General features: G+C 30.7%; 7 protein-coding genes, 1 long non-coding RNA gene and 4 pseudogenes across 14 annotated transcripts; 3 read left to right on the top strand and 9 right to left on the bottom strand.

The window, feature by feature from the left end:
- Window positions 1-730: 730 nt before the first annotated feature.
- LOC148193705 (transcription factor bHLH162 pseudogene) lies at window positions 731-1788 on the bottom strand (annotated as a pseudogene).
- Window positions 1789-13187: 11399 nt separating this feature from the next.
- On the bottom strand, window positions 13188-14280 carry LOC124848945 (transcription factor bHLH162-like). The gene is made up of 3 exons (XM_047326773.2): window positions 14140-14280; window positions 13702-14043; window positions 13188-13614 (listed from the first exon to the last, which is right to left on the bottom strand). Exons 1-3 carry the CDS (start codon window positions 14269-14271, stop codon window positions 13429-13431), a joined length of 660 nt encoding a protein of 219 aa, XP_047182729.1. The 5' UTR covers window positions 14272-14280; the 3' UTR covers window positions 13188-13428.
- A 16903-nt stretch (window positions 14281-31183) lies between these two features.
- On the bottom strand, window positions 31184-33064 carry LOC124820097 (uncharacterized). 5 transcript variants are annotated; one of them, XR_007027322.2, is made up of 6 exons: window positions 32699-33064; window positions 32285-32374; window positions 32098-32199; window positions 31851-31953; window positions 31554-31749; window positions 31184-31458 (listed from the first exon to the last, which is right to left on the bottom strand). It is a non-coding gene; the product is annotated as an uncharacterized LOC124820097 (long non-coding RNA). The 5 variants fall into 5 exon arrangements; XR_015781960.1 differs by having other exon boundaries at window positions 31846-31953; window positions 32680-33064; XR_015781961.1 differs by having other exon boundaries at window positions 31846-31953; window positions 32098-32191; window positions 32699-33063.
- A 7849-nt stretch (window positions 33065-40913) lies between these two features.
- On the bottom strand, window positions 40914-41761 carry LOC124820098 (transcription factor bHLH162-like). The gene is made up of 3 exons (XM_088099491.1): window positions 41621-41761; window positions 41088-41417; window positions 40914-40988 (listed from the first exon to the last, which is right to left on the bottom strand). The coding sequence occupies exons 1-3, from the start codon at window positions 41759-41761 to the stop codon at window positions 40914-40916; spliced, it is 546 nt and encodes a 181-aa protein (XP_087955617.1).
- An 8095-nt stretch (window positions 41762-49856) lies between these two features.
- On the top strand, window positions 49857-51198 carry LOC148193706 (uncharacterized). The gene is made up of 3 exons (XM_088098506.1): window positions 49857-49936; window positions 50620-50939; window positions 51151-51198. Exons 2-3 carry the CDS (start codon window positions 50622-50624, stop codon window positions 51196-51198), a joined length of 366 nt encoding a protein of 121 aa, XP_087954632.1. The 5' UTR covers window positions 49857-49936; window positions 50620-50621.
- Window positions 51199-52937: 1739 nt separating this feature from the next.
- On the bottom strand, window positions 52938-55453 carry LOC148193707 (uncharacterized). Its single transcript, XM_088098424.1, has 4 exons — window positions 54512-55453; window positions 53492-53827; window positions 53214-53405; window positions 52938-53138 (listed from the first exon to the last, which is right to left on the bottom strand). Exons 1-4 carry the CDS (start codon window positions 55451-55453, stop codon window positions 52974-52976), a joined length of 1635 nt encoding a protein of 544 aa, XP_087954550.1. The 3' UTR covers window positions 52938-52973.
- Window positions 55454-57823: 2370 nt separating this feature from the next.
- LOC124820096 (uncharacterized) lies at window positions 57824-60503 on the bottom strand. Its single transcript, XM_047291727.2, has 3 exons — window positions 60214-60503; window positions 59295-59526; window positions 57824-58514 (listed from the first exon to the last, which is right to left on the bottom strand). The coding sequence occupies exons 1-3, from the start codon at window positions 60406-60408 to the stop codon at window positions 58108-58110; spliced, it is 834 nt and encodes a 277-aa protein (XP_047147683.2). The 5' UTR covers window positions 60409-60503; the 3' UTR covers window positions 57824-58107.
- A 9205-nt stretch (window positions 60504-69708) lies between these two features.
- Window positions 69709-72063, bottom strand: LOC148193708 (receptor-like serine/threonine-protein kinase At2g45590; annotated as a pseudogene).
- A 15056-nt stretch (window positions 72064-87119) lies between these two features.
- LOC124844866 (putative L-type lectin-domain containing receptor kinase VII.2 pseudogene) lies at window positions 87120-89927 on the top strand (annotated as a pseudogene). 2 transcript variants are annotated; one of them, XR_015781867.1, is made up of 2 exons: window positions 87122-87423; window positions 87634-89927. The product of XR_015781867.1 is annotated as a putative L-type lectin-domain containing receptor kinase VII.2 pseudogene, transcript variant X2 (transcript). The 2 variants fall into 2 exon arrangements; XR_015781866.1 differs by having other exon boundaries at window positions 87120-89927.
- Window positions 89928-90804: 877 nt separating this feature from the next.
- On the top strand, window positions 90805-93105 carry LOC124844863 (putative L-type lectin-domain containing receptor kinase VII.2 pseudogene; annotated as a pseudogene).
- Window positions 93106-99624: 6519 nt separating this feature from the next.
- Window positions 99625-105241, bottom strand: LOC124844864 (putative serine/threonine-protein kinase At1g54610). Its single transcript, XM_088098795.1, has 8 exons — window positions 104180-105241; window positions 103266-103550; window positions 102528-102845; window positions 102132-102359; window positions 101763-101857; window positions 101307-101424; window positions 100392-100859; window positions 99625-99991 (listed from the first exon to the last, which is right to left on the bottom strand). Exons 1-8 carry the CDS (start codon window positions 104597-104599, stop codon window positions 99824-99826), a joined length of 2100 nt encoding a protein of 699 aa, XP_087954921.1. The 5' UTR covers window positions 104600-105241; the 3' UTR covers window positions 99625-99823.
- Window positions 105242-107026: 1785 nt separating this feature from the next.
- LOC124844874 (pectinesterase-like) lies at window positions 107027-109519 on the bottom strand. Its single transcript, XM_047321890.2, has 3 exons — window positions 109462-109519; window positions 108015-109050; window positions 107027-107899 (listed from the first exon to the last, which is right to left on the bottom strand). The coding sequence occupies exons 2-3, from the start codon at window positions 109030-109032 to the stop codon at window positions 107163-107165; spliced, it is 1755 nt and encodes a 584-aa protein (XP_047177846.1). The 5' UTR covers window positions 109033-109050; window positions 109462-109519; the 3' UTR covers window positions 107027-107162.
- Between the last annotated feature and the right edge of the window lie 7763 nt (window positions 109520-117282).

Here is a 117282-nt window from a genome sequence, read left to right on the forward strand (position 1 = left end):
TGCTTTTCTTTTATAATCAATGAAGATAACTTATCAAAAACATAACAACATTACACGTTTATAATATAAACGCTAGACGCCAAATACCTGACTTTCACATATTGAGCACCTTATACTATTTCAATAAATAGACTTGTTGACTTGATCCAAGTCCTATAACTTGACACATCACTTTCTACGAGTGAATGTTATATATATTACTTATAGCTTATTAAATGATAGTAATCAACTCATAATTTATGTGATTTTTCTCATAAATTTAAATAAATAAATAATAAAGAAGATACTAGAATGAGTGAGGCAAAGAATTTCTTGGAAATGCTCCTCCTCCTCCTCCTTCCTGGAACACATAATTTGATGCTCAAGGTTCCAGAATATTCAGTTATGAATTATAGAGATAAGACATTGATGACTTTATATAGGTCACAGCCATTGAAGTTAAAATGCCAAAGCAAAATCAAGAGAACTGAATAATCATAGTTGATGATAAGGTGCTTGCATTATAGGAAATAATGATGTTCATAATCATACTTAATCTTGTTGGTAACCAGTGTTATGCAGGCGCTTATTGTTACACATATAGGTTTATCTTATCACTTTATAATATATATATATATATATATTATATATATATATATATATATATATATATATATATATATATATATAAATAGATTTGAGGCACATAGCATTAGCCTTGTTACAGATATTATAAATCTGCTGCATAACTTTAACAGGGATATGGTGGTAAACCAATATCTAGGGTTGGATCAAGAAGCACCCATGTGTTATCAGCGGTGCCAATTCCATAATCCGACAATTCAGGATCTATTTTCTCATCATCACCGAAGGATACATTCACAATCCATTTCAGCATTTCACTCACTTTGCCAGCACCAAATTGAAATTGCCCAACCTGCATAAAGCATACTGTAACAACAGGGAGCAAAAAACCCTATAAAATTAGGGCTAATTGAGTTTCTTTTATTGATTAATACATGTATACTAACCTCACAGTGCACAGCATGCATCACTGAATCTCCCACCATTGTAGAATTGATATTGACAACTTCCACGTTTAGTTCGCACAGTATCCGAAGAATTTCACAGAAAATGAAATTTTTATCGACCCCACATGTCAGAATGACTTGAATCGCAGAACCAGTTTCATGAACCTCGATTTTTGGTGGGTTTTGGCTTCCTTTTGCTTCAGAAGCATTGGAGCTGCAGCCACTGAGAGTTCTCTTCTTTTCCAATAACCTTTCCTTCTTCTCCTGCGCCATCTTCACTTTTGTCTCTAGGCTTTTAATGTACTTTATTGCTTCACCTATTTGAGCACGCACTGGTATGCTTTCCTGAAACAAAGAAACAAACAAATTACGTCAAACAATATACATATAGCCACAATTGCAACAGAATATAAACATTCTTAGGGCTTCATATTACACTGACGCAACACAACGCGTTGATTTGGTCAGCAATTTGCGGCACTGTGTGGAAACTGTCTCCAGGATCATACCTTAATTTTGGAAAAAAGGAATAACATAAATTATATACGTGATTTCCGTCCATGCATGCGATTAACGTACATGAACAGAAAGGTAGAGAAAAGACCTTGGGACTATGAGATGGGAGAAGAGAGTTGAGTTGGGAATAGAGGTTCTTCATCTTGTTTCTCCTGTTTCTCTCTACGATCTTTCTTTCTACTTTTTCTGAAGAAGGTTGGTTTCTCGATGGCTGTTGTTGATCATTTGCTCTTGAATTTCGTAGATTGCTTACCATCAACATTGTGAGCTTTTGGGGGGTTTGGGAAGATGTTTCTCACTTCCTTTTTATAGAAAAACATTGGAATACTATGGTTTCACTATATTTTTGTAAGAAAATGCAGATTAAGCAGTAATTTGAAATACATAATTTATAGGCAACTATTACAATTAAATTTATTTTATTATTATCTATAACATTAATGTAAATATATATATCTTAAAACCTTGTTTATATATATATATATATATATATATATATATATATAATATTTTTCATAATTAATATATTTATAATTTTAACTTTTATTCACAGCTCCCTCAATGTGAATATAAAAATAGTTTTTCAAACTTTTCTACTTGATTGGCAGGTTTTCAAACTATAAGATAAAGTTATGCTCAAACAGACTCTAATACAAGTTGTCTTTAATTTTATTTTATTTTTTTGTAACTTTTAAGATTCTAATTAAAAATGTTTATTATTTTTATACTAGATTCCGTTTCGTAATTATTTTTTCATATTACAATATTTTTAATTAACAATTAACAAAAAGTTAAACAATATCAATGATAAAGATAATTTGAAAAATATACAATTTAATTGTTATAAAGTGGACTATCGTCTCAATTTTCACGAATTTTATAAATAATTTATAAAATTCATTCTTTTCACGTTGCCATTTCAGTAATCGCAACAATACACCCTTTTGATAAGTAGTTGACAGCCATTTATCCGTTTATGTTAATTTTTTAACCAATTTTATGAGATACAGTTAAACATAAAAGGTTTAATTGCTTGCATTGTCCACAGTTTGGCTGCAACGTGTCAAGTTAGTCCATCTTTTTAAAAAAGTTTCAATTACGTCCAAACTTGGTTTAAAAGTGTCAATTTTGTCCAAACGTATGTAAAATTTGCTTCAATCAAGTCCCTTCCGTTAAATCCCATAAACGGACGTTAATTTTTTTTTCTCTCTCCTCTGCTTCTCTGCTCTACTGCTCTGCTGCTATGCTCTGCTGCTATGCTCTGCTGCTCCTTTTAGTAAAATGTTTTTCACTTATATTTAATATTTACATAAATTAAATCATGATCATGATGTAACTAAATGATTTTATCTAAATTATTATTCCACTTTTTTTTTACCAATATGCTACATATGATTTATTAATAGAGAATTGTGCCTGTTAATTGAAAGAAAAAATTAAAGTTATACAGTATCTATTAATTAAAATATGTGTGTATTTTAAAGTAAAATAATTTTATTAATCTCAAATATAAATATCTATCTTATATTTTATTATCTTAAAACTATTTTAGTAAATAAATTAATTAATAAATTATTTTAAATATATATGATTTATCCTATTATCTTATATATATTTTTAATATACTTTTAATGACGATAAATTATATATATATAATTAACACAAAACGTATAATTCTTTTTTAAAGAAAATGAAAATATGTAGAAACAGTTCAACCAATATTATACCAAAATAAATAATTTTGTAAATACCTTTTTAGTTAAAGAACAGAAAAATGAATTATTTGATTTTTAGATAATATTTTACTACGAATTATAATATTTTAATTATATTTATTGTTATTATTTTAATATAATATTTTACTACGAAAAGCAATTATCGAATGAAGCAGAAAATGGGTGTGAAAAGAATACTTTTTGTTTAGATTTAGTTTTCATGTTTTTGTAAGATAAACTAAAACCAAGTATAAATATATGAGAAATGAGAGTTTCATCCACAATCATTACTCTGTGCAGAAGTTCTGTATAACTTAGTCCACGTATACTGTTTTTTTCATTTAATATATATGCATAATATTTTCAAATTTTCTAATAATTGCTTAATGTATTATTTTATATTTTATATTATCATTATATTATTTTATAATGTCCAGAGGAGCAGAGCAGAGAAGCAGAGGAGCAGAGGAGAGAGAACTAAAAAATTAACGTCCATTTTGGTGAATTTAACGGAAGAGACTTGATTGAAACAAATTTTACATACGTTTGGACGAAATTGACACTTTTAAACCAAGTTTGTACGTAATTGAAATTTTTTTAAAAAGATGGACTACTTTGACACGTTGCAGCCAAACTAGGGACAATGCAAGCAATTAAACCAACATAAAATTTACTTTTATAATATGATATGAGAAGTGACTTTTTCGCTTTCATTCCATTTTTTTTCTTTTTTTTTAATATCTTAAATTTATAGTTTTAACACTATCATAGAATTATTATATATAATAAGTTAATTTAAAAAGAAACACATAAAATATGATTAGAGTTATATAACTATAATTCGAACTATATATACAAAAAAAAACTATTCCTAATATTATTAAAACATAGAGTGAAGGTTTATAAAAAAAAGTAGGAAATTTAAAACTAATACTATTTTAATCCGCATCCCCATCTCTTAAAACACTTGTTCAACAATGATAATATCTTTATCTGCTTACACCAATAAAGTGATTATTGCAAAACAAAAAGAATCAACAAACAAACACAATAAAAGGATAAAATAATTTATAGAAGAGACAAACATTCAATTCACTCAAAACAATAATCTAACACTTTCATTCTCAAAACCATCAAATATCTAAATACATCATTAGACTCTATACAGACCATCCAAATATATGTATTGGTGTTGAACTATTGAGGGAACCTGCACATATGTGGTTAAACAACACATAACATCCAAACTACCATACACGGTTAATCGTTCAGATACCTATGGTCAAATTGACCCTAGGCTAAGGATCTCCTGCTACTCTACATGACATAATCACATCTCTCTACTTGAGGTTGGATGAATATTGGAGTGTCAAAAACATTCCATAATTTCAAAGCTCCTACGGAAATACATTACACACAAGAACCATAAGGATCTTCCCCTTGGAATTCCTTTCACCACATTCTTAACCAAATACACATTCATCATCACCATTCATAAGCATTTATACACCTTAAAAGATACACCCAGTATAATAATAACAAAATCAAAATACTAAGAAAAGAAAGCAAGCAAGAACAACATTAATGACCAAAATCAAGGCGCCCAACGAAGATACAGAGCGAGCAACAAGCCACTCAGCTTGCCTAGTGAGAGGACCTCTTGCCTAGCGAATTAAGGGAAAAATAGGACCAGACCTTTAGGGTAAAAGTGGCACTCAACACCCAATTCCATCACTTAATGACCACAAGTCAGAGAACTCTCAAATTTTGGTACGCTCAATGTCCAAAAAGAGCGCTCAACGCTATACCAGATGACAACAACTTATATTTTTGATCTTGTGCACTTCGGACCTATCCAAAAGACCAAATTAGTATCTTTGACACTATAATTAAAGTAAAAACATGTTTATGACTGAAATTGAGTACTTATGTATTCATTTGGTCAGAAACAAGATGCATTAGATCAATCCAACCACTCAAAAACTCATATATTCAATTCTACATGTCATAAACAAGAAATAAGGAAACTTGGTGTCTAAACAAGTCAAAATTGACTCAAAAGTAGCCCATAAACCTTTAGTTTCCTCATAGAATAACTCATTTAGATTTTCATTTGTCAAAGCCCCCAAAATGGACAAAAAAATTTCCTGAAACTCAATCTATTGACTACCTCAAGATACAATAGCAGATTACACTAATTATAACCTTCACACATAATCTCAATTAATCAAAACAAGCAAAATTAACCAATATTTTCAGCAAGACTATACCAATCACAAATAACACTGAATTTTACCAATTTTAAGCAATTATCATGAAACACATTAAAACAAATTTAGAACTCAACATATAGCTTCCCTTACCTGATAGGAAACTTCAACAACTCTAAGATACAGACAACCATCACTTTAGCTTAGAGAACTATATCTACACCTACAAATCACGAACTTATGATCAGGGTACGCAGTTAGACCACTAATCAACAAAAAACCAACAAGAAAACTAAGACGACGCATGGAACAGGTTAATCCATACATGCATGAAAGAAACGCAGCTCAAGAAAATACTGAATTTGAGTAAAATTCGAATTCCTAGCTCTGGTGCCAATTGTATAAAAAGTTAGGACAATAATCTCAACCAAGAGGGGGTGAATTGATTTTCCTCTTTAAAAGATTGTTCTTTCAAAAGCTTTTTCAAATCTTTGAAGTTTTTTTAGAATGCAATCAAACAAGAATATGAACAATATCAAAAGAGAAGGGATAAAAAGATTAACACAAATGTTTATGCTGGTTCGGCCAATGCCTACATCCAGTCTTTCTTCAATCAACCTTAGATGAAGGGATTCACTATATTGATAGAGTTTTACAAGCAACACATACAGAGAACAACCCTCTCAAATGTACTCTCCTTTCCCAACTCAATACGAACTATAGTACAAACCTAGAAAGATCACACACTTTTTGTCACCCTTAGAGCAATCCTAACTCTTAAGTACTAGAACTTCACAAAGTCCTCTTCATGGCTCTTAGCAACAGGGAAACACAATCAACGTGATTGTAGATTAACAATGATCATAATAGAATACACCAAGAGTGCAGATTTGATCAACAATGTGTAAGCACTTCAGTCTTGCAAGAATCACTATGGATTTCTTTCCAATGTACCAATATTTGATTCTTCAAGAAATTAGGACGCTCCTGCAATTAAAACTCAACAATCAAGTTAGTTATGAAAGATTAGAATCATAAAATTATTGAGAGCAAAGAGCAACAGGTTTATTTATAGATTTTTTAACTTTGACGCAATTTAATTGATTAAGCATCTAATGTAATCCATTAAGTTTTTCAATCTGCTTTAACAATTTTATATTTGCATAAGATTTAACAGATTAAAAACGCATGCAATCAATTAAACAAAACATACAAGCCACAATATTCAAAATATGAATGTTATTGACAGTTATGGTTTTTCAAGAAAAAGGTTTTAACTTAAAACGTATTTTAACCGATCATGAAAATAATGTAATCGGTTAAGTTCCATACTTAAGCAATTTTGAAAACTTGTTCCATACAAAACACTTCAATGCACTCAGTAATCATGTACTGCCCCTGTTAAGCATAATTTTAATCTATTATACACTTAATGTAATCGGTTAAAACATAATTGTTTTGCCCCTGTTAAGCATAAACACAAATCTGAAGAAATTTAACAGATTATAAAACATTGTAATCGATTATTTCTATCAGATATGCAATGTGCAAAGTGTTTCAACCAATGATTCATTTTCAATCAATGAATACATGTACTAAACAATTCAAGCACAATCACAGATATTATCAAGCAATTGTTTTGCCATTTTGTTGTGCAAGAAACTATAAAACATTTCTTTTGTCATCATCAAAAACTCATATGTGAGATATGAGTTTAGCTGTACATAGCTCCCCCTATCAACATGTTTTACTAAAAATCTCATTGTAGATTATTTTAACACTTTTACCCCTATGACTAGGATTTTCTATATTCGAGTGTTGTTAGTCTTAGCAGTTATCCGTAAGCTAGTGATACACCAAATGGATGTTAAAAATACCTTTTTGAATGATGATTTAGAGGAGGAAATTTATACGACTCAACTGGAAGTGTGTTGTACCTAGTCAAGAGAATAAAGTATGTAAACTTTCAAAATCTTAGTATGAGTTGAAACAAGCTCCAAAATAATGAGATGAAAAACTTGATAATGTATTGTTGTGTGATGATTTTTTACCTAATGATGCTGATAAAACATACACTTGATGAAATCAGTGGTATGAGTGTCAAGTGGGGCTGCTTGCATGAGATCTTAGTATGATCTCTAGAGCACTCATAAATATCGGGCACGCGCATGACCTAGTAAGTGTAATACAATGATAACAAGGATTGTGGGGGTGTTTTATGATTGATAAACATCTAACACACTCAAGTGTCCTTGTTCATATAGCTTGTTATACCAATTACACGTGTGTTAAGTTTCTCGACCTATGACTGGTTCATATAACTTGTTATACCAACTTTGATGCATTACATCTTATGAAAGTTTGTCTTTTCTTTCTTTCTCGTCTTTTGCAATATGTGGGAGATTGTTATACACGTTGGATAAAGTATTGCAAAATACTGTTCCTTGTTTGTGGATGAACATTACTTTTTGTTTTCTTCACCGCAAACCTAAAGAAGTTTGACTTTGAATAGTTTTTGTCAAACCATGATGCAAAGTGTAGCTCTCAAGTCATGCCATTGGGTCGTTACCTTATGATTTTAGCTCTATAAATAGAGCACCTCATTCACTCCAAAACACACATAAAAAATAACTCTCTCATCTCTCATTCTCTCATTAGAGTTCCTTGCTAGTTCTGAGATCCTCAAAAATTTCTGGAAAGTTCTTGTAGTATCTTAAGAGACTTACACAACACACCACAAATAAGTCCTTAAGAATAATGATCTACATGCATCGGAAAATTTTAATTTGTGATTTTTATTATTTTTTGTCAGGTTTTTAAAAACACTACATTGTTATAAAGAACACAAAAATGAAAAACACAAAAAGAAAAAAATAAACAATAAAGGGGGAGAGCTAAGAAGGATAATAGTGTTGAAAGTGCCACATCGACTAGAGATAAGAGCAATTCATAGTTTATAAGTGAGTGTAAACCTCATCCTACAAACCGACTTTGTGGAATTGAGTTAGGCTTAAAGGTCACTTCTAACAAATAGAGATCTTTAAGAATGTCCTAATAATCTAAACTCTCCCTTTCACATCGCGACTGAAACCAAAGGAAGAATGTCCAATCCCCTCAAAGAGAGGAGGGAAAATAAGCTAAAAGTGTGTTCATTAGCAAAATAGTTACCAAATGCATGCTACTCTACGTTCAGTGCACAAATAGATGTTTATGTCTTTATCAAGTGGTCCTAAGAGTTAAGTTGTGCCTAACATAGACCACAACTTGGAAGTGTAGCCCACTGATACAAGTAGCATTAACAACATAATTTTTCACATATAATAAGAACTGTTTATTTTTCTATTATTATTTAGTAAGACATAAACCTAGGTAATATGACCAAGTGTGAAAGATTAATTAGAATTTGCATCGGCCTTTCAAGTCACGAATAAACAATATTATATATATTTTATAATGTTAATTTAAAATATTCTCTCATTATCCACACAAATTCTTCTATTTCCTCACACAAAAGTCTTTGATTATCTTTTTCGACAACACAAATTTTTTCAAGTTAACTAATAAAAATTCTCTTCACTCTCGAGACAATCCGTGAAAATTTATTTTGTGTCTCAACAACTTAGACTTTGGAATTGTAAAGAAGGATAAGAAACATAATAATGAAGTCAACATTAAATAAATATGAAAAAAGTCTAACCTTATAAGAGATTGACACCACTCTTTACCCAAAACCTTAAAATAATGGGTTAATAGGTCTTCCCACTTATAAATTACTCTACTTTCTCATTTTTATCCAATGTGAGACTTACACTCAGACTTGGATTCCCTTCACATGACAAATTTTATACCTACTTTTGTATGATTAGTAGCCAAATTCTCCCCCTTGTTAATGAATGAAGGGAGAGATACGATCGAACAGTTTGATAAATTATTGAAGAGAGAGTAACGTCGGTAATGTTCTATATTCAAATATCTATTTTTGTTGGACCGTACGCCCCCACGTGTCATGTTTGTTTCCATTTCTATATGTTTCATCCTTACCGTTTTTGCTACGTTCAATCTTCCTCCTTCCATGTTCCTTCTCTGCACTTACATAATATTTGTCTCTTTCCACTATTTTCAAGAACATATAACTCATCTTTGAAGAATTGCACCTATTGATCAAGTTTTCTCGTGGATTCAGTCACAGGAACTTTCAACAAAATATACATTAATGAAAAACTAAAATTGTTCATCTAATGAAAGGAATCAAAATCATAAACTTTATACTATAATAGCAGAAAATGTTTAACTTTAACATAGTTATATATTGCTTGTTACGTCATTCATTTATTTCATATTTCGTCATAATTAATCGACCTTGATTTGGGAAAATATGTAACAATTATATTAAAATAATAAATTTTATAACATTAAAAGAGTAATATCTCATAAATAAAATTCAGAATAATAGTATTATGAATTTTAAAATACTAAAATTATATTTTAAACTATTTAATTTAATTAGAATATTAAAAAGTCAAACTAAACGGCTGAAATCAAACTCTGAAATTGAAAGTGGTTTCTTCTAATTGGACTTGAATGTTCTTTTGCGCGTTTAGCTAATTTGTTCTTTTATTGGTTACTGACATGGAAAATTAATGCTCTGTCGTAGAAACGGGGAAACAAATGTGATAAATTTACAGGACAATTATGTTTTAGAAAAAAAAAATGGTTTTTTGAAAAGTCAAATGTTTTTCGGAAAATAATCTATGTTTTAAATAAAATTAATAATTTTCAGTGAAAATCAATATTTTTTTTACGAAAATCCGGTTTTCTTTGTTGCTGTTGTTACTGAAAATACATGTACTCTTGGTATATTTGCTTGTTTATTGCATTAAAATAATATAAATTAAAAAACGTAAAAACTAAATAGTTTTGCATGGATAAGTTGGAGGAGTTATCCCATTATTTTTTATTTCAGAGGATACTCAGAATAAAAATTCACCATATATTATATACAAGTAAATTATCAGAAATTAGTATCAAATCCAATTAATCATTATAAAAAAGTTACATATTTGTGATGAAATAATTTCTAATTAATTTTTTTTAATTCCTTGCAAAATTATTCTGTAAAGAATTAATAAAAAAACATCAAAGAAAATTTTCATAACTAAATATAAGTAATTAATAAGGGATGAATTATTCTCTAACGGTTTCCCCGTAATCTTTAATTATTCTTTAAGAGATTCATAGCTATTTGTCTCTAGATATTTGTAAGTAAATTTGTAGTACCAAGTTACTAACTAACATATTTGTAGTAAATATTTCCTATTTATCCCTAATTAATTCGTAGTAAACTGTAATAATTTATCATTAACGAATCCTTAACAAAATCATAGTAATATGTGTAAGCTAAATCTATCAAAAAGTTAAATATTCTTATTTGTGTCTTATAAAATGCATAGCAAACATATTCAATAAATATAACTAAATAAAAAAAAGTGTAATAAATATTGTCAAATAATTTGTAAAAAGTATGTCAAATTTTACCATATCCAAAATACTGAAAGTCAAGAATATAATAAAAAAGTAAACTTTTAGCATCATAGTTGTCAACATACAGGATTAAAATAGAAAAAGAAAACATCATCATTTTTATTTTTTTTATTTCCCCGTATTTTTTAATTGATGGTGATGTTATGTTTAATGTAAAAAATATTTTTGTCTTAAAATATTTATTTTTGTTTACATATTTTGTATGTATATGCTATTGCAAAAGTATTTTCATTTTTACTTATTCTTATATTTGTGCCTACATTTTTTCTGGCATTTGTGCTTGGAATTGTGATGGTATATATTTGCTTGTACCTTCAATTAAACTTGCATCTATTGTGACTGTGCCTCTATTTGTGATTGTTTTTCTACTGCTTTTGAGATTCTGTTTATATATTTTGTACAAAATCTTAATATTTGTAATATGTTGTATATTTGATCTCCATTGTCAATGATATGTATTTTGATCTTAGATTATTTAAGATTTCTTACACTGACAACAATTTTAGTACTGATAAACATTATTCTGATTTTCGAGATACAAATACATTGTTTTATTTCTAACAATTTTTGAATCATAGGTTTTGGTTATGATTAACAAATCATTAGTTCTAATTAAAAAAATTATTTTGTGTCTGTATTTTGTTATGGGTGAATTTTGTCAAACAAATATTTGAAGAAGAGGATAAATATTTTCGTTTGAGATATTGCATTCCCTTGTAAATCCTTGACCATCGTTCTATGGTTAATTTTTTTATAAGATGAATGTTTACAAATATTTTTAGAAATAAAAATATTTTTCAAAATATAATTTGTATTCAAGATTTTGCAAAAGGAAAGTGAAACAAATTAGTAAAAGAAAAGAAAAAAAATGTGAAAATAAATCTTTAAAAATGAATGGATCGAAGCAAATAAATTATATAAAAGTAAAAATAAGCCCTAAAATAAAGAGTGTATGATTGAAACAAAGAAAATTACAAGAAAAAGTACACAAGTAAAGAATGAAATAGTCAAATAAAAATGATTAAAATTAAATAATCGAAAACAATATAGTATATACATGAATGCATATTCAAGTGAAGTGACTTTAAGATTTAAATAAGCCTTTACATGTTCATATTTTACAAAAATAAAAATTTAATATTTATATAAATTCTAATCATCCATATATAACTTCCTAATATATTCAACAACTTTCACTTAACAGTTTTAATATTCTCATACTAGTTTTTTAAAACATGAATTTAGATCACAAATAAGTATAAAAAGAAAAAAAAAAAACTTATATCCCGGTTGATGCTTATGTCCAACTACTGTCTAAAATCAATGTAACTATAAATTTAACATTTGAAATTCTTTTTTTCATTTAAGACGTTAGAAAAACGTAATCGATGAATTTAACCAATACGTGTTTTTTGTGTTGTTTTGTATGCTTTTGTGTTTTTTTTTCTGGGATCTTAGGTTATTGGTTATGTTTTTTCATCGATATAGTTATTTTTTGGAAGCTTAAAAAGTTCAGAAAATTTAAGATTGAAAAGAATAGGAACTATGCTTTATTGAAATATACGTATGTAGGGTTGATTTTCTGAATATATATACTATTGTGATTGTATAGAATATAAATTGTAATTCTTTAGTTTTGAACGAGATTGATGCTAGAAACTTTTTTCGCAGCTTTATATAGAAAAAAAAATGTATTACGGTCTTTTATTTTCCTTTTTTATATATTGTGTATGAGTTAAAACAATTGAATTATTTTTATTTAATATATTTGTTTTTGTTGATGAAAAAGTGTTAGGTTTTTTAAATTTTACTTAACTAATGATCTCAACTCTTGTTATTATCAAAACACCTTATTTTTGTTTTGGATAAAATCAGTTATCACTTATATTAGTAGTGTTTTTATTTCATTAATAGAGATTAAAGAGTTTGATCTAATAAAACACTTTAAATCTCTTTATTATTTCTTATAAAGTAATCCAATCTCATAAGTCATGTATATTATAATTAAATTTTAATAGTTTAATAAGATATTTTTTCATCTGTCTTTTATTTTTTTTCCTTTTATATATAATGTACGAGTTAGAACAATCTAATTATTCTTATTTAAAATATTTGTTTTAGTTGATGAAAAAATATTAATTTTTTAAAATTTTACTAACCTAATGATCTCGACACTTATGATCAAGACAGTAAGACCTTATTTCTTATTTTTGGATAAAATCAAGTAACACTTATTACAATCATAATCAGTGGGTATTAACATTTGTATAAATAAAGAAGTACTCATTGTAATGGAAATAATGCGACTGGTAACAACATAACACCATTTTCCTTTTTTGGAAATCATGTCTTTTTTTCTTACACCAGAGGCTAAAGGCATTACCCTTAATTTCAGCTCACATAATTTATGTTTTGTTTTCAATGTTTTTAATTTCACTAAGGATTTGGTTGTAAGGCATTGTGTGGGGTAGGATCTAGAAGAACCCATGGAAGAGTAGCTCCAATTTCAGAACCCCATAAGGTTCCAGGCTCCATTTCTACATTAGAGATGGATCCGTTTAGGAACCATTTCAGCTTCTCACTCACTTTGCTAGCTCCAGAATGGATCATAGATTGCCCAACCTAAGTATTGAAATAGAGAAAAATGGTTATAGATTTCTTCATGGTTTTATTTTAAAGATGAATTAAGACATAGATATATATACTAACCTCCCCGTGCACGACATGAATCACTGAATCTCCAACAATTGTATAACTGGTAGTGATTACCTCAACATTCTCTTCACGCAATATTCTGATAATTTCACAGAAAACAAAGTGGTTATCGACCCCACATGTTAGAATGACTTGAAGCACAGAACCCTTTACATGAATCTCCATTTTTGGCGGCTTTTCGCTTCCTCTTGTTTCAAAACCACTCGATAAACCACTTCCACTTCTCTTACTTTCCATTAGCCTTTCTTTCTTCTCCTTCGCCGTCTTCACTTTTTCCTCCAGCCTTTTGATGTACTCCGTCGCCTCATCTATTTGATCAGGCACTGCCACCACTTGCTGAGTTAATTCATCAAAAAACTACATCATATCAGTATTCATCACATAATATAAAAAGTTTTCAGGTTTTATGGATAAACAAAACAAAAAACAGACGTTGGGGTTATAACTAGGGAGAAGAGAGTTGAGTTCAGAATAAAGATTCTTCATTTGGCTTCGCCTGTTTTTCTCTACAATCTTTCTGTCGACTTTGGTTGAAGAAGGTTGACTTTCGTGTTGCTCATCCATGATCTTGAGTTTTTATATTTAGAAATTAGGGTTGTGAGAAGATGCTTCCTTAGGTTTGTATTTATAGTAAAAGGTATTATGTTTATGATAGGATTTAGCGACAGTCAGTCTAATGATGATAGAGGTATATATGAGACCGAAATAGAAAGCTGTCGTCACTTGAGAAACATCATTATTTTTCGTAGGCGTGATGCAGGGCTTGTTTTTCGGCTGTGTTTAAATCTTCAAATTCACACCTAAAGTCAGTGTTGTGCATCTCATTTTACCAAACTATGACTGCTGTAGGTCCTCGATACTGTGAACTTCGACCGCAATCATCCATGTGAAACTTTTTTATACGAATTATCTTTTCTGGTTTCTAAATATATTTTAAAAATTGGTTAAAATATTATTTTTCTCTTTTAATTCTTATGAAAATGTAATTAAATTCTTAATTTTTGTTTCATTCAATTTAACTTTTTTTAATTTTTATAAATATTCACGGTCATTTTTGTTATATTAGAATTTTTATATTAAATCACCTTATCTAAAAGATTTAAATATTTAAATTAATTTTATTTTTTAGTAAAGTGATTTGATATATAAACTTTAACAGAAATGTAATGTTAATATAGCGAAAATTACTTAATAGGAGCATCTTTAAAATATTTAAGAATAAATTGAACCAAAAAATTAAAAGTCTAATAGAACTTTTTATAAAAATTAGAGGATCAAAATAGGATTTTAGCCTTTGAAAATTATCTATATTTTAAGTTTAAATTTTGATACATTTTTTTTAACTGACGACATTATTTTTTTAAAACTTATTAAATTAGAGTTTCATATTAACAATTAAGTTGTAAGGTGTTAAAAGGTTACACGATTTAAATATCAAAGGAAATATATTTGACAAGTACAAAATAAAAAAATTTAAGATAATTAGATTGAAAGAATTATATACATTTATTTTTAAGTTTAAAAAACAAAATATAACAAGTTTAAAACATACAAATTTGAATTTGGATATAAGTTTAGAAATTAAAATTATATATTAAACCTATTTTGTAATTTCATTTTCATATTGGATCATGTGTACTAATTTTTTTAGCTGAATTTTGTGACTAATGTGGAAACATACAAGACATAAACGAAGTTACTTTTACCTTGTGGAGGGGTTTTGCTAGAAGGGTGTAGAGTTGTCTCTTTAATTTGGGAATTTAATTCTTACATTATTATTTTGTATAGTAAGGGGTTTATATATAAGTAGAAGCATGTTGTGAAAACAGGATTATTAAAAAACTGGTTTTTGTCCTCCTTTTCGGCGTGTTCCTTCTTTACCGGAGCAGAAAAAATCCGTCCACCATGCACCTGAGAAGTTTCTCAGAAAAAATCAATCCTTCTTATAAATTTGATTTTTAGTTTTGAATTTCTTAATTAGAAACATTTAAAAAAATCTTATTGTATCTTGAAATAAGTTCTTAAAAACATTAATCATTTACATCTTAAGAAACGGATACTTTTTAAGTATGTAAGTTATTAAAGGTTGACGTTACTTCTATCTATGCATAAAAATATGAGTTGGGAGGTGATGTGAGTTTGCCAAAAAGACCAGATCCTTAATCATGGCTATATAACCTGAATTCAGTGATATGATTTTTGAGTTCACGAAAACCCACTTAAATAAAAAAGGAGTTGATTAAAAAGAAATTATCTTCTAATTTTTATTGTTATTTTAATTATATTATATTTTATCATTTATTTATTCATTTATTATAATTAATGTATTTACTTTTTTTTATTGATAACAAAAACACTCTTTTAGGGTTTGGGATACTTTTTATTATGAAGAATTTCATGTCTAGTTTATGCCTTGTTGAACGAGCTAGTCCTTTTCTAGGTTAGGATCAAAATTATGAAGAAATGTTTGCTTGTTGGTTGAACCAACCTTTCACTAGGGTTGGATTCTAAGTAATCTTGGAAAAATTGGGATACTCATTTCATTAACAATTAGATTAAACTGAAATGTTGAACACTGTCCTAGATATATGAATCTTCACTTTGAACATTAGAATATTTGATTAGAGATATGTATTTAAAGAAATGTTTTTCATCATTATTAAAAAAATATAGTAATTATTGTATTTGAATATTTTTCTAAAGTAATTGAAAATAAATAATGAGTTATTAACATTTCAATTGAAATAAATAATTAGTTATTAAAAAATACTTATGATAGGACATAACTTTTTATTTAATACACAAAATTCTTCCCAGCTAATTATTATAGTTTACTTATATAATGTATTAAATGAAGTTAGTGTTTGTGAATGATTGTTTATTTTAATCATTTTGATTATTTATAAGTTTTTCTTCTTTTAAATATGATAGCTAGAGTGTGTGTGTATATATATATTGGATATTTTCTTATTGAAAAATTTTATATATTATGAAAAATATATTATTGAGATTCATAAAAAAAAACTTTAAATACATATTATAAGCATATATGATGATCAATACTTAACACATAATTTATAATAGTTCAAGTTAGCAGTTGAATCTATTAAACTGAGATATATTACATAAATAATTACTTATTAAAATGTAAAATTGAAAAATAAAAATATAAATTAAAATCTATTTATATAATAGTATAAATAAATAAAAATACAAATATTAATAGAAAATTTAAAAATATTATGTATAATCAATTATTTGAAACTCTATAATAGATTATGATTTACTTTTAGAATTTTGTTCCTAATTTATCGCAAAAAGTTTAAAATTGTTTTTAATTTGGCGATTTGTTTGTTTATTTTTCTGGTAGTCGTGAATCTTCACCTGCTTATTGCCGTCATCATTCGAAACAAACAAACGTGGCATAGAAGGAACTTTCACAGAAGATACCCACTTTTGACACTTGTTTCAACGTTCAAATAACTGATTCAGATATTCAAACTCTCAAACTAAATAATCGTGGCCAAATTCTCTGTACCTAATTCATATAGACTCACATTTGGATATGAAAAACGGATTGACTGCATTTTAAATCTAAATGTTTGAAATTTTGTAAATTTTAATCTAAAAATCTATATTTTCTAATTTTTTTTACAAATCTATATTCGAATCCATTATTTTTTTAAAATTAATTAATTTCTTTCTAAATTATTTATATAATTTTATGATTTTACGAGGAATTAATAAATCCTTCAAACTTATTTGTGTGAGATATGATTGTTAAGTTTTTCTATGTTTTTATTCTTTGCCAAATTGATTGTTATGCGTGTTTCTTGTCTTGTTTTTACACAATAATTCATTGATGAAGGGTTAGTATTTTCTATATATTAGGGTATAAGACAAAGGTTGAATTCCATGGGTCTATTATTGTTTCGTTGAGTCTTTGTCTAAAATGTTTGGAAAAAGGAAGAAAGTAATCTCACTTTCAAGTTTGTTGTAAAATTTTTGGACCACAAGATCTCTCAAGTTTTAGTGTTTCTTCGTTTATTTATCCAACTGACAGCTCAATCAGGGAAAGTCGGTTCTACTCAATTTCTGCATTTTGAACGCTAATTCAACGGGTATTCAATTTCTAGAACCGAAATTTTCAAAAGTTTTAACTCATAAATTTAAATTATTAGAAAATGATTTTAAGATGATATTTACATTTTATTTATATATTATAATTTGACTTTATCTCTAGTTCATAAATACTTTTAATAAATATAATAAATAATAGATATTACATATTTAATTACGTAACCCTTCTTACAAAAGATACGTGTATTTCTTTCTATGTACCTAATTTTCTTATCTATTCTTATCATCACTTGTTTTATTTTATGATTTCTCCTTACAGTACTCCTAAATAGGAAAACAGTATGATGATATTATTACAGTTTAAAATAAGTGAGAATCGTTCTATGAATGCACTCTTATACTTCCTATTATATCTTTCTAATAGTTGACTGTTGACTAAAATGATTATTCGTAACATCTTAAAATGCTTTTTAGGACCAAAACGTTTTGTGCCATTGGTTTACACATCTAAATTCATTGTATCCTTCATTCATTTATCACATATAGCAGATAAAGTGAATATTAACTTACCCAAGCCATGGAGATGAAGTCATTAGTAGGGCCACATATATATAAATTATAAAAAAAATAAACTAAAGTTTATTACATTTATTATTTTTCTCTAATCTCGTGTATATAAATAATGTGTACTCAATTTTAACAAATATAATAATTTTAAGTTTTTGTTATGATTTAGTAAAATATCTACTAGTTGATAGTAAAAATAACAAATTCAATCTTGATATTTTCATAAATAAAATTACAATCAATCTTGATGTGTTTATTTTAATGAAAAATGTGATAGCAACTCTGTAAGATTCCCTCCAGCATTCATATTTTTCATCACGAATCTGAAAATTTCGAGAACGCAGAAACTCTTAATCAATTACGAGCCTTCGTTGTGCGAGCGTCTTCTCATCCATGTCGCGCTTCCACGACCACCACCACAGGAATCCTCCACTATCATCAACAGAGAGCTCGCAAACTCGCAATCTCCTTGCGTGAGTTTCTTCTTCAGCCTATAGAAAACCATAATCAGAAATCAACCCCCAAAGTCGCGATGAACCCTAATTGCGTGAAGCTATTTGAAACCTCCATGGCCAAATCGCAAGTTTTCCTCCACACACCACTAGCAACCATCTTTCTTCGTCATAGCGTAGGGAGCAATCACAACGCAATAGCTTCCTTTTTTCCAATCTGAAACCCTAATTTTGGGTGGGAAAGGTTCTGACACTTGACATTGTCTCATTGGCCTCGTTCATCTAAGTCAAAGTTGATCTAAGACGCCAGCACGCACACAAGTAAATTATGACATGTAACCACTAATTGCTGCCAGATTATCACCCCATTAACTCCGTTTGGTTATATTTAACGGAAGGGACTAATTTGACTCAAAATTTTAAATGTGAGGATCCATTTCAAACACTTTTAAAAAGAGGGACTGAATTGACATTATCCAACGAAACTGGGGAGAAAAGAGGCTATTAAGCCTAAAATATATGAAGAACTATTATTGTTGTGTTATGGAAAAATCGACTTGAGAGCTATGATTGGTAGGAACAACTAAAGGCTCACAATGATTGGCCAGTTTTGAAACGAACCCATTGCAAAGCAAAGCGTATTGTCGACTCCATACTTCGTAGTCAAGTCTTGGCGGGATCACTTTGAGGTCCGCCACTGCAAGATAGATACACCACCCACATACACGATACATACGCAACGCATTACAAGCACAATAATCCTTAAACAGGAATTCCCAAACTCTAACCCTCAATTTTTATTTCGATTCCAATGAGATCTGAGGGACATTGCAGAGCCCTAAAATTAAAATTCCCTTTCGGAGAGATCCAAATCTCTTCATGGCGCATCGAAGAGTCAATCTCTTGTTCTTTCTTTGCGCTCTCTGTTATTCTCTTAGTGCCATTGCTAGGTACCTCTCTTTCTCTCCTTTAAACTCTAATGTACACTTAATTTGTTCTGCATTACACTTTGCTTATATATGTGTATTTTCGTTTCAACCCGTTGCAGGAAGAGCTATTACTATATACTTCAGTGTCGAAGGGTGCATCGGACGATTAGATAAAGAGCCTTATCGGAAGCTCGCCTTGAAATATCATCCTAATAAGAACTCGGGCAATGAAGAAGCGAATAGGAAATTTGCTGAGATTAGCAATGGTATATTGATTTGGTTTACATGATCTGGTGTGTTGTTGCTGTCTGTGTTGATTTTTTAATGGTTTCTGCTGTTGCTTTTGTGTTATTAATGGCAACGAATGAAGTATATGGACTAATAGCCTTTAATCAAAATATAAATTATTAATTAATTAAAATAAATATATGTATCAAACAATAAAATTTATTAAAATAAAAAAAAATTATAATGACAAAATTTAGAAAGCAAACCTGGATGTGGATAACTGGATATTTAGAGAAATCAAAGAAAACAAAGAAAAGAAAAATTGAGATTCAAATAGAAATAATAGCTTTTGAAGAAAAGAGAAAGTTGAAAGGTGAAAGTTGTTAAAAGAATATGGTCAAACATTTTTTTCCTTCTATTAAAAATTAACAACATTTTAATTGCTTTTAATTAGGGGTAGAATTGTGTTTTTGAAATATTTGGAGTTGCAGGATAAATTGTTTGGAGGTGTAGGATGAAACACCCTAGGATGAGTAACTAGGCCATGAAACTTTTCTAATTTAAGTGCTAACCAAACTTCCTAATTTTACTTATACACACCCCTTTCACTTATATTTTTTTTGACAGAATATAATATGATTTTTCAACACTTAATTTTCAAATTATATTTTTCTGTCTAAATAAACATTTGTATTGTTAGTTTACCAAAACTAGCATATATTTCATAGCATTGAATGTAGAAAATAACACTACAAAACCACATCTGTGCATTGTTTATCATGCATGTCTCTAGTAATTGCATAACTTTCTTCTCATATTCTTCTCGTAAAGCTTTACTAGTGTTCCATTCCAACCTAACACATAAAAGAAACCATGAAAAATAAACCCTATGTACACCAAAACAAAATAACAAGCATAATACAAATGTTTAATATATGATAATAAATTTATAAATAAATAATAATAATAATTAATAATGCAGTTACTATGATAATATTCACCAAACTTTATTAATTAAAAGAGAAATCTAAAATTTAGAGGTGTAATCATAGGAGGTGTAGGGCGAAACACCAGCTGAACTTGAGGAAGTGGAAGGCTTCCTTTGTGACTCGGGGTTTTGAAATTGAAGAAAAAAATTGGTTCTGGACAAGTGTTTTACTTCGTGCAACCCCACCATTTCTCTCTGCACAAACTTTTACTCCATGCACCCTATTTTTAATATTCTACACTCTCACTGCACCCCACGTTTTACTAAGTTGCACTCCCACACTTTTGGCATTCATTTACTGTTTCCATTCCCACATCTCATTACTTACATTTTATAACTTTTTGGGTTAAGTTTCTATTTCATCTTTTACAACACTTATTTTACTATTAATACCTTAATTTGGTTATTTTTATTTTAAAATTTTACTATTAATACTTTAATTTGGTTATTTTTATTTTAATATTTTAAAATGCACTTTTAATTTGGTTATTTTAAAAATACAATGAGTATAAAAATATACACATTAAACGAGTTTGTATATACATTAATTAGATGAGTATAACAAAAATCATGAGTCTAAAAATACATAATAAAAGAGTATGTTTATATATTAATTAGATAAGTATAATAAGAAAACATTATATGGAGTATTCCATAAATTGATTACATGACTTTAAGCATACATTTACTAGAGAAGTATAAAAAAATATTAAACAAGTTTGTCAATACATTGATTAGATAAGTTTAACAATATATATTAGTTGAATTTGTCCATACAAATATTAAACAAGTATAGAAAAAAATATTTGATTAATTATTCCACACATTGATTAGACGAATCTAGGAATACCTATTAGACGAGTCTTTCCATACGCTAATTAAACAAGTCTAGCAACAAAGAGCTGTCAAAATGGGTCATAACCCGCGAGCCAACCCGGCCCACCACGTGTTTGAGCCGGGTTGGGTTAGAAAAAATTGTATTTTTTTTATGCAAGTCAGATTTCAACTCGGCTCGTTTAAACCCAGCTCATGCGGGTTGAACCCGTGGTGGGCCGGGTTGGCCCACTAACCTACTTACTTTATTTTATTTTATTAAAATTTAATTTTAATTTTATAAAAAAATATTTATTATTTTGTTTTTGCTTGAAAAAATTATTTAAGTTCCTTATTTTCAAAATTAATTAAACACCCATGTCGAGAGTCAAATTTGGGAGTGAAATTTGTTTAGATTTGTATTATAGAAAATTTGTAATTTCTTTTTATTTAAAAAAATTGTAATTAAGTGAATCAGTCAGCCAACCTGTTTACCCACCAACCCGTGGTGGGTCGAGCCGAGCTCGAATTTTTCTGGCTTGCTAATAAATGAGTAGGATTGTGTTGACTCACTAAGTGACCAACCCGTGGTGGGCTGGGTCAGGTTGGGCCGGGTGGCCCGTTTTGACAGCTCTACATTAAACGAGTTTGTCCATACACTATAAAGACAAGTTTTTAGTATATATTGAAAATGTATGTTTATCCATACATAAATTATATGATTCTATTAATACACATTAGATGAGTTTGTCTATTAACTAGTTAACAAGTTTTGCAATAAAATTAAATGAATATACATTGATTGAATGACTATGTTCATACATTAATTAAACAATTCTAGCAGCAACACACTAAATAAGTTTTTCAATACACATTACACGAGTTTGAATATAGACTTATTAGATAACTCTAACAATACACATTATACGAATGTGTCCATATATTAAGTAAACAAGTATATACCAATACATATTAGATTAGTTATCGATGTATTGACTAGACAAGTCTAATAATACACTTCAAATGAATCTTTCCATACACTTATTATAAGAATATGAAAAAGATTTACATGAGATTATCCATACAATAATTAGATGACTATAAAAAAAAATTAGACAAGTCATTTCATATGTTGATTAGACGAATATAACAAAAAATATTAAACAAGTCTAGGAATACATTGATTAGATGATAAAAGTAAAAGACATTGGACGAGATTGTATATGTATTGATTATATGAGTCTAATAATACATATTAGAGGGGTCATTCATATATTTATTAGATTACTCTAGTAATATACATTAGATAAGTCTTTTAACACATACATTAGAGGAGTTTATTAATAAACATTAGACAAGTATGATCATTTATTTCTTAGATGAATCTTACAATTAATATTAGACGAGTTTGTTTATATATGATTAGATGAGTATAACAAAAAACATTACACAGGGTCTAACAATACATATTAGACGAGTTTGTCTATGTTAAGATATGTCAAATATTCTATTAATGAATACTAGGCAATCAAATATTGTGTTAGTTATAATTTAGATATTATTATAATTTATGCATATGCACTTGTCATTTCTTTAATAGATGAAGAATTATAGGATCCTTGTATCTATATATATGGTGCTCTATTATTTGAAATAATACATCAAAATTATTCTTTAAACCTTTTAATAGTCTATATACTGATTAAATGAGTCATTTTATACATTGATTAGACGAGTCTAGGAATACACATTAGATGAGTATGTTCATATACTGATTAGATGAGTCGTGTAAAACATATTAGTCGTGTTTATCTATACACTAATTATATCAGTCTAACATTATACGTTAGACAAGTCAGTTCATACACATATTAGATTAATATATTAATACACATTAAACGATTTTATCCATTCTATGATTAGACGAGCTTTGCAATATACATTAGACAAGTTTGTTCATATACTAATTAGACAAGTCTAACCATATAAATTATATAGATGTATCCATATACTTATTAGATGAGTCTAATAAAACATATTGAATGAATTTGTCAATACATTGATTAAATGAATATAATAATTCACATTACATCTGTTTGTTAAGACACTAATTTATATTTTTAGTGAATCAATTCTACATATTTATATATATCTTTTATATTTTCAGAAAGTCTACTCTATTTTTGCACATATTTTATGTTTTGTATTTTTTTTTTAAAAGTCAATTATTTATATTTTTATAGACATATTTACTTTCTAAACCTATACATTATTTTTAAAATTTATTTTATTAAAAACTTAATAATAAACTTGATATTTTTTTTCTCGATCTCTAATTTTATTTTAATAAACACATAAACAAACATCAATTACATACACACATATTTAAAACTAGTTTTTATCAAATTAAGCTATATTTTAATATGGTACGAAATTTTATGGATTAACTTAAGCAAAACCCAATCAAATAAGATTTGGAAAAATTGGAAATAAGTCCTAGCAATCCTGATATTACATATTTTAAATTTATAAAATTAATAAAAATATATATTTAATAGTTATTACTGCTATTTGTTTGATTTTTATTGTCATTAAATGTTGATGTTCATAAATTATTGAAAATAGATTTGGAGGTTGATGAATTATTATAAGTAGATTTTAATGTTGATGAAGATTTTTTTTGTTTATATTCAACACAAAAACATTTCATACAACGTACGATCTAAACTCTAAATTGATATAATAACAATACATTTTTATATCAATTATGCTATATAAGTAATGTAAAAATGCACATATAACATTAGTCATTAAAATAATTGATGTAATATATGTCTAATATCAATATAAGTAAGTCGAAATAAGGTAAACATAGGAAAAGAAAGAAAATGATAAAAAAAATGATATTCCATATATGTTAAAAAGTGTTTTTGCTAGATTTAAGAATATTATTTTTCTTTCATTTAAAATATATTACATTGGTTCTTGTTTTAACCAATATCTATTTTCTACATGATAATGTCTAGCTTCTACGTGAATTGATAAACTTGAAGTTGATAACACCTACACAGATTTGGGAAGCGATATAAAATGTAAATATAATCAATATAAAAGGTTTTCTTTTTTAAGTAATATTTCTTTTTTTTTCATCTACCTTTCCTTATTCTCTTATGTTTTGCTTTTGTTTATAGGCTTTTGAGTTCATTACTTCATGATATATATTATGGTTTAAAATTCCAATCCTACCCTGTAATTACAACACATATCAAGGTTTTTGAAAATTATATGCAAAAGGTTTTAAATTGAAGCTGTGATTGTGATTTCGTTCTAAACTTTAATATTGTCCAAATTTATAGACAAATATAATCAGTTTAGCAAAATTACTCCATGTCTACAAAAACCTTGAGCTATAAAATTTTGATACATTTATTATTTTATATACCTATTATATATAACTAAATTATTTGATTTAAAGACCTATATTAATGGTAAAATATTGTAATTAGGAATAATAATGGATCACAATAAAAAAAATAATGTGTTACCTATTTCATTACTTATTTAATATTTATTAAAAATATTTGCAGATAATTTAAAATTGACATGTAAATATTTAAAAAATATATTTTATAAATTTTTAAAATAAAATTAAAAATATAAAATTTAATTTTAATTTTGATTAAATTTAATTTAATAAAATATAAATTAGTTAAATTTTATTTTTTAATAAATAATAAATATTTACAAATATAAATAATTTAATATCACACCTAATCTATTTATAAACAAATATTAAAATATTCATTATTTACTATAAAAAAAATATAGACGGATAGTAAGTACCCCTCATCCATAAATACTACAGAGCTTAATTTCATCATCCTACATTATATCTTTTGAATAAAAATCATTATTCTCAATTTAAATTTTGCATTTCCTTTTCATTGTATATCACTTTCCGAGGAAAAATAAGAAGAAAAGAGAATTTCTTTGTTAATTTTCTTTTTATAAAATAATTTGGTCTACAAACGAAGCACTCGTGGCAGAGTAGGTGAAAAAGTCTTGTGATGTTGAAAGTGATTAAGAAAGTGAGAAGAAAACCTAACGTCACTTAGCATACATCATAATTTTGCAAATCGATCACTGGTCAAGTTTCCGTACCACTTAGTGTCTATAAATGGAAAACTAATGATATATTTATTCTTCCACTACCATTATTATTCAATTTCATAAACCATTCACCCCTTTCCTCAAATAGATTCAAGAGTGAAAACGGGAAAGTATAGATATCTAAATGAAAAAAATGTAAAAAATATTAAAATAGTAATTTAATTAATATAAAAATTTAAAAACTGTAAAATGATGTATTTTTGTAAATTCTTTTCAATTAAATATTAAATTATAGCATATAATGTTATATTTTTATTCTTACTATTATTATTATTATTATTATTATTATTATTATTATTATTGGTGCTGTCAAAATGGGTTATAACTTGTGAGTCAATCCGGTCCACACGAGTTTGAGCCGGTTAGGTTTGAAAAAAGTGTAATTTGTTTATACGGGTTAGTTTTTAACTTGGCTCACTTAGAACTCAGCTCATCCAGGTTGAACCCACCTAATTTAATTTAATTATATTATTATTTTGTGTTTTAATATTATTAGTTAACATTTTTTTATTATATTGTAGATGAGATAAAAAAATGTTTCAAGAGAGAAAAATATTATAGATTTATCTATCCAAAACTCTAATATTATAAATGGACAAGTGATACAAAAAATATCAATATTAAAAATTTATTTCTTTACATTTTATGCTTGTTTTTGGATTACGCTTGGATTGTATGATATATATATATATATATATATATATATATATATATATATATATATATATTATTTTGAATTGTCTTTGGAGTTTACCATCATCTTAGAATGAAATTTACTATAATTTTTTTTATTTAAAAAAAACTTATAATTAAGTGAGTCAGTAAGTCAACCTGTTTAACCCCCTAACCCGTGGTGAGTCGGGTCATTTAAATTTTTTCAGTTCGCTAATAAGTGAGTTAGGTTGAGTCGGGTTACCCATTTTGAGAACTCTAATTTCTAGTGAGCTTAAAAGGTATGGGCATTAGATGTGAGCTAGATGTCATTAAGGTGCACTTGGGCCGCTGGGTGCAAGTTTTGTGATGATCGGATGAACTGCAACTTAAATTCCAAAGAGCTCTCAACTTTATTTTTGTTGAATAAAAAAACTTGCATTAGACAAAATATTGAGAATTATCATTCTAGTAATTGTTAGTTGAGCAACACAAAGTCTTGATGAGAAAGTTAGGTCATTTTAAGCTTTACTTTTGCTACTCCTTAGGTGAATGTAGGCTTTCGTTGGGCAAAAGTTTGAGAAAAATATTATATTTTAAATTGTTTTGTAACGAGTTATGAGTTTTTGTGCTTGTGGTTGTTGTAAATATAATGATTCTTATCAAATTGAGATGATGTTAGATGGTGTTGTAAAATAATAATAATTGCAAAATAAACGTTAGTTTATTTGATCAACAATTTTTATTTTCTCATTAAGGTTTATAAGTGTACATTTTTTTTCTCTCATTAAAGTTCATAAGTGCTGACGATTGATTTTTATTATTCATTATTGTGACAACAATTTTTGACCAAGTTTATGCTCTATAAATAGAGCATTTCCTACATTCCAAAAAACACACCATATCAAGCTTTTTATTCTCTTTTTAAAAGGAAATTTTTTTCCTCAAGTTATCTTCTTAGTTTTTCTTCCTTTCTTTTCTTATCCTCTTTATTCTTTAGAGTTCCTTACTAGTTCTGAGATTCTCATAAATTTCTTATCATCTTTATCTTCTTAGTTGTATCATGGGGGACATGCGTAATACAGCGCGAATAAGTCCTTAAGGGATATTGTAATTAAGGACTCTTCATACTGAATGTTTATGACATTATTAATGAATCAAGTTCTTCTGCTTATATTGTTAACTCGTATTATATATGACATACTACATTATGACATGTGAATTCCTTATATGTTTTGAAATTACAACGACTATCACTAGTACAAAAACCGCTTATAACGTCATGCGTTCAACATCCAACCATTGAATAACCAATGTTAAAAATGACCGGTGACATTTTTTGTAAATAAATGCAATTATTAGACGTCATTTAGAACTGTAATTCGACGTCAATTTGTTATAAGAAGTCGAATATTTAGAAGTTCGACGTCCTATTGGATAAATTTTTCAAAAATGTTTGCTCGAAGGTGAAAATATACTTATGTATGACGTCGAATGCCCTGGAATCAGAGGTCAAAATGTTATAAAACGTCGAATGCTCTAGCGTTAGATGTCGAAAGGTTAGTGAATTCAATAAAAATTTGAGCGGGAGATTGAAAATTCATTCAATTTATCTTAGCGCGCAAGATCATTTTCTCTACTTAAACTTTTCTAGAACGAAGTTAGACGGCCATCACATGTAATCTTTTTTTCATTTGATACAAATGCATGTTAATTAACTACTTTAGGTATTATTTTCGTTTGTTTTGACGGATTATTTTCGTGTTCTTGTCCTTCATAGGTGCATTCTGTTTCTCTCTCATGGGTGTCAACACTTTATTCTGATGAACCCACCTTTTGAAGGTTAGTTTTCATTTTCATTTTGAAGAACTTGTTTGTTAAACTTGTTTGTTGTTGTTGTTTGATTGAACTTGTTTATTGTTTTTGTTTGGTTGAACTTGTTTGTTGTTGTTTGGTTGAACTTGTTTGTTGTTGTTGTTTGGTTGAGCTTGTTTTTTGTTGTTGTCTGTTGTTGATACTATATTGCACATTCATAGTTCATACTTTATAAAATACCAAAAACTAAAATTTGTTATTTTTCTGTTTTTCAAGTCTTTATAGAGTTGTAAAAAAGGATCACAATTGATTAAAAAAAAAAAGTTGATTAATGTCTTATATTAACAAAATTCAACGTTAATTAATGTAACGTCGATTTTTTAAATTCGACGTCAATTTAACGTCTCTTAATATGACGTCAGCCTTGAATTCGACGTAAAAGGCCAAAAAACATCGACGTTATACGATATTTTTGTACTAGTGTATGATTAATTAATATGCATGATAAATAGAGCAATAAGTAGACTAAGAAGATATTATTAATATTCTAATTAGGAATATTGATATGTAAGTGCAAAAGATACTAAGAGGTTCAACAGCTTATGCTAATGAATATTGTGGATTTTTCGTTGTACTAGAAAGGTACAGTAATGCTAACTTGATATCTAATTTAGATGAGACAAAATTCACTAGTGGTTATGTATTAACACTTGGGGGTGGTGCAATTACATGGAGAGCAGCCAAACAAAAAATTATTACATTATATGAAGTCAGAATGAAATCTATCATATCCTCTAACAAAACCCTAGAAAGACAAATGATATTAGAAACATCAAGGGAAATGAGACTTAAGTCACTTGGAAACAAAAAAGTGACGAACCTTTATGATTTGAGATTCCATGATAAGGTTCATATGGGTAAAAACATGTCACTCGTTAGTTCTGATAGCACTGAATTGATTTTAATCAATTATGTCCATTCCTATGGTATGTGTGAAAGTACTAGAAACTGTATTATGAGAGGTTAAATTTGATATGAACATATTTTAAATAAAGGCTTAACGTCTATTTCACTTTCTATTTTTGTCATTTTTATTCAAAGTGGACCTCGATTTTTTTCGGTGTTCAAAGTAGTAATTTTTTTTTGTAAATTTTATTCAATTTGGTTCTTTTCTCTGACAGCTTCTAAATCATTAAGGGCATAGTGTCTACGTAAGAAAAAACTAAATGAGTTGTCACATAGTAGAGCTCGCGGTGGTTGACTTGCGATTCAGTGCAATGGAAGCTGCATTGTTGATTTTAATTCTGGTTGCACGATTTGGGTTTTCTGAGGTAGGATTCTGGTTTTGGTTTTCTTTGTAGGTTTAGGCGAAGATGATGGTGCAAAGAAGGAGAAGGCAAAGGAGATGTGAACTTGATTGCACAGACATTGCTTGATGATTCACGAGTGACTGTCTGATTTGGGTCGTTATTTGTGTTTTGGGTTTGCAGGTTCGTGAAGATAAAGGCATGATGGAGAAGGCGAACTAGGGTTCACGTGGGTGCTTCCGTGACTGCATTTATGATTCTTTGATGTTACAGGTTGGGTACAAAGATGAAGGAGATTTCGCGGTGGTGTGGTTCGCATGGAGGAAACTCGTGAATCTAGATGATGGTTTAAGGTTTTTGCGTTTTCTGGTCTCTGTTTACAGGTTGATGCACGAGGAGATGACGATGGAGAAGATGCGTGATGGAGGGGGGTTTCGTTATTGCGGTGGAGAAAGCGAGCTAGGATTTCATATGGGTGCTTCCATGATTGCGTTTCTGATTCTTTGATGTTGTAGGTTAGATGCAAAGATGAAGGAGATTTAGGATGTTGTGGTTAGCATGGAGGAGACTCGAAGGTCTGGATGATGATTTGGGATTTTTACGTTTTCTGATGCAAAGGATAAGGTAGAGTTATATGAAATTCCTCACCTTGAATTCTAGAATCTTAGAAATGGAAAACATAATTACTTTAATTCTAGAATCTTAGAAAGGGAATACATAATTACTTAAAAAAATAAAATATGATAATTAAATCAATATTAAAATCTGGTTATAAACAAACAAATATAACAATTAACTTTTTTTTATATTTCTAAAATATAATTACTATACTTAAGGCTTATGAAATAAAAAATAATAATATTATATTATAAAACTAATATTTCATCTCAAGTCACTACAAAAATTTGAAATGGGTAAACTACTTTCTCTGTAATTATGTCGTATGAATGGAGATATCTGCCAACAAGATATTGGGTCTAGCTCACATGAAAATAAGAAAACAATAATTAATTAAAAAGGACTAGACATATATATATATATATATATATATATATATATATATATATATATTGTCGAAAAGATTGGAAAAGGAAAAATGAGCTAAAGAACTTGAGATTCTAAAATAAGTTTTGTTACAGGAAGGAAAAATGACATTTTGTGATCTCCATATGAAATTATAGTGTACGGTCGTAACTTTAGTATATAATTTGCTTAAATATAAAGATTATAATTCTAATCATTTAAAACTTTAGCTAAATCAATAATGAAATAAAATAATAGCTTGAAACATTTGAACTTTAAAAGTAACAGTAGTATTTTACTTTCTAAATATTTCCAGTACTAGTTCTTTTATGTTTAGGCCTCGTGACAACTGTACTGTTATAATCTGTTAGTCTGTTATAGCTTATTAAACTCCTATAGAGTTAGACAAATATATACAACTTGTCTCTCACCTATTGTAAGTTGGCTAATTCATTGTACCTGAGAATACAAAAACTCTTCTCTTATTTCTCTCCGAACATAACAAAATAAATGCCCAAAAAACCAATGCTATTTTGTTTAACTAATATATTCAGAAAGATTTTCTACTTTGAAATCTCAAATATGTTTGCAAAGGCATTAGATAACATAGATAATAAAAAAAGAAGAAAAGTATTATAGGAGAGGCAAGATAAAATGGGAAACATTTATTTTCTCGTACCCAATCTGTAGCCGCTTGTAATGTGACATGATCACCCCATTCACCACTCCTGGTACATTCACACATAAAGCTATCAGTAAACACATAATCTAATGACGCCACATCAACAAAAATAACACAGCAAGATGAGAAATAAGAACATACTTTCTCATCTTCTTCAAATAATCACTATAACCCATGGGAAAAAGCTGAGCAAATCTGTCTTCCCAAGAACAACTGCTTTGTAAACTGGGATTTCTCTCAAATTGTTACTCATCTCTATCAATTACAGATACTGCTCCAACACAACTGAATGTTTTTCCTTCACCTTGCATCAGAGGAAATGGCTCTGTGTTATCTGCTGTTAATAAATTAAACATTAACATCACAAACAGATAACGAAGGCGCATCATATCAATACAAAAACCTAAAAAATTAATTAAAAAATGACACATACTATACGTTTTTATCTTATAAGGCCTTTTAGCAGTTGTAGTTCCAGTTCCAATGGAATTTGAATCCCCATCAGTAAGCTCTGCTTCATAATTATCATCAAAGCTAACATCTTCCAATATTAATGCTTAGTTATTAATATCAATAATAAATCACAATATATCAATAGTAAATATTAATGCTTAGTTAGAAAATAGAATAAAAGAAACAAAAATAAATTAAAGAAAACAATGGCATAAATAATAGGATTAGATACCAGCTTCCGGTTACGCTTCCCTTTCCCATGGCATTAAACTCCTCAACTTTATGCTCTTATACTTGTCTCTTAACAACTCCTTCCAACAATGTTTCTGCCATACTTCCATCAATTACAATGAAGTTTTTAGATCCATATTAGTTTTAACCCCTGTCACCCAGTTAACTAATGAAATCAATAGTATTACCTTTAGTCCCACAGAGAAATCTGATTGATCTTTGCCATCATTATTCATAGATATCACAGGTAGAAGTGTTGATAAAACAATAGTCAAATCCTGCAACCAACGGTTCAGAGAGAAATGAGATAGTGTTGCACTTGCATACATACATCATTGAAATGGTGATTCGTAAAGCATCAAGAAGATAAAATAAGAAATATGTCCGATGTTTTACGTTAAATGTATAACTAGAGCAATTTTACAAACACCTTACGGCTTAAAATATCATTTCAATTTCACCAAAATACCCCAAAATGTCAAAATCCATTTGGGTCTCACAATGCACCCAACTCAACACCTAACAAAATCACGTTTATGAATCTAAAAAATGGATCAGACATTGCAAGAACAAAAAAAAGCACCTGAGAAGGGATGGCATACCAGAGAACGACGAAAGAAGTGTCCAAGGCAACCACTTTTTCCTCACTTCTGCAACAAGATTTCTGGATGGAAAAGAGAAGTGGGAAAAACTAATATTAGGATCTAAATGATGTTTTTTCACCCTCTCTGCGTTTTCAAAAGAAGCAAAATGTCAAATGAACCAGCGGTGAAGACGAAACTAGGGTTGGGTGCGTTTTCAAAAGATGCAAAAAGCAAAATGAACTAGTGTGGAAGGCGAAATTAGGGTTGGGAACCGAGAGTTATAGTGGAGAAGATGCAAAGGCGCGGCTAAGGAGAAAATGTTGTTGGGAAACGACAGCCATAATGGAGAAGATGAGAAAATAGGGTTTCGAAAAGACAGGCAGAGTGAAAATGATGGCACAAATTAAAAATGAATAAAAAATTATTTACAAAATAAAAAAATAACTTCACTACAACTATTCATAATAACAGCTGAAATTTTTTAAATAAAAAAAGTTAAAACATAGTTGAAGTCTATTATTGAAACCGTCAGAATTTTTTCAGAGGATTTTTCAGCTGTCTAAAAAAAAACCTCTTCTATAATATATAATTTTTGTAGTGAGTTGAACCAGAAATATACCTTTACCTATTCAAAACTAGAAAAAAATGAAAAAGAAAATAAAAATAACGATTTTGAGCTTATTATTTTGTTTCAGTTTGATAATAAGAAATAAGTTGACTAAACTCAAGAGATAAAGAAAAAAAACAACTTAATAAATTTTTTATTCTTTATTATATTTAATTTTATGTTTTACTTAAAAACACACCTAATTTAATTTTACTTAAAAATACATACACAAAATTTTAAGAATTTGGAGGTCATTGCACCCGTCAACTCCGATGATATGCACCTGGTGAAAAGAATAGTAGTTATATATATTTAAAAAAAAACTAACAAATTACACTTAAGTATATACAAATAAAAATACATACACTTTAACTTATATTTCATCGACTTTCACTCTAATATTAAATTAGAAATATTAATTTTCAGTTGTAATTTTAAACAACAACAAAAATCAGTCATCTTTTAACCACTACTAAAAATAGAAAATAAATAAATAATATTTTCTTATTTAAGAAATAATCACACCTGAACTGTTTATTATATTTTTCTATATGGTAGTAATTTACTTTAATTAAAAGTAGATATTTTAGTTATAATAACATCGTAAATCCTTAACCCTTATAAAAGAGATGAAGGCACATGTTTAATAATGAACATGTATAGAAGAGAGGTTTACTCATCTTCTTTCTCTTATTAGGTTTAGTTTTTCTATTTTAGAATAAATATTTTCTTGTTTTAGAATTGTTTTTAAACAAAGTTTGATAATAGATACAATTGTTTTGAAGGAATGGAGCTTAAAATCAAGACCTAATACCTTGAAGTTGACTACAAGTTAAGAGAACCCATATTTAACCTTCTAAAAACGGAAAAAATGTGTTCTTTGCTCTCAAAGATAAGGGAGCTACCCATAAATTGTCCTAGTTTCTAAAAATATGTTCATTATTTTTCTTAGAAGTCTTTACCCATGCCTAAACTCAATTATTTAAATATTATATTACCAATTATTTTTGCAAGAACCCAGAAAATAGACTGTTAAGAGTAGATGGATGTATTAAAATAATGAGACTGAGCACTTAGTGTTAAAATAATCTAACAGTATAAATAGAAGTTTTAAAACACTCAGCTCATTATATCAGTACGTTCTATCTCTAAAAATATTATCTTCTACCTTTTCTCCTCCTTTTCTCTAAAATTACTCACTATTGGTTCATCTGATCGGTGATCAAAACTCCCTAGGCGATCCTGAGATCAAGGCTTCCTTTTCCACCGATCAATTTCGTGTTTAGAGCCGGTAAGTTTGTCTCTCTATGATTATTGACATTTCTGCAAATTTCTAGTACATGCAAGCAGTGTTCGGTTTTGCATGTGTTATAATCGGTTCTTCATCTGGGTTTTGTTTCTGTTTTTGGTTTGGTGGTTGGTTTTCTTTCACCAATCCAAAGTCTGTAGGTTGTCCTAGGATCACTTACGGTTTAGCAAAACTGTGGAGAGGTTTAAATTTGTCAAGTTGCTTTGAGGTAAGGGAAGCTAGTTAATTTAATTGTGATTTTCTATATATGAAATTATTGTTTGGATGGTTGCATGTGTGTAACTTGAATGTTTGATTGAATTGTGTTGAATCTGTGAATGCTGGAACCTGTGAACTAGTTGGAGTTTCTCTGCATAAGGGTTCAGTCTGTTCTAATCTTAAGAAAGTGGGTATGCGAATATGATAGTTTGGGGTTGGGAGTGAAATATGGTATGAGACTCTTTGGGATGATGTTAGAACGATTTTAGGTACCTTTGGATAGGCTTAAAATGGTATATGAATCATGTTTGGAGGATTAGAAGTTGGGAAGTGGTAGGAATTGGTGAATATAGTGGTTGATTATAATTCTGCAGTTATTCTACAGAATTATGCAGATCGCCGAGTGTCATTCATTGACCGTTCAACTTTCTTCTTGTGTTCGGTCTTCACTGAGTTCTACTTCTGTAGAGCTTTTCAGTTAATGACCGATCAGACTTATACCAGTATTCTGTTTTAAGTCATAGTGATCGTTCTTAGTGAGGTGTGTGGTGTCTTAGTATCGATCGATCTTAGTGGGTTGTGGTCTCTTAGTAGCGATCATTCTTAGTTGGTTGTGTGATCTCTTAGTATCGATCGGTCTTAGTGGGTTGTGGTCTCTTAGTAGCGATCGTTCTTAGTGAGTTGTGTGGTTTCTTAGTAGCGATCGTTCTTAGTGGGTTGTGTGGTCTTTTAGTAGCGATCGGTCTTAGTGGATTGTGTGGTCTCTTAGTAATGCTTGTTCTTGTACTAGTGCTCGACCTCATACTTGTATTCGGTCTTAAATGCATTCGGCCTAAGTTATAGGTGTTCAGCCTAAGCCATAAGTGTTCGGTCTAAACTTAGTATTTGGACTAGTGGTAGTATTCGGTCATGATGTGGTACTCGGAATCCTCTAGTTGTCGGTCATTAATAACATTCAGTTTTCTCTTCAGTTGTATCTATTATTGACCGTTCGGTCTCCAACATTCACAGGGTGTTCGATCTTGTTCTTCTATGTTGGTGATTTCTGTTTGGCCTATATTCATAGTTATTCTAGTATGTTGTTTTAATTAATTGATCCAATAGTTTTGATGGCTTATGTATGCATTATCATAATGGTGTCAAAGGAAAAGTATGGTATGATAATTGTAATATGGATGTGAAAGAGAATACTAAGGAGGAATGTCTTAGTGATCTGGTAGCAAGGTGGTGGTAAAGTATGAATATGGACAGCGAAATCCACGACGTTCATCCTGACATTCTAATGATTACCAAGTCTCAAGTAGAGATGGGTAAGTCATGTCGTTAGAATAGCAGGAGGTCCTAGCCTATAGGGTCTTAGGTGAGTTATAACAGATTAACCCCAGGTGGCAGCTGATGGTTTTCCAGTTACTACACCCCCGGGTGCACGAACGACCCAAGCTACATATTCATACAATCCTGTTGGTCAAGTCAAGTAGTCGGTCCTTGCATGAATTAATGTGTTCGGTTTTGGCCTGTTTGAGTGACTGGTCATTGCATGATTTTAAGGGTTTGGATGTTACATAATTATGTATTTGTTGAACTTGCATGATAACTTAATCAATTAAATTACTCTAGCTTACCCTTCTTTTCTATCTTGTTCATGTTTTCGTTCGGTACTCTTTAATTGCAATGATTACCTTGTGGGTGTGAGCAGAGGGAGGCGAGTGTTCGTTGGAGGAAACACTGGACGACGAAGACCTAGTGGTGTGGTCTATGACCGTTCGGTCATATAAATATAGTATGTATAAACCGTTCTGTCATGTATATAGTTTTGTAGTTAGGGTAGATTTGTGTAAAGTTTAAATTTATAGTTATTTGTGGATAGCTGTAAGTTAACCTTATTTCTAGAAACTGATCTACAATATTATAATGTAATAAATTCTTAAACATATAGTTTGGACTATATTTTTGAGATGTTACAATTTTAATCATATAATAAATATGCATTGAAAATAAAATTATTTATTAGTATATTATATTAGTTCATAATGTAAAAAAGATAACATCAAATATATAAACTAAAACAAATTATATAATAAAACTGATTTAAATAAAATAGTATTTTTTTCCTTGTTTAAACTAAACCAAATCGTATTAAATATAATTTTTATATTTAGCTCATATACATTTTACGGCGAACATGCTTAATGTTAGGTTTAATGTGATAAAATTGAGATGACGTTTTGAAGATAATATTAATGTTGAATTAGATATTTTCCTATAGTTCCTTAATCAACAAGTATTACGGAGAAATCATAAATCATATTCTCCTTCAACACTATTACAGAAACATGATTATATAGAAAAGAAAAGCGGCTTACGTACTTGCATTGGATTTTTGCGTGAAACTTTGACTTGATTCTTGTTGAAAAAGGAACACAGAACTGTAATTTGTGAAACACGTTGAGTTCATTGTCACATTTTCTGCGTAGTGTCATACATATGTCAAGATGTCCAAAGCATGCATTATCATGAAAAGTTCAAGGTAACTTTCCACGACAAGTCGGACATCCAAGTTATATTATCATACATGAACATAAGACTCTATTTGCTGAGTCTAGGATATATTTGATTTTTTTTTTTAAATAAACAATTTAATAATCTGTATTTAACCCTCTTATGTTTGTAAAAGAAGTCAATGTCCTCTGTCAAGAGAAAGTCATGTTGGAAGTCTCACACATCGACAAGAGATAAGACCAAAATATAATATATAAGTGAGGTGCAAACCTCACCTTACAAGCCAGTTTTGTGGGATTGAGTTAGACTTAAAATCCACCTTCTAATAAGCCAACTGCGATTTCTTTTCCAGCTATTATTTTCTTTATATAATATATATATATATATATATATATATTATTTTTGATATTTTTAAAATTTTTTATTGTAATTTTATACCACTCATAATATGATTTTGTACTAATATAATGTTTTCACATCATTTTTTAAATATGAATATTTATATATATAATATTAGTGTGTGTATATATATATATATATATATGTTAGAAATATTATATATTTTATCTTTATCTTTTATCTTTCAGTTAGTTTGTTATTATTTCTTATTTGTATTTTGGGCTTAGCCCATATTTCATCTATTATAAATAGAGAACCCTATGTGTGTTTAACACAAGGGAGATTAATCCATAAATAATTTTCACTATATTTAACAATATATATATATATATATATATATATATATATATATATATATATATAATGTTTATACTGTTCTTTTGAAATTTTTTGAAATATTTCTTATAGTAAATATATTGTACATATGTATATATAATAATGTTAGTTAATGTTATTAATCATGAACAGTAATACGATATCTATTAATTTGGATCGCTATATAAAATATGATAAAAAATAAATATTTTTTTTATATTAAAGTATTAGTAAAATAATTTGTGAAATTGTTTTCTTATAAAAATTATGTAATTTATAATATATATATATATATATATATATATATTATTTACATTCTTAATTCTAATAATTGTTATAAGAAAATAGAGAATGAAACAAGGATTTTTAATTTCCAATTATTTTTCGAATGTTCTCATACTCAAATCAGCACTCGAGAGAAGATTTGTTTTATCCAGAAGTTTTCCACGTGCTAGGTATACTTTTCTAAAACGACGCGGTGAAAGAATAAACGTTTATATGTTTTATTCAGTTTCACACTGCTCTGCGTAATAAATAAAGTTGTAGGAAAAAGTTAGTTTGACACGTATTCAGAAACAAACATTAATCTGACCCTACTTCTCATAATATAATAATATATATTATGATTTTAAATGAAAAAATAATATAATTATAATGAAAATATAATAATTTGAGCGTGTCAAATGTACGTAACTTTTTTTCCTTCACGTAATTCCCTAAACGATATAAACGCCAAGGAAGAAAAGAAAAAATATTTGAACTAGGTTTTAAGAAACTTTTCACACTTTGGAAAGAAGAAAGAGCACATACTAATTGTCCACAAAAGAAGGAAGCTGTTTATAGTAAAGAATAAGTACTCTTACAGTTACGCGACAAATTTGGAAGATGTACATTATTAATTATATGCCATCTTGCAAGAACAAGGGAGCATACTTGTCCTTTTCAAGAAAATTTTGCCTAATAGTTTTCTTTTACACTAAGACAAGTCACGGTCAATTAATGTTTTTTTGTGTATTTAATTTCTGTAGTCATTGTTTTGGAGTTTTCTTATTTTGTTAACAAATTTAACGATGCGAATATACTAGGTGTCTCCATGGGCTATAGTTTTACTTTTGTGCAACTCGTTCTTTGTATATATATGCTATAATGTTGTATATTGCTTAGAAGACCTCCCTTATTTATTTATTCTTATATTAGAAGACTTCACTTTCAAAACAATATATACATGGCCACCGATTTCTGTTGTGCTTGAATTGTTACTTTTAATTAAGTCTCATTTGGGAAATAAATTTTGTGTGGGAATGCAAGAAAGAGGCTGAGACAACAGAAAGAAATAAAAAATGAAGTGAGATATAGAATATCATGAATCTCATACTTTTTAAAATTCTATTTCTTTGCTCTTACACTAAGAAACCAACATTAACTTCATCAGTTTCTTTTTCTTTTCTTAATGCATGATTTAAAGGTGTGAACAATGGTGAATCTTCAAAATATATTTTGAGACATTATATTTTCTTATTTTATAGATTTATACAAAATTGAAGAGGCCAAATGTATAAAATTTATTGAAATTTAAAAAAGAAATACTTTATTTATATATGTTAATTTTTGTTTGTGTGAAAAACATTTTAAGCTCCTCCAATGGACAAAGAAGCTCTGTTGTCACTGGTTATAGGGTTAGGAATTATTTGAGAAATTTAAAAACATAGGAACATATAATATTCTACTTTTACTATATTCTTTTTTGTTGATAAAAGGAATTTGCATGATTTTACTTTCTATTTTAATTTTTTGATAACAAATAAAAAATGTGAAATGAAAATGCCACTACTAAATAAATAAGTATAGGAGTATTATTTTTTTTCTTTTCCGAAAAAGAAACAAAGAGAATTCTAAATTATCATTTAGCACAAAATCAATACCGTTGATAAAAATGAATGAATTGATCTCCATTATTGAAGTTGATTCTTAAAAAAATAAAATAAAAATATTTCAATAAAATTTTATTTAACATTAAACAAGTTCCAACATATTCTTGTGTATACATTTCAAAGGCAAAAACATATCATGAACAAAACAATTAATTTTTATAGAGTTCTTCAAGGTTTTAAAGAAGTTGTACCATGGAACTGAACGGCCTAAGGAAATGTGAGGTATATCATTCAAGACGAACAACCTGGAACAACCAGAACAACAACACATTACCTTTAACGTTGGACAGCTAGATTCGACAAAAAGTTTTATTTATAAGGATTAAGGTAACTGGTAATTAGAGATATTGGACTGAGATTAGGTTGAGATTAAGATTTTACTAATCTCAAACCAATGACAAAAACTATAAATATAGGTTAAAAGTAAAAGATAGGTGATCGCATTTACGGTGCATTAATATTTTTACTCTAAACTTTCATATAGACCATTTGTTAACTTAAACATCGAAGAATCTTTGGAAGTACCTCTTCGAACGATGGAGTGAAGATGAAGACTAAAAGTAGTTACCAAACGACATCAAAAGAAAAATTGTGTTGGTAGTTGAAGTCACTCTAACACCCAAAACATAAGTCTTTATAGATAAAAAGTATAGGTGTAAAGCATTGGTTCTTATGAACCAAATTTGTATATTTGATGGTATACTATTCATGAGGAAGTGAATGTGAAAAAGTCAAGAGACAAGATGCATAAACAAGCCTCATAATTATTATAACCTTATGATTAATTCTGGAAAAAGCTAGGGCATTCATATTTCAAAGCAACAAGCACAAATCAAAGTTCTTTGGCTTGGTTATACATGTTACACGAAATGGGTTCATGATTCGATGTATAAACCCCAAAAAGATATAAACTGCCAACATTTCAACAGTGTTACAAGTGACCTTCTTGTAAATGGGAAAATCTGTGTTTTCAGTCTACCCATGTCCGTTGACAAATATTTTCAGTCTCTCAATCAAAACGGCTGTTCCTAAGTTATAGGATTGCTGAATCTGCATAAAAGGAGAAACAACAATTGATTTTGTAAACTAATGTAAGGAAAAAGAAAAAAACAAAGGGAAATTAAATATCCGAGGTAACACCGTCCATACCTCAGCGTTGAGAACATGTAGCGATGAGGTCGCAGACGAGAGCGAGGAATGAACTGTCTTGACTTCTATGTTGTCTTCATGAAGCATTCGAATAATTTCCCTTAAAATGAACTGATCCTCGAAGCCACACACCAGAGTGATTCGTAGCAAGGAACCCATTTCATGAACCTCAACTTTCGTTGCTTCAGAAGAACTAGAACATCCACTACGAGATCTCTTCCTTTCCCTTAAACTTTCTCTGTGCTTCTCCGCCATCTTCACCTTTGTCTCCAGGTTCTTGATGTGGTTGATAGCCTCGTCTATTTGATCAACACGTGATAATGCTTCACCCTGCGTTCAATGTTGTGTTAGTTACCCTCAAACCATTGCACTCACAACTTCATCAATACTGATGAAGTTCATATTTTAGATCTATATATGCAATAAATGAAACTACTATAAATCAATACACATAATGTTTTACAAAAACACTACTTTTTCATTTTCTCCAACAAATCCAAGCATTATGATTGAAGGAGAGAGAGAGAACAAACCCTGGGATTATTGTTGTTAGGGAGAAGAGAGCTAAGCTGGGAACAGAGATTCTTCATATGGATTCTCCTGGTTTTTTCTATAGTTTTTCTTTCCATCGCTTTCGATGAAGAAGGTTGATCTCCCTGCTGAAGATCAGCCATTGATGGTGTTGATATTCTATGATTTATTAGAATCTAGGGTTCTATGAAAATGATCCGGGGAACCTGCCTGTAATTATATAGTTAGATAATAACATTTCAGTGTTTGGATTCTTTTTTGCTTCTAGCTAATTAATATTTACTTCAGCTATTTTCTTTATAAGTTAAGTTCAAAGAGTTATATTTTATCTTTACATTTATAAGGAGTAAAATAAAGATATAAGGATAAAATTGTTCAAATATAGGTTCTGAATAATAGTCCGGCATTTGATTAAGTTGGATTACTATTTTAGCTAACACTATACATTCTTTTATACATACATACATACATACATATATATATATATATATATATATATATATATATATATATATATATATTATATTTTTTTCTTGTTATGTATTTGTATGTATTTATCTCCTTTTTTGTTACCTCTTTTATTTGTTATTTTTCTCTTGCCCAAGATTCTTTTTTAATACGAATTGTTACTATTTTATTTTTTAAATTAAAATAATTATCATAAAGTAACTATTTTTTAAAACTAAAATAATAACTTATAATAAAAAAATGTCTATAAAATAAATAAAAAATTATAATTTATTTATATTTAACTTTATAGTTTTGTTTATTTTTAAAATTTTAATAATTATTTTTTATTTGTTGTTATTATAAAAAATATAAAAATATATGTATTTCTGCTAGTAATAGTAATAGAAATTAATAAGAGTTATACTAATTTTTGAATTAATAATCATTTTTATTACTAATAATACATGTATATTAGACTTAATTTTTTAATTGAAATTAATATCGTATTTCACTAAATTGAATAAAGGTAGTAATAAAATAAAATGTTAATAAAAAAGAAACCATAATAGGTTTTAGAATATATAATGTTTCAAAAGTCATAACGTATCACCTGGGTTGACATAACTTATTTTCGAAGATACCACTTTGCTTTTCATACTTACTGTTTTTAAGATTAATAATAATTAGGGAATCCAAAGTAGAATGATATCTAATGACTTCAGTGGTCACTTTATCTTTGTTTTTTCTCATTAGTAATTTTTTTATTTTTGTTTTTCCTAACTTTTAGGCTCTCTTATCTTCATTATTTTTCAACGTTCTATTTAATTTTACCATTCATTTTCAATATCTATTTTTTATTATTTAACTTCATCTCCACGATAACACTTAATAAATGCTTAAACAAAATTCATGTACTTTTGTTTTTCTTTTCAAAAACTTCGGATGTATAATCTTTGTTAATTCATGTGAATTGTCATAATGTTGGTTATTTTCTTGATTTCTATTTCAAAACGGTTTAGAGTATATTTCGTATTTTGTTCTAGTTTATTCCTTAAGAGTTTAATCACTGTCATTGAATTTTAAAAGATTTCTTATTTATTTTTAAAGGAACTGATTATAATTCCCATCAAATTTTTGCTTCTTTTTATTCTTTAGTAGACTAGTTGCTTTCATCAAAATTTAGGAAGTTTTTATTATTATTTAAGAGACTGGCTACTTCTATCGAACTTTTGCTTCTTTTTATTTCGTTGATTAATTTCATTAAATATTAAAAGGTCCTTAAGAGATTGGTTGTTGTCATCAAACTTTTGTTTCATTTTTTTTCTTAAGGTAAAGGTTGTTCTCATAGGATTTGTAGTCAGTGTAGTTTTTGTAACATAGGTCATAACCTGCTAAATGTAATTTTTGTAAAGTAGGATAGAATTAATGTAATTTTTGTAATGCAGGATACAACCTACCTTATGTAGTTTTTGTAACCTAGGATACAATTAGCTCAATGTAGTTTTTGCATAGGACCTAGTTGACTGCATTGTTTGTTCAAGATCGATGGTTGGGTTAGTTCCTCCTTGATATTGGATTTTACAATGTCTGGGCATTGTATTATGTTTTACTCCTCAACCATCATCAAGAAAACATTATTCCTCAATGAGATAAATGATGAAACATACTTCAAACACAACTTGAAAGAAATAAAAATTGAGTGATCATTTGTGGTAAGCAAATCCTGAAAAATTAAATAGAAGAAAAAAAAGGAGAAATCGAGAAAAAAAAGAAGAAATCAGGTTATCCTGAATCGTTGTCAATTAAAATGAGATTTTTATTATTAACCCGATCATAACGTCTCAATACAATGTAAGACGATCCACAACTAATTTAATCACCATACTAATTCTAAAGATCTTCACTCCAACAAAAATGCATTCATAATTTATTTTCAACACAACGAGAAAGATCAAGTCATCAATCACGTAAAATATATAGTACAAAAGGTTAAAAGACCAATGTACATATAACTTTAAGATAAATAAACAAATTTAGGAATTAAAAAACCAATGCGGAGACTTCCATTCCATAACAGGTTGGATGATCATCATATTCTGCCGGAAGGCAACCAAACTTTAAACTCTGAGTACTAAAAATGCTGTTTTCAAGATTTTAGAAAATTGTACTTCTCCTATTGAAAATCTTGCGTGCTCTCAAATAAGGTTGGTTTATGGAAACACATGATTGCATAAGGCATCAAGGTGATATGGTTTGAGGATGATGAGTTAGAGAATATGGATTAATGGCACATGGCAACAAAGGACATAAATAGGGATGGCAACGAGTCAGGTCGGACACGGATAGTGCCTACTCGCAATCTGACCCAACAAAAAAAATTACCCACTATTCGACCCGCTATCCGCACGGATATCTGTTTAAAAAATACCTGCGGATATTTTAAAACCCGCGAATATTCGTGGATACCTGCAAATATTTAAAAAATATATTTTTATAAAATATTATAATAAAACTTAAATAAAATTACAAAAAATATATAATATATTTTAAATTAAATATAAATTAAAATTTAATTTTAATTATATTTAACCTTATAAAATATAAACTAATGTTAATTTTAATTAAATTTAACTTAATAAAATATAAATTAAATTTTTATTTTTAGTTTTTACACGCGAATATTCGCAGGTACAGATAGTATAATACCCACACCCGACTCATTTATAAGCGAGTATTAAAAAATCCGCAATCCGCAATCCACAAATAATAAATATCCGCGGATACTAACTATCCGTAACATATTTTATCTGCGATATTTGTGTGCGAGGATTTTTTTGTCATCTACATGAAGGTTTCACACTTATGTGATAATATGTATTGGAAGAATAAACATTTGGGCATCGAGAAGTTTTTAATGGCGCCTACGATTAGTGACAAAATGTTCTAGCTAACAGGTAAAATCCAATCAACCAAAAATCCTAACAGTGATATGCCTTTTCCCTAGCATCAATAATCCTTTTATCCTTATTCTTTCTAACCTCAGAACTTCTCCCTTGCCTTTATTATTTCCCAGCCTCCTATTTAATTTCATCACTTGCCTTTAAAGTCTATTCTTTATTATTCAACCCCTCATCTCTCCATGATAACACCTCATAAATGTCAAATGGTATTTTACCAATTTAAGCTCCAATGGAAATGGGCTTAACACCACAATACTTAAGAGTAGAAACCATTTTTTTATAAAAGATATTTTGTTATTTTATTATTAAAAACCTTGAGTTATAAATGGAAATTTCTTAATTAACTTTTATTTTAAAAACATTACAATATATAAAGCAATTCATTTTTATTGTGGTACTCTCCTTAAGTTTTTTACTATTCTACATGCCTCTTTGAATGTTGTAGTTTCTTGTGAAGAATGTTACATTTCTATTTGATTAAAATCTTAAACAAAAATACATTCATTCTTTTTCTTTCTTTTTTTTGAGTCTCTTTGTAAATTGTCTGCACATAGCATGTATTTTTGTTGCATGGGTTATCTAAGAAATTAAAATGAATTTATATTTGGTTAAAATTGTTAGGATGTGCTTACATAATTGATTTTATGTTTATGTGGTTAAAAGTTACTATCATATCTTTTAAAACACTTTTTTTTTTAACTATACCTTTATATTAATAATTGTACCGTACGGTATCCAGGGTACGGTCTCCTTCCGGGCCGACCAGTAGGCCAACCTCCCATACTGAGCGACCGTCTTGTATGGACCGAACGGTTTTTTCAAGACCGTCCATCCAGATCAACCACCAGGGCGACCTCCCATACTGACCAGCCGTCCTTTATAGACCGAACGGTCTTCCCAAGACCGCCCATCCAGGTCAACCACCATGTTGGCCACATGGTTAGATTATAAACCGTAATCGCTCATTAAAGCCCCTGATGAAGATTAAGGTATGATTGGACCATCACCAGACCCACAAAAGGTAAAAGTCCATTACAACTGCTATAAATAAAGGTCTCATGTATGATTTCTGGGAAATTGCATAATACATGTTCTACTTGCTATAGTAACCACTCGGTCACTTTACTAACTTGAACGCCGGAGTGCCTTTGACAGGTGTCCGCGCATCCTGCTTGGAGGAGGATGAGGAGGATGAGGAGGAGGAGGACCACCTGGAGTGCATGGAGTAGCGTCCGTCCGCACCAAGCCCCGTCTGGTCCGTAGCGTCTATAGCGTTCGTCCGCCCAGTCTTTAGCATCTGCTAATCTTCGATACTATTAGGAGTGTTTTAATAGGGTCACACCAAACCCGACCGAAACAATAATATTATTATAAAAGTTATTGCGTGAAGGTTTCTAATCTTTTTTTAAATATTTGTTCACAATCCACTTTTTTTAACTAGTAGACATCTCTGTTATTTTTATATTTAGTGTGGCAGTTAAATTTTTGTTTTATTTTTATTTTCGTTGGGAAAATGAGATATCAATACTTTAAAGAATACTTTATTATTTTAAATATTAATTAAATGTAATAAAAAGTATGATATTATTAATAATTTAATGTGAAAATAAATAAATTAATAAATGAAGATATTAAAAGTATAAATAATTAAATGTATGTCTAAAATTTATTTTCAATTTGATATTTTTTAAATTTATTCTTTAATTCAAAAAATTTTAATTACAAAACTATTTAAAAAATAAATAACAACTATTTACAGTAAAATTATAGAAATTATTTATATTTAATTTGATATTAATAATAGTAATAATTTTATTATTTTTAATTATCATAAAAAAATTTAACAGTAATAAATGTGTTTTCACAGATAAATAAATAAATAATAATAGAGATTAAAATTTAAAATGTCTCTATGTTATATTATTTTAATTACATATATACTTATAAATCTATACTTATATATATATATAAAGTGAATTTTTTTTATTGTCATTAATTTTTTACTTTAAACATATAAATTTTTAAATTACAATAGTTATTATATGAGTTTGATGGTTTTAAATTTAATTTAACTTGATTCAATAAATCTTTCTAATCTGTTTAATTTTTTATTTATTGAATTATTAAATAGATTAAATTCAACAATTTTTATTTTTTATTTATTTTCTTCAAAATTTTGAAAAAAAATCACGTAAAAATTTGATTGAGTTAAAAAATATATTAAATCAATTATTGTAATCGAAAAGAAAATTTCATAAAATAATTAAATAACAAAATAGTAATTAAGCCATGATTTAAAATTGATAGATTTATGAAAAGTACACAAGAATAGGGGAAATATCTATTACTTTTAAGCGCATTGCAAAAGGAGCAGATAAGAAAGAGAAAAAAGTGACAGTTTTTTTGCATGTCAATTAAGAGAGTATACTTGATTCATGTAAGTTATATTAGGTCAGGTCCACGAAATTGAAATTTTTTTTAAGAGAAAAGATCAAGTTAACACACTATAACGAAACTAGAAACAAAATAAACAATTAAACATATGTAATATTATATTTTTATTGATTTAAAATATGAGTATTAAGAAAAATTCTTAGAGATATAACTCAAACAATTATTAAATTTGAAAACATGAGAAAAGATGACAATACATGACTTTTTTACTTACTTGCTCACTTTCTATTATTTAACAATTTTGTTACCAAGTTACCAATATTATATTCAAGAGAAAACTTTTTTAAAATTTCAACTTCACTATTTTATTTCGGATGCTCTCATTCATTTACATATTTAAAGAATTTATCAAATATATTTAAATTATATCAGTTTTTGATAAGAATATGAAGTACATTTTATTTTAACTAAAATATTTTTTTAATGTATTATCAAAACAAGATTTCAAAATGAAACGGGAGATAAATTTCATGAAGACAATATGATAATTAACATAAAAAAATAGCTGGAAATTTTAGTTTTGATTTAATTATTGATGGACTCAATAATTTGAAAGAACAAAAAATAATTTATTAAATATGTATTTTTTATAGTTAAAATTATATTAAAATACATATTTGCTTTGTTTATATAGTGACAATGATAAAATACAAATAATAATCTCAATCAATGTAATTAAAAAACATTACTAATTGATGTTTTTAAATTGTTAAATGTTATTTAATAAAAAAATTTAAAGAATTTAAATTATTTTATCTAAATAAAACATTTAAAATTTAAAACAAATACAATTTGAATTTAACGTATTTTAATTTTCTAAAATTATAGAAATTCTTATTCAAACATTTTTAAAGTTTAGAAAGATAATTTCTGAACTGAACTTTTAAAAACAAATAACAAGTTTTATTAATTAAGTGGACATGTTTTGTTCCAATATTAAAAAAAATGGTTAAATATGTTTTTAGTCCCTAAACTATCAAACAAATTTGTTTTTAGTTTCCTTTTCAAATTAAGCTACATTTTGGTCTTTCTCCTTAAAAAAACCTTAATTTTTCGTCCTCCAAAATTAACGGTGTTAAAAATTAGCTGAGGTGGCTAAAGGTGATTGTCATGTCATTTTTTTTTATTCACACAGTCGGTCAATCTCCCTCCCTCTTTCTCGCTTTGCTGAGTCTTCTCCTTACTCGAAACAATTTGGCGTCGCAAGCCTTCAAGAGAGAAACCGACCACTCTCAGTGGCACCACGACGCCTTCCACGACGTTCGCGAAGATCACGAAGCGACAATTACGGTGACAGAAACAACGACACACCCAGCGATGGCGTTGCAAAACATATGGATTCGAGAATGGCACCTGCGAAAGTCACGCTAGATGTCACCCTTCAAGTGGGAGAAGTTTTCGCGAAGCTGGTGGATGTGGGAGAGCACGAAGGGGTTCTCCTGGCAGTCGAATTGGAGCAAGAGGTAGTAGGTGTGGTCGCACTGGGCTTGGGAAAGCGGCGACCCATCGGCGGGGAGGACAGAAAGGACGTAGCGGTGGTGTGAGTCTTCCACTACTGTCATCTCACGTTATTTCTCTGCTAAATATAAGAGTACAATGATTAATTACACATGATAAAACTAATTGAATTTTAAAACTATCTTATACATTTAAAAAAATCTTACATCTCCATTTCTTTTCTTTAACGAATTTTGAAATATGTTAAGAAAAAATTTCAACAGATTTCGAAATTCGTTGAAAGATTTTCTAAGCCTTCAACGAATTTCAAAATTCATTAGAGTTTTCGAAAAATTCTTCAATGGATTTCGAAATTTATTGAAAAAAATTTTCTTAACAGATTTTGATATTTTTTAAAATGATTTCAAAAAGATTTCGAAACCAATTTAAAAAAATTTCAAAAATTTGAAATTTGAAATCCGTTAAAGAATGGCATTTTTGAAATGTGGAGATATAGGAAAAAAAAAGGCGAAGAGGTAACCCTCTTTTTTTGTTTATCTTGGTTGCACTTTCATGTTATTGGGTTATTGTACAATAATCCAACCCAATCGAATGAAGGGCGTTGCTCCCTCCACCCCCACATGCTTCTCCCTCCACCTCCCCAATTTTATATAATTCCAATTATGTCCTAACCCAATTTTATATAATTCCAATTATGTCCTAAAGTTAAATTTTTTTACTTTTTTCATTTTAATATTTTAATTAATTTAAATTTACTTTTTCCTAAACCTACCAACCTTTCATTTTCATCTCTCACTTCTCACTTCCCACTTCCGTAACTCTCCCTCACTTCCGTAAGCTCTCTCTGACTTCTCACTTCCGTCTCCAACTTCTCCATTTTTTTCCATTTCTTTCTCCATTTGTTTCTCCATTTCTTCTTTGTTTTTCGTTTTTGTAGAAGATCGTTTGGTGTGGAGCAACACTGGTGCGGAGGAAACGAGCAGATCTGCGTCCCAGGTTGGTCTTTCACCCCGTGCTTTGTCGACGATGTTACTGTGCAGGAAAGGCTGAAACGGATGTGGGACATCCGTTTGCCTTCGACGGATGTCCGACTTCCGTTGACGGATGTGGGATATCCGTTGAAGGCCAATCGGATATCCCACATCCGTTTCGGCTCTGCTGAACTTTTTTTTACTTTTTTAATTGTTTTTAAATTATTATAACTGAAATATATATTTATATATTTGATATATTTATTGTTAAATGTTTTTAAATTTTCTTTTGACTTAGATTATTATTTGAATATTTTATAAATTTTTTTATTTGTAGTTTGTAAATAAATTGATTAAGAATTAGATACGAAAATTTTTATATATTTAAATTATTTTTATTTCTTAAAATAAATATTATCAATTTAATTTATTTAATATTAGTAAATTTGTATTTGTATTTATTTTATTTATAGTAAATTTGTATTTGTAATAATAATTAATTTAATAATAATTAAATGGAAATGTATTTAAATATATTATTTTAATTAATTAGCTAATTGTTTCTTTTATTTAATTTTTGTTGTAAGTTAATAAATTAATTATTATTAGTTTAATTTATTTTGAATTGCATTTTTTATAGTTTATTAATGATATTTGAAACAATAATTTATTTTAATTTTTGAAATTAAATAAACAAATTATTGTTAGAAATGGCAAGAACACGTGGTGCATCTTTTAATTCTCGAGGTGAGAGTTCTCGAGGAGAGAGTTCGTCGCAGGGCGAAGCTCGGAGAAGACCTACCGTTTCTGCTCGTAGAAGTCGGGCATCTCCTATCCAGCATGACCCCATAGCTGAGGAGCGAGCCGTTGAGGAACAAACATATGAGGCGTATGAGACTCATGGAGAGGAGCATGCAGATGTTCATGACATACAAGAGGATGTCGCTGGATTTCCTGGAGGTCCACACGATCATTCATTGCTGACGCACTATGTTCAGCATGTAGCTTATGTTATTTCCCAAGGCCGGGTGAGTGCAAAAATAAAATTTATTTTATTATTTTTTTAATAGAAAATTTATTTTATTATTTTTTTAATAGAAAATTTATTAAATATTGATGTGTAGGATCGAGGGGACACACTGAAGTTGATCTCCCACGGAAAAAAAGTAAATAAGTTAGGACCATGCCACAAGGGAATTCAAGACATTGTGTTGAATTCCAGTTTGATGCCTCTTACAGGGATTTGTTATGATTACGTTGATAAGGGGTTACTCCTCGGATTCATAGAGAGGTGACATTTTGAGACCAGTAGTTTCCATCTCCCTATAGGGGAGATGTCGATTACTCTTGATGACGTCTCGACATTACTTCACCTGCCCGTGATGGGACAAATGTGTGATTTGGAGGAGTTGGAGTTTGAGGAGGCTCGTACAGCCCTTGTGCAACTGCTCGGCGTTGATGGTGGCACAGCAGGTGCTGAGATGGAGGACGCACGTGGTCCGAAAGTCAGACTTAGCTGGCTTAGAGAGATATATGTTCAGAGGTGTGAGTCGCAGCATTGGGACTATGCTGCTAGAGCATATTTGTTGCATCTAGTAGGATGTACGATTTTTGCAAATAAGAGTGCCAGTTCTATACGCGTGTCTTACTTATTGTTATTTAGAGACGTACACGCGTGTGGCAGATATGCCTGGGGTGTTGCTGCACTCGCCTATTTGTACGAGCAGCTCGGGGATGCAAGTCTCGCGTCCACGAAGCAGATGGCTGGATATTTGACTCTATTTCAGGTACAGTTATAACTTTGACATTTATTTCATGTATTTATTTCCATGTTCGAACATGGATGTAATTTAATTGAATGATTATTTTTTTAGAGTTGGATATACGAACATTTCCCTGGCTTGGGGAGGAGGCGGTTGGTGACTTCTTACGATGATACCACACCACGTGCCATGAGGTGGCAGAGCCCTAGACAGAGTTCCACTCTCGCAGAGATTCGGTCACAGTTGGATGCGCTGACATACAGTGGAGTTGTATGGCATCCGTATGAGGGGCATCGAGGCATTCGGCCATTCTTCGGCATCTGTATGTATTCTGGATGGATTCGGATTGGTGACACCCTTTGGCGTCATTTGCCTGAGCGTGTGCTGAGGCAATTTGGGTTTCAGCAAGACATTCCACGATCACCGACTACGGTTCCAGATGCAGATGTAGTGGCCATTGATCATATGTGGTTGCACTTCAGAGCTCACGTTGTGAGTAATGTCAGACATGCAGCATCCCCTTCTGACTGTGTTGATGGGTACATTCAGTGGTTCAGAAGGGTTTCGCATCCTTATATTATTGTTGCTGCAGATGACGCGCGACCGGCTCTTGCACCTAGACAACGCCCCGATGTTCCACGGGAGACACGACCCCATCGTAGATCGTCTCCACCTTCACCATCTGGCGCCCTGGTATATTATTTTTCATTGCTTATATTATTAAATTTTGATCACCTTGTTTATTTAATTGTTTGATATAATTATAATGCAGGCTAGATTTAGGCGAATGGCGAGAATGTTACAGTCCTTGATATCGTGTCGTCATGTCACCGAGGGTACTGTTGCACATCAGGTGTCAGTGGACCTGCTTCAGATTGCTAATGAAGGCATCGACGAATATTCCACGCCTAGGAGAGAGCAGAGGCATGTGCGTGGTAGACGGTCGACGTCTAATTGATAGGACTTTATATTTCCTTTATCTGATTATGTATTACAGAACTTTATATTATCTTTGTATTTGTAATAGACATTTATAATTTCTTATAATTTCAATGTTTTCATTTTGGGTTACATGTTCTTTTATATTGGTTATATAGATGATCAAATATTTATATGTTTAAGTGGAAAAAAAAAAGAACTTAATTAACAACGAGTAATATAAATATGATCATATATAAATAAATACTACATAAATATCACGAATAATAAAAATATAATTATCATGAATACTGACAATAAGTACTTAAATAACAAAATATAATAGTGTATTTCTACATATCTTCATACATAATATAAATATCATGAATCACCTAAGTCAACATAAGATGTTGTTATGTCCATCAACTGTTCAAATGCGTGCATCCTACTAGTATAAATAGATGACCACGCTCGTGCCTCAGGATAACAGTGGGTTGAGGACATGATATTCACCGTGGGCAACGGACAACCTTCTTGTAGCTTAACCTACATTATACAAATAACAAAATATAATTGAGTGATAAGTAATTTTAAAATAAATTCATAGCAAAATGCACTTACCTGCACAAAATGACATCCATGAACATGTCCTATACAAATTAAGCGATGTTGAGTGATATCAGAAGGTGGTGTGGAACGTAGTGGAAAGATAGTATAATTTTGAGAGTATGACAAACACACTAAGATAACGTTATATCGGTTAGCAATTGCATAACCAATGTCTGGTAATGTCATCCACTTGCTCGTGTTAGCCTGTTACGAATAAAAGTTGTTAGAAAAAACCCTTTGTGCAATAAAGAAACTACATAAAACGGGAAACACTTACCGCAGACAGTGACTGCACCAACCCTTTGTGCAAAGGACCTCAGTTCTTCTAGTCTATCATAGCCTCCTACTAGGCTTGCATATTCATCACGCCATGCACTCAGTTCTTTGTACAACTCATTCCTCACAACGGGCCATGAATCTTCTCCGAGTCCCAACAACGCAGCAATGCATCTATACCCACAGTGACCATCAGCCACAACATCAACAACGTCCATAATGAAGGGGTGAGTAGTAGAATGAAACTGGTCTATCATTGGAACTCTCCTTTTCTTCATTGGTTTTGGCTTTGATTGTAATTTACTTCTCACAGATGAAGATTCTATGGTTGAATGAAAGGCGTCCACATACTCAAAATATGATGGATCCCGCGTAGTAGACCTTTCACTTCGTTTAACTTTACTTTTTTGTGCACCCTTTGTCTTGACTTTATGTAATGGAGGGACCATTGATGTCAATGTAGGACAAACAATTTCAAGTAACTTCTGCTTGATGGTGACTTTACCGCCAATGTCAACCTCATTGAATCGTTCTTCTACTTGTTTCAACTCATCTTTAATGGATAACTGAGGCTTAGTTTCATTTAATTCAACATTTGAGAAATGCAATCTTCGCCACATGATATGAAATTCACCTATAGGGATCATCCTAGGATCATATCGTGCTAATTCACATGCACATGGGACACCAAATGTACGTCTCAATACGCATCCACACTTTGAGGAGCCCAATCCTATCTGCTGCACTATTTTCAATTCCTTAGCAATGAGATCCAATGCATATCGAGACACACGCCCAATAAGTTCTCTATATATGTAGCCTTTAAAATAGTCACTCCTGAGCAACAAACTACTTTCAAATGACGCCTTAATCTTGTTGTGTTGTAAGATAATGACGTTATGAATACTATCCCAACAAGAACACAAATCACCCATACTATTGCCCAGAACTTTCTTCAGGCTCCAATGAGCAGATTCAGCCCTGAAACAAAAAAAAAACTTCAACAAGTACAAATAAATATTTATCTACAAAACAAATAAATAAAATAACATTACAACATACCTATTTGTGGTTGTGTTCCCTAAATGCATTACTTTGTTCGTCCAGAACTTTACAAAGTATGTGCTGTACGGAATAATCCAATTCTGATTAACATATTCAAAGAACAAAGGCCATGATCTGCTTGCGTATTCAAAACCATTCACATACTCAGCAAACAAGCTTTCATCAGCACAATCCATCACATTTTCCCATGCATCCATCAACACTTCCCAAACCTCAGTAGAATGAACTAACATTTTGCATTTAGCTTTAACATTTTTAAGGATGTGGAACCGACATAACATCTGATATGACTCAGGGAATACACTTGATATGGCATTCATCAAAGCCAAGTCTCGGTCAGTCACAATAACTTTAGGACCACCCTCAGATGTTAAAAATAAACCTTTCAGCTTTTCCAAAGCCCATGTGAAATTACTCTGCCTTTCAGTAGACAAGAAAGCAAATGCTGCTGAGAAGGTTAACCCTGTAGACGTCATACCCACAATCTCAAGCAACGGAAGTCTATATCTATTTGTTTTATATGTGGAATCCATCATAAATACAACATTAAATGAGTTTAACAATTTCACCGCATCAGGATGTGTCCAAAACAAGTCAGTAACAACCTTTGAATCATCAACACACCTACTCCAGTGAATGTACTTATCCCGATCCAACAACATCATAAGTTGTTGTAGTTCAGTTCTGGACCCTCTTAATGATCGTTTATACGCATGCCTTGCGTTGTAGATTTGTTTAATCGTTGTCACATTTCGATCATTATTTTGTTTGAGTGTTAATAAAATATTTGCAGGTGTAACTTTACTCTTTGTCATATCAACCAGTAATGACTTCTCACTCGTATTTAACCTGCCAGCATAAGGGTGACCCACTAAAGTTTCAGCCAACTCATGGTTGTGATGTCCACACATCACCTTCAACACCCATCCGGCCCCATCTGAACATGGTTTACCCTTTAATCTAAACGGACATTCACATTTACGAGTGCCGTATACACTAGCCACTGCATCAGCTTTGTATTTCCTATATTTTCCCCCTCTTTCACATCCAAGCTTGACATACGTTTTTCTTCCCCGTACACCAGTAGCTATGTCAGATCTTACTATTACCACAACAAATCCTAAATCAAAAGCCATCCCTCTTACCCATTGAATTAAGTGCTCCCGTGAATGAAATATTTCATTTGTTGTAAATCTATTTGTTAAATCTCTCTCTACAACTTTGCTAATTGATGAAGACAAATCAGATTTCAAACTACAACCAATCTGAGAATCCATATGAAGATATTCATTCATTTTTAATAATAATCACCTACAAAATTATAATGACCCTTATTAACATAATTAATAATTAATCAAACAAATATAAAAATATTAATATAATTAAATTATATATTTGATATAAATAGAGTAATAAATAATTTTTTTATATAATTATCAAATTATTAAAGAATTAAAGATACAAAAATCATCTATAACAAATTCATATTTTAACAAAATTATTACGTTTAAAAACTAACCATATATAACATTTAAAATTATAAATTTAAATATAAGTTACTGTAAATAAAATAAACAAATAAAATAAAAACGAAACGTAAAAGGAAACTGTTTCTGGACGGATGACATCCTTCAACGGATGTCAACATCCGTTGAAGGCAAAACGGATGTCGACATCCGTTTCGCCTTCAACGGATGTTGACGTCCGTTGAAGGATGTCATCCGTCCAGATGTTCCTTTTACGTTTCGATTTTATTTTACTCCTCATGCAAAGATTACAGGCTTGGATATTAAAAAGATTATTGGAAGTATGGGAAAGGTTTAGGGTTTGGGATTATAGGAAGGATTATGACTACGTACCTGGAGAGGAATCACAATAAGAACACTACACCATAAACGCACTGCACCACGTACTGCACCGAGAACAAGAGGAAGATTGCTTGATAATTCTTTTCACGATCACCAAGCTTTGCAGAAAAATATTTTACTCATACAAGGAACTACGTAGGTTATCACTGAAATATGTTATAAATGAATAAAATTAAAAACAATAATTTTTAAAATAAAATGTTACTGAGGGGCAAAATAGTAAAGGAAAAGTAGAGGAAGGAGCAAAAAAGTAAAGGGGAGGTGGAGGAAGAGATGCGTGGGGGTGGAGGGAGCAACTCCCTCGAATGAAATCTCTCTGTCTATTCATGGCCCACATATTCAATCTTAATCATAATAAAGACTTACTTTATTAGTTACATTCTATAAAGTGAATTCCTGAATTATTTAATTGTGTAATTTAAAATATAAAGTGACGTTTTATTAAATTTAACTTATTTAAAACTTAGAATCAAAAAATTTCATAACCAAAATCTGTCAGTTAGCAAGTTAATTCACAAAAATTTTAATGTCATCTAATCCAATTATCGAGATCCAAATTGAATCAATTTTTCAAAAGAAAAGTCTAACTAAAATCAATTAAAATATAAAAATCTATTTGAGACTCGTACGGAACGTCCGAAATTATTAAACCATTAAATAATTAGTGAAAAGTTGATCCAATTAATCTTTAAAATCTAATTTATTGAGAAATTAAGATAAAAAAAGTTCGTCAAATAGTAATATATTTAAAATTTAATTAATTGAGCATCTTGATTGATTAAGAATAATTAGTGGATTTCAAATTCATTTGTTTGTTTTAAAAGTATTGTTCATACAGTTGGTTTGATTACAAGAAAACAGCCAATTATTTTTCTATTTAAATTATTGTGGGAAAGATATTTATTTGAATAATGATTGATTATTAGGTATTATACTTAATTATTTGATGAGTGAATTACCTCTCTTTTAGAACCATGCAGTCTTAATTATAATTTATATAATAATAATAATAATAACAATAATAGTAGTAGTTTCTATTAACCTATATTCAGATACAGAAACATGTTAATAGATTATAAATTCAAATTATCAATTAGGTTTCTTAAATATGTCAAACCTAATTCCTGGGAAGAACACATCGAATTTTAGGATAACCTATTAGAATTATTCAAAACTAAAAAATAATAAAATGAACCTCGTACCTCTTATCCTCACACATATATCATATCATTCTTGAAGAGAAATTAGACAAAAATGAAGATTAAATTCAACAAAAATGGGTAAAATAAAAATTGAACTTCAATACTTAGAAGGAATTGAACCATAATTTCTCTCGTTATTCTTTTCAAACTCATGAAATTAACCATATATCTTTTCAAAGTAAATGAAGAAAATTAAATTTCCAACCTTTTCCATTTTTTTTTTCTAACTTCATCGCCAAATCAACCTTATATCTTCACTTGATAACATTGATGATTATGATTAAAACTTCAGGATTAATCAGGAAGTTTTCAATATCAATGATTTGACAGGAAAACTTATTCTTTAGCTTCCATTATATACTTCCAAATGCAAATTCACCGTCCTCAGATTAAACCTGTTTGTTTTCACAACAAACGCGGCCACAACCATAGATCCTATGCTACGAAAATTGTTCAAGTGGGGTGAAATTGTTCAGCATCTCCAATCACACAACCTCAGCAAAGTACAACACGGTGAAGCCTATTTTCTACTAAATCGCAAGTGAGCATGGAAGCCTTATATTTTCGTGGTCTTGAACTGTAAACAGTGGGAAGTGGCACTGTTTTGTTTCTATCTGTCATGCCACGCCACTTTGCTTGCATGTACCTTAGTTTTCTCCAAGGTCCTAAGTGCATTTTCTTTTCCTTCATGCATTTTTTTGCAGCTGAGCACATAATATTAATTATGACTTGTAACCTCTCCGCTTTTCCCACAAATACCTCAGGTAACCTGTTCATTAATTTGTTGTATTCTTCACTAGCACGTGCCATCTCAAATTCTGCTCGAAAATTCAATTCAATTACCACTTTTACTTCTCTTTTAGTGTTTGAGTTATCCTTTACTTCCAGATAAGTATGCTCCCCTGAAAAGATTATCAATAATATTAAAAACCAACTTGATTACTTTTAAGTTCAGTTAATATGTAATACAAACTTATGGCTGCCCTTCAGACCTGTCCCACCTATCACCATGTTTCTACCTTTGTAATTTAAATAATACAAGTTACATTAGACATATGTAATGAACATATATGGTTGTCCTTAAGTCCTGCCCCACATATACGTCACACTAGAAATTACTCACAGGTTCACTTTCTCTGAAATGAAATTACTAAATTATTTATCAAGCAGGTTTTCATACATAGGGGCTGTAAAAAGGTTGAAATATTAATGATTCAATACATGTTCATGGAGTGATGTTTTTTTTGGTAAAATACAACTTGCTTTGATTTGGTTTTTTAAAAAATTTAAATCTCCTCCCTAATCTCTTTGGTTTGTTTCAGTAGTAAAAAATGAGGCCCACTTGAAAATTTTACACTTTCATAATTGATGATGCAGGTGTCAGTAAAAACATTTTCTAAAATTATTCATATGTAAGAACATAAAATATGCAGATTAGTTTAGCCACAGTTCTCAGAAATAAGTTTGTTTCAAACATTACAAATTATTTCTGGACACAACTCATATATTTCTAAAAGTATTATTTCTGAAAACAAATTCCATTTTTATAACCACATTTGCTTGGTTCATTAATTAACACTTGGCACCTTCTAAGAGAGCCTTTTTCAGTGTTAAAGACAAAAGTGGAGAAAAAGTTAAGAAGATAAGTGTATTTTAACCAAATATTTTTCATGATAGTATACCTGATATTTGGATTTCCGAGGAAGTTCTCCATTTAGATGTGCAAAGAGCAGAGTTGTAACCAAGGTTCAACAAACGATCACATATTTCCCTCCTCAAGCAATTCCTACAGCTCTTAACATTCACTTCTCTCCGGCAAAGGCACTGCATATCCCACATATTTAACTCTGTTAGAACTTCCTTCGTAGCTTGCCGAACTCTTGTCTCAATCGAGCTACTCCCGCATAAGGTTGCCTATAAAAATGGAAAAACAGAATGTCACAAACTTCAACTGCTTTACCTGTGTACCAGTCTTTTTCTTATACATATCATTTCAGAAAATCAGTATGCATATTTAAGAAAATTATATTTCTACTCAAACCAGTAGAATTAAGTTAGATCATTACGAAGGATAAAGTTTATTCTACTTCAACCAATTCAACATAAACTAATAAGAAAATTGCCTCTCCATTTATATATATATTCATACATATATACATACACACATACATATATACATACACACATACATATATATACATACATACATACATATATATATATATATATATATATATATACATACATATATATATATATATATATATATATATATATATATATACACACACACACACTATTTTGAGTGATACCAGCATACATCTATCACATTTTGAGTTTTTAAATTCATAAAACTGGACACAAACATGGGTGATCCAATATAATAATCGCTAAATGCTCTCATACTATTTTGGAATTGTTAGCTTGAATCTAGCAAACAAGGTACAGCATTAGTAAGTAAGATGAAAAATTTTCTTCACATATGCAAACTATTCTGACACAATCGGAATTCAGACTTCATAATTAATTTTGGTGGATCAAAATGGGAAAATAAAAGTAGAATCCATTGAGTAATTGGCGTTGTTGTGAATGAAATTATACCTGGAGAAGGAGGTATTGTTTTTCCCAGAAAGCTTTGTAATCGTTTTCCACAGAACAAAGTTTTTCATCGTCGTCACCAAGAAGTTTGCCGGAGTTGGTTGAATTTTCCGGCGGCTCCTGGAGATCCTCCCAAAAGCCAAAAACGGTGTCGGAAAAACTCACGAATACTTCATCAGAGTCCATGGCTGTGCACATTGCTCTCGCAGGGGCTTGTGTGTGAGCGAGAGGGAAACTGATACTTCAATTTATACAAAAGTAACCAAAGAGGCACGTCCCATGGGGACCCACCATTCGCCATCATTGAGTTCTTCCTGAAAATTTCTCAGACTGTGCCTATGTATTGAATTACCATAAACCCTAAATAATACCCTGAAACATTGTGAAATTGATTATAAAGTTTTATAAGTTAAATTACATTTATATTTATTTTATTTAATTATGTTATATTGAAAAGTTCAATTTGATTCCATATTTCTTAAAATTTTGAGTTGCTGCACAAGTATAATTATTAAGATAGAATAATTATAAAAAAAATTTATAAGATTTTATGCTGCTCTTATTAATATTTATATTATATTCTAAATTATTATTATTTCATAATGTAGATATTTTAAAATTTAAATTAAGAATTATATTATAGTCTTAAATTAATCATTATATTATAGGCTTAAAAGTTCCCGTGTTATCTTTATTATAATTTGAAAATTACATCAAATAAATTTCATATACAGTTAAAATTTAAATTTTTTGTTATCCATTGTTTTGTTTTTTTTTCTTTTATTAGCAAGAAAAAATTATATTAATAAGAGGTGTGACATCCCAAAATATATAGCAATGTATATATGTAGAATGCATCGATTATAATAATAGTAAGCAGTTAAGAGTACACAATAGATAGGATTAAGGAGTACAGTTATCCAAGTCTGGCTGGGAAGTTTTAAAACTTAAGTACAAGTTCATAATTCTCCAAAATACATGATTGAATAAAGATTCAATGGGACCTAAAGAGTGTTTCCAAAATACAGATCATGATAAAATGAAGTCTAGAAGTCTTTCAAAATGAAGAACTATTTAACATAAGAGCTAGTAGAAATCCTAAGCACTAGGTGCTGGGTCTTCCTCAACTTCCAAAGCTTGCTCCAAAGGTACATCATCACCTACTGCTCACATCCAAAGGATTGGATGATCATCACAAGGGGGAAAGCAAACACATGCAACACATACAAATGCAAGGGTGAGCTAGGTCTCAAACAATCATACAATTCATTTTCAATCAATCTAGCATTTCCCAGAATATCCATACGCACATAAACACCTTAGTCATCATAAACATAAGCATTTATTTCATAAAACTCATCAAGACAAGCATCCTATCATGTTAAGACTCTAGACACGTCCGGACATAGAATGTATGTAGAGCTGGGGCGGGTTGTGCACTTGTGATGGCCTTTACTGCTTTGCAAAGCCATTGCCGAGGGGTTCCACCCGACCATACACAAGGCTAGTCCGTTACCGCGGAATAGACCTCCAGTGATAGCGTCTACCCTAGGACCTCCCACTACTCCCACCACACGCGTCAATCCTCTCTAAGTGAGAATGAAAGACCGTTGGAGTGTTAGGGATAACCCCCCATATGGAAGCCTCTTACATTCATTCAATACACTAACTGATCCCACCGAGAGATCTAAATTTTCGATTCAATCTGACCATTTTAAATCTCATAATATTCCTTTTGGATCAACAATGTACATCGTAAACCACTTATAACCATACACTTTCAACCAATCTGGATCACATGAAGATGCATTCATAAATTGTAACCGAAATATTTAAATAACATAACTTACTAGAATGAGAGAAAACATAACAGAAAATATCACCACTGGACGAACACTACTTGGACGAGCGCCAAAAGCCCTTGGGCGGACACTGTTTGGACGAACGCCCTAACCCATTGGACGAACTACTTGGACGAGCGCCAAAAGCCCTTGGGCGGACTTTGTTTGGACGAACGCTCAACGATCAAACCTCATGAAGACCGAGCGCTAGCGATCACTAACCAATATCAAGACCGGACGCTTAAGATTCAACCTTAAGAATACAAACTTAAGGCCGAACGTTCAAAATCGCAACTTAACCAAGGCCGAACGCCACCAATATGAATGCTCGCTACTACCTATGGACGCTCGCTACTAATTCAACCCCTGACCGAACGCTACTAAACCAGCGAATGAACGAACACTACTAAACCAGCGAATGAACGAACGCTACTAACCAACACCTGAGCGATCGTTACTAAACCATAACTTGAGCGATCGTTACTAAACCATAACTTGAGCGATCGTTATTTAAACCAATGACCGAACGCTATTAATATCATCCCCTAAAACCGAACGCTCTCCAGACAAGGACGAACGCTAATTGCCTAAACATTATGACCGAACGCTACTCAGCACATGGCATGACCGAGCGTTCAAATCCGACATGGACGAACGGTCAGCTTGCGCATTCTGCAGAATTTAATTCTGCAGAATTCTCAGAATTCTGCAGAATGGTACAGAACCTCCCTTGACCATTTCTAACCACTTTTCTCAACTTCTTAGACTCTTAATTCTCGTTTTAGACTTAATTAAACTTATCCAAATGATTCTAAACATTTCTACTACCATTTTTAAGTGATTAAAGTTCACTTTCAGCTCCAAAACACTAACTTCAACAACTTAGGGACCCAAATTTGATTCTACTACTTGGAACCTGTTTTCGACTACTGTTATGCTTCTAACAAGTCACAATGGACTTGTCTAGGCTGCCCAAACAGTCCAGGAACACTGCAGCCTTCATTTACTCAAAATCCCTACCTCACTTCCTCTAAAATGGCCTAAAATTGATCCTAAAGACACTTTATTTCCTTTCTAACAGTACTACCACAGAATTTTCACGCCAAAACAGTTCCAACATACCCAATTCCATCATTCTAAGTCATTCCAAACAGTTTATAGACATCAATCACCAAAATCACATAACACACACTTCCATACATGCATTTCAAGTTTACTAGAACCAAGTTCATGCTTCCACAACATACCATTTCAAAATTTTATCATGCATTCACTCCACACAGTAAAATCAAGAATAGAACTAGCTCCCCTTACCTCTAGTGTAGACAACCAAGCTCAAGTAGGAACCCTAGACCACTTGCTTGCACTCTCCAAATGTTAGAATCACCTAGAAATCATCAATTGATGATAGAAAACGAATCTTAGAACCAAATAGAAGCTAGATTACGGAAGAAAACGAAATGGGTTGCATGCATCAAGTTCAATCACATGCTTACAACCCTAGGGCACATGAGAAAGGGGGTTTTCTTACCGGTTCTGATTAGAGAAAAGGATCGACTAAGAGCAAGACCCGCTACTCTGTGATCGTTGGGGCGGCACCTAATCGAGAACTTAATGGTTCAGTGTGAAGAATGGAAAGGGAGAAGATATGGGAGGAGGAGAGAGCTTGCAGGAAGAGGAATGGTTTCTCAGACAAGAGGAATGAGTTAAAAATCAATGTTTCAAAACTAATGTAATTTTATTTTAAAGTACTCAACCTCTCATCTTTTGCCACTTGTCATCCCCTTTTTGCTGACTCAAATCCAAGTCCTTACAAGAGGTGTCTCAGCTCATTTATAAACAGATACAGACAAAAGTTAGAAGAAAAAATAAAAACGATTACACAGTAAAACTTGCTTCTTATCTGTTGTTTTATATGCTAAGTTATTAGAACAATACGTATAACTAACTGATTTTAAAAATTAAATAATTCAATTGATCTTTTAGTAATAAAATACTATTTACAAATTAAACTATTATATTATTTGGGAAATAAATCTAGAATTAATTTAATTTACGAAAACTTTATATTATCTACTTGTATCCATGTTTTGAATTGATATGTGGAAAAAATTTCTAACATTTTTGTAATATATAGTAAATATATTTTTATTTAATATTTTATAAGAATTAATTAGAATATATATATAAAAGAATACATTGGTAGTCTTCTAAACTTAGAGAGGAGGTTATCATTATTTAAATTATGATAATTTCTATGATTGCAATGTTAGTATTTCGTAACGTTTTATATTATGCCAATTTGTATTTAAAATTCGTATTTAAGATGAAACTAATTTAATTCAATACATAAGATCCAACTTGAAATTTCCACGCCGAAAAATTTTAATTTTGATTATTTTATGTCAAATATTGAATTAACATAGGTATAGGAGACCAAAAAAGTTTTCTTTTACACTAATATTTAGACCATGTAATTTTATTATGTCACTTATGAGTTCGAAATAGAATATGTTCCCTTTTTAGTTACGATCATAACTTACATCAAATTATATTCTTTCAATGTATTTATTGTTTTTCAAGTAATAAAGAATATCAGTTACAAAAAAAATTATATATTTAGTTATTCTAATAAATTTTTAACTTAAAATAACAAATATCGCAACCTAAAATCTAACTATTAAATTCATAAATTGTTTATGTTGTGCAGTGTATCAATAATTTTACGATAAAATTACAATCAAATCAGAATGTATAAATTGTTATGTTCTTAAAGAGTGTAGAGATAGTTGTGTCTCAACTATCATTTATAAATTATTTTATTTAATAATATACAGTCAATTTAATAATTGGCATCAAAGTCTCATATTATTAATAAAGTAATTGTTGAAGCGGAAGCTCAATTGATAATATTACTATAAATTATAAAATATATGTACGACTACAACTAAGCAAGTTGAGGAGACAAATAATAATCATGTCACCAATTAATATAAAAATTAAAGAGAAACTATTCAAAAAGTATAATTTTTTTTAGTATTCAATAGACTAAAAAAAATTATTATGAATCAAGTAAAGATGTTCAAGTTTATAATGGATTTAAAACTTAAATAAGCCTGTTTTAATTATTCTTTATAATCTTTCATTAATATTATCTGATAATAGATTTCTTATGATAAATTATATGTTAGTGTCTTTTGGATCTCATGAAAGACAAGATGCAATTTTAAGACTTGATTTACTTGAATATTATTGCAATAATTCTCATTTTCATATAATTGTAAAGTGCAATATATAATAAAGATATAATAAAAAGAAACTCATTGAAAATTATAAGTAATTTAAAAATAGTGTTTTTAAAAAAACTTATTTAAAAACGATTAAAAAAATTCAAATTTTCATACAATATTTTTAAGAAGAAAAATCATTTTGCAAATTCTATGATGTGAAACATTCATCACCTGATTTACTAAAACATAATTGAAATAATCAAAACTAATTTATCCTTATAACATTGTTTCATCTTCTTTTTTATATGTTTTGTGTGTATAAATTTCAGTATTTTAACATACAAAAGTGCAAGTATTTGTCTATTGATGGATAAGGATGAAAATACAACTTGCTTAGTTATGAATACTAGTGAAAAAAAGGATTTCATGATGGACTATTATGATAGGTGAAATTCACCTATCATACTATATTGTATATTGACTAATGATAATTTTGTAATAAAAATAAAATATATTATGATGTATTTTAAGAAGCCTATTATAATAAGTTTAACCGTGACATTTTCGTAATATAAATTACATGTATTATGACAGGTAAAAAAAGTCACCTATTATAATAAGTTGGACACGATCGGTGACAAAATGAAAATTATGGTAAAAATATATTATTATAGATATTGAAACACCTATCATAATAGGTGCAAACCACCTTTTCTTTTCATTTCGAAACTTCATTCTCGTCCTCAAACATCTCTTTTCATTTTCGCGCACCCGTCTCATCTCCATCTCTCAGTTTTCACTTCTCATTCTCGAGACTTCTTCAACAAGAGCATACATCTTCATTCTCTCTGCTTCTCGCATTCATACATCACAGAACCACATCTTCGTTGTTGTCTTGCGAGTTTTATCTAACTCTAAACATTATTCTCAGCTAGGGTTTCATTTATGCAACATAAACCCTAATCCTAAAAGGAACTTGAAACAAATACAGTATACGAAATAGTATACTAAGAATTCTTACCATTATAATAATAATAGTAATAATAATAATAATAGTTAAAATAGAAAATTTAAAAGATTTATATTATCACCATCTTACAGTATTTTATATCTCCTAATTTAAACATATGACTTAAGAAATAAATATTATTTAAATCATGGTTAATTTGGATGATATTAAAGAGGTATATAATATTATTTTTAAAAATATTTTTTGGACATTAAGTAAGAGTGATTATATTGATATTTGGAATGATTGTTGGTATTGTAATATTTGTCCATTTAAATTGGCTAAAATTTCTTATTTTGATAAAATAAAGCTATATTCTCTTCTTAGGGTGACAATGCATGTTGTTCCGACCCGTTTAAATCCATCCCATAATTGGTCTATAAAATGTGACGCTTTGAAAATAAGGGTCAATAGTCTTATATACCCTACATAAGTCTTGGTAGGCAACTTTGTGGGTTGACTCCCTTTTTCTTATAATTTCTTGTGATAAAGCCTTTAAATTGGAAAACTTTAACAAGTTCATTAAGCAGAGACTTTGGGAGATGAATGCTAAATTAATAATTCAACATTTTCATCATATTTATATTCTTAATTTAATTTAATATGTATGATGAATTCTTGAGATTTTAGCATATTTAGTATACATAATAGTGGTTTTTTTTCCACTCATACAAGAATTTGGAATGTCTTATAGAAGTTTATAAGGAAAGTAACCAACATACACAGGTGCAATATTATTTTTTTATGCGTGTCGTTGGCTTGCTCGCCCTACCCCGTCCCAAGCCTGCATAGGTTGTGGGTTGGTGGACTTGAAATCTCATCATGTCCTGCATTTTTTGTGTGGGCTTGTGTGTCGGCCTAGTGCGACCCGCCTTGCTTTATCATCCTTATCTATTGTTAGTTTGGTTTGTACAAGTACTCATTGAAACTTTCCTTCTTTTGTTACAAATGAATGTGAATTTTCTTTTTTAATAGTTGATGAGGAAGATAATGTACCTAATTGGATTCTAGATGATACTTGTATGTTTTCTCAAAAAGTTACAAATTAGTTTTGCTCTTCTGGTATGGAATGTATGGATTGAGGAAACTTGATTTGGTTAGATGAGGTGCCACCAGTTAAACCTTTAGTTCTTTGAAAGTTGTTGTATGGTAATTTACATATTAATTCGAATGTTAAAAAGAATGAATGATTTTATGCTTTAGGTATTCTTTGTGTGGTGTTTTTTGTGTGACAATAATGTTGAATCTTTCTCTTATTTGTTTTTTCATTATTCTATTGCTATGGGTATGGTTGAATGAATCTTTTCATGATTTGCACTTTTTTTTTTTTTTTTGGAATTTGATTATTCAATTTATGAAGTCTCATTGTAGTCATTTGCTTAAAGTAAATGAAGTGACTATCAAAATGCAATTATTTGAATGATTTGAAAGTTGAAAAATCATAAAAGATTTCATCATCCAATTGTGATTTTTTATGCTATTTTTCAAATTGAAAAATTAGTGTTTATGGCTAGAAATATATAAGAAGCATATATTTTCTTAATTCTTTTGTATTGAAAATTTTCAAATATTCAAGGAAACTATGGTTGTATCATTTATGAAAATAATATAATAAATTATATTTATTATGAATTTGGTATAGTCTCTCGTACTTTTTATTTTTTATTTTATTTTAATAAATTTTCATATAATGATAAATAATTTGTAGACTTTGGAATATTAGTGAAGATATCAAAATTTATAATTATGTTTAACATAATTTTATTTAAAAAGTAAAAGTAATATTTTTCTTCAATAAACTTATTTATTTACTTATTTCAAATAAAATAAATGAAATTTATATTTTTATTATCTCTTATTCATTTAAAAAAAATAACTTTTCAGTGCTTTTGACTTGAAATTAAAAAAAAAAATAACGTACTTTTACATCTCTTAAATCCAAAAACACCTTCAATATCTAATCAAATGAAGCACAGTCAAAAGATTCCAATCATGTTAATAATGTTAATAACATTACCCATCTCTATTTTCCGGAATCTACAAGACACAAAATCCAGAAATTTGCACTGTGTTTGGTGAAAAGCAGTTGGGGATTTGGAGATAAGATTATGTTTATTTTATTACCAAAGAAAGATTAAAAGAACAGTTAAAGTGCAAAGTTGATTGAATAAAGCAGTACTTGTTCGGAAAAGTAAACCATTTATTCATAAGTTTCCTGTTAAGGAGACAAATACAAATTGCCAGGCTCCACCAACTTCACAAATTCTTCATTCTATTTCTGAACAAATCCAATAATATAAAGCTATGGATAAGAACAAAACACTACAATGTATTTGTGAAGCAATAAAAGCTACTTAAAGATGAAAAACTGATTTATAACTCAGTGTTATAAGTTATTAAGAATTCATTGGTGGAAGTCTCATATTTCACAATAATAAATCAAATGAACCATATATTAGAAAAAAATTATAAATTCATTTTTTTTATTTTAAATTGAAGATATTTTCTAAATTTTTTATACGAGTTAGAAATGATCATTAATATCAAGTATCCTTTATATATTTTTTTTAAAATATACTAATTGATATAAGAGCCTTATATCATGTAATTATAAATGGTGGATAAAATTATGTGTTAAAATAGTTAATAAATGTATAAACTAATACATTTGAGTTTTCTTTAAATACAATTTTACAAAATATTAAAAAGGTTTAATCATTTCAGACATTCTTATTTGTACATAATCGTCACTAGTACAGTTAAAGGAAATGACACCGGTTATTTTCGCTGATAGGCATCGGTTCCTGAACCGAGGCATATTCAGGCGAGGTAAAAAGTGGTAGACTTTATGCCTCGGTTTTGAAACGAGACAAAAAATGGTACGATTCGGCCTCGGTTATTAGAACTGAAATTGTTCCTCTCCCTCTACTACCTCGGTTGGAGGCTGAACCGAGGCAGTAGGGTCTTTTTTTTTCCTTCTTCTTTAGCCAGTTAACAGCACCTCCAAAGTTGATCATGCTCAGATTCAAAACCAGATCAAACCAGACCAAGCAATCGTACAAAGGAAGCAAGTAAAACAAATCAAAACAAAATCTCAGATTCAAAAGATCATTCTCAGATTCAATTCAACAAATCAAAACAAAATCTCATATTCAAAAGATCATTCTCAGATTCAATTCAACAAAATGCAAAACTCTACTGAAACCAAATGCAAAACCTAAAGTAGCTACGGTCAACATCAGAAAAACCCTAATCTGACTACCACCACCACCATTATCATCGCCGCCACCATTGACGCACCACCACCGCTTGCCTTGTCCACCATCCCGCTCCCTTCCTCCGCCACTAGCTCCACCAGCGACTTCACTGTCGTGGACACAGATCTGGTTGTTTTGCCGTGGACGCAGGTCTGGTTGCTCTACCGCAGTCCGTCGACGCAGATCTTCACCGTGGGCTGAAGATCCTCTGGCAACAACGCCGTGACCGCGTGCTCCTGCGTCCACGGATCGCTGCACCGGAGCAACGGAACCAGACCGGGCACCGCACCAGACTCGCCAATTAGGGCACCGCTGCTCCTGCGTCCTTCGCCAACAGCCTCAGCTTCGCCGTCGCCGATCGCTTCACCGCCACCAGCGAAGAACGCAGTCCGTCGACGCAGATCTTCATCGTGAGCTGAAGATCCTCTGGCGAGATCCTCCAGCGAGATACTTCCAGGTTCGTAGGAGAAGCATAGAGATCGGGAGCGCAAACCCAGATCTGGTGGTTGCGGTGTTCTGCTTGCAGCTTTAGGAAGAAAGAAAAGTGAAATGGAAGAGGAACGGTCGTGCGAGATGAAGGCGTAGGGGGTGGTTTAGGCACCGGTTTCCCAACAAGCTCGTAGGCAGCAAAGAAATCACTGGAGGAAGCGGCGGCGACAGTAGGGAGGCACCAGCGGAGAAAAAGAAAGCGCGAGAGAGAAAAGAAGAAACGAGCACGAGGAAGAAAAACTGTGACTTCAGATTTCTGGAATTTGAACCAGGGAAAGGGCTACCCCTTCGGTAACACCGCAAAACCGATGCCTAAACCATTAAAAAAATATTAAAATAACATTATATGTCTTGGTCTAAGTTCAACCGAAGCAGAAAGATCGTTACCGAGGCACTATAGTTGGATCTTGGCACACAATACTGCCTCGGGTCTTTGAAAAACCGAAGCAAAAGGGTATAAGCCTCGGGTATAGGGTGAACCGAAGCAGAAGAACCATTCTATAAAGTTGTCAAAGAAAAGTTTGATTGCAGATGGATGTGACAGTAGACTTTATAGGTATCGTTTGCCCCATTTAACTGAAGCAGTAAAGATAATATGCATCGGTTGATGTTTAACCGAAGCGTATAAGGTTTTTATATTTACGTTAATGCCATCGCGTTCTTATACGCTTCGGTTTCGTAGTAACCGAAGCGTATATTACGCGTCAGAAGACTCTTTTTTTACTAGTGCGTTCAAGTAGGTTTTCGTATTTTGAATGTTTTCAATTAGGTCTTTTTTTGTGAAAAAATGAATCAATTTGAATCTCGCCGAGATGGATGACGTTAAAAATTGTGTTTCGTGGCTTGGTGACTGAGCTGCAAATTTTTGTTGCCTGTGGTGGATTATTTTTATTTATAGTTTTAAAAAACTTTAATTTAATCAAAACACAACTTTTAATCAGATTTCCCATGGGCCTCTCTTTCTTAATCTCACTCCCAATCCACTCCATCACATAATCCTTCACTCTCCCAAATTCCCCCCTCCCCACTCTCCTGCCTCCACTACCAATCCCTCCTTGAACCACCACCACCATTCTTCTTATTCAAATTCACATTCTCACTATCAACACTCTCAAAGCACCCATCCAACACCACACTCAACTTATCACCCCCACCGACGACGCGCCCGAGTAATCGACAACCCTCACAAGACAACTCTCCAACGACCGGTCAACATCCACCACACTCACACTCTCCCCCTCCTCCATCACCCCAAACTCCTCGACCGCAATTTCCACAACCCCTTCCTTCTTCTCCTCCACCATTCCTAGATCCTCCACCGCCTTAACCCTATCAAGCCCAAAATCCCCAATCTTCACTCCAAAATCCTCATCCAGTAACACATTACTCGGCTTTATATCCCCATGAATCACTAGAGGCTCACACGCGTGGTGTAAATACTCCAACCCCATCGCCATCGAAACGACAATGTCAAACCTCTTCCCCCAACACATCAGCTCCGGACACCGCCGGTCCAACAATGCGTCCTGCAAACTCTGGTTCGACATCAACTCGTAAACCAGAACTAGCTTCCGACCGCGTCGGTTCGAAGAAAAACCAAGCAATGAAATAAGAAATGGCAACTTCAGATTCAAACACAGCGTCAACTCGTTGTGGAACTCTCTCTCACCCTAGATTGACCCGGGCAAGTCCATAACCTTCAACGCCACGGTCTGGCCGGAAGGCAAAGTCGCTTTGTGAAGTGAACCGGACCGAACCCTCCGTGTCCGAGCTTCGTCACTGGTTGTGCTTAAACAACGTCGTTCGGTTGTAAGAAAGTTTCCCCAATTTGCCACGCAGTGAAGAAGCAAACCACATATCTCTAACTTTTAATCATATTTCCCTAATTAAAACGTTGTGTTTTGATAAAATTAAAGTTTTTTAAAACTGTTAATAAAAATAATCCACCTCATACCACCAAACTCTGCCACGTCAATAAAATTTGCTCAATCACCAAGCCACGAAGCACAAATTTTAACGTCGTCCATCCCAATTAATGGCGATGTCCAAATTGATTCAATTTTTCACAAAAAGGGACCTAATTACATTCAAAATACGAGAACCAATTTGAGACGATTATGCACAAATTGGATTGTCCGAAATAATTAAACCTATTAAAAAAATAAGAAAATAGTTTTTTTTTCTTCATAAAACTAACTTATTTATAAGTTAAAAAAATAACTTTTGTATCTATATTTTATAAAAGGTCTCTTATAAATAAACTAAAATTAGAAACTCTTTTCCTTCTCAAAATATTAAAAAGAAAATTGTCCAAAAATGGAGTTTTTTATATCAATTTTATTTTTATTTTTATTGATACATATTGGAATATATCATTGAAGCACAGAGAAGAAAACAAGGTAAGACGTATTTATAAAGGCGTAAAAAATACAGAAAGATTTTCTATGTTCAGTCAAATACAAAGACCTGAACCACACTTATATAGACATTGTTAACCTATTTTGAACTATCAAACTAAATGACACGTATAAAAATTAGTAATTAACTTAATTACAATTTAAATATACATGTTAATTTTTTTAGAATTTATTATTAAATTATTCTACTTAAATATTCAAATTAATTTTTTACATGAAAAAAAAAAACCTTTTTTCAACTTATAATTTTGTAAAAATATTAATAACATCAATGTAAAATGACATTTGTAATTTTTAAATTTTTAATGTGACAAATATAAATTTTTTAAAATTAATGTGTCACTTTACATTTACATTTTTTATTATTTTTTTTAAAATATAAGTTTAAATAGATATTCTTTATGTAAAAATGTAAAACAAAATTTAATTTAAATATTTAATCAGAATGATTTAATGTATAAATTTTAAAAGATTATTATACCTAAGTTGTAATTAAAAGTAATTATTAATTTGGTCTCAAATTCGAGATGGACCAAATTACTCTACTTAAAAAAAAGGTTGAATCAATATGAATTAAATTGAAAAAAAACATTGTTATGCAACAATAAAATTAATACGTGATAACATTGTTATGCAACAATAAAAACATTATTATTATCACATGCCACAATAATGACTTAACATTTATGTTCGTTTTAGAAAACAAAATAAAATTAAAAAAAATTAAAATAATTTAAAATATTACAAATTGACACGTAACAGGTAAAGACACTATATATATCGACACGATGTAAATTTTAATCTAAATTAATTTTAAGAAAAATAAAAACTTAATTAACCAAAAAAAGAAATGCAAAAGGAAATTGAACCAATCTAACAAATACAATGAACAAATATATAGTTAAACTTAAAATAAAGTTGTTGTCTTTTTCAGAAAGGTTAAAATAGAAAAAATAAAACTTGTATTAAAAGGTGAAAATAATAAAATCTATCTAGTGAGTGAAAAAAGAGGAAAGAAAAAAAAATTCAAATTATTATATACAGAAAAGTGCAACTGTTGAAAGAATATTATTGGGAGGAAAACATGCTATGTTACTCACATAACATAGTTAATTCATCTCGAAAAGTAATGATAGAAAAGGATAAAGATATGGATTTCATTGTCCACACTACAATTATTTACATTACAAAGTAATAAATAATAGTTTAATAAATTGATCATTCTAAATAGCAGTAAATCATTTAGAAAATTATAAAATTAGTCATTTTTCTATAGGCAGTTGAGGGTCTCAGCTCATCTGAATGCTCACTTCCAGAAGAAATTATCATTGCGCCATATTAAACGAATAAATTCGACAAGGAAAAAAACTGTTCAAAATGTATAGACAAAAACCTATTAGAAACAGGGAAAAGATATAATCAAAGGTCGTTTTCCTTTCATATCTTATAACACCTGTAAATACTACTAATATATTCAACTAAGATATTTTAAAATGTAAAATTAAATCAAAATTAATGAAATAAGTTGTAGTATTTGAGCACAATACGAGATTTTAACTAGGTCCTTGATAGAATGTACTAACTTAATTAGCTTTGTTTGAATTAGAGTAAGGTAAAACAGAGAAGAAAAAAGAGAAAATAGGTAAAAGTTAGGATGCTCTAAATTGAGAGAAAGTGAATAAATTTAAACAGAGAGAGATGAAAAATTATATTAAATATGATTGATGTAATCAACAAAAAAAAAAAAAAGATGTAAAAAATGTTATATGAAAAATGACATAAAATTCCTTGTATTATTTTTATTAAAATGTGTATAATTGAAGAACAAATATGTATCTATACATTCAACCAATTTTCCCTCGTTGTAGGAGAACAGAGAGCCAACCACCGTCTCATTTCCATCTTCAACAAAATTGAGTTAAGTTTTTAACACTTTCGATATTTTTGACGATAAAACTTTAAGGTAAATTTTTTGAAGGATTTGGTACTATTAGGTCATTTATCTAGGCCGACCACTTAGGTTAATTACTTATGTCGATCATCTATATTGTTTCTATTAAAATCGATCGTATAATCTTCTTCTTTTAATGTTGAATTTCTCTATGTCGAATTCCTCTAGGTCGTGTCTAATGTGAATGAATAATATGACCAGATTATTAGTAGTAATGATTCATTAAGCTCTTAGTACAAATTAAGGTGTAGTTAGACTATTATTAGGCTAGTAAAAAGTAAATATTCATCAAAACTATTATAAATAAAAGTCTTTTTGAATATCATCCGCATAATATGCATTAATTATTTTGCTAACCGAAAATCATATATTTCTGCTAACCGAAAATCATATATTAACTTAAACATCATATTGTCTTTCTACTAGTAATCTCTCAGAGAATGTTAACCATCGTTAACATGAAGAATTATCTTTGACTCCTTTAGAGATCGTTAACATGAAGAATTATCTTTGACTCCTTTAGAGAATTGGAGTATGGTGAAGAGTTAAACATTTACCCCACCTCCTGAAACACATAAAAACAGTAACATTTCTAATAATTTAAAAAGTAAAACTTTTCTTATGGGCACATTAACATTTTATCCTTCAACTAAGATAATCCTGTGACAAATCAATTTGGTTTTAAAATATGGAATGCAAAGTTAAAATAATTGAATCTGATGACGCTACATCCACATAAACTAAGGTGACTTTATTTATGCATGATGATGCTTCATCCTAATAATGTTTACGTCACATTTTCCACTGAGAGATATTGCCAATATATGAACCATTATCATCATACAAGGCCAAACCAATTGGAACCTTCAAAGTATACAAAATAATCAAAATTCTGATCACAGGTTCAGTATCAGGATATACCCTACTATTTTACTTTTCTTTAAACCCTTTATTTGATTCCAGCTTTCTCGAATCAAACCCTACATTTATCAAATGATTATTATCATCCATTTTTAGAAAAAAAAACGAAAAAGAAAATGCGGTGTACCGTAGCAGAATACTATTCTACCACTGGTGCTTCAAGTTAGAGTATTTGTATTTTTATTTATATTATTATACTATTCTCTGGGCCTTAGTTTTTGTTCAAATTATTTTGTGGGCTGAATGACTTTTGAGGCTTTGACGATCCTAGAGCTAATTTTCTGCAAACTTCAACGTCTGAGACTCCTTTTTATAATAAGAGTTGGTTTTTAATTAATTGAAACTATGAGTGCAAGTATCGAAGTAAGTTGGAGGGGTTGAATAATAGCCACATGTTTATTTTATATTATATTTAAGGGTACAAATTAAGTTACCTCATTGTTGTCTTTTTTTAAAGTGGATCATGTCACACGCTTCTCATTCTTAATTCTTCTTAGGGGTTGGACCAAAATAAGAAAAAGAGGTTACGAAGGAGAATGAAAAAGTTAAAGTGGAACACCGACTTTAACATCCAGTGATATGATAGGTAAAACACCGACTTGATTGATAATCATCAGGGTGGTTATACATAGAGAATAAAGTGTCAAATAATAAAGAAGAGATGTTGAAGACAAGATATTGGAGTATACAGGGGGTTTTGAGGACAATAAAGACCCGAAGGAATCTAGGAGGTTGAGGAATAATGAATATAAAGAGACTCTAAGAAATAGAAAAAAGGAAGATGACTTTTGAATGTTTTTAGCTTATTGATCTTAGTACTTTTCAGTTATAGATTTTGGAGTCCAGCGTAGGGTTTTGGTGAAACACTTCCCTATGCCCAAAATTTTATTTTTCTAATGCATAGTATCTCAAACAATTGGATGACAGTGTGAAGTGTTCACACCCTGTGCTATCATTTACCATTCTAAGGTTATGACGAACTATATGATGTTTGTGATCGATGAATGTGGTTTGATTGGATTGAAGATCTCTAGAATTAGTATGATGATTGGATTGGTTTTGCATTGTCTACATTGTGTTGAGATACTATGATCGATTGATGATTAAAATCCCATTTTGATCGAGAATAATTCATGATAGCTTGATTTCTCCTTTTTTTCGATTTTTTTCTCGTTCTATTTGATTTTTGGGATCTTCTCACTAAACATGATCACTCAATTGTTACTTTTTTCTTTGTAGTGGTGTTTGAAGTATGTTTCATCATTTATCTAGTTGAATATGTTGAGGAATAATGTTTACTCATGACGAATTTTGTAACATTAGACCCAAGGCTGGTTAGGTTTAAGCCGAGGTACCAATTAATGTCCAGGTTTCAAAGATGAGTTTTTTCTTTATTGTAATGTTAAATATTTTTATTTAGTCTTAAGCTTTATAAAAAGTTATGATTTGGGGCTTTGTAGTATTAGGCCTAAATTCGATTAGTTGTTAGGCTTTAAACCGATTAGTTATTGGGCACAAGGCCAATTAGATCTAGTATTTAACCTAATGCTAATGGGATCATTATGGCGAGAATATGGGATAGTAAATGAGAAGTTTAAAACTGATAACTTAGGTGTTCAAGTCATGAAAAAAGACATGAATTAAATAGAGAAATTTTATGAGCATTGAAAGAAAGGAGAATCCAAAAGGAAAATTGGGCATAAAGGAGAACTTTAAAGGAGGAAGAACGCATAAAGGAAAACTTTAAAGGAGGAAGAACGCAACAGTGAACTTTAAAGATCAATGTAAAACAAAGGATTATTTATCAAGGTACTCATGAAGAAGAAATAGTGACCTTTCAAGCACTAAACCCAAAAATTAAAATGAAATTTCAATGCACTAAATTCAAAAGTTAAGGAGACCTTTCAAGGCACCTTGTAATAGCCAAATTTAAAGATCAATTTAAAAGACAACTAGCTCGACTCGAGATTATCTATCAAGGTGCTCATCAAGAAGAATTAGTGACCTTTCAAGACACTAAACCCAAAAATTAAGGTGTCATTTCAAGGTACTAAACCCAAAAATTAAGGTGACATTTCAAGGTGTCTAATGACCTTTGGCACTAAAACCAAAAATTAAGGTGACATTTGAATGCACCTAGTGACCTATCAAGGAACTAAAAAATATTGGCAACCTTTCAAGATGCCCAAAAAGAAATAAATGGTGACATTTTAAAGTGTCTAAAGAAAATGAAAGGCAACCTAATAAAGCGTCCATAAAGAAAGAAAGGAGACGTAAGACGATTTGCACTACTAAACAAAGGTAAAAGGAAACCTATGATAGTAAAAGGGGAAAGTTGATTAATTATCATCCTAAATGATGATCAAGAACCATTTGATCGATAAAATGAGGATTAAGAATCATGTAGTCAGTTAAAAGATGATCAGGTATCATCCAAAAGAAGAAAGATGATAAGGTATTATCCTAAATGGGAATCAAGAATCATCTTATTGGTAAAATGATGAAAGAATCATCCAATCGGTAAAATGATGATTAGGTATCATCTTGAAGAAGAAAGATAATAAAGTATTATCCTAAATTATAACTAAGAATCATTTGATCGATAAAATGATTATCAAGTATCATTTGCTTAGCGAAAAGATGACTAATTATCATCCTATGACTAATTATCATCCTATGACTAATTATCATCCTAAAGGAAAAAGATTAGGTATCATCGTAAAGGAGAAAGATTCACCTAATCGAAAAAAAAATATTATTATGTATTATCTGATTAAGGTACAATTAAGGTAGTTTACATCTCATTTGGTCAAACAACATTAACGTGAAACTAAGGCATATGGGAAAAGTTTCGATTTAGAAACATTAACACAATTGTTTAGTATTTGATTATAACTTTACATCGACTTAGGTGCCATTCAAAGAACGCAATGGTAACATTTACTTGAAGTAGATACTTAGTCATCATAAGTAAGCGCTTAGTAAGTAAAATAGAATATAATATAACAATTTTTGAAGGGTGATATGGGTGGTAGGTAAAATATCAATCTCATCATTGGGCTCAACATTGATTGATAAAGAAGTGGTTTCTTCGCATTTTATAACCTTTTTAGTCTTTTAGACTAAAGGTTAGAGGGATATGTGGTGTTAGATGCAATATTGATTAGGTCATTAGGACAAAAGCTAAAATACCAATGGGTGCTCAAAGGTTGGGTAAGGTTTGAAATTGCCAATTATTAGAAAAATGATTGAGTCAATAAGCCTAATGTTGATTAGGTCAATGATTGGATTTAGTCTAAAGTGTGTGGTGTTAGGCTCAATACTGATTGGGTCAATAAGCCTAATATTGATTGGGTCAATGATTGGATTTGGTGTAAATAACTTTTAGCCTTACGCTTTGTGATACTAAGGCTAAATGAATTGTGTGGTGTTAAGTTCAATATCGATTAGGCAATAGGCCCAATGTTGAATGACATGATAGATAAAATGCTTACTTGATTGATAATCATTAGGATTGTTATACATAGAAGATAAAAGGGTCAAATAATAAAGAGGGGACATTAAGACATGATATTGGAGTAAATGAGAGGTTTTGAGAACAATAAAGACCAGAGGAAAGTGAGGAGACAGGGGAATGATGAGTACACAAGGATTATGAGAAATAGGAAAAAATGATATGACTTTTGAATGCTTTTAGTTGATTGGTGTGAGTACTTTTGGCTAGAAGAATTAGTAATATTAAAAGGTTTAGTTCATTTTACTAAGTATGCATACATATATGGTAATGGCTAGATACGAGTTTAATTATCTCTATGTAAAAATTTATTTATATTTCCAATTTTATATTTAATGGAGATGAAATTTTTTTTTCATCCTCATCTCATCAAGGGGAATGAGAATACACATATCCCACTGGTTGAAAATATAAGTGTGAGTTTAAATCTTACTTTGAGTAATTGTGAGAAACTTGAATTATAAGAAAAAAAATATTCATAAACTTATTATTTTAAGATTTTGAGATGGAGATGGTGTCAATTCCAAATATGAGTTAAACTCATATCTTATTAGTATAGTGTCTCTTTGGTGAATCCTGATAAATCTTTTCTCGAAAGATGATATCAAAGTTGAAAGTTAGTCTTCCTGACTAACTCAAGGCACCATCCTTTTACTATTTCAAATATTAAATAAATTAAAATTTTGCATAAAAAAAGGTGATATCATGTATTAATAATAACAACATTTTTTTTCAATATCAAATATAAGAAAATAAATTTACAATTATATAACCACCAATTCAGTAAAATTTAAATAGTTATAAAAAAAATATGAGATGTGAATCTTAATAACTTTTTTTTCAATATCAAATAAAAGAAAATAAATTTACAATTATATAACCACCAATTCAGTAAAATTTAAATAGTTATAAAAAAATATGAGATGTGAATCTTAAAATTAAGATAGAAAATTAAAGATCAAATCAACATTAATTAACATAACTTTTTTAGATTATTTAATGAAATAAAATAATTTTTTTAATAATTTAAACCAAAAATGAATATGAGACGACTGTATATATTCTCTCTACACCCATTTAAAAACAAAAGATTATATATTCATGTCTAATCGAAAATTTTTACAATTTCAAACAACATCACGTGATAATTATGTCATACCTAATAATAAAAGGGAATATATATTACAACTTTTTTAAATTATTAAATATTTTTTTTTTCGTATAGATATTTAATACCCTAAGATTGAATTTAAACAATGCGGTTAAATTAGAATAGTTAAATATCATTTTATTTACAGTGTTACTGAAGCTATTAAGAGAATTAACTAAACAAGGTATATAAAAAAATATTTTAATATATATTTAAAAGTATAGAATTTTTTCTAAAATAAAATAATAAATTAAGTATATATTTTTAGTGTTTATACTTATATATAGAATTATAATTCATCCATCTTACAAAATTTATATAAAATTCATTTATAATTTATATTTTAGTAATATATAAAATGTGTTCCGAATCGACCACATTACATTGTTAATGGAAGAACTTAGAATAAAGTATAACTTTTAGAAAATAAAATAAAGTATTAAGTGTTTTAAAATAATAACACTAAATATTTTAAAATTAAAATAATTCATTAGTATTAATATAATTTTTTAAACTTATGTCACTACTTAAAACACAAGCAATTTCTCAAAGTATTATTCCTCTTAGTTCTCTATTTGATGATTAGGAAGTTTCTACCAGATCACAACTAAGTGACCTCCATTTCTAACCGAGCAGTTCTTGGTTTAGAGCAAGTAAGTTTCTACATTTTTTTCTTTAATTTTCATGTTAGGAAAACCTCTTTGCTTGTCTCCTTGGTGTTTTTTTCTTAGTTCTTTATCGACTTGTGGTCTTAAGGACTCACTCTGACCACAATTTGGTGATTTGTAGCCGTTTCTAGAGTTCTTAAGTCGGAAGCAAGAGTTTCAACATTCTTAGAATTCAATAGCTTTGGTGAAAGGTAAGGCAAGCTAGTGTTCTATTCTAGTTAAATTATCACTAGTACAAAAGCACCATATAGCGCCGGTGTTTTTCGGCCTTTCACGTCGAATTCGAGGTCGACGTCATATCGGAAAACGTTAAATTGACGTCGAACATAGAACAATTCGACGTAAAGAAAATTTACGTCGAATTTTGTCAATATTCGACATTAATCAATTTTTTTTGTTTTTTATAATTAATTGTGATCCTTTTTTACAACTCTACAAGACCTGAAAAGCAGAAAAAGAACAAATTTCAGTTTTTGGTATTTTATAATGCATGAACTATGAACGTGTAGTATAATATCAACAATAACAAACAACAAACAAGTTCAATCAAACAACAACAATAAACAAGTTCAACCAAACAACAACAACAAACAAGTTCAACGAAAAAAAACAACAAACAAGTTCAACAAATAAGTTTTTCAAAACGAAAACAAAAACTAACATTCAAAAGGTGGGTTCGTTGGAATAAAGTGTTGCCACCAGTGAGAGAGAGAGAGCAGAATGCGCCTATGAAGGACAAGAACACGAAAATAATCGATCAAAACAAACGAAAATCATACCTAAAGTAGTTAATTACATGCATTTGTAACAAATGAAAGAAAGATTACATGTGATGGTCGTCAAACTTCGTTCAAGAAAAGTTTGAGCAGAGAAGAGGGTATCGCGCGCTAAGATAAAGTGAATGAATTTTCAATCTCCCGCTTAAATTTTTATTGAATTCACTAACCTTTTAATGTCTAACGCTGGGACATTCAACGCTTTATATCATTTTGATGTTTAGTTTCAGGGAATTTGACGTCATACGAAAATACATTTTCACCTTCGCGCCAAGCATTTTCATAAAATTTATACAATATAATAAATTGACGTCGAATTACCATTATAAACGACATCTAATAATTGCATTTATTTAAAAAAATGTCACCGGTCATTTCTAACGTTGGTTATTTAGTGGTTAGATGTTGAACGCGTGAAGTTATACACTGTTTTTGCACTAGTGTATGATGAAAGAATTATTGTTTAATGGTGTGCGAAACTAATGCATGTTGTTGATGGTAGTAAAGATGACTGTTATTATTTATTGCATGGTTTGGGAATGATGATTCTTGTGTGAATGATGTTAGTATATCTTGCTGATTATGTTTGGAATTGATTCTTGTTATGAATATTGTTGTTGAGATGTTGGTGGTGTCATTTGGTGATAATTATTGAGAAAAAGTGGGTTGGACTAAGTTATAAGTCTTTTCTTTAGTAAAAAGGAAGGTTTTGATAGGTAAAGTTTAGAAGTGAGGTCCAAAAGGAGAAATGGTAATTTAAACCAAATTCTAGTGTCATTTGTGACTTGTTGGTATCTAGAGGGGATAAAAATATGTTATGGGAATATGTGAGTCTATATGATGGTTGTAGAAGATTTTACTCCATTTTTAGGGGTTTTGGTAATTATGTTTTTGAGAAAATGGTTAGAGGGTGAAACTAGTGGTTTAGAGTCAATTCTTAAGTCATTTAGGACTTGTGGAAGTGTTGAGTTAGGTAAACTTGGAGCTAGAGCTGATACTTGGTTCCTATTGTGTATTCTGTCACGTTTTGGTCCATTGTTAGGGGTTTTAAGTACTGAAAATCTAAAGTATGTTGTTGATTAAGTGAATGGTATTGATGAATATAATTCCATGACCCTCGTAAAGATGTTATATAGCGGTACCCTGTATTGTTATGAATATGAATGTATGGAGCTTTGTACCAGTGGTTTATTATGACACTTTCAATAATCTCAATCTCAAGTAGAGATGTATGATTATGTCGTGGAGAGTAGCATAAGGTCCTCGTCTAGAGGATTTACCTTGGCCACAAACATTTTTCGAACTAATATTGTATGGTAGCTTGGGTGGGCCAACTGTATTATCACTACAACTGTATTATAACTTTGTGTTGTCTGTCCGTGTGTTATTTTTCTCTTTTACAATGATCACCTAAATAGTGTGAGCTTAGAAAAACATCTTTTAGGGAAACATCTTTTCAATTATTCCAGCAAAAGGTAAGGGTGAATTAGATGGATTGTTAAATGGTTCTACAAAGGTAAATCTCTTATCTTTTGTAAGTTTATTTTCATCTAGTAGTTCTATTATCATATATATATATATATATATATATATATATATATATATATATATATATATATATATATATATATATAATATTTAATTTTAATAATTTTATATTATTAAATGAGATGTTAATTACGTATTCTTCTCGGATAAATATTTTATGCATTGAATATAAAAATAAATTTTATATATACTTCGAGTGTGGGAAGAAATCTAATTCCCACACGTAAATAAAGAAAAAAAATATTTAACTCTAAAATAATCAAATGTCGGAATAAGAAATTGAAAGAATAAAAAAGTAATTGAACACAGAACAAAATTGTTTTTAAAGCTAAAATTTGATGCATTTTGCTTAAAGTACAATTTTGACAAAAATCCGTGTTGATTTGAAATTTGAAATTTTGCAATTTTTGTGGTGTTACCTTTTTTGGTTGGAATGTATTTTAGAGCAAAGACCCAAACATTCTGTTATTGGAACTCTGGTGAACCTTCGTTGAGCCATTGTGCCAACCAGCTTAAAGAAGGTAACGTCTACTTTCTGAGAAGAAGGTGAGGGGAAAATGCACACTTGTCATAATTGTGTAGAAGGAAAAAATTAGAATAGACAGTTCAAAGAAAAGAAAACAACAAAAAAACTTTACAAAAATAACAAAGCAAAATGTGATTCCCACATGAAATTTAAAATAAAAATATTCTTATAATCTTGTTTCTTTATTATACATTCAGATAATTCAGGCTAAATAGTAAGAGACAGAGGTTTCTTCCAAGCTACATATTCAATATTCATACAACTTATTAGGCATGGCTTTTAGGGTTTCTTCCAAGCTAATCTCATCATATGAAATAGCCAAACCACAAGATATATTTTTTAATTTATATTATATTTTAGTCGTTCGGGTCTCTATCATACTTAAATAAATATTTTTGTGTTTATTTATCATCATGTTTGTTTATGAACTCACACTTAAAACGTGCTTACTTTGAAGAAACTAAAACCAAATTCTTTGTATTTAGGATTTAGTATGTGCGCGTGACTCTTTTTTCTTTTCTTTTTTTTACATTTAGAAGATTAAAGAATATATTTATATATTTAAATAAATTAAAAGTACATTTAATTTTAATAATGTGTATTAATATTCAGATAAACTAAAGACGGAGAGTTATTACTATATATGTTAATATTTGCATAATTTTTTTAGTCTTATATTTGCAGTATTATTATTGGTTTAAATATCGATTCTCGAATATATTATTTAATAACGGTTTTTGGCATAATTTAAAAAACAGGTGAGTTATTTTTAAATATAGTTGTATTATTTGAATTTTTAGTTAATAGAATGACTTAACTAAAACCGAAAAAAAATGGAATATTCACTTCAACCCTATGCCAAAACTCTATTTAGGACGAATTTCTTCGAAAACATTTTAAAACTTATAATTTAATGTATAAGCTAATTTATAAAATTTTTGTCCTATATTTTTTTAATTTTTAATTTTAACTTAGATATAAAAATGTTATTTTTAGTTTATAAATAAATTATTTTCATTTTTTACATTGTAAAATTTGCTAGCTTATAAAAAGAATTATTATGTTTTTTTCTTCTAAAAATGCTTATAATTTCTTATGTATATTTTAAATTACTAAATATTGACGTAATATATTATTCTAAAATTACATAATGAGTGTAGAAAAAAATATTCTAAACGAGTTTGTTCTTAATATATATTATTAGTATAAAAATGTATGCTTTTATTAGTGTAAACAATTACATTATTAATTCTAAACGAGTTTAATCTTAATATATTATCTATAATTATATATAAAGAAGATACATTTTTTTGTTCTCTTTTATTTTTTAATTTTATCCTCTTAATTACTACTTAAATAATTATTCATAATAAAAAATTATTTTTCAGTTTTATCATTTTAACAACTTCTTTCTTAAATTTAAATAATTATTCATTATAAAAGAATTATTTACCATTTTAGTAACTACTTTTCAAAATTTAAATAATTATGCATAATAAAAAAATTATTTATACAATATTACTTATAATATTTTTTATTTCAATTAACTAAAATTTATTATATATATATATATATATATATATATATATATATGGGTTTGCTAACTTGGCGTATGCCTGTTTTTCAGTTGGTATTAAAAAAGTAAAATTGAAAAAATAAAAGGTATATATATATGGGATTTGCTAACTTGGCCTGTTTTTAGTTGGTACATTTTAATAATGTGTACCAAGATTTAGTAGACAAAAATACCTTAATATATATTTTAATACTAATAATTTTTAAGGTTAATGATATTTTAATAATTTTCATTCTCAAAACTAAAAAAAAAGACCCAAAACCCTCAATCCTTTCTCTTGCACTCCAATATTTTTTCTGTCATCCCTATGCTAGTCCCAATTGAAAAAAATCATAAACACTCGCCTAATTCTAATCTACCTTTCTCACATATCCAATTTGTTTTCTATGATTTGTGAAGTTAAATGTTTTATTTACCATTACATTCTTCTGACTTAATTTTTAATTGGCTAAACTTGGTTTGATTTTGATCTTGGTTTACTAATGATGGTGTGCCTGCTGAGGGGGAGTTTGTAACACAACAAAATTCTAAAATTTAAAAATGAAATTTTTTAATAATAATGAGAAGGGAAAATATATAACACAGTTCTCCAATCAAAAATCAACATCATCAATTATTTTGTTATTAAACTGAGAAACAAATGAACGAACAGAACAAGAGTAACAAATTACGGTGTCACGGGTTGTTGTGTGTGGGTGAGGAAAAATATGGAGATAAAAGAGAAATAAATTGGACAAGTGAGGAAGGTAAATTAAGGTTAGGCGAGTGTTTCTGATTTTTTTCAATTGGGACTAGCGTAAAGATGACAGAGAAAATATTGAGAGAAAAAGGGTTGAGAGAATTTTTTTTTTAAGTTTTGAGAATGAAAATTATTAAAATACCCTTAACCTTATAACTTAGAATCCATGATATATTAGGATATTTTTGTCTACTAAAACCCAATACACATTGTTAATTAAAATGTAGCAACTGAAAAACAGGCCAAGTTAACAAATCCCATATATATATATATATATATACCTTTTATTTTTTCAATTTTACTTTTTTAATTACTACTTTTACAATTTAAATAATTTATAAATATTGAAAAAATTGTTGATGCCTGTATTTACTCTAATTAATTATTAAATAAATTTTAAATATAATTGTTCTAAAAATAATATATTGATAGTGTAATGTATTTTAATTAAATTCAATAAGTATTTAATAGAATAGGTATTTTATTTATACTTTCTGTTTGTCTAATAATTTGAAACGTATACGGCTTTAACTCCCCCAATAACTTTCCACTCAACTTGGACATTCTTATTTTTGTAATTGAACAAATGTATTTTTTCTATTAATCAAATTAAGCATTTACCAAGTTGACATACATCAAAACAAAATATTCATCAAAATATTAAATAATATTGTGTTGTTGGGAACGTATGAGTTAAAGCTATGTTTTCTAATAAAAATCTATTATCATTCACAGTATGTTAAGTTGAGAAGAAAAATATAAACAGAAAAATATAATACATTTATTGACAATATATATTTAAACAAGTGGTCGTGTCACTTAAAAGACATAATCACATAGAAATTACATTAAATATTTAATCACTAATTAATGAATATGTCCATGTGTGAACATTTATATAACATGGTTGTAGCTACTTCTATATAAGTATGAGATGCATTGCATTGCATGAGTGTTAAGTGTGAATATGTAAACATTATTTTGAAAATCGCTTTTATAAAAAAGTTAGTTAGATACTTTTTAGTGGAATCTCTCTTTTTAATTATATTTTTCATATAAAAAAATTCAAATTTCGTAGCAGGAGATCAAGTTGGATACCGTGTTTATTACTTTAAAATTATTTAGATTTTTTAATTATGAGTTGAGATTAAGATATTAAACGATAATTTAAAAATTTGACCACGAATAAACACAAACTAAAGGGTAAATGAGTGTGCATTTTTTTAAAAGGAAAAATAAAATTGAAGTCCCTTTAACTAACCCACTTATTACAAACTACAAATCCATGACTTCTTAGGGCGGTCGGGTCGTTGGATCTTTGTCGGAAAAATAAACAATTTCATCCATCTGTTCTTCCTCAAATTTCACTCTGTTATTTATTTTTAGAAAATGCTTGACCATCACTAGTGTCCACTACTTATTTTATTTAATTAATTTATTTATTTATTTATTTAATTTTGTGATTGTAGCCATTGCTAAGTTTCTTTCTACTTTCCAGGAATTTTTGTCTCGCCGCCAGCTCTACCAACCAATGCCAATGTTCGGCTAAATTCAGGATTCAATGAAACTAAATCTAAATCTTCATCAAAAGTAAACCCAAGGTCTTCTATTGTACTATGTATATTGTTAATGTTCGGTGTAACTGCATCATTAACTAGGCTTTGACGTATTTGTTCTTAGTTCTTCCTTTTATCTTCAGTTCTCTTGTTCTTGCCACCCACAATGTCTTCCCTTGCTTTGTTTTTTCTTGTCCTTAATTTGGTTCTTCAAGTTTTGATTTCTGTGTCCGCAAATGAATTTGTCTACAATAGGAACTTCAACTCCTCTAACGTGAAACTCTATGGGAATGCCACCATCCAGAACTCAATTCTCACGCTCACAAACAAAACTTTCTTCTCCATAGGACGTGCCTTTTACCCTCAGAAAATAAAAACGAAGCCATCCAACTCTTCCACTGTTCTTCCCTTTGCAACTTCCTTCATCTTCTCTGTTGCCCCTTGTGAGAACTTCCCTGTTGCTCATGGTTTTGCTTTTATTTTCGCGCCGGTGATGGCCGTAAATGGAGCTCTATCGGGGAACTACTTGGGCTTGTTTAACCGCTCTACTTCAGGTAACTCCTCCAACCATGTTTTTGCGGTTGAGTTTGATGATTTTAGGAACGAGGAGTTCAATGAGGAGAATGATAATCATGTGGGCGTGGACTTGAATTCGATTATTTCGGAGTATTCTGAGCCTGCTGGGTTCTGGGGTGGGAGAGAGGGCGAGGAATGGGAGGATTTGAAACTAGCTGATGGTAGAAATTATCAGGTTTGGATTGAGTTTGAGGATTCGGTGATTAATGTTACTATGGCACCGGCAGGGAAAAAGAAGCCTCGGAGGCCTTTGATCAGTAAACCGATTAACCTTTCTTGGGTCTTGTTGGATGAAATGTATATGGGGTTTTCTGGAGCAACAGGGAGAATGGTGGACTATTGTAGAATCTTAGCTTGGAGTTTTAGCAATTCCAACTTTTCAATTGGTGATGCTTTGAACACCAAGCATTTACCAGTGTATGTGCATCCAAAAAATTCGCTGTTTAGATCAAATGGTTTCATTATAGGTGTAACTTTCGGGGCGTTTTTTATGGGAGGTTTCTGTGCTTTGGTGTTTTTTTATAGTTTGTTCAAAATCAGAAGGGAAGAGAAACAGGAAAATTTTGAAGACTGGGAATTGGAGTATTGGCCACACAGGATTAGCTATCAGGAGATCTGTGATGCAACAAGTGGATTCTCCGAAGAGAAAGTGATTGGGATTGGAACGAGTGGGAAAGTATACAAGGGAGTTTTGAAGGGAGTAGTAGTTGCAGTGAAGAGCATCAATCACGAGACACAGTATGGAATGAGAGAGTTTCTGGCAGAGATTTCAAGTCTTGGCAGAATGAAGCACAGGAATTTAGTGGGTTTCAGAGGTTGGAGCAAAAGAAAAGGAGGAAAACTTATACTGGTTTATGATTACATGGAGAATGAGAGCTTGGACAAAAGGATCTTTGAGTGTGAAGAGGCAATGCTGCTGAGCTGGGAAGAAAGAATTAGAGTTTTGCAAAATGTAGCTGATGGGATTTTATACCTACACGAGGGTTGGGAAGTTGAGGTCTTGCATAGGGACATCAAAGCTTGTAATGTACTACTTGACAAGGACATGAATGCTAGATTGGGGGATTTTGGGCTTGCAAGGCTGCATCGCCAGGAACATGTGGCTGACACAACAAGAGTGATAGGGACTCTGGGGTACATGGCACCGGAACTAGTTCGAATTGGGAGACCCACAGCTGCGTGTGATGTGTTCAGCTTTGGAGTATTGGTTCTAGAAGTGGTGTGTGGGAGAAGACCCGTCATAGCAGATCAGCCACCATTGTTTGATTGGGTATTTTCCCTTATGGAGAAAGGGGAGTTGAGTTGTGCTATTGATGAGCGTTTGAAGGGTCAAATTGGTTATAATGCTGAAGAAGCTGAGAGGATGCTTCATTTGGGTTTGTTATGTGTAGGTAATGACCCTGTTGCTAGGCCAACAATGAGGCAAGTGGTGAAAACATTGGAGGGAATAAAATGCACTGAATGCAATGACGAGTGCATCCATTTGGGTCTGCTTGGAAAAATAAACTCAGCAGCATCATGGTCTAAAAGTTCTACAAGTTCTTCCTATGTAAATTATCCTACCTTTGATGAGATTTTGCAGACCAAGTTTTATTCTACTGCATCTTTAAGCATCTCTTATCCCAGCCCACAGCCACAGTCAGAGTTTGTCTCAGAAGGAAGGTGAGAGCTGCAATTGATTCAATCACTATGTTGATATTGAAATGGCAAAGAGCTAATGCAGCTGTGATCAAGTGACAAACATTTGTAAAGTTCGAGCACTTGTTGCTCCAAAAGTCAAGTTATGCTAAAATAGTGATCTCAAGTCTCAACGACTGATGTTGCTAAGTTGGGGTGTTTTTTTTTCCTCTGCTGTGCCATAATTTTATTTTATTTTTCAAATTTCTTTCTTTGGTGTTCTAGTTCTTTGAATAGTACTCATGTTCAACGTTCTTTCTTTGACAAATCTTGAATGAAACAAAAAATTTAATCTATACGTGGTGTCTTCATTTTCTGTATTTATTACATCTGAAACAGTGTTCCTTGCAAATATTAGTTATTTCATTTCATTCCAACACATTTTTACATGATTACAGCATACGACGACTTTTGGCAACTTTTATGTCAGAGTTCTTGCTGTTATTATTTTTTCAACGACAGAAACACATGACTTGAAGATACTCGTGTGTAGCAAATAATTACGTTCTATTTCCCAATAAATGATAAATGAAGCTGATATGGAATCTATTTCCCTGTTCCTCTTTATTTCCATTGCCTCTTTGAAAAGAGTGAAATAAAGAGAAGAAAATTGGAGTTGGAAAATGACAACGATATTGCCACTATTAACTCTACCTCGTGATATTGTCACTATTAACTCTGCTTTTTCTTTTCTTCTCTTCTCTGTTCTAAGTCTTACAAAGCACACCCAAATATACCATCTAGGACCAAGCACATCCAAGTATCTCATATATGCAGGACAAATATTTAAGACCAGGCACACCCAAGTATCTCGTGTATGCAGGTCAAATATCCAAGACCAAGCACACCATGTATCTCATGCGTGTAAGACAAATATCTAAGACTAAGACTGGTTTGGGATTGGTGATTATTGGCTGTATTGCTGAGATGATGACGATATCTAACACAAATTTAATTTAAAATTGGTTGAAAATAACTTATAAAATATTATAGCAATACTTCAACAAATATTCACTTTCTTATAAACACTTGTAAGATATTTTTCAACCATACACGTCTTGATCACCTTAGTGGTCCTTAGTGGTCCTTTTCCTAAGAAATAAATGCAAATTTCCATGACACGTTGAATTGACAATAAATAACAATAACCTGCGTAGGCCGTAACCAAGCTAGCTCCCCTCTTGCTTTTGAAGGGCTAAGCAGAGCTGAAGATTCACATATATATGTAGCAGCCAAGTTCAATTGGGCAAAGTTTTCCTTCCATTTTCAGTCCCTTGCCAATGTCTCCATTGAAGCTCCTTGTTTTTCTTCTTCACACTGCAACCACTTTGTGTTCAGTTTCCACTACCGAATTTGTCTATAACACAAACTTCAACTCCACAAACATCATTCTATATGGAAATGCTTCTGTACAAACATCCATTCTGACTCTCACAAATTCGAGTTTCTTTTCCATAGGCCGTGCTTTTTACCCTCACAAAATACCTACCAAAAAAGCCAACTCCCCCACTTTACTCCCCTTTGCAACCTCCTTCATTTTCTCAATTGCTCCCATCAAAAACTTTATCACTGGCCACGGCTTTGTCTTCCTGTTCACATCATCAAGAGGCGTAAATGGTACCACTGCAGCAGAGTATATCGGTCTTTTCAATCTTACCAACGAAGGCAACCCTCAGAATCATGTTTTTGGAGTTGAGTTTGATATAGTACAAAATGAAGAAGAGTTCAATGATATTAGTGATAATCATGTCGGTGTTGACATAAACTCGCTTCGCTCTTTGACTTCGCACGAAGCTGGTTATTGGGGAGGAAAAGGTGACAAAAAGTTTAAGGTGTTGGAGCTAAAAAATGGAGAGAACTATCAGGTATGGATTGAATTTATGCACTCTCAACTTAACGTTACTATAACTCGGGCAGGAAGAAAGAAGCCCAGAGTGCCTCTTATCAGTAGTAATGTAAGCCTTTCAGGGGTTCTAATGGATGAAACGTATGTTGGATTCACTGCAGCAACAGGGAAGATAGTAGACAGTACTAGGATTCTTGCTTGGAGTTTTAGTAATTCAAATTTTTCAATAGGTGATGCTTTGGTGACAGAAAATTTGCCTTCATTTGTACATCATAAAAGGTGGTTTTCTGAAGGGCGAGTTTTGGCTGCAGGTGTGAGCATTATTTTGTGTGTGTTAATCATTGGCTCTGGTTTTGTAGTTTTTTTCATTCTGCGCAGCCGCAAGACACTAGAAGAAGTTGAGGACTGGGAACTGGAGTATTGGCCTCATAGGATTGGTTTCCATGATATTTATGCAGCAACAGGAGGGTTTTCTGAAGAGAATGTGGTTGCTGTTGGAGGGAACGGGAAGGTGTATAAAGGGGTTTTGCATGGAGCAGAAGTTGCAGTGAAGAGAATCCCTCAAGAAAGGGAAGAAGGGATGAGAGAGTTTTTGGCCGAGGTTGCAATTCTAGGCAGAATGAAGCACAAAAATTTAGTAGGATTGAGAGGTTGGTGCAAAAAAGAAAGGGGAAATTTGATTCTAGTTTATGACTTCATGAGCATGGGAAGTTTAGACAAAAGGATATTTGAGTGTGAAGAGAGAATGGTGATGGCATGGGAAGAGAGGATTAAAGTTTTGAAAAATGTAGCCACCGGGATTCTGTACCTGCATGAAGGTTGGGAAGTTAAGGTCTTGCATGGGGACATCAAAGCGTGCAATGTTCTTCTTGACAAAGACATGAATGCAAGGCTGGGAGATTTTGGATTGGCTCGTATGCATGATCATCATGGACAAGTTGCCAGCACAACAAGAGTAATTGGGACAATAGGATACATTGCTCCTGAAGTGATTCGAACAGGAGCAGTGTCAACTATGTCTGATGTGTTTGGTTTTGGAATATTGGTGATGGAAGTAATTTGCGGGCGAAGATCAATTGAAGAACATAAACCAGGTCTTACTGATTGGATAATGTCTCTAATGGTGCAAGGCCAATTGCAAAGTGCTGTTGATGAAAGGTTGAAGGCTAAATGGGGATACAGCACACAGGAAGCTGAAAGATTGCTTCATTTGGGTTTGTTGTGTTCAAATTCAGACCCTAGCATTCGACCAACGATGAGGCAGGTGGTGAAAATGTTGGACGGGGAAATGGACAACACTGAGGAAGAAAACATGGAGATGAGTTTGCTTGGAAAAGTAAAATCAGCTGCAATGTGGTCTAAATGTGATTTTCCATGCAGTGGTTACCCAACATTTGATGAAATTAAGATGTTCAGTCTCAATTCTTGGACCTCTGGAAGTGGCACAAGCACTTTTCCAGGATCAGAATCAGAAATCATCATAGTAAACAGATAATGTTTTGCCTATTTAATTGTTACAGATTTAGGGTGTGATTTCTTTGTTTTCATGAGATTTTGTCATATGCAACTCTGCTAAGAATGGTTTTGTATTAATGAATTATGAATTAGATGAATCATATTTAATTGCCTCCTTTGATTATCGATGAAATTAAATTCTTGAAACAACCAAGCAATTTGAAAGAAAATAAAATCGATTGTGCATTGTTTGAATCATGGGAGAAACTTCCGTTTTTTTTTTTCTAAAAATTTACTTTGTCCTTGAATATAGATTTCATTTCAGTAAATTATTTGTGGGTTCGAGTTAATTATTTTTGAAATATCCTAAGCAAATTACCAACATTTAACGAGATACTAAATATTAATGAGATAAACTTTCAAGGAAAAAATATTAACGAGACAAACCTTTATTTTCTCTATTGTTAGGATTCCAGGGTAGTCGCAAATAAATTATTATTCTTTCTCTATACATTAATAATTTAAGTAGCAAAACATTAAGGAAAAGAGATATTAAATATAATGTGAGAACAACACTGCAAATCATTAACAAATTTAATGTCAATAACTAAATTAATTAATGTTTCAAAAAATGGATTAGTGCAAAGATTTATTTATATATACATACATACATATATATATATATATACATATATATATATATATATATATATATATATATATTACATGATTTTAAATTTATAGTACATCATTTTAAATTTCACGCCCCCATCTTGTCTGTTTTTGTCTATGGTATGGTGTCTGTTTCAATCAAATGAGTTCCATTACAGAACTTGGAAGGTGAGATCCAATGTGCAGTTTTTGATGTAAGGTTCTAAATTCAAACCCTTTTCACACGTTTCGATTTGTTTGAACCTGAACCAGTATTGTGATAATAGGCATATAAATGTGATATTGTATACATGAAGTTTCAATTGCTTATTTGTATTGTTTATGCTCAAATGGTACGAAGAACGTGTGTTGAACGTTCTCTTGGTTTCTAATCGATCGGTGAATGGGCGACATGCAAAAGACATTAAGTCAGAATTTTTTTCTGCAAATCTTTTGTAATTAAATAGTGAGTCAAAGTGAGTTTATCTCGAAATTAAATCCTTAGTTTAAAAAAATTTGACCAATTAATTTACCTTATGGTTATTAATGTAAACTTTAACTGTTTATTTTCATATTAATTACCCCTTAACTCCACTCAATGATTGTCGGGACTGAACGGTCAAGAGGTGTTATCGTGACATGTCAATCGCACGGTTCTTTCCAATTGTTTTACCAGTTACCCGATATGTTAGTTACAAGTCATGTATATTGATTTATATGATTAAATATGTTTTTAATATTATATATAAATAACAAAGTTTTTTTCTCATACTTGGTGGAGTATTTTCTAAGTATTGAAGTCAAACTGGATAAATAATTGTACTCCTTACTGAAAGCACATACATATAAGAATTATTCAAATGTAAAATGACCAAAATTAATCTTATTTCTTCTCCTACTAAGTGTAATTTTTCTTAAAGAGAGATAAATATCAATGAAAACTTTATATAAATTTGTTGTTTAAACATTCCACAAATGTCACCATTAAGGGTAGTCAAAATAATTCTATTGAACTAAACTATTAAAAATTTGAGCAAATGAAAAAAAAAATGCTTATTTCAAATTAAATGTAACTACAAAATAATTTCAATAAATACTATTATTTTGTTTTTTTAATATGTTTTAAACATTTCAAACTAAAACGTACTTTAAACTAATTTTATTATTTATTTTTTAAATAAAAATAGATTTTTTTTCTACATTTGTTTGCTCATACAATAATTAAATAAGTTTAGTAACAAATACTAAACGAGTTTGTCTATATACGAATAAGACAAGTCTGACAATATACATTATATAAGTCTGTTTCTCCGTACATAAATTATACGACTCTATTCATACACAATAGACAAATTTACCCATTCACTAGTTAAACAAGTCTAGCAATACAATTAGAGTATGCAAATGCATAGATTGTAAAAGACTATGTTCGTACATTAGTTAAACGATTCTAACAAGAAACACTAGATGAGTATGTTTGTACTCTGATGGAACAAGTCTAATAGTATACATTACACAAGTTTGTCTATATACAAATTAGACGAGTTTCTTAATATATATTAGATGACTTTGTCCACTCATTAATTAGACCAGTCTTGCGATACACATTACACAAGTCTGAAATACACATTATGTGAGTTCGTATATTGATTAAACAAGTTTAGCAATACATATTATATGAGTTTATCGATGCATTGATTAGACAAGTCTAGCAACACACATCAGACTAGTCTTTCCATATATTGATTAGAAGAATATAGAAAAAAATTACACAAGATTGTCCATACAATAATTAGATAAGTATAACATAAAATATTATACAAGTCATTTCATACATTAATTAAACGAGTATAACAAAACTTATAAGAAAAGCCCGAGAATAAACCGATTAGATGAGCAAAGCAAAAAAATTAGAGGAGATTGTTGATGTATTAATTAAACAAGTCTAGCAATACACATTAAATGAGTTATTCTTATTTTTATTACACGATTCTAGAATATACATTAGACAAGTATTTCAACACATAAATTAGACGAGTCTATTAATAAATATTAGACAAGTATGTTCATTTACTACTCATATGAATCTTGCAATACATATTAGACAAGTTTATTCATACATTGATTAGATGAGTATAGTAAAAACCACTACACAGGTCTAGCAATACACATTAAACAAGTTTGACTATGTATTGATTAAATGAGTATAACAAAAAATATTAAATGAGTCATTTCATACATTGATTAGATGAGTTAGATGAGTATAAGAATAAACATTAAATAGATACTTTCATACATTGATCAAATGAGTTTTATAACACACATTAGACAAGTTTATCCATACACTGATTATACTAGTTTAACAATATACGTTAGACGAGTCTATTCATACACATACTAGATGAATCTTTTAATACACATTAGATTATTCTATCCATTCTATGGTTAAGCGAATCTTACAATATACATTACACAAGTTTTTTCATATACTAATTAGATGAGTCTCACAATACACATTAGACGAATGTATCCATATATTGATTAAATGAGTCTAATGATACATATTGAATGAGTTTGTCAATGCATTGATTAGACGAGTCTAATAATTCACATTACATCAATTTATTCATACACTAATTTATAATTTTAACGAGTCAACTTTACATATTTTTGTATATCCTTTATACTTTTAAAGAATCTACTCTATTTTTCACATATGTTTTATTCTTTATACTTTTACAAACTCTATTATTTATATTTTTATAAAATATTAACTTTTTAAATCTATATACATTATTTTTAAGATTGATTATATTTAAAAATTAATTATAAAATTAAAAATCTTTATTATTTTTTTTGTCGATTTCTAATTTCTTCTTTAATAAAACACAAACCAACATTAAGTCGTTTAGATATTTAAAACTGAACCAACTCATTTGTTTACTTTTTTTTTTTAAGTTGGTAACCTTGACCTGAAAACACTTTTAATGTACACTAGATAATTTTATGCAAGAGAAAAATGAAACAGACTTGTGTATTTTCTTTAATATACTAAGTGTGTTTAAATACACCTTAAGTGCATACTAGTGTCGAGTTTGCGTTAGAGAAAATTCAAACAACTAATAAATTTGTGTATTTTCTTTAATATATTAGGTATGCTTAATATAATACAACACATTTTATTGTTATTTAATCTTAGCTGAATTTGCAATTCTCATTTAAATTTTAATTTATGGTAATCATTTTTTCTTCTTCTTCATTTGTGGTCCTCAAATTTTACTACTTCAGGATGGAGATAGCGTGGAGTGGAAAATAAAAATCTACTTGACCTAATAAAAAACATTAGATTTAACCAAATTTAACCAAACTATATTATTTAATTAAACAATTTAGTACTTTTAAAAATCATATATATAATTAATAAAATAATACAATAAATTATATAATAGTTATATTATCATAATTTTATAACTTTAACCGAATTAAATTAAACATAACAATTTGTCAATCTAAATAAAGTTTGATATAATAAACACCTTGAAAAAAATTATCAAATTTTGTATCACGACCAATGTTTTTCCAATTTTGACTCTTATGTTTTCGTTTTTTTTTTATCTTTTCTTTTAATTTATCAATTACCTTACTCATCATATTCATTTAAATAAAAATTACACATTTATAGAGGAGAATAAAATTGCAAAAAAGTGGATCTAGAATTAAAGAGTTCAAAGTTACAATTTAACCTGAAATCTTATAAGAGTTTTTTTAAAAGTCCCACCTCAAACTAAATAGTTTGTTAATATATTTTTCTTAAACAATAGTAGTTCTTTTTTCTTAAATATCAAATAATTGTTAAAATTTAAAAATATCAATATTAATAGATTTTGTAAGTGATCTTGATTAATTGATATTATTTTTTATTAAAGTTTTTTCCATTTTAAACTTATAACTTTTTCTATTTACATTAAAAAAGATTATTAAGTTATGAAATGTTAGATTGAATAAATTCAACTAAAATAATATTGGGTTGATCTCATCCAAAATTGTGTCAAATCTTGTTGAGTCAGAGTTAAGTTAAGTTGACTCGAGTCTAAGTCGAGTCTAAGTCGAGTCAAGTCAGTCTGAACCTAACTTGAATGAAATAGGCCTAGGTTCTAGTCGAGTCGAGTTGACCATACCTAAATTGAGCAAAGTTGGGTCTAACCTAGGTCAGGCAGATTTGGGTCAAACTCAAGTCGAGTAGAATTGGCCCAACCCCAGGTTAGGTTAACCAAGTTCTCTTAGCTTAAATTGAGATAAATCAAATCAAATCCACATTTAGTCAAGTCGAGTCATGTCCATGTTCATTTGAGTCTGTACAACCCATCTTTAGTCAACTTGGACTGGGCCCACGTGTGTCATAGTCTGATCAAGACCAAGTTCCACCTAGTTTGATTAAGACCATGTTAATCAGTGTCTGACTTAGTCTACCAAGCTTAGGTCGAGTCGGTATAATTAAGTTGAATTGATTCGAACAAGGTCCAAGTTGAGTTTCACAAAGCAAGCCCACATTCAGTTGAGTTACGACAAGTACACGTTCATATAAGTCGTGATTGATCCATATTTAACTAAGTTGGACTAGGCCTAAATTAACCCCAAATCAATCAAGACCATATCAGGCCTAAAATGATCAAGATTAAGTCAACATGAGTTTGCCCTGACTTAGGTTGAACTGATTTAGCTTAGGTCCGATCAAATCAAGTATGCATGAGAAAGCCAAGCCAACTTGGACCCAGGTTAAACTGAGTTAGCCTAAACTTTAGTGAGTCAAGTTAAGACAAGTTAACATTCACCTGAGTTGGGAGCCAATCCATCTTCAGTTAAATTGGACTAGGCTAAGGTAAATCATAATCCAATCAAGACTAGGTTGGACCTAGCTTAATCAAGACTAGGTTTGACCTAGCTTAATCAAAGACCAAGTCAAGCCTAACTCGATTAAGACCAAGTCAAGTCAAGCTTAAACCAAGTTGAGTCAATATTGACCATGTTAAGTTGTGTTTATCCCCATCCAAGTCGACCTATGTCTATATCAAGTCGATTTGTCCCCAACTAGATCGAACTGAATTGCTAAAGTTAATAAATCAAGTCAATTTAACCCCAATTCAATCGAACTGAATTGTTAAAGTCAGTCGAGCTAATTGCCAATGTTGATCAAACCAAGTTCACATGTGCCCAAGCGAAACGTTGACCAAGTCCAAGTCAAGCCAAATCCACATATACTTATGATTAGTTGAATTGTGCTAGACTCATGTCAAGTCCAACTTGGATTGGGTCCAAGTCAAGTTTGGCTTCAATAAGATATGAGTTTGACTCAAAAAGAATCACGAAAAGGCATTAAAATCATCTCAAACAAAAATAAATCAATTCTACATCAAGTCAAGTCTACTCTTGTTTGGATCACCCAGAAAGATCCAAACTATGAAGGTTTAAATATAAATCTAAGAATAAGAAAAATTTTAATTTTTTACTTTTTAGGTAGAATTTGAAATTCTTTAATTTTTGTAATGAAATTCTAAAATTTCAATTTCTTTCAAAATGTCTTTACCTGAATAACATATTTTGTTTACCTACATATTTTGTCATAAAACATTTCAAATTCTTCAAAAATAATAATTACCCTTTATCTAAACACAATATAAAGGATAATTGTTGATAAAAGTTTTACAATGATCAAACAACCACCAAAGATGTCTTTATTGTTAGCTTTCTCAACAAAAAACTTCAACTCTCATGGCAATGCCACAATTCACCGATTCATTTTAACTATAGATACGATTTTCTTCACTGCAATTAAACCTTGAATTCAGTGTTCCTACATTCACACACCCAACTTCTCTCCCATCACGATTTTCTTTCAATATATTCTTTTTCTTATCACATAATTTCACCATCTTCCTATTTTTCTCTATATATATTTTTCCTCCTTCCACGTTTGGATGAAATCATGTTGGAGATTAGAAATAAAACTTTGAAAAATTGGATTGCATATACAAGAACGTGAATGGAAAGAACATCAAACTCTTATTATAAAAGCCTCAATTTACACTATATCTGTAATTTACAAGGGAAGAGCAATGAACATTGAACACACTCCTTCCCTTCTCTTTCTATAATTTTGATATAAATTTTGTTGTCATTTAAAGTATATCTAGCTGTGTAACTAGAAAAAAAAAAATTATATGTAATCATCTAAGAATCATCCTAATTTTGGTTTGCACGAGCTATCTCACCTGACTTCATTCGTGCTCGTCTAGAATGTTCTTGGATCTTTCGATCACGCTCTTTGAGCATCTGATCCACATTGTTTGATGAAATCAGTAATGGACCAGAGAGATGGCAGATATTGTTTCCCATCGGTCCATGGCCCTCCTGAAATAGGGACCACCATCAAGAACCAGCAAAAACCCAAGATAAATGACAGATGCATACAAATTACAAAAATGTTGAATACTGGGGACACAAAACGCAAGGTTTTTCATTGTTTATTGCTAGCTAGAAAAAGCCATTACAGACAAGTCCTACATGTGGACTCCATTATAACCAAAGTTAACAACTTTAATATTGATTAAGAATGATAGTTAAGTTCATTAAATATTCTTGCTTTCAGATGATAAAAATGTATTTTTTTTCCTTTATTCACAATGATGGTTAGGTCGAAAGATGAAAGCTTTTTTGAAACAGAAGCATTAAACAGGATTTAGAAAATTGAAATTTGTTTATATTTAAGTCCACTATGACCATTGGAAGGTAACAACAGTTAAAAACTAACCTGAATTAATGTTTGAGTCGAGACTCTCGCGTTTTCGATTTGCCTGTGATCAATTCTCTGAGAATGGCGTTTCTTATCATGCCTTCTTCTTGACTCTGATCCAGCATTAGTTGACTCCAAAGATCTTTGAGCTTGAATTGATTCTCGGGGCCTTGAAGAAAGAGGGTTTTCCATTTTATCTCCTGACAATGAAGTCCTAGATGCCACTCCAGATAGTTTTGGTAGGGTGGCTTTGTTTGAAACATGAGGCCGCTCACCAGCTTCCTTTCCAGCCATTTCCCAGCCATTGCCTGGAACCAATGGACCTGAATGCATAGGCCTCTGATAAAGAGGCCCGGAGAAATAATTTACTGTTGATTTATGATCCTCTGACACTTTCTGTGGAAAAACCAAATGTCCAGAAACCGGTTCTCTGTGAGGGTTGAAGAATTCGTTCCGGCTCCTTGAGTTAGGAAGGCGTTGCCCTTGCTGCATCAAATAAAATTATGATTTAGTGAGATGAAAAAGAGACAGATTGCAGAGCACTAGACAAGGCAAAAGAGAAAAAAGTAGAAACGATTTTGCTATTAGCCCGTTAAATTGCTAAAATAAAAGGAATCACGATTATGGTAAGAAAAAAAGCAGTTAAACTACTGAAACTAGAGCGGCATTTGGGCATTGAGAGGTGCAGACACTCGCAGTTCTGCCAGTTATGGACTTTCGGTGAATGATAGAGGGATCTGGAACAGTGTAGTGCTTTCTAGAGGGATTTCCCTATGTTCAGTCGACGAAATTCAATCTTTCTTACTGATTTTTATGCCAGTTCTAACAAAATTCTAATACAAAATTTCTTTATTGTATTCTCCTATGAGCCTAATTTTCAAATAGGAAGATGAATAAGGAGAAATTGTGCCTAATCTTTCTTTCTTCCATTACCTGCATTGATATGTGACAGCCCTCATTGTCTTTGGATAAAATAAACGTCTGAGGTTCTTTTTCTTGCCGAACTCTTGGTCCATTTTTCTTCTCCTTTCTCCCATCAGCTCCTTGCCTAAGATGATAAACAAAAATTTATACTTGTTTACAAAAGTCTCAGGTAACAAGGTTCCCATCTACCATAAATAGATGAATCCAATGGAGCAGAAAGAAAATTCAAAATTAATGATGAAAAATATATTTGCAGTTACATGACTGCAAAGCTTTAGAAATCAAATATATGCCCCCTATTTCAAAGATTTCAACAGTCAAATTCAACTATTTATACAAAATCAATTTCACTACCTGGGAGAAATTAAAATCACGTCAGAAAATATCAGTATTGAAAACAAATCAAATTGTCTTTGCCTCAACATCTTTTACATACAAAAAACATATCATACAGCAGGTACCTTGTTGCTTACTTCCCAAAATTTAGTGTCCATCTCTTTGCAGGGAGGATATTTTGGTAAACTTGATGGATGGCAGGGAAGAGGTTCCGTTGAAAAGAACTGTCAATGAAGGGGTAAAATGTCAAAATGGAGAATTAAGGACCTCATAGAAGTTGATACAGAAAACGAGTTCCTTCAATATATTGAATAACAATATTGCATAAGAAATTCGATTATTTTTTCCAATAAATAAGGTAACAAAGGCAGGAATCAGAAAGCAGGCTTCATCATCACAAGCACACACATGAAGCTCAGAAATTGGTACTCAAAACTCACATGAGTATATAAGAACATTGCATGAGTACTTCACTTACTGTAAACAAAAACGACTAACCTCACTCTTCAGGGATGTAGCCGCTGTTCCTCGAAGTGTGGGATCTAAAGCAAGTAGGGATTCAATGAGCTTTGTGGCAGCAGATGGATATTCTTTAAATGTTTCAGCAACACAACGCCTATAGTGGTGGGGAGGCCTGAATACTGTTGAATGTGGTGACCGAAGCTTACGCCAATAGTCCTCAGATGGTGAGCCACAAAGTTTAAAAATCCTATGCAATTGCTCAACCTACAATTAACAGAAATTAAACTTCAGGCACCTAGCTCTGTTACTATAATAATATCAATTTGAGAATTGACTATATTGGTTTAGAAATTGAAACCGTTCACATCAGTGAAGAGACCACTTGAAAGTAAACATTGAACGTATTTATGATGAAGACCAGATTCTTAATACCTCTGTTTTTCCAGGCAAAATAGGCCTGCCACAATATAATTCCCCCAGTATGCAACCAGTGCTCCACAAATCTACTGCAACTCCGTAATTAGATGCTCCGAGTAAGAGTTCTGGTGGTCTATACCACAGAGTTACTACACGGCTGGTCAATGGAACCTTGTGATGGGGGTCAATAAAATTTGCCAGACCAAAATCTGCAATCTTTAAGGTGCCATTGTTGTCAATAAGAAGATTTGAGCCCTTTATGTCACGGTGGAGGACACCTCGACTATGACAATGATTCAATCCACTAAGAAGCTGCTGCATATAGCATTTAACCTGAGAGAAAGATCACTTAGAAATCAAATAACTCATAAGAATAAGTGCTTCCAACTATTAAATCTGACATCAGTATGCAGAAGAGTTAATGACCAATTATCCCAAAATCTTAAGCTGTTAGGCAAAGGCTCATTAATGGTTTTATTACATCTTTAACATGTTTGAATTAGGGACAATGCACAGGCGCAATTCTTCCATGTGCTGAAATTCAACTTTTCATTTTAGAAGAATCTAGGAAGCAAAGATCAAATTCCTAGCAACTTTGTTCATAAAGCTTTGATACCATGTCAATGACAAAATATCCCAGATGTTCAAATTGTTAAGTGAAGGCCATGAATGGTTTTATTACGTCTTAACTAGAGGAATCTTGACTCCATGTAAAACAGAAGACTGCAAGAATATAAGATATATCATCACTACCTGTGGTTCGGAAAACTTAATGGTAGGACTTGATGCAAGTCCTGTAAGATCATGTTCCATGTATTCAAAAACAAGGTACAAGCTGCGAGATGTCTGCGACGTTATCAATCCTTCCAACTTTATTATATTTGGATGGTCAAGCCTACGCAGAACAAGGATTTCCCTTGCCATAAACTTGACACTCTCAGCATCGAAATTATCAAAGCGCACCCTCTTCAATGCAACGATCTTTTGGTGAGTCAAATCACGTGCCTTATACACAGAACTGTAGGTTCCTTGGCCAATCTGCATGGTCGAATGCCATCCCACGAGTCGTTTAATAAGTGAGAACAAAAAACATCATTAACCATTTAGAATAGAAGAGAATACTATTTCTTTTTCACTCAAAAATAAGTTTAATCACCCTAACTCACGTTTTTCATTCTCTACTTTTGACAAAATCTTTAATAATGAAAAATAATCCTGAACTCATATCCATAAACAAATCACTGCAAAATAAAATGTACAGAGTCCAGTGTACGAAGGACTTAGTTATTGTTAAAAAAAGTTAAAATGAAAACTATCCAGTCACTTGTTGAGCTGAGCTCTTTCCTTTTTAGCTGTTAGAAAAATATACAAAAAAAGGTAGATATAAGCTGCATCTAAGCTTCATACACCAACAAGAGCACAGGTTTCTGAAACAGTCGTTAACAAAAAGTATCATATTCTGAAATTTAAAAATTAGGGAACAATTTTCCATGTTTCCCTCGCATCCACGAAGCACTGGTCATCAGCCAAAGGATTAATTTCATAAACATACAATGTTTTGAAACTATTGACAAGTGCATTCACATGAAGGTAACAGAAATTGGTGAAATACACGACAGTTGAATAATAATACAATCACAGAGTATGCAGCCAAGGTGAAAACTTACTTTACCAAACCTCTCAAAAGTATCTGCCCTCCGTGGTATCCACCCTTGGATAGCTTCACCAGCAACAGAAGAAAGCCAAGTTGGCCAACCTGCTGCAACTTGCTCTCCCTCTAAACCCTTCGGAACCCTTCCAACACCAGGATGATCAAGAACAGCCGATTCAGGTTTCTCCTTTTTTTTCTTCCCATTCTGAGAATCAAACAACCGCCTCGAACCATCAGATTCCTTGCCAATTAGTGAAACTTTCATATCAGCACCATCTAAAACCTTATCTTTCCCCCAAACTCCATCGACCCTTTTCTTGGAACCCAATGCAGAAATCTTCATCTCAGATGTCCTTCTGCTAGATGAAGTCAATTCCCTTGCCACACCCTCCCTGCTGTCATCAACAGCTGCACTCTTGGAAGCTATGCACCCCATGTTGCACCAAGAAGCTATTATTAAACTATACAATAATATTATTATCCTTCAATCAAGAACCACGATCGCAATCTTCCACCTACAACTCCATCATGCAAGTCACCAACTAATGCTCATGCATCAATTTGTTGTCGTCCTTCCAAAAAATAAAGCTGGGAATTTCCCCTCCTTGAACCCTTAAAAATAAAAAATGGAAAAAACCACGCTTTCTCTGCCCTCTTTTGAAACTTTCAAACTGACCCAATTGCAGAGTCAGATATTCCAATCAAAGACGCAATTCAGAACCCTCCAGTAACACTGTGCCAACAATTGTCAACATTCAAAAAAAGAGGGTGGTGATGATCCTAACACTGGTAGACAAGGTATGATAAAAATGATTAATAAAGAAAATAGTCGGAACGAGAAAAATAAAAACTTGAGTGGATCTTTAAAATGGGGTTAAGGGTAAGAATGGAATGGTTGGTGAAAAGCTTAATATGAAAGAAATTGTTGGATTTTGGTAAAAGTTCAACGCGTATTCATAATTTCATAAATTAGGGAAATGAAATATTAATATCTCCCTAACACGACGGCTTTTGCCGACTAAACTCAGTCAACAGACCCTTCTCTTTTCTCTCAGGGGCCGAGTCTGCCATTGACGTTATGCAAGGAACAAATTTCCCCCTTTGACGGATTAATTTTATTTTTAAAACTAAATATTTTATTTGTAAATCTCAAATAACTGAATTTTTTTATTAATTTATTTATTCAATATTTTCATTAATTAAAAATACTACAAGAAAAATATATTTATATTCAACTTTTCCTAAATATATATATATATATATATATATATATATATATATATATATATATATATATATATATATTTATTTATTCATGCCTTATTCATGAAAAAATAAGTTCATGATTTTGTTAGTACTTTTTAAAAGCTAAATTAGAATGCATCATGCAATTAGTAATATTTTAGTAATCGCTCGACTTATTTAGCCTGAAAATACTTTACACATAGCTTTAGATATGTAATCAATTAATATTTTAGATATTTTTTAAAAAATACTTATGGTATTTTAAATCCGTGAAATGGTTTGAAGAATTTATTTTGCTAGTCTCATGGGATCATGCATGAAATGAAATGCATCTCCTAGACAAGTGAGAAAATATTAAAAATTATTTTAGTAAAAAAAAATTCTGAATTTTGTATTCTTAATTTATAATATAAGAGTGGTCCACTTTGACTTTGTATTCTTAAAATAATTTTAATTTTATTTCCAGAACACATTTATATAGCCAACATTATATTAATCTGAGTGAAATGAGGTCTAGTTTCTTTAAGTAAGTATTGAATTTGAATTTTATGAATGTAAAAAATATTAAATTATTAATTAATTAGTTCCTCTGACTGTAATTAATTATCAACAAATTAATTAATATGTTGTATTCTATTTTTGACAGAATTAATATATTATACTTATAGCACTATGAAACAAATATTTAAATGAATAACTTAATTAAACATTTATTTAATATTTTTTTATGATAGAAAGTTTATATCACAAATCATTCTTATGCCTAAGTTTAATTTACATGTATAGTTAAAAAAAATATACATAAACTTCATTTATTAAAGAAGAGTAACGTAGTAAAATGCTCAGATTATATTAAATGTTGGTGGGAAAAATATTGTATACCTGCCAATGAAAGGACATAATTTAAATTCCTTATACGTTTCGGTAGTTTTGCATTAATATTAATTTTAAAGGGTTATCTCATCTCATAATCAATGAAACGGATAAAAGACCAAAACAAAATCCATTTAAACGGATACATTTTAAATTTTCTGTTTTTTTCTTATTCATTGCAAATAAAAAAATTATATTCAAGTATTACAAGTTCAAATGCTTTTTTATTTTATGATGATTATTATAAAATTATCAAAATGAAATAACTTTAAAAAAAATTAAGTAAGAAGTTATGTCAAGTTATTATAGTTTTACGCGGAAAAAAATCATGTCATGTTAAAATGATTTTATTTTAACTAAAATAAAAGCATGCTAAGTCAAAATAACTTTTATAAAAAAAGTTGAAATTATCTTAATAAATTTGATAAAACACAAAAATCGTTTTAAACCATAACAAGTTCAATTTTTTCATAAAAGTTATCTTAATTTAGTTCAACTTTATTTCAATTAAAATAAAATCGTGAACAAACTTCTTCTCTACGAAGTTTTTAAGTTAACACGACTTTTTCAAATTTGAAACTTTTTTAAAAATTAACCCTTTTAATAATTTCAGAATAAAATAAAAAATAGGATAGTGTGAGATAATACTTTACCTTTCTTTTGCATTTTGCTATTTATATTTATCTGCATTCAGTGTAAATTTACGAAAATAGATATGGAAATTAAAACACAAATGTTTATATGAGAATGAAAAACTGAAGCAGGCGAATGAAGAAAAACATGTTATTTATTTTCCTTCTAAAATGAAGGAACAAAAAAAAAAAAGAATGAAAGAATAGGAAAAAAGGTGAAAGATGATGATATAACAATGGAGGATTTGATCACCAGGGTAATATGGTTTGCTTGTGCCTGTAGTGTGGGGGCACGCTAGGGAAGCAAGGAACTCCAGTAGCCCGAACCCAATCAAGTCCATGAAAGAACTTGGAAGGTGAGAACAAACGTGCAGCTTTTGAATTAAGGTTCAAAATCCCATTCCAATTCACACGCTTGGATTTGTCTGAACCAGGACCGGTGTTGTGATACTCTGCATAAAAGCAAGTATCCATACCAATGGGTCCTTCTAATGCTTGCCATGGCAAATATCCTTCACCTTGAATCAAGTCATCGATGTACGTATCCATGAAAATGGTCCTCGAGTATATCTTCCATGGACGAGCTAGGTAAGCTTTGTTAACAAATCTTACTGGGTAAAACTCAGGGTCAGCCACAATGGAACCTCCTTGGATCACTATTGCAGATGGTTGTTCTTTCTCTTTTCTACCTTGTGCAGTCACAATGCATTGTTGATTTTCCATTGGCTTTCGGACCACGAAAGTGCAATTCTGGAAAACAGCAAGTGCATTTCCGAACACAAAGTCGATGGTACCAGAAATGGTGCAATCCCTGTAATACTGACGTAGGGTGTGTACGTAAAGTGTGTCTTGATACCCATCCATTGAACAATTGAAGAACACAGACTTGTCTGCTTGAACTCTCAATGCCACTGCCTGATGCTTCTCAGCTCCGGCAGAGTTCTCAAATCCCATGTTCATGGCCACGAAGTTATCTCCTTGAATAGCTGCATGAATATATATATATATATATATATATATATATATATATATATATATATTTTTAATTAATATAGAATTATTAAACAAAGATATAGAAAAGAAACATGAAAGAAGACGTACCAACGGTGGCAGTTTTATAAGTGGTGATTCCATCTATGTAGTTTTTGTTGCCTGTTATTCTTGTCTTTTTGCCACCATCACCGATGAAAACCACATGAGTCATATTCTTTTTCACTTCAACATACTCTTGATAGATGCCCTCCTTGATGTAGATCACAAATGGCGTTTTATTTTTCCTTGGCACACTGTTCAGTGCCTCATTAATGGTTATGAAATCTCCACTGCCATCTTTCGCTACCGTCACATTAGGTTTGCGATTCAATATCAGTGTTTCGTTTAGTCCTCCATTATCAACCGATGATGGTGACTCAGAATCTTGAAGGAGACGACGTCCTAGTAATTTTGTGGCATTAAAATCTGTGAAAGTATCAGACAATGCTGTTATGATGGAAAGACCATTGCTAGTCATATGCATGCCTGTCGTTAATAAATCCTGCATCTTTTTACCAGCATCGCTGGTGGTGTTCTCAAACTCATCCAGGCAAGTGTCTTGGTATGTAAGTGCACCACTTAGCCAAACTTTTAAGTTCATGAGGATTTTATCAACACTCATCAGGTTAAACTCGCTCATTCCAATAAATGACCTTTCTAACTCCGAAACCGAAAGATCCATGAGTTGTTTGCATGTTTCCAGTGCCATCTTCGCTCTAGGCTCCTTCTCAATGTCATGCAAGATATTCATTTCTTCGAATTTATCAGTAATTTTTTCGATGGTGATATTGAAAGCAAGTTTGATAAGTTCATATGGATCTGTTGTTGTTCTGTCTCCGACACCTGTCATGAGATTTTTCTCACATTCTTCCTTGTAATTTGTGGGAAGACAAAGGGTTTGGACAGCTTTTACAGAGGCAGCAACATGTTGATTTTTGTTATTAACATTCTCTTTATCACCATTTTCATTTGAACCACTCTCAACGAGGTTGAAACCAAATACGATAGCCCCAACTACAGCCACCAAGAACAAGGTTGAAACACCAATGATGATCCTCTTTCCCTTATCAGCATTTCTCTCCGACATTTCAAGTATGTATAGTTCCTATATCATACGTGGATTCAGTGTAAAGTTAGTAAATGTGACAAAACAAAATAAACATGACATTTCATAAACAAGTTTTTGATTCTGAACACGATCTTGTTTTATTTTGACCCTCGTCTTTTACTGCTATTACGACATGCATGCATATAACGTTAACAGTTAACAACAATTTTTTATTCTTTTTAATTTTATCAGCACGATTAACAACAATGTGCTATCTGTTTACATATATAATGTCATCATCAATAAGGATAATTTTAGAAATTCTAAATATTCAAACAAATAAACAATTTTTATTTTTTAGAAAGATTCAAAATCTAATAAAGTCACCTAGGCATAAAATAATCATATAATATTGCATTGAATGAATAATAAGTAATGTGTATATTTTGTGTGAAACAAGAACCTTACTGATTAAAAGTGGAGAGAAATGAGATCCCTATTCTGTGTCTGAGTCTTTGGAGGAATATGTTTTCCTTCAAATGTTGAGATGGTGGAGAATTATTATATACTCAAAAAATTGTACTTAACTCCTAATTAAGGTGAATCGTTCTAATGCCATTCATGTTTGGTCAAAATACTAAATAATTGTCTTTTCTAAAATAAGAGGAATAGATAAAAATCACATATATATACTTATCTTTTCTAAAATAAGAAGGGATAAAAAAACACATACTAAGTTGAGTATATATAATTGGTATTAGTGCAATTAATGTTTCGTTTAAAGGCCAAATAATTGCCTTTTTAAAATAAGAGGAACACACATAAAACACATGTATTAAGCTATATATATATATATATATATATATATATATATATATATATATATATATATATATATATATATATATATATATATATATATATATAATTTAGGAGAAAAAAAAAAGTGTATTGTAGATGTTTTGTTATACACAAATTAAAACATGTTTCACATCTATAACGTCAAACTAGTTTAGTTATTAACTTGTGTTGGCAAGGAACTGTCACGATTTTTTATTGATATAACTTATCTCACGATTTTTTTATTGAATATAACTTATATTTCAGGTAGTATAAATATTAGATAAAAAAGGTAAATACTATATTTAATCAATTATTTTAATGTTTTTCTTACAAGTATTTAATATATTTTTTTTCAACTAACTAATTTTTTGTTTGTACACTTAAAGTTGTTAATAGAATGAAAAACTTAATATAAGATAAATAAACTAGATTAATTTAGAATTAATTAACTTTGAATTTATAATAGTTAACAATGTCGAGTTTGATAAGTTTAACGTGATTTTCATGTTTTATATTATTTTATTTTATTTTTTTAATAAATGTTTATATTGATGGATTTTGGAATATCACTAAAATGGATTTTAGATTCGAATTGAGAAAGTCTTATATATAATTTTTCTGAATTAATCCCTTTTATTTTTCTTTAATTTTAAATAAAATTTATGAAATACTAAATATATGGAGAGGAAAACATCTTAATTAAATTGACTTTTATTATAACACATTTTAAAAAGATTATTGGTTATCTTTATAGTAGATTTTATAATTTTTATATAATTTTAGATGATTTTTTGTTTAATCTTATTAAATAGGTTTAACAGCCTCTTTGGTCCCCACTTTCTTTGCCTAATCTCAATTTTGTCTCCATTTTTAAAAGTGTTTGGAATATGTCCACAATTAGATAAATTTGCGTCTAATGTGTCCCTTCCGTTAAGTATCACCAAACGGAGTTAATGCATTAATGATGTGGCACCAGTTATGTGAAACGTGTCAGTATATTGAATTTGTGAATAATGATGTGTAAGGGAGTAACAGAGAATATGATTTTTAATTAAGTTAGGGTTTTATAATTTGGGAGAAATGTGATTTAGGGTTCATTTATGCGAGTTGAGGGCAATTGGATTTCTGCGAGAGAAGATAGAGTCGTTGTCGCACTTGGGTTACATTGCGAAGACAAAGATCGTGTAGAGATCATTGTAAGTTGGATTTGGACTCGCATTTTCAGAAATCGTGTTGGTGGGTATTACTAAAAGCGCGATTCCAAGGTGCGTTTATGGTAGCTTTTGAGTTTAGCTTTTGTTGTTGTCGTTGTGGTCCCCCCATAAAAGGGTGTTACTTGTGTATGTTTTGTCTGTTTACTGTCCCCCATTATCTGTGCATGTGCTATGAACAGTGTTGCAGCATTGTGGTTGTGGTCCCCCTTACTGTTGTGTGGACAAAATTTGTTTATTGTTGTAATTGTTCTTTTGCTTTGTTTTACTTGTTTTTTGGGTAGATAACATTTGGGTTAAGCATAGATTAATTGTAAACATTTTTTATATTAGTTTAGATGGCCAACTTAGACGTTGAAATCGTCTTTCACCATGCGGGAAAATTTGAGAATAATGGGACATTCAGATACCATTATGGTCAAACCACAATTTTAAAAATTGATCCAAATCGTTGGAGTTATTTTGAAATATTAACCATTCTTAAGGAGATGGGTTATAGGAATGTAAAGGAGTTGTTGTATTCATTGGGTCGTGGTTCTGTTTTAGAAGATTGTTTGGAACTATTATTAGATGACAAAGGTGCATGTCATGTAGTCAATATTGCTATGTTGACTGGTCAAGCTCACATTTATGTTGTACACATGGTCTCTGAGCCTCAGTATCTTGTAGAGTTGGAATACTCTTCTCAACCAGAAATTGAGAGACATACTAGTGAAGCAGAAGTTGAGATAGAGAGGGTTGAAAAGGAAGTTCAGGGAGAGGTTGGTGAAGCTGAGGTTCAGGCAGTGGGTGAAGCAGAGGTTCAAGCAGTTGGTGAAGTAGAGGTTGAGGGAGTGTGTCATGTAAAGACTGAGGTAGAGGTTGAAGTAGAAGTAGAAGCTGAGATAGAAGTTGAAGTTGAGGCACTGGCTGATGTAGATAAGGTGGTAGAAGATGAGGTAGAAGTTCAAGTTAAGGCAGTGGCTGATGTAGAAGAGGTGGTAGAAGATGAGGTAGAATTTCATGTTGAGGCAGTTGCTGATGTAGATAAGGTGGTAGAAGGTGAGGTAGAAGTTGAAGTTGAGGTAGTGACTGATGTAGAGGGTGATGTAGAAGGTGATGTATAAGTTCAGGTAGAGGGAGTGGCTGAGGTAGAGGGTAATGATGTTGAGGGACAGGGTCAGGCTGATGTAGAAGCTGATGAGTATGATGTTACAAGTTGGAATGGGTCCAAAGAGGATGTCTTGAATGACGATAAAGATGTCAATCCAGATGCCTTTAAACACTTGCTAGCAATTCCACCAAGGTATGTTAAAAACTTGGTTGTTTGCAAATCAGTTTTTTATAAGTAATTTATTTCAAATTCTGTGCTGATATATTTGACTTCAAATTTGTTTAATTAGATATTGGTCACATTCAAGGTTTACGGGTAAAGTTGTATGTGACACATTAGTCAATAATATGTTAGAAGCTTTTAGCAGTGTCATAGTACATGCAAGAGGCAAGCCCATCATCACAATGATGGAAGACATTCGTATCTACATCATGAAGAGATGGGCAACAAATAGACAGAAAATAACAACATTTGAAGGTTGTCTTTTCCCAAAGGTTAAAAAAAAATTGAAAAGGAATTGCACATGACGAAATTTTGGATACCTAGGTATGTGCACATCACCACATCAGAATTTGGACTTCATAATGATGTTTTAACATTTTTACTGCAAATACTAATTTAATTTGTTTGGTTGTAGTTGGTAAGATATGAAAATTTTTGAGGTCAAGCACACTTCAATAATTTGTGAGAAGTATGTGATTGACTTAGATAAAGTGGAATGCAGTTGTAGAAAGTGGACTTTAACAGGAATCCCATGCTGTCATGCCCTAGCTGCCATGAATTTTTTGAACATCAATGGAGAAGACTACGTCTCAAATTGGTTTAGAAGGGCAACATACCAAGAAACATACATTCCAATGATATACCCGGTCAACGGTCATCACCTATGGGAAATGACTTCTCATCCTGATGTTTTGCCTCCACCTAAAAGGGTGTTACCTGGTAGACCAAAAAAGAAGAGAAGGCTAGAGGCTTGGGAGCTAAAGAAGGATGACACACAACTAAAGCAAAATGGAACTCGTAAGAGATGTTCCATATGTAGACAGGTTGGTCATAAAAGAAATACTTGCCCACAGGATCAAGTCAGCAACCTGAAAGTCAGCCAACTACACCAGGACTTTAAAAGTTATTTAGAACACTCATATGTATTTTGACAAGTTTAGCTTAAGTTTAGCTTTTGTTTGGTACAACCCAGTATTGGCTGCTTTGTAAACATTGACATGTAGTTTGAACTTCATTTTGAATTGGGTATTTTGTAAGCTGTGACAATTTCTCAATGACAATTTCTCTTTTGGATGTGCATTTGATTTCCAATTTCAGAATTGGATGATTATTCAGAATTGTGATACCAAATTGGATGATTATTATCATGTCATTATCAATGATGTTCATTCCATGTGCATGTGATTACAGGGACATTTTTCTTTGTTGTGATGAATACTCATGTTACAGGTACTCATCTTTGACAGTGAGGACTAAATGTAACTTACATTTTGTTTGTCAGTGAGGGCTACATGTCACTTACCTAAATCTTATGTGATTACAATAAAGTTTTTTATTTAGTGTTGCTTTCGTCTAGAGCACATTCACAATCCATAAATTTATTGGACGTTCAATAATATTGACACACCACTTTCTCATTTTATTGTCATTTCAATCTAAAGTTCAATTACCTTATCTTCTAAATATCAAACAAAATGTACATTCAAACAATAAATTCAGATGCACAAATTCAGATTTCTCATTGATTTGAAAACATCATATTATAATATGGCCAAAGTGCTCTTCACAACAACTGACTACTACAACACATCATGGACTTTTAAACAAAATACAAAGAAGGATGATGTTAATCAACCCCATAAAACATAGCATCCAAATCAACATCTTCTCCTTTCTCTGAAAACCCATCACAGATTTCTCCAAGCTATTAATCTTCCTCCTTTGCCTAGCAATAGTACTGCCACCATCATCTACATTATCTTCAATACACCATTTAAAGAAATTGCATCCTTTAAGTTCTTCATTTCTTGTCCGTTGTTCAAAGTATTCACTTCATTAACATTTCATTAATAACCAGAACAATTTATCACAAAAATTAAACAACAAACTTGTAATTAGGGCAGCCCCAGAATTGTTTCCCCTCATTCTTAACTGTTTTTGCCACTCTCAACACAGCAACCTCCCCACAATGGCATATTTGCCTTCCAAGGAATCCTCTGATGTACCACCACGAGAACTCTCCCATGAGCAAGACGAACATCCTTGATTCAAAGACATTGACACAAGAAGGAACCCCAAAAATGAGACAACCACGAACCACTTCGCCAACCAACTGCCAACGTTGGAACATCAACTCGCGAAACACGAAGCACCACTCTATTGCCAACAGACAACACTAACATCTAAATGCTAAAGAACAATAAAAGAAAGAGAACAAGACGAAGAACACCCACTGTACGGTGTTCACAACACAAAGGAGAAGACCCTAATTGGTTTTATCAATGCCCAAAATCATATTTCCCCCAAATTATATAACCCTAACTTAATATAGGGTTCATATTCTATGTTACTCCCTTACACGTCATTATTCACAAAATCAATATAATGACACGTTTCACATAACTGGTGTCACATCATTAATGCATTAACTTCGTTTGCTGGTACTTAACGGAAGGGATAAATTAGAAGCAAATTTTTCTAACTGTGGACATATTCCAAACACTTTTAAAAATGTGGACAAAATTGAGATTAGGTAACGAAAGTGGGGACCAAAGAGGCTATTAAACCTATTAAATATTATGAGTATATCTTGTAACATCCCAAAATATAGTCATAAACCATATTAGAGTAGTCACAAAATAATATGATAGAACACTTATGGACTAGTAAATAAAGTATTAACTTTACAGTCATCCAAAATAATCATAAAATTTAAAACTTTAGATACAAGGAGTTATCAAAATTATACATAAAACTACTCTAAAGTCCAACTATGTTGAAGCATCCTCGCCATCCAGAGCTTGCTCCAGAGATACCTCTTCTCCCTCTACTCACACCCACAAGGTGATCATTGCAAAGGAAGAACATCGAACATATAAAACACAATCACAAACAGAAGCGTAAGCTAGATATAAAAGAATCCATATAATTACATATTATATAACATACACATGATCAATCAAGCAAGATAAACTAGTTCAAACATCCTAACATGTTATGACCTAAACTTGACCGTCCGGACTTAGAATGATTGTCGAGCTATGGCGGGTTGTGCACTCGTGGTGGCCTTTACTGCTTTGCAAAGTCATTGCCAATGGGTTTCACCCTACCACACTCACGAGATTAGTTTGTACCACGCCTTGAGGCATATTGGAAGCCCTCGAGACTAAGACCTCCTGCTACTACTCATGACATGGTTCAATCCTCTCTACTTGAGAATAAAAGACAATTGGAGTTTCAGGATAACCCCAAGATTGAGCTTCTGCATTCATTCTAAACAAACTTGAATCTCACCAATAGATTCTACCTTGAAACTTAATTCCATCACTTAAAATTCACACAACTTCTCTTGGAAACATACTCATGATAGTAATTAATCATATACTGCAAAACACACTTAAACATAATTCATAATATACTACACACTTCATTTAAATTAAATTAACGCAAAGAAGAAAAGGATGAACTAAAACCTGAACCTTTCGCTCAACGCACCCTCTCGCATAGTGAATCTAGAAATTTCTTGCACAGCGACCCAAACTCGTTGTGCAAATAAACTTTCAGTGACACCATACCTCAACCCTCTCGCATAGCGCCCCAAATCGTTATGGAAAAGTCTAGACAATGACCCAGACCCCCCAAATACTCGCTATGCGTCCCCCTTTCGCTATTCGAATAAAATTGGTAGTGCTCTCAGACCACAACCAGTCGCACAACGCCCAGATTCGCTATGCGAATCATTAGGCAGAGAGCATCTCGCCAAAACAACTCGCTGTGTGAATCTATTCCCTTAGCGAGTCCGCATAATCTACAGTACGAAATTCTGTAGAATTAAGCAACTCAAACCCCATTTACCAATTCTAACTATTTTTCCCAACTTCTAACACTCCTAAATTGTGTTATATACCTAATTAGACTTGGCTAAATGTTTCTAACCCTTCCTACCATCAATCTAAAGTGTTTAAGAGCCAATTTTCTCTTCAAAACTCCAAATTTCTCAACTTAGGAACCCAAATCTAATTCTACTAGTTTTGACACATTTTTGTCCACTTTAAGGGCTTGAGCAAGTCACATTTGACTTGCTAAAACTACTTCAACTGACCAATTGAGCATCTAACCTCTACTTTTCATTTTCACTACCCCACTTCCTCACCAATGACCTAAAACAATTATAGATCACTTAAATTCCAAACTAAACACCTTCCTAATATATTTTTAAACCTTTCATACCACCACTTACAAATCATACAACATCCAATCAAGCTTAATTACACAGATCATACATTTGCACATTACAGCATTCAAGTTACACATCACATATATCTTAAAAATCAAATTCAGTTCAACCAACTCAATATTCACAAATTCATCATGCATATACTACAAATTTCTAATTCAAAACAAATCTAGCTTCCCTTACCTTAGAGATATACTACCCAGCTCTAGAAAAACTCCCACTGATGCTTGAACCGCAAGGCAACTGTAAGAATCCCCACAAATCACCAATTGGTGACAGAAAACCCACTTTAAGACTTAATTGAAGTCAAGAATTGAATGAGAACACTACTAGATACATGAAAATAGACATTGTTGCATGATCAAAGTTTCAAAAACGTACGGAGAAAGAGGGAAAACGACTTACCGGCTAGAACCCCAAAATTGATCGGTCAGACGTGTAGCCCTTGACGCAGTGATCGTCTGGGTACCTCCTGATCGTCAAAGAGACCGCCCAAATGTGAGAAAATCTAGAGAGAAGTCACAGAAACGAAAGGAAATAATGTTTTAGAGAGATAGAGGTGATTTAGATAATGAATCGAGCTTTAGAAAATTATATTTATATTATAAGATTATTTTAAAATAAAATGTTCGTCTCATTATTTTAATACACTTATCTATTCTAATACTCTATTTTTCTAGGTC

The sequence above is a fragment of the Vigna umbellata genome, chromosome 9, assembly GCF_029865625.1.
Source record: "Vigna umbellata cultivar VRB3 chromosome 9, Vumbellata_1.0, whole genome shotgun sequence".
NCBI lineage: Eukaryota > Viridiplantae > Streptophyta > Magnoliopsida > Fabales > Fabaceae > Vigna > Vigna umbellata.

Coding starts and splice junctions, on each gene's coding strand:
- LOC124848945 (XM_047326773.2), bottom strand. CDS start 14,271: ATGGATGAGCAACACGAAAGTCAACCTTCTTCAACCAAAGTCGACAGA. Junction 14,044..14,139: donor TCCCTAGTTATAACCCCAAC/GTCTGTTTTTTG, acceptor GAATTAACTCAG/CAAGTGGTGGCAGTGCCTGA. Junction 13,615..13,701: donor TTCATGTCGTGCACGGGGAG/GTTAGTATATAT, acceptor TTCAATACTTAG/GTTGGGCAATCTATGATCCA.
- LOC124820098 (XM_088099491.1), bottom strand. CDS start 41,761: ATGGCTGATCTTCAGCAGGGAGATCAACCTTCTTCATCGAAAGCGATG. Junction 41,418..41,620: donor CTAACAACAATAATCCCAGG/GTTTGTTCTCTC, acceptor CATTGAACGCAG/GGTGAAGCATTATCACGTGT. Junction 40,989..41,087: donor TACATGTTCTCAACGCTGAG/GTATGGACGGTG, acceptor CCTTTTATGCAG/ATTCAGCAATCCTATAACTT.
- LOC148193706 (XM_088098506.1), top strand. CDS start 50,622: ATGGCAAGAACACGTGGTGCATCTTTTAATTCTCGAGGTGAGAGTTCT. Junction 50,940..51,150: donor ATGTTATTTCCCAAGGCCGG/GTGAGTGCAAAA, acceptor TGCCTCTTACAG/GGATTTGTTATGATTACGTT.
- LOC148193707 (XM_088098424.1), bottom strand. CDS start 55,453: ATGTGTGGACATCACAACCATGAGTTGGCTGAAACTTTAGTGGGTCAC. Junction 53,406..53,491: donor TTGCACAAAGGGTTGGTGCA/GTCACTGTCTGC, acceptor TATTCGTAACAG/GCTAACACGAGCAAGTGGAT. Junction 53,139..53,213: donor ATGGATGTCATTTTGTGCAG/GTAAGTGCATTT, acceptor TGTATAATGTAG/GTTAAGCTACAAGAAGGTTG.
- LOC124820096 (XM_047291727.2), bottom strand. CDS start 60,408: ATGTGCACAGCCATGGACTCTGATGAAGTATTCGTGAGTTTTTCCGAC. Junction 59,527..60,213: donor AACAATACCTCCTTCTCCAG/GTATAATTTCAT, acceptor CCATTTTTATAG/GCAACCTTATGCGGGAGTAG. Junction 58,515..59,294: donor CTCGGAAATCCAAATATCAG/GTATACTATCAT, acceptor TAATCTTTTCAG/GGGAGCATACTTATCTGGAA.
- LOC124844864 (XM_088098795.1), bottom strand. CDS start 104,599: ATGGGGTGCATAGCTTCCAAGAGTGCAGCTGTTGATGACAGCAGGGAG. Junction 101,425..101,762: donor AAATTTTGGGAAGTAAGCAA/CAAGGTACCTGC, acceptor TGTTTATCATCT/TAGGCAAGGAGCTGATGGGA. Junction 100,860..101,306: donor GCTGTCACATATCAATGCAG/GTAATGGAAGAA, acceptor TATTTGATGCAG/CAAGGGCAACGCCTTCCTAA.
- LOC124844874 (XM_047321890.2), bottom strand. CDS start 109,032: ATGTCGGAGAGAAATGCTGATAAGGGAAAGAGGATCATCATTGGTGTT. Junction 107,900..108,014: donor TTATAAAACTGCCACCGTTG/GTACGTCTTCTT, acceptor ATATTCATGCAG/CTATTCAAGGAGATAACTTC.